Consider the following 144179-nt stretch of genomic DNA (forward strand, 5'->3'; position numbering starts at 1 on the left):
CTTGTCTCACTAGGGGTAAGATAGATACTGCCTACAGGAAAATTAAAGAGACCTTTGGAGAGAAGAGAACCACTTGTATGAATATCAAGAGCTCAGATGGCAACCCAGTTGTAAGCAAAGAAGGGAAGGCAGAAAGGTGGAAGGAGTATATAGAGGGATTATACAAGGGCGATGTACTTGAGGACAATATTATGGAAATGGAAGTGGATGTAGATGAAGACGAAATGGGAGATAAGATACTGCGTGAAGAGTTTGACAGAGCAGTGAAAGACCTGAGTCGAAACAAGGCCCCCGGAGTAGACAACATTCCAGTAGAACTACTGACGGCCTTGGGAGAGCCAGTCCTGACAAAACTCTACCATCTGGTGAGCACGATGTATGAGACAGGCGAAATACCCTCAGACTTCAAGAAGAATATAATAATTCCAATCCCAAAGAAAGCAGGTGTTGACAGATGTGAAAATTACCGAACTATCAGTTTAATAAGTCACAGCTGCAAAATACTAACGCGAATTCTTTACAGACGAATGGAAAAACTGGTAGAAGCCGACCTCGGGGAAGATCAGTTTGGATTCCATAGAAATGTTGGAACACGTGAGGTAATACTGACCTTACGACTTATCTTAGAAGAAAGATTAAGAAAAGGCAAACCTACGTTTCTAGCATTTGTAGACTTAGAGAAAGCTTTTGACAATGTTAACTGGAATACTCTCTTTCAAATTCTGAAGGTGGCAGGGGTACAATACAGGGAGCGAAAGGCTGTTTACAGTTTGTACAGAAACCAGATGGCAGTTATAAGAGTCGAGGGGTATGAAAGGGAAGCAGTGGTTGGGAAAATAGTAAGACAGGGTTGTAGCCTCTCCCCGATGTTATTCAATCTGTATATTGAGAAAGCAGTAAAGGAAACAAAAGAAAAATTCGGAGTAGGTATTAAAATTCATGGAGAAGATGTAAAAACTTTGAGGTTCGCCGATGACATTGTAATTCTGTCAGAGACAGCAAAGGACTTGGAAGAGCAGTTGAACGGAATGGACAGTGTCTTGAAAGGAGGATATAAGATGAACATCAACAAAAGTAAAACGAGGATAATGGAATGTAGTCAAATTAAGTCGGGTGATGCTGAGGGAATTAGATTAGGAAATGAGACACTTAAAGTAGTAAAGGAGTTTTGCTATTTAGGGAGTAAAATAACCGATGATGGTCGAAGTAGAGAGGATATAAAATGTAGACTGGCAATGGCAAGGAAAGCGTTTCTCAAGAAGAGGAATTTGTTAACATCGAGTATAGATTTAAGTGTCAGGAAGTCGTTTTTGAAAGTATTTGTATGGAGTGTAGCCATGTATGGAAGTGAAACATGGACGATAACTAGTTTGGACAAGAAGAGAATAGAAGCTTTCGAAATGTGGTGCTACAGAAGAATGCTGAAGATAAGGTGGGTAGATCACGTAACTAATGAGGAGGTATTGAATAGGATTGGGGAGAAGAGAAGTTTGTGGCACAACTTGACTAGAAGAAGGGATCGGTTGGTAGGATATGTTTTGAGGCATCAAGGGATCACAAATTTAGCATTGGAGGGCAGTGTGGAGGGTAAAAATCGTAGAGGGAGACCAAGAGATGAATACACTAAGCAGATTCAGAAGGATGTAGGTTGCAGTAGATACTGGGAGATGAAGAAGCTTGCACAGGATAGAGTAGCGTGGAGAGCTGCATCAAACCAGTCTCAGGACTGAAGACCACAACAACAACAACATCTTATATCCTCCTTTCAAGACACTTTCCATTCCATTCAACTGCTCTTCCAAGTCCTTTGCTGTCTCTGACAGAATTACAATGTCATCGGCGAACCTCAAAGTTTTTATTTCTTCTCCATGGATTTTAATACCTACACCAAATTTTTCTTTTGTTTCCTTTACTGCTTGCTCTATATACAGATTGAATAGCATCGGGGAGAGGCTACAACCCTGTCTCACTCCCTTCCCAACCACTGCTTCCCTTTTATGCCCCTCGACTCTTATAACTGCCATCTGGTTTCTGTACAAATTGTAAATAGCCTTTCGCTCCCTGTATTTTACCCCAGCCACCTTTAGAATCGGAAAGAGAGTATTCCACTCAACATTGTCAAAAGCTTTCTCTAAGTCTACAAATGCTAGAAACGTAAGTTTGCCATTTCTTAATCTTTCTTCTAAGATAAGTCGTAAGGTCAGTATTACCTCACGTGTTCCAACATTCCTACGGAATCCAAACTGATCTTCCCCGAGGATGGCTTCTACCAGTTTTTCCATTCGTCTGTAAAGAATTCGCGTTAGTATTTTGCAGCTGTGACTTATTAAACTGATAGTTCGGTAATTTTCACATCTGTCAACACCTGCTTTCTTTGGGATTGGAATTATTATATTCTTCTTGAAGTCTGAGGGTATTTCGCCTGTCACGTACATCTTGCTCACCAGATGGTAGAGTTTTGTCAGGACTGGCTCTCCCAAGGCCGTCAGTAGTTCTAATGGAATGTTGTCTACTCCCGGGGCCTTATTTCGACTCAGGTCTTTCAGTGCTCTGTCAAACTCTTCACGTAATATCCTATCTCCCATTTCATCTTCATCTAAATCCTCTTCCATTTCCATAATATTGTCCTCAAGTACATCGCCCTTGTATATACCCTCTATATACTCCTTCCACCTTTCTGCTTTCCCCTCTTTGCTTAGAACTGGGTTTCCATCTGAGCTCTTGATATTCATACAGGTGGCTCTCTTTTCTCCAACGGTCTCTTTAATTTTCCTGTAGGCTGTATCTATCTTACCCCTAGTGAGATAAGCTTCCACATCCTTACATTTGTCCTCTAGCCATCCCTGCTTAGCCATTTTGCACTTTCTGTCGATCTCATTTTTGAGTCGTTTGTATTCCTTTTTGCCTGCTTTATTTACTGCATTTTTATATTTTCTCCTTTCATCAATTAAATTTAATATTTTTTCTGTTACCCAAGGATTTCTATTAGCCCTCGTCTTTTTACCTACTTGATCCTCTGCTGCCTTCACTACTTCATCCCTCAGAGCTACCCATTCGTCTTCTACTGTATTTCTTTCCCCCATTCCTGTCAATTGTTCCCTTATGCTCTCCCTGAAACTCTGCACAACCTCTGGTTTAGCCAGTTTATCCAGGTCCCATCTCCTTAAATTCCCACCTTTTTGCAATTTCTTCAGTTTTAATCTACAGTTCATACCCAATGATCACTATGTGATTGAAAATCGATTTTGCTGTCAATAAACCATAAATGTTACGGCCAACGCTGACCTCTCTAATTTCACTTATATGGTCGTTGTGCCCACAGCATTCTATGGAGTCGCCAATCAATTATTTTTTTGTGTTATGTGAGTCATCCGCACTATTTTGTCTGCGTAACCCACTGCATTCCCGTATCAGTTCACCTACATTCCCGCATCAGAAATTTCGTCAGAAATATTAAAAATGCACAGTGTGAACTTCGGTATCATCATGCCAATGGCTACTTTTCCGTTCCATACGTGCTAAATGGCCATCAGGTTTCTTTTCATCAGATTTGTTGTGTTAGTTAATGGTTATTCGTCCCTGTTTAAAACGTTGAGGAGAAACATATTCTTCCGAATCGGCAAAGGGAACAGGCTGTGTAATATCTGAAATTTTATCTTCATTGTTAGCCAGTTGGGTCACGTTTACAGAAAGGTCGTCTGTCTGTTTAGTAACAGTGATTAACTGTCTTTGGGTAGCAAATTCCGTCTCTTTAGCGTTCATCGATGCACGCTACTCTTCAAGATTTTGTATCTAGATTTCAAACTGACTATCCTGCTGTTTTAACTGTGAAATTTCGGTCGTTTCAATGTGTATGACTCTTGACTTCAGATTATTTCATACAGGGCTGAACTTGTCACTTATATATTGATTAACCTGTCTAGTTTTCGCATTTAAATCAGCCAAAAGTTCATCTCTAATTTTTTTTATTATTCTGTTCTAGATTGCTGGCCAGTGTTTGACATGTGCTGTTAATTTTCCTTCCTGTTCTCTACCACATTACTGAAAGTTTTTGTCCAGTCTCCTGTCACGTTCTTCAAATTTTCTACACTGTTCTTTATTGTGCTCTGATAATACCTTCAGAACACTTAGCAAAAAATCATTGTTCCTATCTTTGGCACTATTACAGGCAGGGGTAGACACTTGCTCAGTTTGCTCAACTGCTGTGGACGCAAAACCTGAATCTTGATTGTTGCACTTTCTTGTTCCATGTTTGGTATAGAAATATTACCCTGCTCAATCCTTTCAGGCATCGTCCTATCTGTCTTAGTTAAATCAGTATTGTCAGAGGATCCCTGTTCAATTGCCCCTTCTCTGTCTGCAGAAACTCTAGTAACATTAATTGTTATGAGTAATTATTTAATCAATTTTTGAACCTATTTCCTTTTCTTTAAATCACTGAATAAATTTTCAAGTTAAACGAATGAAAGAATGATTATAAATGGGGAATGTACATGGAAACATCTCTTTTCGTATTACTACCGCATTTACTAAGAAAACGGTTCTTTACTCAATGTACTGTATTTTTACGCGATCTAAGAAATTTCATTGTAGAAAAAGTACAACCCATTTTCGGATATGGAAATTTTCGTACAGTGTGAAAACTGATTCATTGTCACATGTTCTTACAACAAAAGCTTTACTGGATGTTTTACCATGAGTGATAAATTGATTTAAATAATGCGTAACAAAATAAAAGAAATTTATCTATATTGTAAAATTAAAACATGATAAAATCTTGCACAGAGCTAGAATTTTGCACAGAGCATAATGTAACCATTGATGCCATACTGTAAGTGTTTCATGAAAGAAGATGGTATACATGGATGAGACCTGGAGTCACCAGGGTGTTTCAGATAACTCTGATAAAGGTAAGATACGGATGTGGAAATCAGATTATAAACTGCTTTATATTAGCATGAGCAGATGACAACATTGTTGTTCATGAGTTTCAGATTTTAAGAGAAGAAATGCCAGAGAGGTAGGTAATGAAAGAAATGGGATCTGGATAAGGTGAAACAACTGGAAGTTGTTGAGAGTTTCAAAGCACGCCTTAGGCAACGATTGACTGAAATTGGGGAGAGCAATACAATAGCAGCCGAATGGATAGTGAAGGTGGCAAAGGATCAAATACACAAAAATAACACATAATATACTGACTTTCACTGACGAAAGGAAAAAACTATAAAGCTTCCGAATTGATGCTGGCAAGAGGGATTACAGGCGTCTAAGACATACGACTGATAGAAAGTGGGAAGGTCCAGAGGAATTGGATGCAGAACAAGTGCCAGGCCTTAGATCCATGCATGACAGGTGGAAAGTACTTGTCTCCTGTAGGAAAATGAGACCTTTGGATAAAAATGGAGCAGCTTTGTGAATATAAAAAGCTCAGACTGGCAGCCATTACTAAGCCTAGAAGGGAAAGTTGAAAGATGGAAAGATACTGTAGAAGGACCATGTAAGGAAAATAAACTTCCTGACATATTACAGAAACGGATGAGAAAATAAATGAAGATAACGTGACACTATAGTACAAATGTGCCACCTAAAATTTTTATCAAATTTATATATTGTAAGTACTATTTAATTATCTATTAAAATCTTAAAATATCGTTTGTAATGTGAAAATGGAATACGTAAATTATGTTATTTCATGGGGTTAACGGTGTCAGGGAATTTTAGGGAAGTACAGTATTGCTCATCAAAGAGTGGTTTTAGAAAGCTAGCGCCATTTGTGGACGCGAGTCGAAGCCAGTGAGATATATGGAACATGTGGCATGCATCATAGCACGTGGCATTACAAGTCTTACGAGTTGCAGCGACCGCCTCCCGTTGGGAGCGAATTATTATTTCAGATGCGTTTCATAATGCTCAACTACGCGGTCAAACAAGTGCAAATTCTCAGTAACGCATGACAATGGCAAGACCTTTTTCATTGACACATTGATTTTCCGTAGGCCCCGGACGGAACCGAGCCTTCTCGACTTACGTTGGGCAAGCAGCTAATGTGAAGTCGCAAGTTCGTTGCGGGATCCTCATTTCTGGTGGGTATGACGTCAGAGCGAGAAAGGCATAAGGATTGCGGTGTGAGACACAAAAGTGAGTGGACGCACGAGTGGCGTGTATGGTGGAAAATCAGGCCTATGTAAGGCGACGTTGTTAATTGAGAGACAGAAGGGCAAGGCAAGTGTAGGTAGATGCACGAGGCTCCAGGAATATCTAGATCCTGTTCCGTAATTCCCAACTCGTAATCAAAGTGTGCCCACTATCTACAGTGGAGGAACGGGAGCACTGGCTGCAACAGCGGGGACAGCATCTTGATATCTACAATGAACTATAAAATCATTTATTTCAATTCGCATGTCGAAAAATTGTGAAGCATTACTCAGCGTAAAGCTCAAGTGTTATACACGAGGACAAGCGCCATCCCCTTCCCCCTATCTCTTAGGAAAATCAAAAGATTTAGTTTGTTCAGGTGGTTTTCTTTCGAGAAAACGGTTTAAGAGTCGATATTATGCAGGTTTTTAACATGGGCAGAACTGGAACATATTATGGTTAGTGAAAAGTCGCCATTCGTATTACAAAATATTAAAAACACTAGATACCTCCATGTCTAGGCCCCCTCCTATCAAATATCGCATGGGCGCCCTTGTATATGTTAAAACTATAGATTTCCGATATATTTAATATCCTATGTCATTGTCATCTGCATGTGTCCATATCCTTTCATGTTATTAAATATCAGAATATCGTTGCTTAAAGCTAAAAGAACATTCCTGAAAAACAGTGATGTCGGTTTGTCGGTTTATTTTCTTACTCATTTGAAAGTATAACTGAAAGTAATTACTAAAGGTGCCTAAGTAAGTCTTCTGTCCTATAATAATAATCAGAGGCGAAGTTTATCCTTTAAATTTAAACTGAAGAGAATGCTAATTCAATTTAAACAATATATCACCGCGAAATTGACATTCTAACTGAAGCTATAATTTTTTGCAAATTTTCCCTTCATGTTAATTGTCAAAGTGCTTTTGGTGTTCACTTGGTTCGTGTTCCAGTATTGCAAATGTGTTGCAGTAGATAGTTTTCCAGTTAGTTACAATATTTAGACATATTCTGCTCACAAATTTCAGAAACTCTGTGCATGTAATTAAATGGTAGTATAGCTTATGTAATTGTTGCTACAATAAAAGTTCCCTCCAGTTAGCCAGTTTCAGTAGAGAGTGTCCATTAATACTAAAATTATTATATTTTGATTATATTAATAACTCAGATCAACTGCTAATATTTCCCCATTATTACTTGATACCATGTTGTGATGCAGAATACGTGACTGCGAGCCTTTCTCTTTCCGTCAACTACATAATGATTACTCTTTTCATTATCTTTCAGGTAGTGATCAGATATCGTCCAGTTGGACTGGCGACCGTGTTAATTACTTCTGAATTTCTTCATCTGAGTTTGTTCTGACATATTCACATTACGTGTTGCTCCTTTCTTATTTCATTTTTTACCGTGTGTGACTGCACTGTTTTAAGTGCATTCATAAAAATTCAAACAAACAGAAATTAGAAGATTTGGACTAAGCTGCTCATTAGGATAACTTGTTATACACTTCTGCCCAGTAAATGGCACTGTTTTTCTTTGGAAATGACTGCCTTATCAAAAATTACCATTCCTAGTAGGCATACGCTGTTATGGTCAAAATTTCGCATGAGCCGATTAGTAAGACGGGGGACAGGAGAGATATGACACTCCAACAGGAATTTGACAGAACGCCAAAACACCGAAGTCGAAACAAGGCACCTTAAGAAGATGACGTTCCCTCTGAATTAATGTATTCCATGGGAAGGCCAACCCTAACAAAACTACTCCACTTTGTGCACAAAGTATATAAGACTAGAAAAACAATCTCACAATCAGACTTAAAGAAGAACGTAATGATTTCAAAGAAGACGGTGCAGAAAAGTGTGAAAATTACCGAACTGTCAGTTTAATGAGACCATTTTCAAAGTACTGAGACTAATTATTTATAGAACAATGAAAAAAATGGTAGAAGTTTGGATTTCACAGAAACATAGGAAAACGCGAGGCAGTACCGACTGTACGTCTTATCCTGCAGTAGAGGTTGAAGACAGGCAAACTTAGGTCTGTAGCATCTGCATATCGTAGATAGGTTTCGACAATGTTGATTGGAAAGCACGTTTTGAGGTTCTGAAGACATAAGGAATGAAATACAGAGGGAAAATGTTAGTTACAACTTGTACGTAAACCACACTGCTGTTACAAGTGTCGAAAGATATGAAAGAGAGGCAAGCTAAACAGTAGTTAAGTTGACGATTGAGACAGGGTTGTAGAATATCTCTCGTGTTTTAAATATGTATTTTGAGCTATCAGTGAAAAAAACTAATGTTGAGTTCAGTGGTGCCCGCCGGGCGGCAACGCATTGTACAGCGTGGTGTCACCGGTTGCATAATTAGCAGGCACGACCTTTCGACATGGGTGACAGAGACCGCCATACTAAGAGGGCGTCGCAGCCGACAGCGCCACTTTGCCACGCGTTCTGCTGATGCAAATTACCCACTAGATGACATCGCATTACATGGAGAGCAGCTCGTCTTACCGACCAGCGGCAGGCAATCATGGAGAACGACAGTAATCACCGGCGTGATAATACACTGCCGGAAAAAAGTGGTGCATCCGGAAAGACGAGGTCGATTTTGATACGATGATGACATATACCACCTGCGCTGGTAATGGTTTCAAGATCGCCCGCCAACAGACAGCGTAGTGGCATAAGTACCAGAGCGCCGTCGGTGTCTATCCTTCAATAGGGAATGCTCGGGACAGAAGTCTCAGTGTGGGGCTAACGTGTGAACTAAGAAGCAAGCACACCATGGAGACACACTCATACTTCCTACAGCCAACTGAGCGAGTTTAAAAGGGGTCAAATTGGGGGCTTACGAGTGACTTGATAGTCCTTTCGGAGAACTGTCACACAAGTTAGACGTGCTGTGTCAACTGTGCAACGATACTGATATCAGTGGTCACGAGAACATTCTACGCCATTAGACAAGAATCTGGAGGACGCCCACCTGGATCGTCATACTGTAAATGCAACAGTGGCAGAGGGGACAGGTACAAAGCACGATAAGAGGGCTTGTTAGCCCAGAGGTGTCAACACGAACAGCTGCGAACCGGTTATTAGCAGTCCGACCACGGACACACACACCAATAATACCTCGTCTTCCGTTCATACCACGGAATCGACGTGCACGGTGCGCCTGGTGCCGACAGAGGATCACTTGGAAGATGGAAAGGTGTTCAGTGATGAGAACAGATTCTGTCTGCAAGCAAGTGACGGTCGTTTGTGCGTACGGCGTAGACCTGGTGAGGGCTGTCTCGTAGAATGAATACGTCCAAGACACACTGGCCCCATCACACGTATTGTGGTCTCTGATGCGATAAGCTACAACTCTCGTCGACCGCCGGCCGCGGTGGTCTCGCGGTTCTAGGCGCGCAGTCCGGAACCGCGCGACTGCTACGGTCGCAGGTTCGAATCCTGCCTCGGGCATGGATGTGTGCGATGTCCTTATGTTAGTTAGGTTTAAGTAGTTCTAAGTTCTAGGGGACTGATGACCACAGCTGTTACGTCCCATAGTGCTTAGAGCCGTTTGATTTTTTTTTTTTTTTCTCGTCGACCTTTGGTGTTTCTGGAGGGGGCAATAACCAGCGCTTGGTACGTGCAGAATGTTGTTAGACCAGACTTTTTGCCGTTCTTGTGACAGGAAGTTAATGTGTCATTCCAACAGGTAAATGCTCGCCCACACAGCCCTTGAAACTCTACCTGCTAACACAAACCCCGGACATGTCTCCAATGGAGCAGAAGTGAGATATGATGCGACGAGAAATAATTTGTACGACTCGTTCTATATCTACTTCTACATGGATACTGTGCAAATCACATTTAAGTGCCTGGCAGAGGGTTCATCGAACCACCTTCACAATTTTCCATTATTCCAATCTCTTATGACGCGTGGAAAGAACGAACACATATATCTTTCCGAGCCCAGGAGGGCGATGCCGTGCTGTTACCAAAGACACTCGCGTCGCTCGTCTGCAGCCTTGGCCCATTAACGCCTAAATTCGCGGCACTGTCCTAAAGGATACCATCGTAAGTGCCACACTGACTTCTGAGGTAACTGAAGACCGTCGGCCACTGCGTTGTCCGTGGTGAAGGTTAATGCCCGAAATTCGGCATTCTCGGCACGCTCTTGACGCTGTGGATCTCGGCATATTCAATTCCAAAACGATTCCCGGAACGGAATGTCCCCATGCACTTAGCTCCATTTATCATTCCGCGTTCATTCTGTCAGGTCCCGTCCTGGGGGCCACAATCACGTCGGAAGCCTTTTCACATATGCCTTCTTGTATTACAGGTGATTCAAAAATATTTCTGTTTGCTGATGACACCAGCTTGGTAGTGAAGGATCTTGTGTGTAATACTGAAACATAATCAATAATGTAGTTCATGAAATAAGTTCGTGGTTTGTGGAAAATAATTTGATGCTAAATCACAGTGAGACTCAGTTTTTACAGTTTCTAACTCACAATTCAAGAAGAACTGATATTTTGATCAGACAGAATGGGCATATTATAAGTGAGACGGAACAGTTCAAGTTCCTAGGCGTTCACATAGATAGTAAGCTGTTGTGGAAAGGCCATGTTCAGGATCTTGTTCAGAAACTAAATGCTGCTTTATTTGCCATTAGAACAGTATCTGAAATAAGTGACATTTCAACACGAAAAGGGGTCTACTTCGCATATTTTCATACGCTTATGTCATATGGTATTATTTTATGGTGTAATTCTTATGATTCAAAAAGGGTATTTTTGGCTCAGAAACGGGCTGTTCGAGCTATGTGTGGTGTAAGTTCGAGAGCCTCTTGTCAACCCCTAATCAATAGTCTGGGAATTTTGACATTGCCCTCACAGTATATATTTTCTTTAATGTCGTTTGTTGTTAGCAGTAATAGCTTATTCCCAAGAGTTAGCAGCTTTCACTCAGTTAATACTAGGCAGAAATCAAATCTGCATGTGGAATGCACTTCCTTGACTCTTGTGCAGAAAGGAGTGCAGTATTCTGCTGCATCCATTTTCAATACGCTACCGCAAGAACTCAAAAATCTTAGCAGTAGCCCAAACACTTTTAAGTCTAAACTGAAGAGTTTCGTCATGGCTCACTCCTTCTATTCTGTCGAGGAGCTCCTGGAAGCGCTAAAAAGTTAAGCAAATACCAGTGTTACATTGTTCATTTTCTTTATTTACACTTACGACTTGTCGCCTGATTATGTTTCTTATATTTCATTTTATCTGTTTCTACAATCGTATTATAATTTCATGTATTGACTCGTTCCATGACCATGGAGACTTCTCCTTAATGTGGTCCCACGGAACAATAAATAAACATGAACCATCTGACTACGAACGACGGCTCCACCAGTGCCCTGTCCTTTTATACCTTGTATACGCGGTACTACGAGCATCTGTATGTAAGCATATCGCTACACTAAGAATTTGGTCAACTCAGTGTATGTGGCAAACAAAATTCCAATACTTTTTTGCATAACAGACGGATTTCTGCAGACATTTTAGACTAGAATATTGCGGTACTTGACAAGCATCACCGATGTGGAAAATAATTAATTGAAGGTCCATCGGTGTCAAACTAAGTGTGGCACTGTCATCGAACTTCGGGCATTTACAAACGCAGTGATTGTTTGGTGACAAGTAACAGCAGCACAGACCAGAAGGTGATTTTATTGCTTGTTTTTGAAGTTTTGGGGAATAGTATCTAAAATAAATCTACAGTTTGAGAACTGAGTATTAGGGGGTGCACTCTCGACAGACAGATCCGTCGCATACGATGTGGCACGCAGTCAGTCGCACGCGCGACTTCGCCACACAGAGTGATTTGCCGAGCAGTCTCAGCCAGTGATACAGGTGCCGTGGTTTGGTGACGTGCCGCACTGCTGCTGGGATTGAAGTTGAACTGCTGCGTTCAGCGGCGGCTGCAGTTGTGCTGCATGAACAATAAATGGTTTTTAAAGAGAGACAAGTTATCTCAAATTATTTACTGTACGGATTACGATTTCATGCGAAAGGCTGGCATAATTACATACGTATGACTGAACCTACTTATCTGCAGTTTTTCGTAAATACAAAAGGCAATATGAGACACTCAGTATCAGCTCATGAGCGTATCACGGCAGCTATAACGTGCTTAACAAATAACGGATTTTATGAAGACCTTAAATTGTCGCCAATGATTTCGCCACAGTTCCTGGGCAACTTTATTCCAGAAACATGCGCAGCCACTCACGTAGCTCCAAAGGACAACAACAAGATGGACAGAATGGAAATCTCCGTTAACTAAGTTTTTATTGTTGGAACGAACAATTTAAAAGCCAAACACCATTTATGTGTAAAAAAAGATGTAATCTAAGTTCTGAGTGTAATTTTTGTGTTTCCTAGTACATCACTGTTAATAATTTGAGAACCATTTGTTTTATGTTTGGAATTCATGACCTCTTCCTGAAAAAGGACTTCATTTATGAGTCTTTCAGCGTGTAACCATTGCATATCGGCGTATCCCTTTGCTTGTGGACTTTTTTTTTCTTTTTTAAATACATCTGCAGAATCATTTTCGTGCACTTTGCTCAAAGTTTCTGCGATGTACTCAAGGCCTTTCTCTGTTGCTGCCACCATCTTCCTCTTAAATGATCTGGTACACTCATGCCTTGTACATGCCTCACAAACTTCTTCTGGTTCTTCATCCTGTTCCTCCTCAAACTGTGTGCACTGCTGCTCTGTGTTATCTGGTGTTTCTTGAAACACGTAATAAACGTACTCTATCGTATTTGTTACCGAGCAAGAACGGAAATAAACCGCTAAGGAGTCTGAAAATACACTACTGGCCATTAAAATTGCTATACCAAGAAAAAATGCAGATGATAAACGGGTTTTCTTTGGACAAGTATATTATACTAGAACTGACATGTGATTACATTTTCACGCAATTTCGGTGCATAGATCCTGAGAAATTAGTACCAAGAACAATCACCTCTTGCCGTAATAACGGCCTTGAGAAGCCTGGGCATTGAGTCAAACAGAGCTTAGATGGCATGTACAGGTGCAGATGCCCATGCAGCTTCAACACGATACAACAGTTCGTCAAGAGTAGTGACTGGCGTATTGTGACGAGCTAGTTGCTCGGCCACCATTGACCAGACGTTTCAATTGGTGAGAGATCTGGAGAATGTGCTGGCCAGGGCAGCAGTCGAACATTTTCTGTATGCAGAAAGGCCCGTACAGGACCTGCAACATGCGGTCGTGCATTATCCTTCTGAAATGTAGGGTTTTGCAGGGATCGAATGAAGGGTAGAGCCACGGATCGTAACACAACTGAAATGCATCGTCCACTGTTCAAAGTGCCGTCAGTGCTAACAAGAGCTGACCGAGAGGTGTAACCAATGGCACCCCTTACCATCACGCCGGGTGATACGCCAGTATGGCGATGGCGAATACACGCTTCCAATGTGCGTTCACCGTGGTGTCGCCAAACACGGATGCGACCATCATGATGCTGTAAACAGAACCTAGATTCATCCGAAAAAATGTTTTGCCATTCGTGCACCCAGGTTCGTCGTTGAATACACCATCGCAGGCGCTCCTGTCTGTGATGCGGCGTCAAGGGTAACCGCAGCCATGGTCTCCGAGCTCATAGTCCATGCTGCTGAAAACGTCGTCGAACTGTTCGTGCAGATTGTTGTCTTGCAAACGTTCTCATCTGTTGACTCAGAGATCAAGACGTGGCTGCACGATCCGTTACAGCCATGCGGATAAGATGCCTGTCATCTCGACGGCTAGTGGTACGAGGCCGTTGGGATCCAGCACGGCGTTCCGCATTACCCTCCTGAACCCATAATTCCATATTCTGCTAACAGTCATTGGATCTCGACCAACGCGAGCAACAATGTCGCGATACGATAAACCGCAATCGCGATAGGTTACAATTCGACCTTTATCAAAGTAGGAAACGTGATGGTACGCATTTCTCCTCCACACACGAGGCATCACAACAACGTTTCACTAGGCAATGCCGGTCAACTGCTGTTTGTGTATGAGAAATCGGTTGGAAACTTTCCTCATGTCAGCACGTTGTAGGTGTCGCCACCGGCGCCAACCTTGTGTGAATGCTCTGAAAAGCTAATCATTTGCATATCACAGCATATTTTACCTGTCGGTTAAATTTCTCGTCCTTAGCTCGTCATCTTCGTGTTGTAGCAATTTTAATGGCCAGTAATGTAGATGGAATTTCCCTAAGTGTTTGGCAGCAGCCAAACTATGCTCCATCTGATGTGGAATCTTATTTTTTCAACTACAAGCATTGCTGATGCAAATTATGAAGTCACTTACCTTCATTATGGTAGAAACAGACGTGTTTCTGACGGCAGTCTAATTCAAAATACGAATTTCCGTTGGAAACTTGCTGGTGATACTTTACAACCCTTGCACCTAACAGTGAAGTGAATGGATATATACTACCAGAAAGTATTCGTCGAAAGTGAGCCATTCTCAGTACATTTAATGAAACCGTTCAAGAAGAATCAGTTGAACGGAGAACGGAGAATTTATATTACCGAGTTTCACTAGCCAGACGGATCGTGGATAACGTTTCTGGGATAACAGTTGCGACATTTTGAGTTCTGAAGACTCAGATCAGTGTAAATCTTCAACAGCAATGGTTTGCTGCACACATGGCACTTTGTTATGCTGAAACAGATTGCTCCGAAAGAGAAAATTATGACTGAGGAGGGTCGGAAATCGGATGAGAGTGTGCCTGCAAAGCAGCAGAAATGTGTAGTTTTATTTCCAGCTAGTCTATCGTTCTTCTTTTCTGTTTTATTTTATTGTACCGAAATGATTCTTATTGATGATATTAAAAGTAAGAATTCTTACTGTTGACCTTACAGGAACATATTTTGATTCCTACACTTGAAATAATTTGATTTGAAAAATACAGTAATCACATCAAATATGAAGAAATTCGAAATTTACTCACCTTATTCATAGAGCTGGCTTTGAAATGAGTCTGTGTCATCCTTCAGGAATATTAAATTGTTATAAAAACAAAGCTGTGCTGTATAAATTTCTTCCGTGCCCCTTCGTGACATATAACAATTAATCACCTTTCTGTGCCCTTTTTTTTTCAAGACAGTACGCATATTAAGAATTATTTTTCTAACAACATCTTTTGTGAGTGCTGCATCTCTAACTATACTTTATTCAACAGCAGCTCCAGCCACTTTTCTTTCTTTATTTTGTCATAATATGCTTTTGAAATTGTCTAGATAACAAACTACAAAGAAAATAGCAAACAAATAAGTAAATTAAATATCTTCCACAATGCTTCTTGCTCTCTGAACAAGTCAATAAATTTGCTGATAAAATCATTCTCCCACGTAACCATCCTGTACGATTCACACAACTGTGTTATTCACACAAGAACACAACCACATACCAATTGTTTTTATTAGTAACTCGATGAGGAAGCATTATCAATTTCCAGTAACAGAACGTAATTTCATTTTCGTTAACAAATTTGTAGTGTTCTTTACACCTTTGAATCGTTAACAAGTTATTTCAATTAGCCACGTAATGGTTAAGTATCAGGGAACGTAATTTTTATTTATTATAAAGCTCTTTCAGACTCTATCTCCGTTTGCCACGGGACAGGTGACAAAACTGTTTACAAACAAACGAGTCATAAGCAAGTAGCTATACATCACACACAGATCGCATGTACAATCCGGCAGATTGTCTGGGATTTCCATGCGATCAACCATCAGTGACGGATCGCAGTGATTTGCCCCCACATGTGCGACCTATGAAGTGATAGATCACATGTGCGATGGATCGCTGCTATCTGTCACTTGTGTGTGGGACCGCTTACTAATTCATTAATTACATTGCATAAGTAAACGTTGGTTTTTAATTATTTAGGGAGAGTACGTTTTATTCTCACTCTTGTGTTCCATAGTCTATGATACATAGTTTACAATGAAACATACAGGTGGGACAAGCAAGACAGCCTCTAAGCATTTTTTTTTTTTTTAAATCGAGCATGAAAATATAGCTGACAATATTTTTTTTAACCCAGAGTCATTCTTTGCAGTTTATGTGGAGGCTACAAAGTTGTTTAAGTGTGTGTGTGTGTATATCTGTGTGTGTGTGTGTGTGTGTGTGTATGCTCTGATCTCGTATTTTAGATGTGGAAACACTGGAAACGTAATGGTTGGTAATTAAAGAAAATCTTTCACTTATATTTGAGGACAGCTAAGATGGATGTTCTGGGGCTTTCTTGTAATCGGCTCACTAGTTTTAATGACAGGTAGAATGCTACGCTCTGATTGGACAGGATAAAAACCACAAGTTGACTAGTTTCACCATCTTGGAATCTTACTTCAAAATTTCCCAGTAACATAACTGAGCTAGTTCAGTCATTTTGTATTTCGTTGGTCATTTCACTTTCATGGCCACTAAAGTACTAGGCTGTCACAGAGAGAGAGAGGGTATTAATTTTTCCACTAGCACAACTGGGTTGGTGATTGGTGGTTTCATTTTAATAAAAGTGTGATTGTCTAGAGTGGGGAGCAGGAGGGGACGTGGTCATTGATAAAAATGATGACATCACTGACAAGAGTAATTACGTAACTGATAAATATCGCAGACCTTGAGACGTAATAGGCTTTCAGGTTATGTGTACGTGATCACCTTCAGCAGGCAACTAAGGATCAATGCGCACTGTAGGATCAATAAGTACTCGTCAATGTACCGTATAGTGCGTGGCGGAGGGCACATTGCACCAGTATTATCAATTTTATTCTCTATTTGTTTCGAATATTTTCTAAATAGCTATGTATGCACACTAAACTCTGTCTCTTTTTCTTATGATCCCTATGTCATGCGTATGCTCGTTGCAGCATGAAGATAGCCTTGTATCAGATACACCACCACTTTTATATTGGTCATACCGATTTGTTTCAGTCATAGCAGAGAAGTCTGTTCTCGTGGATGCTTGATAAATACTCGGAACACTGGAACACCATCGTAAAATCAGTCGCACTAGCATATTGAATGCGATTTCCTTTACAGATCTACCGAACTATCCCAAAACCGTTACCATCTCAGCCTACTATACACTTCTCCTGCCTCGTGATGACTGGGTGTTGTGTGATGTCCTTAGGTTAGTTAGGTTTAAATAGTTATAAGTTCTAGGGGACTGATGACCATAGATGGTAAGTCCCATAGTGCTCAGAGCCATTTGAACCATTTTTTTACACTTCTCCTAACGCTGATTTTAGGTGGTCGTCCCATTTCATATCATGTCTTACACGATGTGACGTGATCAAGATGTTCACTGCTTATCTTGTTGCCAGATACTGGATGATTCTTTCTCTTTGTTATAGGCATTATCTTGCACGTGCCCACATTGACACTAAGTGGAAATTTTGTCCAACTGTTTCTGCAGTTCCTAACGATTGTACAACGACGATACAGTTCTGTACGTATTGCATTGTCACCGAACTGTCCCATACTGTTGCTACATTCGTTGCCTGGTGTAACGCACTGGGCCCTATTAGACAAATATTTCTCGAGAGAATCGTGTTTTTGCGAAGATATTTCGTATGATTGTTTCTTCATTAGTTGTCGGCTTTCTCACATTGTGTCGAACGCCTTGGGGAGAACTAGGGAGACGCGGTCTGTCTATCCACCTGCATCTATTGTTTGCACGGATTTTTTTCCTTTGTTTCTGAAACGTTGCCGGTTTAATATTCCAGCGAGTATCAAATATCATTACAAATGTTTATAGATATATATTTCAAATAATTTTTGAATCTGTACATTTTGTTTAAAGGGATATTATTAACTCGTATGGCTGGCAAACCTCAGATGCATACGCATACGCATCATGAATTCTGTTAAACCCAAAGTCGAGTCAGAAATCGAAAACATCTTCCGCACTAATCTTCAGCGTTACATATCTGACCATCATGTAGTCAACGCATGCACTCCTGCAGGTCATCGTTGCTTAACATACATGATCGGCGACAGCAACACGGAATGACACACACAGCCCATATGGTGGTTCGTAACTTCAGCGCCAAACTATGGGGAAAGCTGAGTCGCACGCTGAAGATCATTGCTTGTTATCGAGGACTGTATTATTTTAACCCATCATTTAACAGTTCTGAGCGTGAGGTCCCTGTAAGGTTTTGAGAACCAATAGCGACGACCCAAAACACAGTTCACTGAACACAGTTTCAAACGAAATTACAACAGGTGTTCTACCAGTTTCCCCTGACTCTCAACGCCAGTCTAGCTGGAAACTGGTCCTACTCCACATATTCTTTGTCAGTCAAAGCCGACAGCTAGTGATGCATGCGCGTCCATTGTTTGTCTCTTATTCGGAGGAGAGTTCTCAATACTGATTTTTCATTGCTGATCAAAATGCATTATCCAGTTTCTATCACAGCACGAACCCCGCACTTAGTGAGACATGATACTGAAACGACCATCATGAACTTACTTTTTGAACTGAGCACTGCCCAAACGTTCTGCTGAACTGTGTCATTCATGACCCTAATCAATGGTGAAAGTACTATTATTCCCATTTTTACAGTTTTTTCTCTTTATTTTTTGAATAATCCTTTTCTATCTACATAAATGATCTTTTGGATATGGTGGATTGCAATGTGCGGCTGTTTGCTGATGATGCTGTGGTGTACGGGAAGGTGTTGTCGTTGAGTGACTGTAGGAGGATACAAGATGACTTGGACAGAATTTGTGATTGGTGTAAAGAATGGCAACTAACTCTAAATATAGATAAATGTAAATTAATGCAGATGAATAGGACAAAAGAATCCCGTAATATTTGAATACTCCATTAGTAGTATAGCGCTTGACACAGTCACGTCGATTAAATATTTGTGCGTAACATTGCAGAGCGATATGTAGTGGGACAAGCATGTAATGGCAGTTGTGGGGGAGGCGGATAGTCGTTTTCGGTTCATTGGTAGAATTTTGGAAAGATGTGGTTCATCTGTAAAGGGAGACCGCTTATAAAACACTAATACGACCTATTCTTGAGTACTGCTCGAGCGTTTGGGATCCCTATCAGGTCGGATTGAGGGAGGACGTAGAAGCAATTCAGAGGCGGGCTGCTAGATTTGTTACTGGTAGGTTTGATCATCATGCGAGTGTTACGGAAATGCTTCAGGAACTCGGGTGGGAATCTTTAGAGGAAAGGAGGCGTTCTTTTCGTGAATCGCTACTGAGGATATTTAGAGAACCTGCATTTGAGGCTGACTGCAGTACAATTTTACTGCCGCCAACTTATATTTCGCGGAAAGACCACGAAGATAAGATAAGAGAGTTTAGGGCTCGTACAGAGGCATATAGACAGTCATTTTTCCCTCGTTCTGTTTGGGAGTGGAACAGGGTGAGCAGATGCTAGTTGTGGCACGAGGTACCCTCCGCCACGCACCGTATGGTGGATTGCGGAGTATGAATGTAGATGTAGCAGTAGATATATCAGTGAAGCATGACAAAGTTGAGTGTCTGTGGTGTGATTCAGACTGGAATATAATGGTCTTGACCATTTCATATTGATTAATGCCTTTAGAAATTAACAAGAATTTTCTGGTGCCATTGAAATTGACGTAGGTTTCTAAACAGTTGTCCACTGAACGTAACAGATGCTTCTCTGTGGAGTTCAAGCGACTTGTTGACTTCCCTGCCCACCTGTTGACAGCGTTTACTTTCATATGACTTGAAGAGCAAACTATTCTGAATGTCACTACAGTTACTTAACAAAGCATAAAGTTTCCGAGCTTCACAAAAGCGAACAAATAAAAGACCACTTCATCTTCTCAGAAATACGCGAAACATGCCCTCAAAAATCTGTGCAGTCAACTCAAAGGTCACTGATATTTAGTATGTGTCAATGGTCCAACTATGAAGATGACCAGATAGTTCAAGAGGCGTCTGCATACAGACTACGAAGTGTTTTCACATTTTCGTCTTTTATATTTAACGTGTTCATTACCAACGAACCTGCCATGTTGCTCTAAACTTCATATTATGCTTGTCATTTGTCTACAGGAAATTACTTTTTTTGGGCTTCCCATTTTGGAAAACTTTTGTAAAACGTGAAATTAGACTAGTTATCGGTCATGTGTAAAAGAGTATAAGATCATAACAATAAATAAATTTATTTCACCTGCTGTCTTAAAAGACAAAATCATACAGCTTTCAGTTTCGAATGAAATGACTTGTTACAAGAGATGATGTACAATTTTATGTTGAGCCTCCTTCTCCACATCATTTTACATAACTTTTCTGGAATCTGGCCATATACGACTAACACCATACTCAAAGACAAGACTTGCGTTTACAATTAACCACATATCGTTTTTAATGTAGGCAATAAACGACAGTTCTTGCCAACGCTCACAGTAAAGTCTTAAGTCCTTCAAAACTAATGAAAAACCGTTCTTCATTGAGTCTTCTGTTTTTTGGTCTTAAATATGACGGAAAACAGATATCTCGCCAGCGAATATATCGCAAATGTAGCGACTGCAGCTACAGCCAGAATGAAGGCGATGACATCTAGCAGCAGCAGCTGGTACCAACTGAGATCCATGGCAGCACTTCGCAGATGTGGAGCTCCCTGGTGCCGTAGTACGTACTCTATCCACCAGACGGCCTGCGGAAGCGACTGCGCCTGGTGCTCGCGATATACTGCCGACAGCTTCTTCATGTTTTCCCGATACCTGTTGACATCACATCATATCACCAGCAAATCTTGAGAGTAAATGAACATAATGCAGTGCTAAGTTTGAAACAGCTTCTCATAAGAAGCGACTTTAAATTTGTTAATTTCGTGCACGTTTGTTTATTTATCAGGTACAGTGCAGCGATTTATTTGCTATGTATTACATAGTCAACTGTCTTCATCACACCAGGCATTTTTTTGTGCTTGAACAACCACTGCAGGTTTTACAGAACCCAGTCTAGTGTTAGCTTTCGCTATTGCATCAGCTCATGTACATACACCGTTTTCTTCTGTGAGTTTGACTCAACTTCTCATAGGAAAGGACTTATTTTAAATTTCCTCTGTGCTCACTGGTTTAATTCGTTGATTTTGTGCCAGTTTGTTTATTTGTCAGGCATATTTACACGACTTATTATCTGTCTAGAGAAGTTCAAAGCACCTATAGGTTATAAACAGTTCTGGTGGTTGGTTTTTGCTATGATGAAGTAATATTTTAAATTCTATTTATAGATTGCGTGAACGTTTTTTTTACATACAGGGCTATTACAAATGATTGAAGCGATTTCATAAATTCACTGTAACTCCATTCATTGACATATGGTCACGAGACACAACAGATACGTAGAAAAACTCATAAAGTTTTGTTCGGCTGAAGCCGCACTTCAGGTTTCTGCCGTCAGAGCGCTCGAGAGCGCAGTGAGACAAAATGGCGACAGGAGCCGAGAAAGCGTATGTCGTGCTTGAAATGCACTCACATCAGTCAGTCATAACAGTGCAACGACACTTCAGGACGAAGTTCAACAAAGATCCACCAACTGCTAACTCCATTCGGCGATGGTATGCGCAGTTTAAAGCTTCTGGATGCCTCTGTAAGGGGAAATCAACGGGTCGGCCTGCAGTGAGCGAAGAAACGGTTGAACGCGTACGGGCAAGTTTCACGCGTAGCCCGCGGAAGTCGACGAATAAAGCAAGCAGGGAGCTAAACGTACCACAGCCGACGGTTTGGAAAATCTTAAGGAAAAGGCTAAAGCAGAAGCCTTACCGTTTACAATTGCTACAAGCCCTGACACCCGATGACAAAGTCAAACGCTTTGAATTTTCGGCACGGTTGCAACAGCTCATGGAAGAGGATGCGTTCAATGCGAAACTTGTTTTTAGTGATGAAGCAACATTTTTTTCTTAATGGTGAAGTGAACAGACACAATGTGCGAATCTGGGCGGTAGAGAATCCTCACGCATTCGTACAGCAAATTAGCAATTCACCAAAAGTTAACGTGTTTTGTGCAATCTCACGGTTTAAAGTTTACGGCCCCTTTTTCTTCTGCGAAAAAAACGTTACAGGACACGTGTATCTGGACATGCTGGAAAATTGGCTCATGCCACAACTGGAAACCGACAGCGCCGACTTCATTTTTCAACAGGATGGTGCTCCACCACACTTCCATCATGATGTTTGGCATTTCTTAAACTGGAGATTGGAAAACCGATGGATCGGTCGTGGTGGAGATCATGATCAGCAATTCATGTCATTGCCTCCACGCTCTCCCGACTTAACCCCATGCGATTTCTTTCTGTGGGGTTATGCAAAAGATTCAGTGTTTAAACCTCCTCTACCAAGAAACGTGCCAGAACTGCGAGCTCGCATCAACGATGCTTTCGAACTCATTGATGGGGACATGCTGCGCCGAGTGTGGGAGGAACTTGATTATCGGCTTGATGTCTGCCGATTCACTAAAGGGGCACATATCGAACATTTGTGAATGCCTAAAAAAAACTTTTTGAGTTTTTGTATGTGTGTGAAAAGCATTGTGAAAATATCTCAAATAATAAAGTTATTGTAGAGCTCTGAAATCACTTCAATCATTTGTAATAACCCTGTATTACGTTTCTGTTTCATGTTTGGTGTCCTCCCTCGTGGCAATTATAAGAAGAGGAACCAACCACAAGAACTGTTTATAGCCTATAGGTCCATTACTCCAAAATCTAAACTAAACAGTAAAAATATGTACATATTCCAAGCCACTGAAGATGCCTCGCAGACAATAAAGACGAAACGCGTATGGTACAAAAATTGTGTTTCATTCAGTTGGCTATGTGGGTTAGCCGCGCGGTCTCGGGCGTCTTGCACGGTTCGCGCAGCTCCCCCTGTTTGAGGTTCCAGTCCTCCCTCGGGCACGGGTGTGTGTGTGTGTGTGTGTGTGTGTGTCATTAGTGTAAGTAAGGTTAAGTTAGATTAATTAGTGTGTAAGCCAAGGGACCGATGACCTCAGCAGTTTGGTCCCATAGTCCTTACCACAAATTTATAAATTTCCATTCAGGAGTAGTCAGACGGTCCAAAAAGTGAAAATTGTCAATATACCGTAATATTACACGCAACTGAGGAAGACAGGAGCACAAAAGTTAAAGATGCGACTGCTGTGTTCAGGTGTGAGCTGATTTGGCGACCCTTCGCTCACAGATTCAGGCAGTGTTGTCTTCGGTCACACTCCTTTAAGGGGCTCCGGAAGGCCCTATACTTGCAATGTTAAAATAACGCTTATAAATTACATCTTTCCTCACAAAGTATTTGAGGTAGGAAGTTGAACTTTTTACAGATTATTTATTGGAATATGGGCTACAACTTAACACAGGGATTTTACAAAATTTTAGTTCAGTTATTAAAGATGATTTTTTTTCAATTGTAATGAAAATTCACAACATTTTTTTGCAATTTTTTATTTATATATTCAAAAATATACAGTTTTTTAGAAAAAGGCTGTGTTAAATTATGCAGAAGGTACTGTGTAACATTTACTGAAAGTTTGAAACAAATATGTTTGGAAGATCCTTAGAAAACATGTAATTAGTATGAGAAAATAAAAGTTTTGGGAATCGAGCGACAAAGATTGGATTAACTTTTTAGTGCATTCCAGGTCCATAGGATGGATTATCTTCATCCTCTGCAAACTCCTCCTCCAGCTTCCTCTTGTTCCTCCTTCTGTTTACTCTTGCTTGTATTTCTAGACTCTTTACAGCCCTGTCTGCAGCCCGAAGGCGTTCCTTGTCTAAAGCAAGCATCGCTCGTACCATGTTAGAACCTATCTTCATTCCCATATTTCTAAATACCTTGCACCTTACAATGTTGCCATCATTGAAAGTCGCAACAGCATCATACACACCAAAGTGAAGTGTTTCTATTCCAACAAATACAGTCTTGGGGATTCTCGACCATATAACACTATTTACACTTTCATTGGCGTTTTGAGTTCTTTCGTGAATACACTTTTTCAACAGTTTAGGTGCTGCTAAGTCTCTGAAAATAGGTTAGCCACAACACATACTTTATCTCACATCACTAAAATGTACCTGATGAACACGGACGTTAATAATAACACCATTTGACAGCAGTTTAACAGCGCCACAGTGGTTCACGCCCATGTAGAACACATTTCAAAAAAAAATTAAAAATAGTTGTAGTCTTCCGAATTGAATAAATTATATATCTATTAAAAGGTGATAGTCTGCAGATTCAGAAAACGCAAAAAAGTAAAAATTGAACTTTTCATGATTTTGAGCCTTTCCGGAGCCCGTTAAGCTACTGCCGATGGGCATCATTATGGGGGGCCAGACGTGAGGATCTGAGGGACGGCCAGCACGTCCCATGAGTCCCTCGATTGGTCCACTACGGTGGCCACACCAGGTACTGCATGCACTGATGTAGACCCATCGCCAGTGGTCGAGTGGAAAGTCGCTCCAAGTTGTGGAAGGCGGCAAAAGACTTTCCGAGTGGCCGATCTGATGCCCCCCTCTTCCCCCCCCCCCACCCAGTCCGTCTGAAGAACATGTTTCGGGTGCTATCTGTGGCCAACGAAGTCCCTGAGCCACATGCAGTCGCTCGTCCTGTTCTAGAGAAAGCCTCTCGGCCTGCAAGATCTGGACATTCACAGAGGCTGGGCTTATTGGTAGTAGGTTGTAATGCATACGTGCCTTCCCTTCACGTGTTTATGCTAATTATTACGCACGTATGAGATCGGGAATGCTCAGATGCAGCCAGGCTATATGTACATCTGACAATTATACGTCAGCACGGAGCATTAACGATAACATCATAGGGAGCAATGTTGTGCAACCTTAGCAGGGACAAAATCCGAGTATTCGGGAGTAGGGTCTTACAGTCGGAGACAGTGTTCTGAGACAAACTTCCGTCACAATGTCCGCAAACGTGACGTCAGATCCGCCTGACAACAACGATCTAAACGCCCATTGGCTGAGAGTTTTTATATATACACTCCTGGAAATTGAAATAAGAACACCGTGAATTCATTGTCCCAGGAAGGGGAAACTTTATTGACACATTCCTGGGGTCAGATACATCACATGATCACACTGACAGAACCACAGGCACATAGATACAGGCAACAGAGCATGCACAATGTCGGCACTAGTACAGTGTATATCCACCTTTCGCAGCAATGCAGGCTGCTATTCTCCATGGAGACGATCGTAGAGATGCTGGATGTAGTCCTGTGGAACGGCTTGCCACGCCATTTCCACCTGGCGCCTCAGTTGGACCAGCGTTCGTGCTGGACGTGCAGACCGCGTGAGACGACGCTTCATCCAGTCCCAAACATGCTCAATGGGGGACAGATCCGGAGATCTTGCTGGCCAGGGTAGTTGACTTACACCTTCTAGAGCACGTTGGGTGGCACGGGATACATGCGGACGTGCATTGTCCTGTTGGAACAGCAAGTTCCCTTGCCGGTCTAGGAATGGTAGAACGATGGGTTCGATGACGGTTTGGATGTACCGTGCACTATTCAGTGTCCCCTCGACGATCACCAGTGGTGTACGGCCAGTGTAGGAGATCGCTCCCCACACCATGATGCCGGGTGTTGGCCCTGTGTGCCTCGGTCGTATGCAGTCCTCATTGTGGCGCTCACCTGCACGGCGCCAAACACGCATACGACCATCATTGGCACCAAGGCAGAAGCGACTCTCATCGCTGAAGACGACACGTCTCCATTCGTCCCTCCATTCACGCCTGTCGCGACACCACTGGAGGCGGGCTGCACGATGTTGGGGCCTGAGCGGAAGACGGCCTAACGGTGTGCGGGACCGTAGCCCAGCTTCATGGAGACGGTTGCGAATGGTCCTCGCCGATACCCCAGGAGCAACAGTGTCCCTAATTTGCTGGGAAGTGGCGGTGCGGTCCCCTACGGCACTGCGTAGGATCCTACGGTCTTGGCGTGCATCCGTGCGTCACTGCGGTCCGGTCCCAGGTCGACGGGCACGTGCACCTTCCGCCGACCACTGGCGACAACATCGATGTACTGTGGAGACCTCACGCCCCACGTGTTGAGCAATTCGGCGGTACGTCCACCCGGCCTCCCGCATGCCCACTATACGCCCTCGCTCAAAGTCCGTCAACTGCACATACGGTTCACATTCACGCTGTCGCGGCATGCTACCAGTGTTAAAGACTGCGATGGAGCTCCATATGCCACGGCAAACTGGCTGACACTGACGGCGGCGGTGCACAAATGCTGCGCAGCTAGCGCCATTCGACGGCCAACACCGCGGTTCCTGGTGTGTCCGCTGTGCCGTGCGTGTGATCATTGCTTGTACAGCCCTCTCGCAGTGTCCGGAGCAAGTATGGTGGGTCTGACACATCGGTGTCAATGTGTTCTTTTTTCCATTTCCAGGAGTGTATGTAAGAGATTGTACTAATGCTTCATGGTACACAAACTGTGTCAGAACACAGTTACACACGCAACGAAGAAGCATGAAAAATTTAAAATAACGGAAAATCCCTTCATTAGCGAAGTTTTATAGAAGCTAGAAATTTAGCGCGAAATTCAATGCGAAATGCTTTTAACAGTTTCCACAGCGAAACTCTGTCTCGAAATATGACAGGAAACCAGGAAACCCCAACAGATTCTGGTCATGTGTAAACTACACCAGCGCCAAGCCGCAATCAACATCTTCACTGGGTGATAGCAATGGCGTGTCACTGATGACAGTGCCACTAAAGCAGAGGTACTGGACACGGTTTTCCGAAAACCCGTCCCAAAAGGACACGAAGTAAACATTCCACAGTTCGAATCGAGAACAACTGCGAGCTTGAATAACTTAAAAGGAAATATTCTCGGTGCAGCGAAGCACCTTAAATCACTTCATAAAGGCAAGGACTCTGGTCCAGATTGTATACCACTCAGGTTCTTTACAGAGTTTCTGATACAATAACTCCATACTTAGCAATGGTATACAAAGGCTCGCTCTTCGAAATATCGTTACCTAAGGACTGGAAAGTTGCGCAAGTGACACCAATATCCAAGAAAGGGAATAGGAGTAATCCACTGAATTACAGACCAATATCGCTAACATCAATTAGCAGTAGGATTTTGGAACATAAACCGTGTTCGAACATTATGACAACCAGCCAACACCGATTCAGAAAATATCGGTCTTGTGCAACACTACCAGCTCTTCATTCTCGCCAAGTAATGAGTGCTATTGACAGGAGATGTGAAACTGATTCCAAATTTTTAGATTTCCAGAAGCTTTTGACGCACTACCACACAAGCGATTTCTAAGAAAACTGCGTGCGTATCAACTATCGTCTGAGCTTGCGACTGGACTGGTGATTTCCTGTCAGAAAGGTCACAGTTCGTACTAACTGATGGAAAGTCATCGAGTGAAAATGGAATTAATATTTGGCGTTCCCCAGAGTGAAGTGTTATAAGTCCCCTACTGTTCCTAATCTACATAAACGACTTAGGCGACAGTCCCATTAGCACTCCTAGATTGTTTGCAGATGATTCTGTCATTTACCGTCTCATAAAGTCATCATACGATGAAACCAAACTGCAAAACGATTTAGACGGGGTATCTGTATGGTGCGAAAAGTGGCAATTGACTCTAAATAGCCGGCCGGAGTGGCCGAGCGGTTAAAGGCGCTACAGTCTGGAACTGCGCGACCGCTACGGTCACAGGTTCGAATCCTGCCTCGGGCATGGATGTGTGTGATGTCCTTAGGTTAGTTAGGTTTAAGTAGTTCTAAGTTCTAGGGGACTGATGACCACAGCAGTTAAGTCCCATAGTGCTCAGAGCCTTTTGAACCATTGACTCTAAATAATGAAAAGCGTGAAGTCATCCACATGAGTGCCAAAAAGAATTTGCTAAATTTCGGTTACGCGACAAATCACGCAAACCTAAAGGCTGTAAATTGAATTACATACTTAGGAATTATAGTTACTTATAACTAAGTTAATAATTTAGCTGGAACGATCACATAGACAATGTCGCGTTTAAAGCAAACAAAAGGTGATGTGTGTGTGAAATCTTATGGGACTTAACTGCTAAGGTCATCAGTCCCTGAGCTTACATACTACATAACGTAAATTATCCTAAGGACAAACACACACACCCATGCCCGAGGGAGGAACCTCCGCCGGGACCAGCCGCACAGTCCATGACTGCAGCGCCTCAAACCGCTCGGCTAATCCCGCGCGGTCCAAAGGTGATGATTTACTGGCAGAACATTGAGAAAATGCAACAGATCTAATAATGAGACTGCCTACATTACGCTTGTACTTCCTCTTCTGAAGGATCTCTGCGCGATGTGAGGTTCGGACTACATAGGAACGACGGCGGACATCGAAAAAGTTCAAGGAAAGGCAGATCGTTTTGTATTATCGCGAAATATGGAAGAGAACTGTACGGATTGGGATGGATATCATTAAAACAAAGGGGTTTTTCGTTGCAGTAGGATCTTCTCACGAAATTTCAGTCAACAGTTTTCTCGTCAGAATGTGAAAAGATTCTGATGGCGCGCACCTACATAGCCAGAAATAATCATCATAAAAAATAAGAGAAATTAGAACTCGCACAGAAAGATTTAAATGCTCGCTCTCTTCGGGCGCCTTCGAGAATGGAACGGTATAGAAACAGCTTGAAGGTGGTTCGGTGAACCGTCTGTCAGGCATGCAATTGTGATTTTCAGTGTAATTGTGTAGATGTCGATGCAGGTGAAGAAAATAATTAACGGAGTAGTGTACCCAGATATGCTGGGAAACCTTTTAATCTTGCTGACTGACGAGGGTGAACAAGAAAGCAGTATAAACTTCGGGAAGGCGACGCACCGCCGGACTATCTCACTACTGCCCGGGATTCCTTCAGCAATCGCCTCCCACGTAAAAGGATTGATTGAGGTGCGACGGTTGCACAGGATATCACATGTATTGACTTTTGCTTGGGTGTAGGGAGGCGGGGGGGGGGGAGGGGGTGGAGTTCGTCAAGGATGCTGTGTTTGCCCACACTTACTGGCTCCTCCACTAGATTTGAAAGCAGTAGCCTATGCCGCAATTAAACAAGGTGTGGTGTCACCGCCAGACACCACACTTGCTAGGTGGTGGCTTTAAATCGGCCGCGGTCCATTAGTACATGTCGGACCCGCGTGTCGCCACTGTTAGTAAATGCAGACCGAGCGCCACCACACGGCAGGTCTAGAGAGACGTACTAGCACTCGGCCCAGTTGTACGGACGACTTTGCTAGCGACTACACTGACGAAGCCTTTCTCTCATTTGCCGAGAGACAGTTAGAATAGCCTTCTGCTAAGTCCATGGCTACGACCTAGCAAGGCGCCATTAACCATTTCTAGAGAGAGTCTCACTTGTATCATCAAGAATGCTGTATACAAATGATGGATTAAAGTTAAGTATTCCAGCAGCTACGTACTTTTCTTTATAGCTTTCATTACGTATCCTGTTTCAGACTTAACGCAAGCCGGCGTGAGTTGACGCGTCCCCTTTCGGCTTCCTCGCCTCGTGTCTAGACTGTCTTGTCTAGACACAACACAAGGTACGCCTGACATTCTGAAGCTAGTTTGGTGAGATGGGATCTATGCCACATAAGCAATGGAAGTCTCATTCAACCTGTTTAACTCTGAGGTAATAGCGTAATGTACTTTTCTAAAAACGGCACCAAAAAAGCGTCTCGAAGTCAAATGAATAAATCAACGTGAATTTTCAGTGTTGTTATTTCCTTTTCAAAACACTGTATTATTTGCAGCAATATTATCCGCTACGTAGCACTACTTGGAAGTCTGAAAATGTGTAAAAGAAAAAATGCTTACCTGGGATCCTCAAGAACCGTTCGTATAGCCTCTAAAACTGTGTCCTTCGTGACGTGCCGGAACTGCAATCTGTAGCCAATCTCAGCAGCTACGAATTTTTCGACATTGTAGTGCTGGTCTCCCATGAACGGAATTCCAATTAGAGGAACACCATAGTAAGTGGCTTCATTGAAACTCTGCAATCCACCTTGCGTGATGAAGACTTTTACTTTCGGATGTGCTGTGGACATAATACAAGCATGTTACTAATAGGTTATAAAAGTAATAACATTTCTTTCATTTGTGAAAATGTTCCAAGACGTAACATATTTAAAGAAGGTATTCTAGTAATTAGATTCTAACATTAAACATTTTCAGTTTTGCAAAGTTAAAATATCTGTCAAGACCTCCTAGTCACTTATCAAGTAAGGCATAGATGATGCCCAATTAAGTATCTGATCCCTTCTGGAATAAAGCTCCACATAAGCACATGTGAACGGATCGGATAGCACATGGGACATGTAAACTAGAGTACTGCAAGACGTAGAAGACTAGGTAGGATGTTTCCACGACAACGAACCAAACTTTCAAGGATAATGCAGAAACGAATAAACTAAAAACTAAAATAAGGATTCTGAGCCTTATTGTCGTTTAGTGAACTAAGCATCGATTTTATTAATGCCCATAAAAATTGTTTTATGGATGAGGGAGTTTTAAGGCTAATAAAGCCTGAATTTATTAAAACACATTTACTATTGTATTGTAATATAATACAAATTATCATAGAAAAACCTAACAGTGAGTTAAAAGGAATTAAATTTTTAGCTGGGTGATCACTGACTAAAGAGTAGAAGAGCCAATGACTCTTGCACTAGTTATAATCTATGCCCAACTGAAAGTGCTGGAACAGAACATAGTTTTGAAATCTTCGCTGGTCTTGTCCAGTAGGCACATAAAATACAGGGCCATGTCCAGAGATAACTAATGGACTGCTGTCCTGTGACCAGCAGAAGTTGTGACACTACTGTCACATTTCGCTATGTGGTAATGTTCATTTTCGGCCACTGTTTCGTGAATGTTATACTGTGTGTGCTGGATATGTGAGTCAAGAAAGAAAATGTTGCATTTTTCCTGTTAGGAAGGTTGACTACAGGTGTGGGCTCTGGGTCCTACTGTAGGCAAACGGCGGTCAGTGAATCTCATGAAGAGGTGAGACTCCACAATGGAATTAGACCACTGGCTTGTTCGTGCTATTGTGGTCAGCGCCGGTGCTGTGTCTATATGTGGGCAGGAGTCGCCACGCTACTGTTGCCATCCCGAGAGAATAACTGAGTCTAACTATGTTGACTAACCTGCGTGTACTACAAAGACTGAGACAACGCGATGTCCCCCGACCAGCAAGGGGATGATGGTTGGCTTTCGCTACAAATATTTTGTTGACCCTATCCTATTGTGTCACTCGACCTCCTCATCTGATTCGATGTGGCCGGCCAAACTAAGGAAACTGTTAAGTCTCCAGGCTGTAGTAGAGGGTTCATCTGTAACTGCCGTCTGCATGCTGGCTGATTTGGGAAAATGTAAGTGTCGGCAGGGTAATCCATACTGTGAGCCGTTATTGCTTCATTAGGTTGCCATGCATTTGAATTACTTAACTGGTTCCGATTTTCTGGTTCTTCTGATTCGTTTATTTTTACGCTATTTTGTCGAAAGTCGACATGTTGAGAAACGTGGCTGTTGTACTTAAGGTTTATAATTTATATAAAAAACAGCTACCAGCCACATTATTTTTGAATTTACACTACTGGCCATTAAAATTACTACACCACGAAGATTACGAGCTACAGACGCGAAATTTAACCGACAGGAAGAAGATGCTGTGATATGCAAATGATTAGCTTTTCAGAGCATTCACACAAGGTTGGCGCCGTTGGCGACACCTACAATGTGCTAGACATGAGGAAAGTTTCCAACCGATTTCTCATACACGAACAGCAGTTGACCGCCGTTGCCTGGAGAAACGTTGTTGTGATGCCTCTTGTAAGGAGAAGAAATGCGTACCATCACGTTTCCGACTTTGATAAAGGTCGACTTGTAGCCTATCGCGATTGCGGTTTATCGTTTCGCGACACTGCTGCTCGCGTTGGTCGAGATCCAATGACTGTTAGCAGAATATGGAATGATGGGTTCAGGAGGGTAATACGGAACACCGTGCTGGATCCCAACGGCCTCGTACCACTAGCCGTCGAGACGACAGGTATCTTATCCGCGTGGCTGTAACGGATCGTGAAGCCACGTCTCGATCCCTGAGTCAGCAGATGGGGAAGTTTGCAAGACAACAACCATCTGCACGAACAGTTCGACGACGTTTGCAGCAGCATGGACTATCAGCTCGGAGACCATGGCTGCGGTTACCCTTGACGCTGCATCACAGACACGAGCGCCTGCGATGGTGTATTCAACGGCGAACCTGGATGCACGAATGGCAAAACGTCATTTTTTCGGATGAATCCAGGTTCTGTTTAGAGAATCATGATGGTCGCATCCGTGTTTGGCGACATCGCGGTGAACGCACATTTGAAGCGTGTATTCGTCATCGCCATATTGGCGTATCACCCGGTGTGATGGTATAGGGAGCCATTGGTTACACGTTCGGTCACCTCTTGCTCGCATTGAGGGCGCTTTGAACAGTGGACGTTACATTTCAGATGTGTTACGACCCGTGGTTCTAGCCTTCATTCGATCCCTGCGAAACCCTTCATTTCAGCAGGATAATGCACGGCCGCATGTTGTAGGTCCTGTACGGGCTTTTCTGGATACAGAAAGAGTTCGACTGCTTCCCTGGCCAGCACATTCTCCAGATCTCTCAGCAATTGACAACGTCTGGTCAATGGTGGCCGAGCAACCGGCTCTTCACAATACGCGAGTCACTACTCTTGATGAACTGTGGTATTGTGTTGAAGCTGCATGGGCAGCTGTACCTGTACACGCCATCCAAGCTCTATTTGACTGAATGCCCAGGCGTATCAAGGCCGTTATTACGGCCAGAGGTGGTTGTTCTGCTTACTGATTTCTCAGGATCTATGCACCCAAATTGTGCGAAAATGTAATCACACGTCAGTTCTAGTATAATATACACTCCTGGAAATTGAAATAAGAACACAGTGAATTCATTGTCCCAGGAAGGGGAAACTTTATTGACACATTCCTGGGGTCTGATAGATCACATGATCACACTGACAGAACCACAGGCACATAGACACAGGCAACAGAGCATGCACAATGTCGGCACTAGTACAGTGTATATCCACCTTTCGCAGCAATGCAGGCTGCTATTCTCCCATGGAGACGATCATAGAGATGCTGGATGTAGTCCTGTGGAACGGCTTGCCATGCCATTTCCACCTGGCGCCTCAGTTGGACCAGCGTTCGTGCTGGACGTGCAGACCGCGTGAGACGACGCTTCATCCAGTCCCAAACATGCTCAATGGAGGACAGATCCGGAGATCTTGCTGGCCAGGGTAGTTGACTTACACCTTCTAGAGCACGTTGGGTGGCACGGGATACATGCGGACGTGCATTGTCCTGTTGGAACAGCAAGTTCCCTTGCCGGTCTAGGAATGGTAGAACGATGGGTTCGATGACGGTTTGGATGTACCGTGCACTATTCAGTGTCCCTTCGACGATCACCAGTGGTGTACGGCCAGCGTAGGAGATCCCTTCCCTACACCATGATGCCGGTTGTTGGCCCTGTGTGCCTCGGTCGTATGCAGTCCTGATTGTGGCGCTCACCTGCACGGCGCCAAACACGCATACGACCATCATTGGCACCAAAGCAGAAGCGACTCTCATCGCTGAAGACGACACGTCTCCATTCGTCCCTCCATCCACGCCTGTCGCGACACCACTGGAGGCGGGCTGCACGATGTTGGGGCGTGAGCGGAAGACGGCCTAACGGTGTGCGGGACCGTAGCCCAGCTTCATGGAGACGATTGCGAATGGTCCTCGCCGATACCCCAGGAGCAACAGTGTCCCTAATTTGCTGGGAAGTGGCGGTGCGGTCCCCTACGGCACTGCGTAGGATCCTACGGTCTTGGCGTGCATCCGTGCGTCGCTGCGGTCCTGTCCCAGGTCGACGGGCACGTGCACCTTCCGCCGACCACTTGCGACAACATCGATGTACTGTGGAGACCTCACGCCCCACGTGTTGAGCAATTCGGCGGTACGTCCACCCGGCCTCCCGCATGCCCACTATACGCCCTCGCTCAAAGTCCGTCAACTGCACATACGGTTCACGTCCACGCTGTCGTGGCATGCTAGCAGTGTTAAAGACTGCGATGGAGCTCCGTATGCCACGGCAAACTGGCTGACACTGACGGCGGCGGTGCACAAATGCTGCGCAGCTAGCGCCATTCGACGGCCAACACCGCGGTTCCTGATGTGTCCGCTGTGCCGTGCGTGTGATCATTGCTTGTACAGCCCTCTCGCAGTGTCCGGAGCAAGTATGGTGGGTCTGACACACCGGTGTCAATGTGTTCTTTTTTCCGTTTCCAGGAGTGTATTTGTCCAATGAATACCCGTTTATCATCTGCATTTCTTCTTGGTGTAGCAATTATAATGGCCAATAGTTTATGAACCGCCAGCCGAGCAGATCTTGTTGCGCTTTCTCCATATAGTCTTCCACATATTTTGGTACACCCCCAGTGTTACCACAATTTATAACTGGTTGGGATTTGGAGAAATTTGCTGTCTGCAAAAGTTATTGTGCTTTATAGCACTCATTAGAGGAAATAAATATCTGTTACCTTAGCCTTTATTTAAATTACAAGGTGCTTTAAACTATCCTGTAACTTTTCTGTGGCAGGGCGAACCTATAATAAACATAACGAGTTATGCATCAAAGTTGTGCTGTGACCACGCTTTCGTTGTGGCCGGTGACCAACGATCAGTCATACAACCAATTCAGAGAACAGAACAAGCATTTCACTCACCCTTGATTTGTGTGATCCGAAATTTGTTTTATAACAAGCGATGCACTGACGCTTGTCTCGTAATCAATGATTTATTTGGTGATAGGCATTGCACGCGCTTGTCTTGTACGGTTACTGCCTTGTAACGGAAATTGGGCTTTACTGTCTTGTGTTATCACAGGTTTGTTTTTTAATGATCATTGCACGCAAGTTTCTTCGCGCGTCACCCACCCACCAACCGAACCATTGAACTTTCGAGGCATAAACAAATAATATCTGGCGAAGTGTCAGTGGTACATCGCTAATACCGCACTCTGGCGGGTGGTCTCGCTGTAGGCGGAACCCATACGTCAGAGTAGGTTTGTTAATAGCCTTCTATTTAGCGTCAGTAAACGGGAAAATCAGCGCCAAGTTTGCGAGGCTGACTTACCATCTGCAACTTTTTTTACGTTGCTTTCGGCCACTGCACTCTTCAGCTGTGAATGGTCGTGTGTCTCAAAAGCGAGGTCACCATATGTTGGTATACTTAACACTGCGTCACACTAGATACTGTGGGCGTCTCGTTGATTGCTACAGCCACCAATTCAATATATTGTATTCGCTAAACATGGGAAAAAATGTTAACAAATAGGGTGAAATTGACCGTCATCCTTAGCGTGGACGTCATGCTGTTAACAGAGCCGGAAAACAGGGCGACAGATCGCTTCCACGTGGAACTCCATTCTCTTGTCAGAGTGATCTTACAGGATATCCTCAATCAACAGGCCGGCCGCTGTGGTCGAGCGGTTCTAGCTGCTTCAGTCTGGAACCACGCTGCTGCTACGGTCGCAGGTTCAAATCCTGCCTCGGGCATGGATGTGTGTGATGTCCTTAGGTTAGTTAGGTTTAAGTAGCTCTAAGTCTAGGGGACTGATGACCTCAGATGTTAAGTCCCATTGTGCTTAGAGCCATTTGAACCATCAATCAACATGGCAGTGTGAAGTCGTCTTCCGAAGGCTTACTACAGGAGATTTCAGACGATATAATAGCTTCTGGAGGTATCGTAAACCTCCTCAAGAACTAAAAAGCATAGTATGAGATAGTGACTGCATAGGAATGCAAGATTTATTGCTGTCTATAGTAAACTCAGTAGTGGTGGTATTACACTTCCGTACACACAATGGAAGCAGCTGAGATCCCTGCCTGGATTCAAGAATCCTGGCTGTGCGTTAGAGAAGCTAGTAGCCCGCAAGTTGTTATACAGGGTGATTCAGAAAGAATACCACAACTTTAGGAATTTAAAACTCTGCAACGACAAAAGGCAGAGCTAAGCACTATCTGTCGGCAAATTAAGGGAGCTATAAGGTTTCATTTAGTTGTACATTTGTTCGCTTGAGGCGCTGTTGACTATGCGTCAGCGTCAGTTGATGCTAAGATGGCGACCGCTCAACAGAAAGCTTTTTGTGTTATTGAGTACGGCAGAAGTGAATCGACGACAGTTGTTCAGCGTGCATTTCGAACGAAGTATGGTGTTAAACCTCCTGATAGGTGGTGTATTAAACGTTGGTATAAACAGTTTACAGAGAATGGGTGTTTGTGCAAAGGGAAAAGTTCTGGACGGCCGAGAACGAGTGATGAAAATGTATCACGCATCCAGCAAGCATTTGTTCGCAGCCCAGGAAAATCGACTCGCAGAGCTAGTAGAGAGCTGCAAATTCCACAATCAACTGTATGGAGAGTCCTACAAAAAAGGTTAGTTATGAAACCTGAACGTCAACTACCCGAGGCGATGGATCGGCCGCCAGGCAGCCCGTGACAGAGCACTTCATCACTGGCCTCCAAGGAGCCCTGATCTTACCCCCTGCGATTTTTTCTTATGGGGGTATGTTAAGGATATGGTGTTTCGGCCACCTCTCCCAGCCACCATTCATGACTTGAAACGAGAAATAACAGCAGCTATCCAAACTGTTACGCCTGATATGCTACAGAGAGTGTGGAACGAGTTGGAGTATCGGGTTAATATTGCTCGAGTGTCTGGAGGGGGCCATATTGAACATCTCTGAACTTGTTTTTGAGTGAAAAAAAACCTTTTTAAATACTCTTTGTAATGATGTATAACAGAAGGTTATATTATGTTTCTTTCATTAAATACACATTTTTAAAGTTGTGGTATTCTTTTTGAATCACCCTGTATAACGAGGGCAGGCCTCTTAAGGGCCGGGATTTGAGAATCTCGGTACTGCGTTGGGGAAGCTTGTTGTAACATAGCCAGATTTATGAGTGATTGTCGATATTAATGAGAGGGGTCTTTGACCAAGGACAACTTTTGAAGCAAAAGCCTCAGAGTAAATTTACCATAATTTGGCGGTTCTCAGGTCCAACAGAAGAGCTTTTTCTTGGCTGACTTGTCCCTTCTAATATTCCAGCCCAGTCTGCACTATTCAGTCACTGATCGACCTCTGGTTATTCCATGTGTTTACCGTCTCCGTTAACAAATAAAGTTAAACAAAATATCACACCAGACTAATCTGTAAGTGACAAGTATCGAATGGACACATACAGTTCAGGTTCAAAAAAGATTTCGTTTGTAATCAACCTATTTGTTTCGTTGACATTTGGCGTTGCGTAAAACACGAGGTGCCAAGACGCATTAGAAACACTAATGCACAGCATTCCTCCACAAAATACTACTACTACTAATAATAATAACAATGATAATGATAATGATAATGATAATGATGATGATGATAGTGTCACTAGGGCACTTATACGTTATACCTAGCACGGATTGTTGTGGGAACCACTTGGACATTTTTACGTTCGGCGGCAGGTCTGACGCATCGTCCGTCTCCCACTTCCAGAGCACCCTCTGCGGCAGCTGGGAGAAGGCGTCGAGGAAGGCCCGTCGCTTTTCTGGTGGCATTTTACTGCTCAGTACGTTGGTGCCCAGGCTGAAGTAGATGACGCCTTCAGTCGCTCCGTCCAACCACTCCTGTATGTCCTGTTGGCGAAACAGAACAAATGTAGGTGCATAATTGCCGTTGCATCTTTTGAGATCAGACGAAATGTATTCATTAATAAAGTAGATAAATTACTCGTATAGGCTTCTTTCATAAATGTGCATCCAAAAGAGAACATAGCGTTGCGCTGATCAGCAAAGGAATCAGAGATACACTATGTTATCAAAAGTATCTGAACACCCCCAAAAACGTACGTTTTCCATCTTAGGTACATTGTGCTGCCACCTGCTGCCAGGTACTCGATATCAGCGACCTCAGTAGTACTTAGACATCGTGAGAGAGCAGAATGTGGCACTCCGCGGAAGTCACACACTTCGAACGTGGTCAGGTGATAGGGTGTCCCTTGTGTCATACGTCTGTACGTGAGATTTCCACACTCCTAAACATCTCTAGATCCACTGCTTCCGATGTCATAGTGAAGTGGAAACGTGAAGGGACACGACAGCACAAAAGCGTACAGGTTGACCTCGTCTTTTGACTGACAGAGACCGCCGACAGTTGAAGAGGGTCGTAACGTGTAATAGGTAGAGCCATCCATCCAGACCATCACAAACGACTTCCAAACTGCGTCAGGATCCACTGCATGTACTATGACAATTAGGAGGGAAGTGAGAAAATTGGAATTTCATGGTCGAGCGGCTACTCATAAGCCACACATCACGCCGGTAAATGCCAAATGACGCCTCAGTTGGTCTAAGGAGCGTAAACATTGGTCGATTTAACAGTGGAAAAACGTTGTGTGGAGTAACGAAACACGATACACAATGTGACGATCCGATGGCTGGGTGTGGGTATGGCGAATGCCCGGTGAACATTATCTACCAGCGTGTGTAGTGCCAACAGTAAAATTCGGAGGCGGTGGTGTTATGGTACGGTCGTGCTTTTCATGGAGGGAGCTTACACCTTTGCTGTTTTGCGTGGCACTATCACATCACAGGCCAACATTGGTGTTTTAAGCATCTCCTTGCTTCCACTGTTGATGAGCAATTCGGATATCGCGATTGCATTTTTCAACACGATCGAATACCTGTTCATAATGCACGGCCTGTGGCGGATTGGTTACAAGACAATGTAATGGACTGGCCTGCACAGGGTCCTGACCTGAATCCTATAAAACACCTTTGGGATGATTTGGAACGCTGACTTCGTGGCAGGCCTCAGCGGCCGACATCGATACCTCTTCTCAGTGCAGCACTGCGTGAAGAATTCCCCAAGTAATCTTCCAGTACCTGATTGATCGTATGCCTGCGAGAATGGAAGCTGTCATCAAGGCATATTGAATTCCAGCATTACCAATCGAGAGCGCCACGAACTATTAAGTCATTTTCAGCCAGGTGTTCAAAATGGCTCTGAGCGCTATGGGACTCAACATCTTAGGTCAGCAGTCGCCTAGAAGTTAGAACTACTTAAACCTAACTAACCTAAGGACGTCACATTCGAACCTGCCACCGTAGCAGTCGCGCGGTTCCGTACTGAAGCGCCTAGAATCGCTCGGTCACCACTGCCGGCCAGCCAGGTGTCTGGATACTTTTGATCACATAGTGTAGCTCTCATGGCAGATGAAGCTGATCTACTGCTTCGCACAATTCAATACCAGAATATGCATGGGATCATCCTATGTTCAGATACTGTGCAGGCCACCTGAAGGTTAGGCGTACACCATTTCGTCGATATACCGAGCCTAAAAGAAATCAAGCCTTCCTAGGGTTCTAATCCTCTCAAGTTCTGGTGACTACGCTTTTACCGTCCCCTGGGCAATCTCGACAGTGCGTCGACAGTTTATTTGCTTTACATTGGACACCTCCTTTGCCAGACTGACTCTCTGAGCTCTGACTGATGACATTCAGACTGTCAGATGTAACTGTGGGTCTCGAAGATCAGAAACAGAAGCTGTCCAGCGTCCGCCTCTCGGTATTTCTTCGGACAGACTCCCGTGTCGACGAACATAGTAGTAAGTATACCTGGCGTAGAGAAACAACTGAAATATTGGAAAGCAAATAAAACACCAGGTCCGAATGGAATACCAGTTCGATTTTACAAGGAGTACTCTACGGCACTGGCCCTTTAGCTTTAATTTATCGTGACTCTCTCGCCCAGCACAAAGGCCCAAGTGACAGGAAAAAAGCGCAGGTGACTCCAGTATATAAGAAGTGCAGAATAACGCGTCCGCAAAATTGCAGACCAATATCCTTAACCTCTGTTTGCTGCAGAATCCTTGAACATAAGAAAATTTGTTATTGTATAACAAATTTTCTTGAGACTAAGAAGCTTATTTCCACGAATCAGCATGGTTTTAGAAAGCATATTCTGGTTTTAGAAACTCAGCTTGCCATATTCTTGCATGATGTGTGCGAACCATGGATGAAGGGTAACCGGACGTTTCCATATTTCTAGATTTCCCGAAAGCATTTGATACCGTGCCCCATTGCAGGCTATTAACGAAGGTACAATCATCTCAGGTTAACATCTCACTCATAATCCAGGGATACTGATTCAGTTTTTTTCAGGTAAGGAAATTAGTAGTTCCGATATCAAACGCGAAATAAAACATTTTCGTCATGTTGCTGATATCAGCTGATAGTTTGTGTGTTTTCTGTGTGAAGGGTGTGCAGTGATTCTTGTCGAGCAGAGAATGAGGAGTTTGAGAGTAGCTTCTTACATTTTGAAATGGTTGTTCAGTATGTGTATTGTGTGCAATAACTGGTGTTGATGAATGAAACATCTTCAAATTTTTGACAGCCTCATGCCCTCAGGTACATGTAATGTTACCTTCATAATGATCAGTTTGTGTCTATCTAATTACAACAGAATAGCCGGCCGGGATGGCCGAGCGGTTCTAGGCGCTACAGTCTGGAACCGCGCGACCGCTACGGTCGCAGGTTCGAATCCAGCATCGTGCTTGGATGTGTGTGATGTCCTTAGGTTAGTTAGGTTTAAGTAGTTCTAAGTTCTAGGGGACTGATGACCTTAGAAGTTAAGTCCCATAGTGCTCAGAGCCATTTTTTTTTACAAAAGAATAAAACAAACTTTCTGTGCCACACACGTCTCGTCTTAATTATTTAAAAGACATCATCGGTGGCCTGAAATATTTACATGTTTTTGTTTAAATTATTTTGTCTTACAAATTGGAAGTTGAACATTGAGGTCGTAAACTGTTCTGGTATATTTACTTCGTGCTATGTTTTGGATACTGTGACCAACTGTTGAACATTATTGCTAACTATGTATTTGTGATGTCTGTGAACTCTCTCCCTCCCTCTCTCTCTCTCTCTCTGTCTGTCTGTGTGTGTGTGTGTGTGTGTGTGTGTGTGTGTGTGTGTGTGTGTGTGTGAATATGATACTTTTCCTGTACTGAAATAAGGCATTTATTGTGGTTATTTATCTCGATGATTGTCATGTCTTGCAGCAAGATGGTAGGATTATGGTTATGGTGATGCAAGTGCTCTGTGATTGTGCAATGTTTGGTTTTACTCTTCCAAACGCTGATGTGTCTTTGTAAAGTGATTAAACTTCCAGCTTGTCATGCCCATGTATACTGCATCACAACTTTGACATTCAACTTTGTGTATTGCTGTGCCCTGAAAGTAATCATTTTTTATTGTTAGTGGTTAAAGTTTCTTTGGAATTTTTACGCAGTTTTATATGCTATATGAAGGTCCACTTTGGGTGTTACTTTATGTGTGTAAGTCATAGAATACCATGTACTTTATTTCCTTGTGGTGTTGTCATTCCGCACGCATCTCGTGGTCGTGCGGTAGCGTTCTCGCTTCCCACGCCCGGGTTCCCAGGTTCGATTCCCGGCGGGGTCAGGGATTTTCTCCGCCTCGTGATGGCTGGGTGTTGTGTGCTGTCCTTAGGTTAGTTAGGTTTAAGTAGTTCTAAGTTCTAGGGGACTTATGACCACAGCAGTTGAGTCCCATAGTGCTCAGAGCCATTTGAACCATTTGTTGTCATTCCTTATATGTGTTCTCTGTATTTGAGGGTTTGGGACTTATGAGGTTTCATGTATTCTGGATATGTTGTGTTTATATTGTACTTCTGTTTCAAGTTTTTGATTGAGACAGTGTACTAGGTGTCTATCGTATGAATTGTTCTTGGCTGTTTGTGTGATTGTATGCATTTCTTTTTAATAATTTCTTTTGTGAAGTGGAATACTGCTTATTCTATACAATATGTGCTTCAGTAAAGATAGTTTCTGGTTTTGGCGATGATTGGATGTGCAATGAATTATTGTGTCTGTAGCTCTTCGTTTTCTCTAAAAACTGAAAGAATATTTGTCAAATTCCATTATTATTATTATATCAAGACAGTTTATTTGGTCTCCTTTTTCTTCTTCAAGTGTGAACTTATCTTCTGGTGTGCCCTGTTGATTTCTCACTGTAGTTGCTCTATTTTCTTTTTATTTGCTCATCTAACACATATATAATGTCATCCACACATCTATGCTAATATGTGGTTCAAATCTTTCATTAGTGGCTGTCCTTTCTAATATCTGTTTTCTCAACGACTAACAAAATGTTGGTTAAGGTTCCTGATTTAGGGGTCCTATCGGTAGTCCATTGCTTTTGCAGACAGTATTCATCCTCAAACTGGAAGCAGTTTTGTTGAGTGATCAGCTCTTGCATACTTGATATGCTTCTGCAGTAATGCGCAGTGAGATGTGACATTTTGTTTTATATCCTATACTGTTTCTGTGAGAGGTATGAATGTATAAACATTTTCATGCTGAATGAAATCAGTAACACTCTCTGTGGTACCTCTATGTTCCCTATGTGTTCAGTTAAGTCTCCTGCATAATCGACAGTTTCTCCTTTATAGTTTTTGGTGATTATTTTTTCGAGATGCTTGGTCCTGTGATGTATTGTAGGTTTCCTGAAATTTATAATTGGTCTCATGGATATGTTACGTTAATGTATTTTTGCTTGGCTGCAGGGTCTCATGCTTAGGGGTTCACAGCTGCTATGTAGTATTTATGTACATCAGTAAGTGCATGTTGAAAGTTTTTAGTGTATTTTTCATATTTGCTGGAAATTGTGCAGTTGTGCCTGCTTTTGTAGTGTTGGCACTTACGCATTCCTTTTGATGTACTGTTTTTTTCCATAACTACTGTTATGTGTTCCTTGCTTGCTCTAGTTATTACAGCGTTACTCATTATTAACATCTGTTTCATTGTTTTCATAGTGCTTGCTTCCATGTGGTTGTCCTTGTCATGTTGGTGCTGCATTTGTTTTATTATCTTATTTATTCCGTTTTTTACTAATTCTCTTGTCCGTCCCATGTTTATTTTCACTATCGTTTTGTCGATTTTCATATGTGAGAATGTATTCACTTTCTGCTGTGAGATTTGCTGTACATCGTCTATTCTAAAATCAAAGAGACAGAAAGTATGAAAATGAAAAACTGGTATTGAGAAAATGGTTGACACATTGGATCAACAGTAGGTTAAATAATCAATCAATAGTAAAAACTGACCACAGCCTTACAAGTGAAGAACAGCAAAATAATTATGAAATAAATTTAAGATTAGTAAAAAGAAAAATAACGAGCAAAACAGAACAAATAAAACTGGTTTTGCATTGAGAACGGGGGAGGGTCTCAAATCCCCATCTAGTCATCCTGATTTAGGTTTTCCATGGTTTCCTTTAATTACTTCAGAAAATGTCATGATGCTTTCTACTACAAGATGACAGCCAAAGAACCGTGCTATTCTTGTCAAACTAAACCTGTAAGGATACAAACATATGAATATGTATTTACGTTTTCCATTTTTAAACTGTAGAACTACAATACATCCGTGATCCTTGTTAAAGGGATCGAGAGAGAAATGAAACTAGTGTTACTGTTATTGTTACAAATGGTACTACTACTATTACTGAGATATTCGAATTTTTAAAAAAATATACGCGATAGTCAATGAAAAGTACACTGCCACGAAAAATCAGAAGAACTGAATGAAATGTAGTCCCATATGAGCAACGGTTTCCACGAGTTTATGAGGAAACTTAATTGTGTAAACTGTATTTTAATTGTGCCGTTGTTTAACCTTAACTCACAATTCATGTGAAGGTAGAAATAACGAAACCCGTCATTCAAACAGGCACCGCTGATTCCTCTCATTCAGCAAGAATGTGTGGAGAGTCACCTAGCTATGTTTCAATGTAATCATAAGCAATATTGCGCGTTATACCAATTTTGGGAAGGTTCGGTCAGAACTTAGAATATAAGGACAAACAGGAGCGAAAAGTTAACCAGATAAAATATTAGTCACCTCCTTGAAAGGGTATGTTAATCGCTTTAGGATACTGTAAAGTGTGTATAAGTGGCATCAGGCCATTATGTGATCCTCTACTGCTAACGTAGATTACGACAGTGAGATGGTGTGTACGCTGAGGTGACAGACGCCATGCGATACCCCGTCTGCCCACTGCAGTGCAACACCTTGACGTGGCATGGAGTCAATAGCTAGTCGGCCGTCCGCTGCACAAATATTGATCCATGCTGCCTCTGTAGCCGACCATAACTACGAAAAATGTGGCCGGTGCCGGATTTTGTGCACGAACTGACCTCTTGATTATGTCCCAAAAATGTTCGATGGGATTCATGTCAGGCAATGGGCGCGACCTGATCATTCGCTTGAGCTGGCCAGAATTTTCTTAAAACTAATCACGAACAACTGCAGCCTAGTGGCATATTTGGGAATTAGAAGTCCATGAATGACTGCAAATGGTCTCCAAGTAGTCGAAGATAACCACTTCCAGTGATTGGTTCACTTGGGCTAGAGGACCCAGTACCTACAACGTAAACACAGCCCACACCATTATGAAACCACTAGCAGCTTGCACAGTGCCTTGTTGACAACTTGGTCCATGGCTTTGTGGGGCATGCGCCACACTCGAACCCTAGAATCAGTTCTTACCAACTGAAATCGGCACTCATCCAACGAGAGGACCGTTTTCAAGCAGTCTGCGGGCCAACGAATTTGGCCACGAGCCCACGAGAGGCGCTGCGGGCGATGTCGTGCTGTTACCAAAGGATCCCGCGTCGGTCGTCTGCTGCCGTAGCCTATTAACGCCTTATTTCGCCACACTGTCCTAATTCACCAACCGATACGTTTTTTGTGCGTCCCACATTGATTTCTGCGGTTATTTCAAGCGGAGTTGTTTGTCTGTTAGCACTGACAACGCTACGCAAACGGTGCTGTTTTCGGTCGTTAAATGCATCGAAGCTGCTTACAAGAATAATATACAGAAGAATGGAAAAGAAAATTGAGAATGCGCTGGGTGACGATCATTTTGGCTTTAGGAAAAGTAAAGGGACGAGAGAGGCAATTCTGACGTTACGGCTAATAATGGAAGCAAGGCTAAAGAAAAATCAAGACACTTTCATAGGATTTGTCGACCTGGAAAAAGCGTTCGACAATATAAAATGGTGCAAGCTGTTCGAGATTCTGAAAAAAGTAGGGGTAAGCTATAGGGAGAGACGGGTCATGTACAATATGTACAACAACGAAGAGGGAATAATAAGAGTGGACGATCAAGAACGAAGTGCTCGTATTAAGAAGGGTGTAAGACAATGCTGTAGCCTTTCGCCCCTACTCTTCAATCTGTACATCGAGGAAGCAATGATGGAAATAAAAGAAAGGTTCAGGAGTGGAATTAAAATACAAGGTGAAAGGATATCAATGATACGATTCGCTGATGACATTGCGATCCTGAGTGAAAGTGAAGAAGAATTAAATGATCTGAACGGAATGAACAGTCTAATGAGTACACAGTATGGTTTGAGAGTAAATCGGAGAAAGACGAAGGTAATGAGAAGTTGTAGAAATGAGAACAGCGAGAAATTTAACATCACGATTGATGGTCACGAAGTCAATGAAGTTAAGGAATTCTGCTACCTAGGCAGTAAAATAACCAATGACGGACGGAGCAAGGAGGACATCAAAAGCAGACTCGCTATGGCAAAAAAGGCATTTCTGGTCAAGAGAAGTCTACTAATATCAAATACCGGCCTTAATTTGAGGAAAAAATTTCTGAGGATGTACGTCTGGAGTACAGCATTGTATGGTAGTGAAACATGGACTGTGGGAAAACCGGAACAGAAGAGAATCGAAGCATTTGAGATGTGGTGCTATAGACGAATGTTGAAAATTAGGTGGACTGATAAGGTAAGGAATGAGGAGGTTCTACGCAGAATCGGAGAGGAAAGGAATATGTGGAAAACACTGATAAGGAGAAGGGACAGGATGATAGGACATCTCCTAAGACATGAGGGAATGACTTCCATGTTACTAGAGGGAGCTGTAGAGGGCGAAAACTATAGAGGAAGACAGACATTGGAATACGTCAAGCAAATAATTGAGGACGTAGGTTGCAAGTGAAATGTCCCCTTAGAATAATTTCAGAATTACTGTGCTGATCAACCTCTTACATTATTTGCTTTTCAAACAGCTGAGCAAAACTGAACGTACTCAAACATTCACTAAAGTGACACACAATATTTTTTAGCGCAACGCAATCTGACTTTCAAAAATCCCTACAAAAGAATGGCCCTGACTAACATGAACGTATACCTTTCACAAATCACTTACCTCACAAAAATCTTCGTTACTCAAGCTACAGCAATACAACGAGCGCCACTATTGCCAGCTAAATAACAGATTCAAACTACGGTAGGCACTAACTACTAGTAGGCATAGTTAGCAAATGAAAGATTTTAATAGAGAACAAACAATGTATTTACCTTAATAGTGTTGAAAAATCATAATATACATAGCAGTTCATGACATCCAGTCTTACAAATTTCAAAACTCCACCATTTCTCTCCCCACATCCACCACTGCTGGCGGCTCACCTCCAACTGCGCAACGCTACGCGCTGTTCACATCCAGCTGCCCAACACTACAATGGCAGACAACAATGCAAACCAGCCACAGACCGCACACAGCACAGCCAGTGATTTTCATACAGCGCGCTACGTAACGTTGCCAATAAGAAAACATAAACAGCCTACCCACACAAGTGCTACTCTGAGATGAAGAGGTTAGCACAGGAAAGGAATTCGTGGCGGGCCGCATCAAACCAGTCAGTAGACTGACGACCAAAAAAAAAAAAAAAAATGAAGGCCGTCAGCCACTGCGTTGTCCGCGATGAGAGATAACTCTTGAAATTTGGTGAAAATGAAATGAGTGTATGGCACTTTCGGCCGGGAGGCCCCATTCGGGGAAGTTGGGCCGCCAAGTGCAAGTTTTATTCCATTCGACGCCACACTGGGCGACTTGCGTGCCGCTGATGAGGATGAAATGACGAGGAGGACAACACAGCACCCAGTCCATGACTGGAGAAAAACTCCAACCTAACCGGGAATCGTACCCAGGCCCGCTTGCATGGGAGGCAAGCACGTTACCACCCAGCTAAGCAGGCGGACTTGAAAATTGGTATTCTTGGCACACTTTTGACACTGTCGATCCCGGAATATTGAATTACCTAACGATTTCCATAATAGAATGTCCCATGCATCTAGCTACAACTACCATTCCGCGTTCAAAGTCTGCTAATTCCCGTCGCGCGTTATAACCACGTGGAAGCCAGTTCATACGAACACCTGACTGCAAATAACAGCTCTGCCAACGCACTGCCCCTTTATACATTGTGTACGCGATGTTAGCGCCATCTCAATATGTGTGTATCGGCGTCCCATGTCTTTTGTCACCTCACTGTATGTGAAAGTCGGGTGTATGAAACTAGCGCGCTAAGATAGGTCGACTTGAAAGAACGGCATAAAGAAGCCATCATGTCTGGACATGCCCACGGTTATACTGTGAATGAATGTCCCAGACTTGTTGACGCATCATTGCGGATTATGCAACATGCCTAGAAAAAAAAACGTGGAACACTCGAACCCCTGTAACTCGGCAAATAAATAGAGGTATTAAAACGATCCCACCTAGGGGCGCCAGAAACGAGTGTCATGCCAATCATATTACAGTATGTTAGAGGCTCGTGGTCCTGTTATTAGCATTCTTAACTTTCGGTCATAGCTCCCTGGGTTCAATTCCCAGCTGGGTTAGAGATTTTCTCACTCAGGACTAAGTGTGTGGGTGTGTGTGTCTGTGTAATTTTCCTCATAATTTCATACTCATCGACATGCAAGTAATCAAAGTGGGTTCAGACTTGCAGCAGGTTTCATTTCAGTCACAATCTGTTTGAACCCGATAGGAATTGCGGCTGTGAATCAATGCAGGTCCGTCACGAACGGTTTCCGTGGGAACATTACGTAGGGAACTGGATGCTATGGCCCGCATCTCGTGGTCGTGCGGTAGCGTTCTCGCTTCCCACGCCCGGGTTCCCGGGTTCGATTCCCGGCGGGGTCAGGGATTTTCTCTGCCTCTTGATGGCTGGGTGTTGTGTGCTGTCCTTAGGTTAGTTAGGTTTAAGTAGTTCTAAGTTCTAGGGGACTGATGACCATAGATGTTAAGTCCCATAGTGCTCAGAGGCATTTGAACCATTTGGATGCTATGAACATCTAGAGTCGGATACCTCGTAAAAGGCTATTGACCACAGTGGTAGACGGAGACGCACATTGCCAGTGGGCCAAACACCACGGAATCTGGACAGAAGCTAGCTAGAGGGATGTTGTGTGGTCACACTACCCACATTTGTGCCTCATTTGAAACGATATAAGGCGTGCAGTGCACCGACGGCCCATTGAGGCGTTCAACACGCATGGTTAAGGCCGGAGGTGATGTTTTGGGGGTGTTTTTCCAACCACGAGTTGGGCTCATTCATTCAGGTTATGTAAATATTCTAAGTGACCAAGTTCCTCACCTTTTTTTTTTCATCAACACTATGCTGTTGTCACTCCTGTCCTGCCTCACAAGATGACCATAGCCACGTTCACAATAACTGCTAGCTAACGTTCTCTTTTGACGAACACTCAGGGACTTTACCGAACCTCTACAGGCCAGTCGTATCGCCCCATCATTATTTAACAGAAAATGCGATCACGCTGTAGGACAAAGAAAAACACACGCACCACGAAGGAATTATCCAAATCGGACGGGAGTCGGTAAACGTGACTTACATGTATCGAAAAACAAATGATTACAATTTCAGAAAAATTTGGTGATTTATTCAAGAGAAAGAGCTTCACAAATGGAGCAAGTCAATATCGCAATGGCCCACTTCTGCAAGCGATTATTCAGCTTGGCAGTGTTTGATAGAGTTGTTGGTAGGCCTTCTGAGCAAAGAGTGTCCAATTGGCGCGTTAGATTCTTAAAACAAAACTCTGAGCTGGTTGGAGGGCGCTGCCCATAATGTTCCAAACGTCCTCAATTGGGGAGACATACGCTGACCTTGCTGGCCAGCAGTGGAAACTCTCGCCCTGTGTGGGAGGGCATCGTCTTGCTGAAATGTACGCCCAAGATCGTTTTCCATGAAGGCAACAAAATTGGGTGTAGAATATCGGCGAAGTACGGCTGTGCAGTAAGTATGCTGCAGATGACAACCAAAGGGTGCTGCTGTGAAAATAACTCGTACCCCGGATCATCACTCCTGGTTGTTGGGCGGTATGACAAGCGATACTCAGACTGGTACCCCACAACTGTCCAGGATGTCTCCAGACACGTCTCAGCTGGTCGCTGGGGCTTAGTTCGAAGCGTGACTCATCACTTCATCTACATCTATATGGATACTCTGCAAATAACAATCAAGTGCCTGGCAGACGGTTCATCGAACCACCTTCACAATTCTCTATTATTCCAATCTCCTATAGCGCCAGGATAGAATGAACACCTATATCTTTCCGTACGAGTTCTGATTTCCCTTCATTTATCGTGGTGATCGTTCCTCCCTATGTAGGTCAGTGTCAACAAAATATTTTCGAATTCAGAGGAGAAAGCTGGTGATTGCAATTTCGTGAGAAGATTCCGTCGTAACGAAAAACGCCTTTCTTTTAATGATTTCCATCCCAAATCCTGTATCATTTCTGTGACACTCTCTCCCATATTTCGCGATAATACAAAACGTGCTGCCTTTCTTTGAACTTTTTCGATGTACTCCGTCAGTTACATTTGGTTAGGATCCCACACCGCGCAGCAGTATTCTAAAAGAGGACGGACAAGCGTAGTGTAGGCAGTCTCCTTAGTAGGTCTGTTACATTTTCGAAGTGTCCTGCCAATAAAACGCAGTCTTTGGTTAGCCTTCCCCACAACATTTTATAAGTGTTCCTTCCAATTTAAGTTGTTTGTAACTGTAATACCTAGGTATTTAGTTGAATTTACGGCTTTTAGATTAGACTGATTTATAGTGTAAACAAAGTTTAACGCGTTCCTTTTAGCACTCATGTGGATGACCTCACACTTTTCGTTATTTAAGGTCAACTGCCACTTTTCGCACCATTTCGATATTTCTTATAAATCGTTTTGCAGTTTGTTTTGATCTTCTGATGACTTTATTAGTCGATAAACGACAACGTCATCTGCAAACAAACGAAGACGGCTGTTCAGATTGCCTCCAAAATCGTTTATATAGATACGGAACAGCAAAGGTCCTATAGCACTACCTTGGGGAACGCCAGAAATCACTTCTGTTTTACTCGATGACTTCCCGTCAATTACCACGAACTGTGACCTCTCTGAGAGGAAATCACAAATCCAGTCACATAGCTGAGACGATATTCCATAAGCACGCGATTTCATTACGAGCTGTTTGCGTGGTACCGTGTCAAAAGCCTCCGGAAATCCAGAAATAGCACTCAGCACCTCATGTGAATAAAGAGCTAGTTGTGTTTACAGGAACGATGTTATCTAAACCCATATTGACTGAGTGTCAATAGACTGTTTTCTTCGAGATAATTCATAATGTTCGAACACTATATATGTTCCAAAATCCTGCTACATATCGACGTTAACGATATGCGCCTGTAATTTAGTGGATTACTCCTACTATCTTTCTTCAATATTGGTCTGACCTGTGCAACTTTCAGGTCTTTGGGTACGGATCTTTCGTTGAGCCAACGGTTGTATATGATTGTGAAGTATGGAGCTAGTGTATACTCCGAAAGGAAATACACTAGAAGACTTGCTTTCATTAAGTGATTCAAGTTGCTTCACTACTCTGAAGATATTTAGTTCTACGTTATTCATGTTGGCAGCTGTTCTCGATTCGAATTTTTGAATATTTACTTCGTCTTCTATTGTGAAGGCATTTCGGAAGGCTGTGTTTAGTAACTCTGCTTTGGCAGCACTGTCTTCGGTAGTGTCTCCACTGCTATCGCGCAGAGAAGGCATTGATTGTTTCTTGCCGCTAACATACTTCACATACGACCAGAATCTCTTTGGATTTTCTGCCAGGTTTCGATACAAAGTTTCGTTGTGGAAACTGTTATAGGCATCTCCCGTTGAAGTCCGAGCTAAATCTCGAGCTTCTCTAAAAGATTGCCAATCTTGGGGATTTTGCATCTGTTTAAATTTCGCATGTTTGTTTCGTTGTTTCTGCAGCAGTCTTCTAACCCTTTTTGTGTACCAAGGAGGATCAGCTCCGTCGTTTGTTAATTTATTTGGTATAAATCTCTCAATTGCTGCCGATACTATTTCTTTGAAATCAAGCCACACCTGGTCTACACTTATATTATTAATTTCGAATGAGTGGAGATTTTCTCTTAGGAAGGAGTCAAGTGAAGTTTGATGTGCTTTTTTGAACAGATATATTTTTCGTTTATTTTTCGAGGATTTGGGGATTACAATATTCAATCTAGCTACGACTACTCGGTGTTCACTAATTCCTGAATCGGTTTTGATGCTCGTTATTTAGTCACGCTTATTTGTTGCTAAGAGGTCAAGTGTGTTTTCACAACTGTTTACTATTCGCGTGGCCTCATGAACTAACTGCTAGAAATAATTTTCAGAGAATGCGTTTACCACAATAACTGTGTTTATGGAGTTAAAAACAATGGGATAGGATGGCCGAGCAGCTCCTCACATATGTCACATATGTCTGTGGTCAGTGCTAGGAGACGCACGAGGTGGTCACCGGACACTGGATGACTTGGAACCAATGATTTGGAGGGATGTTTCACGCTACACCCACTGGAAGGGTATGAGTTTGGTGAATGCAGGGAACACTTTACCTGTCATGTGTGGTGGCTACAGAGAAGTACAGGTGAGGTGGTGTTACGGTGCTTTTTACGCGATTAGTGTGTTGTCCACTCATTGCACATAAGAAAACTCTTAATACGGAACTATATGAACACATTTTAGGGCATCGTGGAGTGCATAGAGTAAAGGAAAAGTTCATGTAAGATGGCTCTATGAGAAAAACAACGCATTCTGTGTGTGCAATGGTTTGTGGCTAATAACGTTCCTGAAATGGTGTGACATGAACATAGTCCAGATCCGAACCCAGTGGAATCCCTCTGGAGTGAGTCAGAAGACCTACTTCTTTCCAGACCCAAGTGTCCAATACCACTGTCTTCTCTGGTTTCGGCTCTAGAAGAAGAATTTTCAGAGAATGCGTTTACCACAATTTCGGATGATATTTTATGCGTACCTCCGGAATTAAACATGTATTTTTGCCAACATATCGAGGGTAAATTAAAGTCACCACCAACTATTATCGTTTGAGTCGGGTATGTGTTTGAAATCAAACTCAAATTTTGTCTGAACTTTTCAGCAACTGTATCATCTGAATTGGGAGGTCGGTAAAAGGATCCAATTATTATTTTACTCCGGTTGCCAACAATGACCTCTGCCCATACTAACTCACAGGAACTATCTACTTAAATTTCGCGACAAGAGAAACTAGTTCTGACAGCAACAAACACGCCACCGCCAATCGTGTTTAGCCTACACTTTCGGAACACCGTTAGGTTCTTCGCAAAAATTTCGGCTGAGCTTATATCCGGCTTTAGCCAGCTTTCAGTGCCTATAACGATTTGAGCATCAGTGCTTTCTATTGGCGCTTGGAGCTGTGGTATTTTCCCAACACAGCTACGACAATTAACAACTGTTACACCGATGGTTCCTGTATCTACGTTCGACTGTGTTCTTCCTGCACCCTTTGTGACTGAAGCCCTTCTTGTGTTTTCCCGAGACTCTCTAACCTAAAAAGCCGTCCAATCCACGCCACACAGCTCCTGCTTCCCGTAAGCCACCTCCTGCGTATAGTGGACACCTGACCTATTCAACGGGACATGAAACCCAACCACCCTTTGGCGCAAGTCGAGGAATCTGCAGCCTAGACGGTCACAGAACCGTCTGAGCCTCTGATTCAGACCCTCCACTCGGCTCTGTACCAGAGGTCTGCAATCGGTCATGTCGACTATGCTGCAAATGGTTAGCTCTGTTTTCATCTTGCAAGCAAGACTGGCAGCCTTTACCACTTCTGTTAGCGGCTCGAAACCAGAGAGAATCTCTTCTGATCCCAAGTGACAAACATCATTGGTACCAACATGAGCAACCACCTGCAGTTGGCTGCACCCTGTGCTCTTCATGGCATCCGGGAGAGCCCTTTCCACATCTGGAATGATTCCACCCGGTATGCACACGGGCTGCACGTTGGTTTTCTTACCCTTCTTGTCAGCCAAGTCGCTAAGGGGGCCCATAACGCGCCTAACGTTGGAGCTCCCAACTACCAACAATCCCACCCTCTGCAATTGCCGGATCTTCCAGGCTGAGAGTTTTCCTCTGAAACAGGACTGGCGACAGAACTCGGCTCAGCGACAGCCACAGACAGCACCTGGAACCTGTTTTTCAGACAAACCGGGGAGGCCTTACGTGCGGCCTCCTAGGAAGTCTCTCGCCGCCTGCTTCGCCCCGAGGCGACCTCCCACTCGACCACAGGTGAGGGGTCAGCCTCAGTGCGAGCAGTAACTGGGTTGGCCGCCGGTGAGGACCGATAGGAGGACTCGGACGTGCTGGACGTCCGTTGGATCCCCACGGCCGGCCCACAACAGTGGTGCCCATCCACTGCAGCCTCAAGCTGTGTAACCGAAGCCATCACAGCCTGAAGCTGAGAGCGAAGTGTCACCAACTCGGCTCGCATCCGCACACAACAATCGCAGTCCATGTCCATAGTAAAGACCGTGGAAAACTAAACTAGGCAGGTAAACGGACTATCGGCACGTGCTGCGCAACTCTAATGTAGACCCTGACGGAAACGCACGAACTGTGTCTAGTAATACGCAGATATTCGAAAACCTAATTACCGAAGCACTCGTGAAACTAAATAATTCGCCCCTGATAAGGAACTTGTAGTATGTCACAAAATCGGTTTACTTTCTGACGCAAACGGAAACGCGAGAACTGTGGCTATTAGATTTTAAATTTACACGCAGAAACTCAAGAAACTAAACTATTAAAGCACACAGATGATACAATAAAATTCGCTCCTGGTTAGGAACTCGTAAATGACACAATAGCTTTTACTCCCCTGTTGCTGCGTCTGTCTCGGTCGGCTACTGTTGCCTGACACCACTAAAGACAATTCTACTCCATTTAATGGGATTCCAAAAACGCCCTGGACTATGGTGGGATATCAACTTGACTGGAGCCCTCCTTGCGGCCCGAAAATCAGGAGTGACGGTCTGTGGTGTCATTTCTTTTCACATCACACCCCTTTGGTTGTTATCTGCGGCATACTTAAAGCACAGCAATTCGTCAACGGTTTGCTACACCCCATTTTGTTGCACTTCGTGGCAAGCCATACTGGGGTTACATTTCAGCAAGACAATGCCCGCCCGCACGCGACAGTTGAACGGAATTTGGCACGATCTCCCTCAGCAAGACATAGAACCATTGTGTCAATCAAGCCCGCGGCTCGTGGTGTAGTGGTTAGCGTTGCTGCTTCTGGATCACGGGGTCCCGGGTTCGATTCCCGGCCGGGTTGGGGATTTTCTCTGCCTGGGGACTGGGTGTTTGTGTTGTCCTCGCCATCCTCATCATTCGTGACAGTGGCTAGATTGGACTGTGTAAAAGCTGGATTGCGAAAAATTTGGGACTTTGTACGGGCGCTGATGACTGCGCAGTTGAGCGCCCCACAAACCAATCATCATCATCACCTGTCAATCAATACCTGACTCAATAACTGCTCCCACAAGGGACGCAGATGGACCAACATGTTATTAACTTCCTCAATTTATGAAGCTATTTCTCCTGAATAAATCATCCAGTTCATCTGAAGCTGTAATCATTTGACAGCAAGTAGCAACATATACTGTATATTCCCGGAATTTTCTACAGCATCGAATCATCAATGAGCGGCTACAGGTGTAATTGGCATACCAGAAGAAACTTGCGGACTATCTCGAAGAACTGAAGCTTTTATCAAAGCTAAAGGAGTGATGTCTCTTGGAGGTGATGAATATTTTGTCCACCGTGCTTGGAAAATGGTATAAAGCACAGAAGTTGTTACATTACTCTCTCTACAAATGCATCCCTCAACTCGTTCAGAACACTTCATGGTTCTCAAGCTGGACTACCTAGACAACACTGTTCATAACAAAATAAGACATGGTCAGATTACTTTCAACTATAGATTAAAAATTATAGGTACTAATACATAAGCTGTACCTTGGGAAGAGGATTAGTATCCGGCTGGATGTGTAGGCCAGTGAGTTCCACGAAATTGGGAAGGTTCGGTCGGGGGTAGCTTTCGGTGAAATGGTTGGTGCTGAACATGAGACTGAAATTTCTCTCGAGTTCGTAGATTGATGGCACCCCAGCACCAAAGTAATTCTTCAGTATCGCGTCGTGTTTCGGTAACGCCACATTGAACCACACCAGAATAAAGTAGAGCCACACATAAGAGCTGTAGAGTCTCTGCCAAAACGACAGGTGGTCCGAGTAAGCGTGGACCCACCACGGAGAGTAGGCTGGGTTGTCCGGGTTTCCGTGCGTCCAGTGGGTGTAAGGGTAGGCTCCGACTGTCACGATGCCCACCATAGGTGGAGAGCCCACAGCCTGAGCCACGCCGTAGAAGCACGGCACCAGTGACCTCTCCATGATGTACAGGTCGAACTTGGGCGGCGACCTGGAACAGCATGCACGTGAGTAAATATTTACGTGTTTTCAGTACTGAAGATCAGGAATGTATGTCGAGTGAGCATTCAGAGGCGCAGAGCAGGAATTTTATCGCCAACATTCGAGGGCGTGCTGAAGAGTAATATTCCGAATTTTTATTCTATTCCCAATAGTGGTTGGATATTACATGCCATACATTTTGCTCAGTTCAATTTCCCGCTTTACTGACGCAAGTTGCAACCCTCTGACGCTAGAGGGCTCCGAATTGTAGCGTGTAACATGGCAGCATGTACCGTACCTACAGTGAAAAGCCAAAGAAACTACACTATAGGCCATTAAAATTGCTACACCAAGAAGAAATGCAGATGATAAACGGGTATTCATTGGACAGATGTATTATACTGGAAATGACATGTGATTACATTTTCACGCAATTTGGGTGCATAGATCCTGAGAAATCAGTACAAAGAAAAACCACCTCTGGCAGTAATAACGGCCTTGATACGCCTGGGCATCGAGTCAAACAGAGCTTGGATGGCGTGTACAGGTACAGCTGCCCATGCAGCTTCAACACGATACCACAGCTCATCAAGAGTAGTGACTGGCGTATTGTGACGAGCCAGTTGCCGCTTCCACCATTGACCAGACGCTTTCAATTGGTGAGAGATCTGGAAAATCTGCTGGCCAGGGCAGCAGTCGAACATTTTCTGTATCCAGAAAGGCCCGTACAGGACCGGCAACATGCGGTCGTGCGTTATCCTGCTTAAATGTAGGGTTTCACAGGGATCGAATGAAGGGTAGAGCCACGGGTCGTAACACATCTAAAAAGTAACGTCCACTGTTCAAAGTGCCGTCAATGCGAACAAGAGGTGACCGAGACGTGTAACCAATGGCACCCCATACCATCACGCCGGGTGATACGCCAGTATGGCGATGACCAACACATGCTTCCAATGTGCATTCACCGTGATGTCGCCAAACACGGATGCGACCATCATGATGCTGTAAACAGAACATGGTTTCATCCGAAAAAATGACGTTTTGCCATTCGTGCACCCAGGTTCGTCGTTGAGTACACCATCGCAGGCGCTCCTGTCTGTGATGCACCGTCAAGGTTAACTTCAGCCATGGTCTCCGAGCTGATAGTCCCTGCTCCTGCAAACGTCGTCGAACTGTTCGTGCAGATGGTTCTTATTTAGCAAAAGTCTCCATCTGTTGATTAAGGTGATCGAGACGTGGCTGCACGATCTGTTACAGCCATGTCGATAAGATGCCTGTCATCTCGACTGCTATTGATACGTGGCTGTTGGGATCCACCACGGCGTATTATCCTCCTGAACCCACCGATTCCATATTCTGCTACCAGTCCTTGGATCTGGAGCAACGGGAGCAGCAATGTCGCGATACGATAAACCGTAATCGCGATAGGCTACAATCCGACCTTTATCAAAGTCGGTAACGCGATGGTACGCTTTTCTCCTCCTTACACGAGGCATCACAACAACGTTTCACCAGGCAACGCCGGTCAACTACTGTTTGTGTATGAGAAATCGGCTGGAAACTTTCCTCATGTCAGCACTTTGTAGGTGTCGCCTCCGGCGCCAACCTTATGTGAATACTCTGAAATCTAATAATTTGCGTATCACAGCATCTTCTTCCTATCGGTTAAATTTCGCGTGTGTAGCACGTCATCTTCGTGGTGTAGCAATTTTAATGGCCAGTAGTGTAGTACATCCGCCTAATGTGGTGTAGAGGCCCCGCGAGCATTTGGAAGTGCCGCAGCACGACATGGCATGAACTCAGTTAATGTCTGAAGTAGTGCTGGAGGGAACTGACACCATGAATCCTGTAGGGCTGTCCATAAATCCGTAAGAGTACGAGGGGGTGAAGATCTCTTCTACACAGCACGTTCCAAGGCATCCCAGTCAGAGAGGGACAGGGAGATGGTCACCACCAATGGGATCGAGGACGTCAACGGCGATGAGACCAAGGAGGTTGGGGGAAGCGAGGGTATCATAGGGGGTGGAGTTACTTTCAGGACGGGTGTGCTCTAGGAGAGGAACAAGGTCACCATGGAGGGTGGTAAGGAACTGATGCCACTGCCGAATGGTGGCCGGGTCACTGCTGTGGATGTTGAGGTCAGCAGCGATCACATAGGCGGAGAAGGGATGGTCCACATGGGAAATGAAGCCGAATGGGAGAGGAGCTGCAGGGCAGATATAGATAGTGGCACAGGTGATGGTGAGGGAGGAAAAAAATATCCTGAGGAGAAGGTGTTCAGTCGGGTCATTCAGTGGTGACGGGCCCAGGGGAAGCGTAAACCTTTATGTTTTGCAATCATCAAGGCTACACGAGGGGGATGACGGCTCTGAAAGCCCATATCGATGATGTTTCGTTGAAGGGTTCGCACGCTGACACTTGCTGATGGCCCCGCATTAAAATCTGCAGCAGTTTGCGGAAGGGCTGCACTTCTGTCACGTTAAACGATTCTCTTCAGTCGTCGTTGGTCCCGTTCTTGCAGGATATTTCTCCGGCCGCAGCGATGTCGGAGATTTGATGTTTTACCCGATTCCTGATATTCACGGTACACTCCTGAAATTATAGTACTGGAAAATCTCCACTTCATCGCTACCTCGGAGATGGTGTGTCCCATCGCTCGTGAGCCGACTATAACATCACGTGCAAACTCACTTAAATCTTGATAACCTGCCATTGTAGCAGCAGTAACCCATTTAATAATGCGCCAGACACTTGTCTTATATAGGCGTTGCCGACCGCAGCGCCATATTCCGCCTGTTTACGTATCTCTGTATTTTAATACGCATGCTTATACCACTTTCTTTGAGCTTCAGTGTATGTTTGTGCGTAGTAAACAGCTTGCTATAATCAAGTTTCTCATCATCGACACATGGAGTACTCTCTGCTTCAGCAAGATAATACGACGCCTCACACGACCTCTGCGACTTCTGCAACAATACGATGCCTTCGAGGTCACTGTCATCGATCATCGTCGGACTTGGCCCCATCCGACTTCCATCTGTTTCCATAAATGAAAGGACACCTTCGGTGACTTTGCTCTGATAGTAACGAGGCAATGCAGCAGGCGTGAAGTTGTGGCTCCGTGAATAAAGTCAAACATTCTACAACGAAGAATCAAAAATCAGTCTACATCTACAGTCACATCTGTATAGACACTCCGCGAGCCACGGTACGGTGCGTGGCCGAGGGTTCCCTGTACCACTAGGAGTCACTTCCTTTCCTGTTCCACTCGCAAACAGAGCAAGGCAAAACGACTCTCTATACGCCTTCGTAAATCTCTAATATTATTTTCGTGGTACTTACTGGAATTGAATGTTGGCTGTAATAGAATCGTTTCACAGTCAGCTCCAAATGCCGGTACTCTATATTTTCCCAGTAGTGTTTCTCGAAAAGAACGTCGCCTTCCCTTTAGGGATTCCGATTTGAGTTCCTGAGGCATCTCCGTAATAGTTACGTGTTGTTCGAACCTACCGGTAACAAATCTAGCAGCCTGCCTCTGAACTGCTACGATGTCTTCTTTCTATCCTGCTACGGATCCCAAACACTCGAGCAGTACTAAAGAATAGGTCGCACCAGCGTCCTATATGCGATCTCCTTTATCTTCGAACCACTTTTGGCTAAAATTCTCCCTATAAACCGAAGTCGATCGTTCGCCTCCTCTACCACAGTTCACACACGTTCGATCCATTCCAGATCGCTTTGCAGCGTTACGCCCACATACTTGAACGACTTGACTGTGTGAAACAGGACACTAGTAATACTATAACCTAACGTAACTGTTTTTTTTTTCTTCCTCCTCATCCTCATTAACTTACCCTTTTCCACATTTAGAGGCAGCTGCCATTCATCACACCAATTACAAATTATGTATCTCGTTGGGAGAAATGTGTTCGTTGACAGGGTAGATATCAACAATAAAGATGTAGAATGTTAATAAAGCATCTTCTTCTGTAGTGGTCATTCCAAGGATTGGTTTGCAACAGCTACAATGGCAGCTTGTCTCCATTCTGTGCGTCTTTCAGCTTTTCTCTTCATTTCTTTATAGGTGTCACATCCCACATCTTTCACGATTTGATCCATGTACCTCAGTCGTGGTCTTCCTCTTAGTCTTTTTCCCTCGACATATCCCTCTATGATTGTGTTCAGGAGTCCTTTATGTCTTAATAGATGGCCTGTAAATTGCACTCTTCTTTTAACAATGAAACTCCAGAAGCTTCTCTTCTCATCTGCTCTTTCCAGAACCACTTCGTTTGTGACCTTGTCGATCCATTTTATTTTGAGCATGCGTCTATAGCACCACATTTCAAAAGAATTTAGCTTCTGCTGTTCCTCTTTCCCGAGAGTCCATGTTTCACACCCATAGCATGCCACACTCCACACATATAATTTCAAAAATCTTTTCCTGGTTTCAAGGCTGATGCTCTTAGATGTTAATATGTTTTTCTTCTTGTTACAAGCAGCCATGCTTGAGCTATTCTACTTCTCACTTCTGCCTTGCTCCTTCCATCCCTGGTAATATTACTGCCCAGATAAGTAAATTTATCAACTTGTTCAAGCAGTTCATTGCCTACATGAACTTGGACTTTCACTTGATCTTCTTTGTCGCATGCCATTACTTTTGTTTTATTAATTCTCATATTATATTCTTCACCCATAACTTTATCCATTCTATTCAGTAGGACTACAAGATCTTCTTCACTTTCAGCTAGGACAGCTATATCATCGGCATATCTTATCATATCTATTCGTTGGCCATGAATTACTACACCTGTCTGTGAATTTTCCCTTACTTTTTTCAGCGCCTCTTCAATGTATACGTTAAAGATAACAGGGGATAGTGCGCAACCTTGTCGGAGACCTTTCCGTATCTGCACCTCTTCTTGTTTTGTCCGTCTACGGATAACTGCTGTCTCGTTTTTGTACAGGTTCCATATCATTTTTCTATCTTTATGGTCTATTCCTACTTTTTTGAGTACCTCAAACATCTTATCCCATTTAACATTATCAAAGGCTTTCTCTACATCTACAAAAGCTATGTATAAAGCATATTTCATTTAAAAATCTTAAAGAGATTTCACATAGAAAATTCGGATGGATTTATTTTCAGCGCGCTCCCAAAAGGAACCTCACAACTTCTGTCCACAAACGTGCAGCAGGTTTTGGACGTCATCAGATCACTAGTACCGACTGATCCCACTCAAAAGAAATATGGATTTTGACTTGCGTTTCGCAGACAACTTAATAGTTTACTTACGTTACAGCTTTAAATACGAGGATTGGAACTTATTTATTTACAATCGATACAAAAGAGTCACATGTTTAGGCCTGTTACTGTCCTTCGAAGTAGTCACCAGTGTTGTGCATAACCCGTTGGAGCTGTCTACTGGCTGTCGAATCTCTGGAACAGTTCTGAAGCGATTGCCACGAATGGTTCCTTCGGAATCAAATCAAAGTCACGAGGACTTAAGTCCGGGGAGTATGCTGGATGGTACAGTACTTCCCAGTCCCAGCGACAGAACTGAGCAGCCACGGTTTGCACTGTATGCGCCCGCGCATTGTAGTGCAAAATGATGGATGGGTTGCGCAGAAAGTGTCGCCGCTTCTTTCGCAAATATGGTCGCAGGTGATGACCCAAATACGAACAGTAATACTGTGCATTGACGGTCTGCCGTGTAGGAACGTAATGCGTTAGGATAACACCATCACAGTCGTACACGAGAATCACCATAACTTTTTAGACCGCTCCATTCGCACCATCAACAGAACAGGCTCTGCTAACGGTATAGTACGCCCTCCAAATCGTTGGCAACGGGATCTACACGACGCTGGTGACTACTTTGAAGGACAGTAAGAGAGGCAAACATGTAACTCTTTTGTATCGGTTGTGAATAAATAGTTGCCCCTATTTAAGTTCCAACCCTCGTAGATAATTGCAAAGACATTTCGCTTATTTGCAGCAAGTGTCATAGTTCAGATGTACCTGTCCGTTTTTTGCTATAAGAAAAACAGGTACAGACACCACGCTCTCTTAATGAATATGCTATTGCGGAATTGTGTAATGGCATCCCGTCTCATTAAAATGAACGTGTCCCGAGAAACATCGCATTTGGAGGTACTATACTGATAGCAAATCGTTTGAAATACCTCTAACGACGTAATTCTTCTGTCCCCATACTCTGGTATCATATATTTAATCTTCGTTTATTCTAATGGAAACTAAAGTATTAACTGCACATATTCATTCTAAATGACACAATGGTTTGGAGACCTGCATTATACGGAGTACCGACAATGTAACGCACAGATCTTTCACGTAGGTGAAAATTGCTCAAAATGTTGATATTCAACGGACTGACCGATAGTTCACTCTCGTTCTACACTATTTATCCAGTACTTTTTGGGTTGGCCAGCCAGAGTGGCCGAGCGATTCTAGGCGCTACAGTCTGGAACCGCGAGAACGCTACGGTCGCAGGTTAGAATCCTGCCTCGGACATGGACGAATGTGATGTCCTTAGGTGAGTTAAGTTTAAGTAGTTCTAAGTTCTAGGGGACTGATGGCCTGAGAAGTTAAGTCCCATAGTGCTCAGAGCCATTTTGAACTTGTTGGGTTGGGTTGTTTGGGGGAAGAGACAAAACAGCGAGGTCATCGGTCTCATCGGATTAGGGAAGGACGGGGAAGGAATTCGGCCGTGCCCTTTCAAAGGAACCATCCCGGTATTTGCCTGGAGCGATTTAGGGAAATCACGGAAAACCTAAATTACGATGGCCGGACGCGGGATTGAACCGTCGTCCTCCCGAATGCGAGTCCAGTGTGCTAACCACTGCGCCACCTCGCTCGGTAACCAGCACTTGTCTCCTAAATACATGGCAACACACTCACATAAATTATCCCAACAATTTTATGCCATCCTTAAATGCCTCTCAACTTCAGTCGATACTTGAAATGCTTCTTACTAATGTCATAACGACAATTAGACGTGTGTGGTACCTGGAAACTGGTACCATCGAAAGTTAGTTTCCCTGCTTTGAGGACCATCTGCATTCGTAGAACCAAAAATTCAACACCATTGCTGTTAATAACAAACGGGGCAAATCCGTATAATATGAAAAATTTTGCCTTTTCAAGTAATGTTAACAAAGGTCGTTATACTGAAGTAAGGTGAGATTTCCTGTTTGACGCAGGCACGTCCGCAGTACGCTATGCTCACTCCACAGAAATTCCCACTCTGTGGTGCTGAAGCAACAGATTGCTGGGAGAAAGTGATTCGCAGTGGTGCACGTACTTCATGAAGTCGACCATCTCTGGACTGTTGAGGCCGTCTTCGCAGATGGGGGCCGACATGTCCTCCATGCTCCACACCATCTCCACGGGGTCCCACTCGTGCGATGCCATCTCCATCCAGTCGAAGGACTTCCGGAGGTACCTGTACGCTGGCGATATGTCCACCTCGGTCAAGTTCTTCACAGGCTTCTGTGAACCAGAAAGTTGGACAAAATAAAAATTGACGTTCACTGAGTGCTTCAAAAAAGAAATTATTCGAAGGCAGGTTATCCATGTGACACATGTAGTACACGAAACGGGCCCTGTGCTGTCTGAGGTTCGCAGCCGAACGGTCCAGTTTCCCGGAGAAATTTGACTGTCAGCAGTATCCCACTGAAAATAATAAAACTGGTTAAGATGACTGATTTGTTCAGTCTTATAACCCAAGAACCTTTTCGATACATTACTCATTGGTAATATGTATTCAACAAGATGATGACTAACAGTCCGACACTATGGGCTGACACCATCTGTCACTATCCGCAATCTGATAAAAATCCTCCAGAAGTCACTGTGTAATACGGAGTTAACTATTAGACGTCATCAGAGGCAAAATAGTCGATGCAAAAGAACGTGGCGAGTGTTGTGTTATGAGTTGAGAAGTACACTCCTGGAAATGGAAAAAAGAACACATCGACACCGGTGTGTCAGACCCACCATACTTGCTCCGGACACTGCGAGAGGGCTGTACAAGCAATGATCACACGCACGGCACAGTGGACACACCAGGAACCGCGGTGTTGGCCGTCGAATGGCGCTAGCTGCGCAGCATTTGTGCACCGCCGCCGTCAGTGTCAGCCAGTTTGCCGTGGCATACGGAGCTCCATCGCAGTCTTTAACACTGGTAGCATGCCGCGACAGCGTGGACGTGAACCGTATGTGCAGTTGACGGACTTTGAGCGAGGGCGTATAGTGGGCATGCGGGAGGCCGGGTGGACGTACCGCCGAATTGCTCAACACGTGGGGCGTGAGGTCTCCACAGTACATCGATGTTGTCGCCAGTGGTCGGCGGAAGGTGCACGTGCCCGTCGACCTGGGACCGGACCGCAGCGACGCACGGATGCACGCCAAGACCGTAGGATCCTACGCAGTGCCGTAGGGGACCGCACCGCCACTTCCCAGCAAATTAGGGACACTGTTGCTCCTGGGGTATCGGCGAGGACCATTCGCAACCGTCTCCATGAAGCTGGGCTACGGTCCCGCACACCGTTAGGCCGTCTTCCGCTCACGCCCCAACATCGTGCAGCCCGCCTCCAGTGGTGTCGCGACAGGCGTGAATGGAGGGACGAATGGAGACGTGTCGTCTTCAGCGATGAGAGTCGCTTCTGCCTTGGTGCCAATGATGGTCGTATGCGTGTTTGGCGCCGTGCAGGTGAGCGCCACAATCAGGACTGCATACGACCGAGGCACACAGGGCCAACACCCGGCATCATGGTGTGGGGAGCGATCTCCTACACTGGCCGTACACCACTGGTGATCGTCGAGGGGACACTGAATAGTGCACGGTACATCCAAACCGTCATCGAACCCATCGTTCTACCATTCCTAGACCGGCAAGGGAACTTGCTGTTCCAAAAGGACAATGTACGTCCGCATGTATCCCGTGCCACCCAACGTGCTCTAGAAGGTGTAAGTCAACTACCCTGGCCAGCAAGATCTCCGGATCTGTCCCCCATTGAGCATGTTTGGGACTGGATGAAGCGTCGTCTCACGCGGTCTGCACGTCCAGCACGAACGCTGGTCCAACTGAGGCGCCAGGTGGAAATGGCATGGCAAGCCGTTCCACAGGACTACATCCAGCATCTCTACGATCGTCTCCATGGGAGAATAGCAGCCTGCATTGCTACGAAAGGTGGATATACACTGTACTAGTGCCGACATTGTGCATTCTCTGTTGCCTGTGTCTATGTGCCTGTGGTTCTGTCAGTGTGATCATGTGATGTATCTGACCCCAGGAATGTGTCAATAAAGTTTCCCCTTCCTGGGACAATGAATTCACGGTGTTCTTATTTCAATTTCCAGGAGTGTAGTAACAACATTTTTGGTCAGTCTGGATAGATGACTGACTTCCTACGGGGACTAGTCGTTGGATGTCAACCGAGCGCCAAATACATCACGGACATTTCAGCCTTTCAAAAGCTATCCACGGCGACTTGGTGATGTGCCTGTAAAGTGGAAATATGAAGGAAGAACCACAGCTAAAAGAAAACAAATGTGATCTCATGTCCTGAGGGACATGGACCGTCAAGCATTGAGGAGCGTGACTGTGAAAAATAGCATAAAGTCAGCGGAAGGAATCAATTGTGAGTTACAAAGCGTTACCAGCGTTCCAGGCAACACAATAACTGTATTTATGGAGTTAAAAACAATGGACTAGAATGGTCGAGAAACTCCTCATATGTCACACATGTCTGTGGTCAGTGCTAGGAGACGCACGAGGTGGTCACCGGACACTGGATGACTTGGAATCAATGGTTTGGAGGGATGTTTCACGCTACACCCGCTGGATGGGTCTGAGTTTGGTGAATGCAGGGAACGCTTTACCTGTCATGTGTGGTGGCTACAGGGAAGTACAGGTGAGGCGGTGTTACGGTGCTATTTTCGCGGTTAGGGTGTTGTCCACTCATTGCACATAAGAAAAGTCTTCATGCGGAACGATATGAACACATTTTATGGCATCGTGGAGTGCATAGAGTAAAGGAACAGTTCAGAGAAGATGGCTCTATCAGAAAAACAACGCATTCTCTGTGGCAGTGGTTTGTGGCCAATATCGTTCCTGAAATGGTGTGACATGGACATAGTCCAGATCCGAACCCAATGGAATCCCTCTGGAGTGAGTCAGAAGGCCTACTTCTTTCCAGACCCAAGTGTCCAATACCACTGTCTTCTCTGGTTTCGGCTCTAGAAGAAGAATGGGTTGCAATTCCTCAACAGAGATTCATTGACAATGTTCCGAGGAGAATGCATGGTGTCATACATCTCATATTAACGCTTACTATTAGGTGTCTGGATACTTTCATCCTATAGTGTATATACAGGGTGTACGTAAAGTACGGGAACACTTTCAATTATTGATTGCAGAAGAACCAAACATTGTACAGATATCATACATATGTCATTTTGAAGAGAAACCGTGAAAGTTTTTTATTTTTTCATGTATACCGCCACAGCGTAGTTTGGTAACTTGCCGATAGTCAGCGCTAGTCGCAAACATGGCGAATTCTGGTGCGGAACGAGCGTTCTGTGTGTTGGAGTTCGACAGAAACAGATGTGCTACAGAGCTGTTCAGTGGTCGTTTAGGACCAAGTACGGTAAGAAGCAACCAACAAAGAAGACCATTTACCACTGGCACAACAAATTCGTTACCACGGGTTGCTTGTGCCCGGCAAAGAGAAGTGGACGTCCCAGTATGAGGTGAAGTGAATGTGGAGCACGTACGAGAGACATTCATAAGGAGTCCAAAGAAATTGGTGTGTGGCATCACGTGAACTCGAAATGGCTCCAGCGACAGTGTGGAAAGTCCTGTGACAGAAGCTGTCTATGAAACCATTCAAATTGGAGGTAGTCCAGAAGCTCAATGACGACGACAACGACAAGCGTTTTGAGTTTTGTTCACATTTGCAACAACTGAATGAGGATGGGGATGGTACTGTTAACGGCTTAATTTTTAGCGACGAAGCCACTTCTCACACTAATGGGAAAGTGAACAGGCACAATTGTCGAATCTGGCGTACAAAGCATCTACACGAATGCACTGAATTTGCGCGTGATTCCCTTAAGGTAAATTTTTCTTGTGCCTTGTCACGATGAAAACTGTACGGGCCATTCTTCTTCGCCAAGAGCACTGTCACTGGATATTCCTACTTGGACATGTTGCAGCAACGGCTGATGTCTCAAATGCAATCGGACTCTCTATTCATCTTTCAGCAGGATGGGGCTCCACCCCATTTTCATCGTGAAGTTCGTGGGTACCTGAACACGGAGCTGCAGCATCGATGGATCGGCTGTGTTACAGAAGGCGACAGTCGTTTCATGAAATGGACTCCCCGTCACTAGATCTCACTCCGTGTGACTTTTTTCTGCGGGGACACATTAAAGATCTGTTGTACGTACCGCCTCTACCACGTGATGTAGCAGAGCTCCGGCAGAGAATAAGTGATGCGACTGCCACAGCCGACGATGCCATGCTGGGAGGGGTATGGCAAGAATTCCATTACCGTACTGACGTCTGCCGGGTCACTCATGGTTCGCATATCGAATGTTCAAAATACAATATGTATAACATCAGTACTACGTGTAGTTCTTGTGCAATAAATAATTGAAAGTGTTCCCGGACTTTATGTACACACTGTATTTTCGGTTACGAAACGTGCTTAAGATATTTAGACCTGCTTCGCTATCTGGGGAACTCATTCTGAGCGATAATGAGGTAACAAATGGTTCAAATGGCTCTGAGCACTATGGGACTTAACATCTATGGTCAACAGTCCCCTAGAACTTAGAACTACTTAAACCTAACTAACGTAAGGACATCACACAACACCCAGTCATCACGAGGCAGAGAAAATGAGGTAACATTTGTTTGCATTACTTGCATAAGATTATGGAAATTCAAGAGCCAAAATAATTTTCCATTTAATGTTACATGTCTAAGAATGACGTAGAGGCTCAGTCAATCTGTATATTTACGCAATTATTTCGCCTATGATCAGGAAATTTGGGTGTTACTTACATCTAACCGGACATCATTAGTGAATCAATGTAAAATATGAGGAGAAATTTGAGAAAGAAATCAAAGTTTATGGAGAAGAAATTAAAACTTTGATGTTTATCGAGGAGTGTGTAATTCAGTCAGAGACGGCAAACAACCTCGAAGAGCAGTTGAACTCCACGAATATACGAGGTGTTATCCAAAATTTTTCGGACTGGTGCTGCCATCTGTTGAAAACCTTACTTTTGGAGCAATGGTCACCATCACCCTCGACGTAGTACAGATATGCACGTACACACCGGTCCCAGGGGTTCTGCCACTGGTCAAACGTTTTCTGGAAGTCCTGTTCTTTGAGGCTGTTTATAACCGCCAGCAATGCTTCTTGAATCCTCTCTAGAGTGTCGAACCGGTGGCCTTTCAACTTCAGTTTCAGTTTTGGGAATAGCGCGAAGTCGCATACTGCCAAATCCGGCGAATACCGTAGGTGGCTGGTCCCGGCGGAGGTACCAGTCCTCCCTCGGTCATGGGTATGTGTGTTTGTCCTTAGGATAATTTAGGTTAAGTAGTGTGTAAACTTAGGGATTGATGACCTTAGCAATTAAGTCCCATAAGATTTCACACTCTTTTTTTAACGGTAGGTGGGGTACAACCGACATGTTGTTTTTTGTCAAGCATGGTGAGCATGGACGTGTGTCAGGTCTCGTTGTCGCGATGCACCAGCCACTTCCCTTGACGCTAAAGTTCGGGCCACCGTCGCCGCACGTTCTCACAGAGCAATCGCAAAACGTCACAGTAGTATGCGAAATTCTCTGTTTGGTTGGGTAGGACGAATTCTTTGTGTACAATTCCCTTGGTATCAAAGAAAACGATGATCATGCTTTTCACTTTGCTCTTCACCTGTCTCCCTTTTTTGGGTCTTGGAGAGCCCGGGCTCTTCCACTGGAACGATTGTTGCTTCGTCGTACGCGCATGCTCTTTCCCCCAAACATTTGTTGAATCATTGCAAGGGTCTCCGTAACACTTTCCCCTAGATTCGCACAGAATTTGATACAACCGTGTTGTTCTGTTCGCAGATCCATCGTAAAATCGCCACACACCAAACACAGAGTATCATGGAAATCACGGTGGACACACAACACGTCCTCTCAGCTGAATGCCACTCCGCACACTGACTCATCAGATATGCAGCTCTCGCACCCTAGCGGTGCAAAGATCTAGTACTCCTAATTTCCTGATGGCAGCACCAGTCCCGAAAATTTTGGGTTCCACCTCGTAGTCGTGTCGTGAATACGGGTTATGAGACGAACATCAACAAAAGTAAAACAATGGTAATGGAATGCAGCCGAATTAAATGAGACGAAGCTGAGTATATCAGACTTGGAGATGAGACACTATAAGCGATAGGTGAGTTCTGCTACTTCAGCTTCAAAATAACTGATGATGGGCGAAGTAGAGAGGATATAAATGCAGACTGGCAACAGCAAGAAAATCAGTCCTGAAAAAGAGCGGATTATTCACATGAAATATAAATTTAATTCTCGGAAAGTCTTTTCTATAGGCACTTGCCAGGCGAGTGGCCTTGTGCGGAAGTGAAATCTAGAGCATAAACTATTCAGACAAGAAGAGAACAGAGGCTTATGAAATTTTGGACTACAGAAGAGTTTTGAACGTGAGATAGGAAGATCGACTAACTAATGAGGAGTATTGAATCTAATTGTGGAAGTAATAAATTTATGGCAGACCTTGCGTATAACAAGGGGTTGGTTGACAATACACATTTTCAGTTTGGCAACACAGGGCAAGTTAAAATGAACATCGATTGGAGAATTTATGCAGAGATGAAGAGATGTTGATAGGATAGATGGCGTGGAGACTGAAGACCAGAAAAACAGTAGTAAATCAGCAATACCTAATAATAATAATAATAATAACAGTAATAATAATAAACACCTAGTGTGTGTTTCGTAAATGGAAACGGAAAACTCAGCTTAAGCAACACTGAAAATTGTGAATATTTAAAAAATATTTTGACCATGTTCTTAATGTCCAGAAGCTCATGATAATTTAGTAGAAGATTTATCTGTATCAAAGAAACTGAAGAATCAATTAAGACCTCAAAGAACAGTAAAGCTAGCAAAGACGAGTCTACTACAGCGGAACTTTTGAAACGGTCTCTTTCAAAATAAGAAATGAGCTAAACGTAATCTCTGGCGAAATCTGGGAAACGGAAAAAGTCCCAACAGAGTGAAAAGTACCCTTGATACACCCGCCACAGAAGAAGGGCAAAGCACAAGACTTGACAACTACAGAGGAATTTCTTTTCTACCAGTTGCATACAAAATATTTACCACGGTCTTACTAAACAGAACAGAAGCAACACTGGATAGCTGTTTAAGTGACTATCACCTTGGTCTGGGGAAGGGCAGATCATTTTCTATAAACATATTTAATCTGAAGTGAATCTTTCGCCACAGATTACTGAACTCAAAAGATGTATGTTTGTAGGTTTCATAAAGACCTTTGATTCTCTTGAAAGACAAACTATGGACAAAAAATTCGAGATTTTGGCGTAAAGTATGAATTATCAATTTTAATTCGTGAAAGGCTTATAAACACATTAGATAATGTGAAATTTCTGGGAAAAATTTCTCAGCCCGTCGGAATACACACAGGTGCATGGCAATATGAGGACTTATCGCCATTTTTAACTATGTTAAAAAACAATGAGGGTTTTAAATGAAAAACTGAATAAACATAAGTATCTACCAGTAAGGTTGCAAAGAAGAAACGGAATAAATTGTCTCGCATTTACTGATGGCTCTGCTATACTTTCTGAAAATGCGACATTTGCTGTAAAACAGTAAGTAGGACCGACTCAAGAAATTCTGCAGAGACAGATAAATTTTTGCAAACATTAAGAACGCACCGATATTTCTAAAAACAGATATTGGCCAAACTGAAAAGGTTAAGCAATGTAAACGCATTTAGGAGATAGCCCAAGAAAATGGTTTGTAATAAGCTGCAGTAAAGGAAAGGATACATGAAACGGGAAGGGAATATAATATAACTAAAGGCTTTTACAACAGAAGATACCTGCCAAAAATTAAAAAAATAAGGCGTTACAGTACAGTAACGAAGCCAGAATGTCTATATGCAAGTGAATGCCTAGCATTGAACTGTAATTTAGATAAACCAGAAATACCATAAATGCGAATCATTAGGAAATTATTAGGCCGACGAAAAACTATGGAAGGTTGTCAATTATGTAGTAATAACGAAATTTATCTAACTATTGAAAACATATCAGAAGCAGTGAGTAAAAGGATGCAGGTATTTTTGAACATTTACAGCGAATGCAAAACGGTAGAGTGACCAAAAAGGTTTTCAAATGAAATTTGCTGCCAGATTAAAACTGTGTGCCAAAGCGAGACTCGAAATCTGGACCTTTGTATTTAGTGGGCAATTGCATTACCGACTGAACTATCCAAGCACGACTGAGTTCCCGTCCTCACAGCATTCCTTCCGCCAGTACCTCGCCGCCTAACTTCCAAACTTTAACCTTTCTTTCAGGAGAGTTAGTCATGCAATTTTCACAGGAGAGCTATTGCGAAATTTAAAACATAGGAGACAGGGTACTGGTGGAAAAACAGCTGCGAGGACGCCTGGGTAGCTCAGTCGGTAGAGCACTTGTTCACGAAGAGAGAACTTGCCTGCGAAGGGGAAAGGTCCCGAATTCGATTCTCGGTCTGGCAAATAGTTTTCATCTGCCAGAAACAGTTGTATCATTGCAGACTACGTTGCAGAGTGAATGTCACGTTTGAGATATTCAAATTTTGGGATAAGAAGTTAACAAGTGGAATCTATTATATAAAAAAGAATTTAGAAAATAAAATATAAATGAAAATATAATATAAAAGTTGAAGATACAACTGACAAAGAAGTTTTTAGGGAAAAGTGTTGACAAGGAAAAAGAGTGAAAACAACTGATGTGAAGTGGTCATAAGACAGAAAAGACATGGTGGACGGCCGAAACAGTACTGCAATAAAAGAAAACTACAGCGAATAAGGTACTGAAATCGACACGTTATACTTAGTTCGCTGAATCGAGAATAATAGCAGTAATAATAATAATAATGAATGGAATTTTCGAAACGTCAGTCTTATTAACATTGTTTTAGGATTATTCCTCATTGCATTTTTGAAAAATGTGAATACTGACACGAATGTGTAGCAGCAGTACAGAAGGAATGAGTATAGAGAATTGACAGAGGGACTGGTTTCCTGTTGGACAGAAACAAAACAGCTTAGAGACGGAAGCTACGCAGCTGATGAAACAGAAAGCTCTAAATCTTAGGCTTATGTTATACGCTACTGGCCATTAAAACTGCTACACCAAGAAGAAATGCAGATGATAAACGGGTATACACTGGACAAATATTATACTAGAACTGACATATGATTACATTTTCACGAAATTTGGGTGCGTAGATCCTGAGAAATCAGTACCCAGAACAACCACCTCTGGTCGTAATAACGGCCTTGATACGTCTGGGTATTGAGTCAAACGGAGCTTGGATGCTTGGATGGAGCTTCAACACGATACCACAGTTCATCAAGAGTAGTGGCTGGCGTATTGTGACGACCCAGATGCTCGGCCACCATTGACCAGACGTTTGCAATTGGTGAGAGATCTGGAGAATGTGCTGGCCAGGGCAACAGTCGAACATTTTCTCTATCCAGAAAGGCCTGTACAGGACCTGCAACATGCGGTCGTGCATTGTCCTGCTGAAATGTAGGGTTTCGCAGGGATCGAAAGAACGATAGAGTCACGGGTCGTAACACGTCTGAAATGTAATGTCCACTGTTCAAAGTACCGTCAATGCGAACAAGAGGTGACCGAGACGTGTAACCAATGGCACCCCATACCATCACGCCGGGTGATACGTCAGTATGGCGATGACGAATACACGCTTCTAATGTGCGTTCACCGCGATGTCGCCAAACACGAATGCGACCATCATGATTCTGTAAACAAAACCTGGATTCATCCGAAAAAATGACGTTTTGCCATTCGTGATCCCAGGTTCGTCGTTAAGTACACCATCGCAGGCGCTCATGTCTGTGATGCAGCTTCAAGGTTAACCGCAGCCATGGTCTCCGAGCTGATAGTCCATGCTGCTGCAAACGTCGTCGAACTTTTCATTCAGATGGTTGTTGTCTTGCAAACGTACCCATCTGTTGACTCAGGGATCGAGACGTGGCTGCACGATCCGTTACAGGTTACAGCCATGCGGATAAGATGCCTGTCATCTCGACTGCTAGTGATGCGAGGCCGTCGGGATCCAGCACGGCGTTCCGTATTACCCTCCTGAACCCACCGATTCCATATTCTGCTAACAGTCATTGGATCTCGACCAATGCGAGCAGCAATTTTGCGATACGATAAACCGCAATCGCGATAGGTTACAAACCGCCCTTTATCAAAGTCGGAAACGTGATGGTACGTATTTCTCCCCCTTACACGAGGCATCACAACAACATTTCACCAGTCGGTTAAATTTCGTGTGTGTAGCACGTCATCTTCGTGGTGTAGCAATTTTAATGGTCAGTAGTGTAGCAAGGATTTTAAAGGAACGCTGACAAAACGGGTAATATAGCCTTTAAAACCCTTGCTATAACTTAAGTTTTAGAGCTTTATCTTTTATCATCAGCGTAGCTTCCATCTCTAAGCTGTTTTACATCTGACCAACAGAGAATCAGAACCTGTGTCACATTGCAAACTGCCTGTGTGTTGTGTACATAGTTCCGCGTAGTCAGCGCGTACACCACTTTCCCACTAGAGCGCGCCCCGCTAAGCACAACAGTGCAGGCACAGCGCTCGTCCATCTCCGCTCTACGAGAAGGCGCTGCCTTAGAGACGGACCAAATTATGCTTCCGCCGATCTGCGTATTAATATGTAACGCAGCCAATGAGATTGCTGCTAATGTAGAACCTTTTCTCCTCGCGGATCACACTCCCGCAGTGATACATGAACGCGCGAGGTATTATAACGAGTGTACAGACCTCCGATTAGTCAGTCTGCATTTCTCTGCACCAGTCTGCATTAGTTTGTACCAGTCTGTATGAGTTCTACATTTGTCTGTACCACTCAATAGTCAAGTTTCAGTTTGCGCTTACCATATTCCTGTACATAGTTATGAAGATAAATGTATAGACACTTTTGTCAAGTATCAGAGATACACTCCTGGAAATTGAAATAAGAACACCGTGAATTCATTGTCCCAGGAAGGGGAAACTTTATTGACACATTCCTGGGGTCAGATACATCACATGATCACACTGACAGAACCACAGGCACATAGACACAGGCAACAGAGCATGCACAATGTCGGCACTAGTACAGTGTATATCCACCTTTCACAGCAATGCAGGCTGCTATTCTCCCATGGAGACGATCGTAGAGATGCTGGATGTAGTCCTGTGGAACGGCTTGCCATGCCATTTCCACCTGGCGCCTCAGTTGGACCAGCGTTCGTGCTTGACGTGCAGACCGCGTGAGACGACGCTTCATCCAGTCCCAAACATGCTCAATGGGGGACAGATCCGGAGATCTTGCTGGCCAGGGTAGTTGACTTACACCTTCTAGAGCACGTTGGGTGGCACGGGATACATGCGGACGTGTATTGTCCTGTTGGAACAGCAAGTTCCCTTGCCGGTCTAGGAATGGTAGAACGATGGGTTCGATGACGGTTTGGATGTACCGTGCACTATTCAGTGTCCCCTCGACGATCACCAGTGGTGTACGGCCAGTGTAGGAGATCGCTCCCCACACCATGATGCCGGGTGTTGGCCCTGTGTGCCTCGGTCGTATGCAGTCCTGATTGTGGCGCTCACCTGCACGGCGCCAAACACGCATACGACCATCATTGGCACCAAGGCAGAAGCGACTCTCATCGCTGAAGACGACACGTCTCCATTCGTCCCTCCATTCACGCCTGTCGCGACACCACTGGAGGCGGGCTGCACGATGTTGGGGCGTGAGCGGAAGACGGCCTAACGGTGTGCGGGACCGTAGCCCAGCTTCATGGAGACGGTTGCGAATGGTCCTCGCCGATACCCCAGGAGCAACAGTGTCCCTAATTTGCTGGGAAGTGGCGGTGCGGTCCCCTACGGCACTGCGTAGGATCCTACGGTCTTGGCGTGCATCCGTGCGTCGCTGCGGTCCGGTCCCAGGTCGACGGGCACGTGCACCTTCCGCCGACCACTGGCGACAACATCGATGTACTGTGGAGACCTCACGCCCCACGTGTTGAGCAATTCGGCGGTACGTCCACCCGGCGTCCCGCATGCCCACTATACGCCCTCTCTCAAAGTCCGTCAACTGCACATACGGTTCACGTCCACGCTGTCGCGGCATGCTACCAGTGTTAAAGACTGCGATGGAGCTCCGTATGCCACGGCAAACTGGCTGACACTGACGGCGGCGGTGCACAAATGCTGCGCAGCTAGCGCCATTCGACGGCCAACACCGCGGTTCCTGGTGTGTCCGCTGTGCCGTGCGTGTGATCATTGCTTGTACAGCCCTCTCGCAGTGTCCGGAGCAAGTATGGTGGGTCTGACACACCAGTGTCAATGTGTTCTTTTTTCCATTTCCAGGAGTGTATATGTGAGAATACGATTAACGTACCAGTACCAAAGGAACTTCAGATTGTCAATTGTAAATAGCATCCAGAACCAAGTTAAGTAATTTTTATGCTTGTTATTATTTTAATAAATGTGTGTGAAAATTTATCAAGTTCTGTTTAAAGTTGGTCACCGTCTATCTGCTACTCTAAGCGTGCAAGTGGCATTTCTATCGTCTGACCTAACGGCAGAAGATAAACACGCCACGATAAGACCTAGAGACATATTGCTGACACTCGCCTACTTTGTTAGTGCTTTTCTCGTCCCTCTCTATTTCTGTTTTTTTTTTTCCTTTCGTCTCATGTACTCAACTTACTCCACTATTTCTGGCTGTCTGAAGCGTTTTGTCACGGTCTGTGCGACTCCCCACGTCGGAGGTGTGTGTGTGTGTGTGTGTGTGTGTGTGTGTGTGTGTGTGTGTGTTGTCCTTAATGAGTAAGCTTAGGGACCGATGACCTCAGCTGTTTGGTCCCATAAGACCTTCCCACAAATTTCCACTATTTCTCGCTCTTCTGACCTGTCGAGACAGCCATTGATCTCTTCAGTGCAGTTGCACGCCCGGGGTCGAACTCTTACGTGAATCGGCGAAATGCCACGAGTAACGAGGATAATGGGCAAGGGACACTACAACAGTAGTGTGTGGGCAAATTGAGAATTTGGATCTGGTTGGAGGCGTGCTAGGGTAGTCCGAGCCGTTGCAATGATCGCTGTGTCCAGATGGCTTAGTGGCCAGAGCATCTGTCTAGTAAGCAGAAGACACGTATTCGAATCCCGGTCTAGCGCAAATTTCCAACTTTCCTCATTGATTTCAATCACTGCCCACTCACAGCCAATGTTTGTAATTTCTTTGTATCTTAAAATATATTAGAGCAAGAAGGCAGGAAGTAGTTCCCGGCGACAGCGGTGAGCGGAACCGACTGCGAACGGCCTGGCGTCGAATCGAGACAGGAGAGCTTTCTCGGTTTGACAGTCTTGACACGATCTGTATACTCCGTTCAGCTGGTTAACAATTGTCTTACGGGGAAAGGAGACAAAACACAAGATGACAGCTTATTTACTTGTATACGGGGAAGGTTTTCTAGTTCGCGAATAAGGCTGTAAAAGTGGTGTCACGTAGTTTACTGATGTCCTAACTAATGTTTATTATGTTCGTTAGATAATGTTTCACAAATAAGCTGTGTAGCATTTATTAGATTTTAAGTTACCTTACCAGGCATTGGATACATACAGAGGGGTCCAAAAAATGTATCCACCGTTTAAAAGTCCATAACTGGCGATCAGTCGCCATATAGTCAGTGTTTTGTTCTTAGTTGCACCTAGTTTCTCGAGTAAACATGGCTGTCACAAGGCTTACATTCGATGAAAGGAAGTCAGTTTTGAAGTGGTATTTTAAGTACGAAAACATTAATGAGGTCCAACGGCAATGGGGAAATGAGTATCAGACAGAGCCACCGACACGTTTAACGATTCGTCGCATTCGAGACAAATTAGAAGCCGAAGGCTGTGTTAAAGATGTACACAAACAACAGTCTGGCCGACCTGTAACAGTAACAAGTCCAGCTAACTCCCGTCGTGTGTTACAACAATTCACCACAGAAGTCTGTGAGACAGTGCGCCCGTGGAACTGGAGTGAGTCGCTCAAGTGCTCGGCGAATTTTGAAGACGGCAAAGTGGAAGTGCTACATCCCACGATTGCTACATGCAATGAACGAGGACGACCCGGATCGCAGAATGGAGTACTGCGAGTGGTTTACTAACATGGTGCGCAACGATGAAGAATTTGCAGAGATGATTGTGTGGTCTGATGAGGCACAGTTCAAACTCAATGGGTTGTCTTACCGGGGCTTGATTGGGCCATTCTTTTTTGACGACACAGTTACCCGTGAGGTGTACCTTCAGAAGCTTCAGACATCCATTTTACCTGCCATCCGAGACTTGTATTGAGACGGAAGAGTTTACTTTCAACAAGATGGTGCCCCAGCCCACTACCAAAACCGTGTTAGGGCGTATCTCGACGAAAATTCTACCAGGAAGATGTATAGGCTGTAGAGGTGCTGTGGAGCATCCACACATTCCCCAGACCTAACTCCTCTGGACGTTTACCTGTGGGGAACACTAAAGGACGTCGTTTATCCACAAAAGCCACGCACATTGGATGACCTTCGAGAATCCATCGTCATTCATTTGCAAATATCCAACTGAACACGTTGCAGTCAGTAGTTCGTGCTGCAGTTCGACGGCATTGTCTGTGCGTGGATGTTAATGGTGGTCATTTCGAACACCTACAGTGATATCTTTAAGTTGGACTTTAAGCTACACTTTCACCAAAAATGAGACATTTCCGTCAATTAGTTTGCAAGTTATGGACCTTTAAACAGTGGATACATTTTTTTGGATCACTCTGTATTTTATTTAGAATGAAAATATACCATGGATATATGGTATATGTGAAATTACTATGGATACAAGGACTTAACAGGTCAAAATTGAAAGTAGGGCTTAAAATCTACCGCAATACGATTAAAACAATACTTAATCAACACTTAAAAATAGTACGGTGAACAATGAAGTCACAGAACCACTCGATGGATTGTATTTAAGTCATCTGAACACAATGACTGGACGGACAGTAAAAGAAATGAACAGAACAAGAAAAATAGGCTATAAAGTTTTTGATAAGCTATAAAGAACTTTCAAAAGCCGACTCCCAGTGGGGTGAAAAGGAATGTTTAGAATCATCGCGTACTGTCAGTTTTGACTGAAGGAAGTGAGGCTATGTTTTAAGGGAAAATTTTCAGTAACTGTTGATTGTTCGACAGTCAATGGAGACGCATATTGTTTAGTACTGGGAGAAAAATCGTTGTGAGAGATGAAGATTAGAACTGTTAGATGCAACTGTTTTGCTGTTCAAATAACTAATTGCATCTCACGTTTGACCATTTTCGACCCCTTGGCGTATACGAATGTTCAAACTTGCTTAATGCCTTAAGAAGTCGTATGCAAATTCAGTCCGGAGGTCAAACAATGTAACAATATCCACATACACCCGGATATCAAGAGGTCACCATGTCTTTTTCTCAGCATAATAGCTTACAACCTTTAGTAGTTACAGCTACGCAAGGAAGTCCCTTCATTTAACGAATTCGCGATGGCTGTCTGTCGTAGTACAAAGAGAACTAACAAAATGTATAATTTATGACGGATGATAGGATCACCACAAGATAAGAAAAAAATGTTCAGATGAGTGTGAAATCTTATGGGACTTAACTGCTAAGGTCATCAGTCCCTAAGGTTACACAGTACTTAAGCTAAAAAAGGGCGAACACACACACACACACATGCCCAGGGGAGGATTCGAACCTCCGCCGGGACGAGCCGCACAGGCCATGACTGCAGCGCCCCAGACCGCACGGCTAATCCCGGGTGGCAAGATGAGATGTAAATCGGTACTAATTATGTAAAACGTCCCCTTAGAAAAATTTGTGAATTACTGTGCTGGTAAACCCCTTACGTTATTTGATTTTCAAACAGCTGAACAAAATTGAACGTACTCAGACATTTCTCTCTTTACTTATTCTGATCATCACTAAACTGACACACAATATTTTTAGCGCAACGCAATCTGACTTTTAATAATCCCTACAAAAAATGGCCCTGACTAATAATAACCTAAACCTTTCATGAATCACTTACCTCACAAAAATCATCATTACTCGAATTACTGCAATACAGCGAGCGCCAATATTGCCAGCTAAATAAAAGATTCTAACTACTGAAGGCACTAACTACTGATAGGCATAGTTAGCAAATGAAAGATTTTGATAAAGAACAAACAAAGTATGCAAATTCAGTCCGGAGGTCAAACAATGTAACAATATCCGTATACACCCGGTGTATAGTGTTCAAAAGTCATTATATATATATATATATATATATATATATATATATATATATCAGTTCATGATGTCCAGTGTTAGAAATTTACTGTCTCTGAAGGACACACGTCCAGATCATCCGCTCTCAAAACTCCGCCATCACTCTCCCCACATCCACCACTGCCGGCGGCTCACCCCCAACTGCGCAACACTACGTGCTGTTAACAGCCAACTGCCCAACACTACAATAGCAAATTCCAACAATGCAAACCAGCCACAGACTGCACACAGCACAGTCAGCGATTTTCATATAGAGCGCTACATGGCGTTATCAACATAAAAACCTAAACAGCCTACTTACAATTCATTCGGAAGTATGATAAGTGCATCCTGTATAATTATCGCGAAGGAAATCGCCTCTTCTCACTTCCAACGTCCTTTTCAATAAAACTTGCTTTGGAGGTTGAAAGCGAGCACAATCGAAATTTATACTAAATATTACTTCGAAAAAAGATATTTTTATATCTCTAATTAAAAAGAGTAAAAATTTTGCTGGAAATTTTAACATAGGTAGTAAGAGATGTTAAAAAATTTTTCCTTCCTTTTCATTCGAAGAACATAAAGTTAAGGTGAGGAAAATTCAGTGAAACTCATCATTACACAGAGGTTGTGCATTACAGTGTGTCTCACTCTATAATTACATTTCTGTCACCTACAATAATCTCATAGGGGGAAGGATGCGTGATTCATATTTTGGAAATCAATTAAGAAGAAAGGCAGTCGTTTTTGTTTTATATTGATCAGTTCTGGAAGTAGCTTACAGGTGCTCAACGCCCAAAACTATCAGCGGATGAGATTCTAGGCAGACAGGGCGTACATACTTTGATTGGGTCTGTTGTGATGTACGTCACTTCGTGGCCCCTCTTAGCAAGTTCCAGGACGATAACTCTCAGAGGCAGCACGTGACTGATGGCGGGGAACGGCGAAGCGGCCAAGATCTTAGCACACTCCGAACCTTCCAACGCCAGCAACACGACCAACAAGACGGCACCGTTCATACTGCACTGCCTGCGAACAGGAAACAAGTCAAAGGTTACACATTCTGACTCCAGGAGCTCTCACAAAAAGTACCTGCAGAAACACTCTTTTAGTTTGTACATGTAGTTGTATGATATGTAACATAAAGTCATTTCACATTATTGTATGTCGCAGAAGGGAATGAAAATACGTCGCCCAAAGTGCTGTAGACCGAAGCGTTCTCAAGGTTTCGTAGTATATGCGCTCTCTATTCGTTTTCAAATACACTAATGCCTTGTGGTTGAATTTAGAAGCAGGTTTCAAATTGGGGTACTGTGACGGGTTAAGATCAGGCGCCGAATAATGAATCAAATAACGTTCTGAAGTGTATCCGGCCTTATTTGACAACGTGATTTCTCAGTTACAATAATATTCGGTACGTACTGTTTCGCATATACCGGTTGCTCCTGTAAAAGCGTGCAAAAATGTAACACTGAACAATTTGAGGTTGGGAACCTGGGGTCTGAGAAGCCAGCATGTCTACTCCTCTATCTAGCATTACTGTTTGAAAGGAATCTACTGGGACACCCTTACATGTGGTGCCCAAATATTGTAATGATGCTAATGTAAACTAAAATGAAACTATTATGTTATAGACGATGTATGTCTCTGATGGGCTCTATAAAGTGGATTGCTGACAGTGCACGACTGCAGAGCCAAAGATACTCCTTTGCTATGAGATCGTAGTGTTGGAGTAAGAGGGCGCTTGGCGCACAGTAGGGGGTAGATGTGTGTGAGCGAAAGAGGATGGAGTAGGCAGTTCTTCCGGTGTTTTCTGCGATGCCACCAAGTGTTAAATTATAATGTAGGAATTACGAGTACATATATTATTGGGAATACAAATGTGGAAGCAAAAGTCTTCTCGATAGCAAGGTAAAGATGTTAGATATTTACGACTCTCATTTTGCCAGCGCGTTAGTGTAGAAGAGTTGGTTGATAATGGGCAATTATTGAGCAGCCTCAGAATGTACGTAAACAGACTTGATGTAAAGGCTAATTGGATATTTCCCTTTTGTAATGTTCCTAAGATTTGTTAAGATAGGTATATGTAATTTCATGATTGTATTTCTGTTTTATTAGTGAGCTTATATGATACTTTCTTTATAAATCTCATTGTTTGTGACTCAATTAGCAAATATGATGTAATTTGTCTCAGTAATGTAATTTCAATTGTCAGATGCTTTGGAAAACCAAACTTAACTTCCAATTCAATTCCACTATTGAAAAGGTCACTGTTAGTAATTCACCCAATTCAGTATCTCCTCCCTGTGCAGGTCATATGTTTTTCTAAGATATTGAGTTTTTATTATATGTTTTCATTTATCAGCGAAAAGAATTTTTTTGTACATTTCAAAGCAACACAGCCAGCATTGCACAGCGCTGAGCCTGTAGCTAGTATACTTTATTCTTCTTCATGAGAGACCAGAATATATTGCGATCCACCGTTGGTACTTTAGAGGTAAGGCCGGTATTACACTATCAAATTTCTTTGTCCAGTATCTTAGTCAAATATCTTTGTCAAAGAAATTTGATGGTGTAATAGGGAACTTTGTCAAATTTCGTCAAATATTTGATCAAATCTAGGGCATCGCTGTAGATTTGATCAAAGAAGTCGCTTGTCTTCTGTTCACTGCAGTGTGACATGTTACCAGGTGGAGCGCTAGCATCGCTGCAGCGTTCTGTTATCTGTAGTGTTTTTATAAACATTGCTGGTAAATACAATTGGTATGTACTGACAACAACAAAATTAATAGAGATGTATGAAGCTGATGAGGTGCTTTACCAAGTGAGGCACCCTGAATACAAAAATAGATTAAGAAGATTGGAGACCTAACCTAACCTAATCTAACCTGACTAACTCTCTCCTGTAGCAAGGAATCGGAGTGTTACAGTGAGCCTGTCTTCTGCAGATGTAGCAGTTCTTAAGAATATTGTGCTTTGTGATATGAGGATACACTTCACTGAGCAAATACTGAAATGTATGCTCATCCATTCTTAAGTAATTGATGTACGACTATAAGCTCACATAACAAGTTTTGTTGAATGCTTTTATCGTGTCGTCGTAAAACCCACCGCTCCACACAGGTACGTTTTCTTTGTGTCCCCCGCTTCTCTTCGGCATGTGCACACAGTGCAGTTGTGGTACATGCAACTGCTGCGGTTAATAACAAGTTGTTGTTGTCAGCCATCTTGAACTTTGACGAAAAATATGATGACAGTGTAATACCCTTTTTTAGCGCCACGTCAAATATATTTGACGAATATTTGATCAGATCTTTGATCTAATCTTTGACAAAGAAATTTGATAGTGTAATACCGACCTAAGACATTTTTATTTATTTTTTGTGTGCATAGGGACCAAAGTTACCAGTTTTGAACAGCGCCAGAGGATTCAATGTCTAAGGGGCTCAATGTATTTTGCAGTGACTGTATTTCCTTATTTTTGTTGGGAGTTGCATTGCCGAATCAGTTCGTATAAAGTTTTTGCTAACACTAACACAGAGTAAGTACATCACATGCAGTTACAACAACATGCTACACGATAACTCCAGTTTAGTATGCATTCCCTTTTCAGGCATTCATACAATGTAATCCAAAAACAAATCGATAAAGAACATTAGACATGCATTCAAAGTAATACAAAGAAGAGTTTTTAAAGAAAGTTGCAAGTTTTCCATCGTATTTACAACTAACATGCGTACATGTTTACACGTACTGTGCTGTTTATTTACATGCGCATTCTTTATTTCCTGCAAGGAAACAAGGAGGACGAGCCTAATTACTAGGAAGTCATGATGTAGGTTTCGTTTACTTTATTGGTCCATAAGGTGGGTCTATTGTATCGTATTTACATTGTCCCATGACAGAACGTGCTATGAATGAACAAAAGACTCATTCATTACTTAGTGCTGTTCAGAGACGTACAGTACAATACGATGGAGCAGTACGGGCATAGTTTCGCAGAACTCACTGACATGCACCTTGTGTATGGGGAAGTACGTTGCAATGCTCTCGCTGCTGAAAGGCAGTACAGGGAACGATTCCCTAACAGGCATCATCCGCCACGACGAGTGTTTATCTCTCTATCGACGAATGCGGGAGACTGGTTCATTGGAAAAAAGACACGAGGCCCTGGCAACGTGAGGACCGCACAGCCGATTTTGAACAGCGGACCTACGGAGTCACCTGACCTGAATCCCCTTGATTATTTCTTAGAGGGATATCTAAAGTCACTTGTGTATGAGACCCCAGTGGATGCGGAGATGGAATTAGTTGCCAGAATTCTGGCTGCCTGTGATGTGGTTCGAAATGCGCCAGGGATATTTGTCAGGGTGGGTTAGAATCTTGTTCGCCGATGTCATGCTTGCATTGAGGTTGATGGCCTTCAATTTCATATTTTGTAAGATACAGTAAAAATGCTACGTTCATTGTGCCAATGATGGTATTGTAACACCGAAAATGCAGGATGCATGGCACCTGCTACCGATATATAACTTTTTTTTAATTGAATGTAAATATTTGTAATTAAAATGCTTTCTTTACATAAGTAAGAACATTGCTTCACTGTATGTGTACATTTAGGTAGATGTCTATTGACGTTTCATTGTATTTATCTGAGTTTTACTGTGAAACTTATAAGCTCTGGTAAAAAGCCAAAGGAATTGTTATTTCCATCGACTAGCAACGATAATAGCAGTGCTTGTGCGTTGTAAAATCTTTGGGTAGGGGGTTGTCGCGCAGAGCGTGCGGAGAGTGGGAGACGGGTTCCAGCGCTTGTAGTGTGCGGAAGTGTGGTGTTAACGCTCTCGCAGTAGAGAGCACCATTTTCGGCGGCATCATGTACGCACGCCGCCCAGATGTCTAGAGCAGGAGTACGGACAGTGGACGGGCGGAAGAGGCTGTATTAATTACGATTGCCCGTTCCTGTAATTAGCTCTGGCTCAACAATATATTACCGCCTTCAGCAACAGCAGCAGTTCCAGCAACGCAGTTTCGTCGTCGGCTCCGAGTTTCGTCGTATTCACAGCACTCAAGTAAGACTGTTCATTGGTAGAAAGTATTAAGGCTAACCCAGGAGCACAAATGAATGTGATTTGCCTGATAAGATTTATTCAAATAATGATCAGTTGAACCCAGGGGGATTGTGTCCTCATTCCCCAGACATTGTTACCAAGCAGGATCCTTGTTCCCTTTTTTTTCCCTAATATGCTAACAGAGTTTCATAAGAAACAAACTGAATAGTTACAGCCAGTTTATTAATGAATAATTTCTCTTTTAAGAATTTTAGCCTCAATCTACTCTCAATTAACTGTTGTACAACAGAGGTTTCAGTATATGACTGAAGTAAAGCAATTTCATTTTTCAAGTTTGAGAATCAATCACTGGAAAAAATCCAAATCTAAAGAAATTAAGAGTGCGGAAGTTTTATTTATTTTACATATAGCTTGGAGCACATGGCTGTTTGGTTTGGTACGTATTGTAGTATTTAATTCAGTTCAAGTCACTAAAAAAGGATCAGTTGTTCAGACAATAATATGAAAGCCAATTTACGAAATAAGTAATGGCAAAGTAAAAAGTGCTTGTTTTTTTTCTAAATTTCTTTGATGAGGTTATGCCGATGTCACTGAAAGTCATTATTCACGTAACGAAGTTCAGTACTAACATACAGTTTAATTGCATATTTTCAAATCATTACTCGATTGCCTTTTTCAAAATTTAATGCCAAACATAACGCAAGAGTGACTTCTCAGTTTTCTTTATCATTACATACTCACTTAAAATTAGTATAAAAAAACGTAGCAACCTTTAGATGGCACGTCAGTGTTTAATAATACATGTTTCTCTTTCCCATCATCTTGTGCAGGATTTTGGATGTAAATTGCCATAGTGGGCTGCCGGCCGTTAATTACTTCCTTTTCGTTCCTTAGTGTAACTTTGGATTCGTGATCAGTGGTACCCCTTTCTGGCCAGTGTTGTTCGTGAGTGAATGCACAAAATAACTTTCATTTTCCAAATTATAGCCCTTTTTGGTTTAATTACTTTTATTTTTAGTAGCCTCTCCATCAGAAGGGTCGGATGTACACTTTCCTCCTACTTATCGGTATCACTTCTTCGGGAAAGATAACGTAATACAATTAGAAAAAATCCATTAGGCATACACGCGATCCATGGTCATATTTTATATCGCAAGCAGGATAAGCCGATTAGTAACAGGGAGGTTCCAATATTAGCAGTTAACTGTAACTAATGCAAATAAAAAAGTACACAGTAATGTCATTTTATTGTTTTTATCTCCTTAAGCTGGCTTCTCCGACCGCAGGTTCCCCACCTCAAAATGTTCAGTGCGACATTCTTTGTGTCCCGTCAAACTTTTACGTGCTCTTACAGAAACAATCCGCTTAATTTAGTCAGGAAAACATTCTATTCGTGTAAAATGATTTAATGGTTAGTGGAGGAAACTGGACTTCTGCGATTTGAGACAAACTTAAAGGTTTGACGACGGTATATATTCATAATTTTCAAACATTTATTATATACAGGATGGTGCATTGATAGTGACCGGGCCAAATATCTCACGAAATATGCGTCAAAACAAAAAAATTCAAATAACGAAACTCGTCTCGCTTGAAGGGGGAAACCAGATGGCGCTATGGTTGGCCCGCTAGACGGCGCTGCCATAGGTCAAACGGATATCAATTGCGTTTTTTAAATAGGAACCCTCATTTTTATTAAATATTTGGAAATACGGAAGCGTCCGATCCAACCCGTCGGCTTTGACCCATGACGTCACAAATATGGCGGAAACGACCATAAACGACAATTCCAATATGGCGGATATAAAAACGTTGCATACGTATCACAAAGACGAAAACACAATGAAAAACAACACACACAAAGGTTTCACAAGAACAATCTGCTAACATCGATAGCAAACAAAGATAATAATAAACAAGTGGTACTCAAGGCCAGGCAGGGGGGCTGCGCCCCCCCTGAACCCCCCCCCCCCCCCCCCGCCAAAAAAAAACTCCCAACCTAACCTCGTATTCAGGGCTACGCTACAGATCAATGTGTAGGTCAATCAAAAGATAAAAAAAAGAAACAAATAAAAAAAAAGAAAAAACAATATTGATTCATTAGACATAACGAGAAGCGACAAAACATATAGATCATAAAGATTGAACAATCTAATGGCAAACTGATAAAAGCCTCATAGACGACGTTAAAACAAAAAGTACAGTAAAAAGGTAAACTATATATTACAGGCCCTAAAACTCCTACTAAGGTAACGTCAACAAGGCAACATCTACAAACACGCCACACTCACAAACCAAACTCCGCGCCGTAATGACGTCACACACCACAACACCCTTACGTCACGGGTCAAAGCCGACGCGTGAGATCGGATGTTTCTGTTGACCCAAATATTTGTGTAGTACGTAAAGAAATATGAATGTTTTGGTTGGAACACTTTTTTCGCTGTGTGATAGATGGCGCTGTAATAGTCATAAACGTAAAAGCTCGTGGTATCACGTAACATTCCGCCAGTGCGGACGGTATTCGCTTCGTGATACATTACCCGTGTTAAAGTGGACCGTTTACCAATTGCGGAAAAGGTCGATATCGTGTTGATGTATGGCTATTGTGATTAAAATGCCAAACGGGCATGTGCTATGTATGCTGCTCGGTATCCTGGACGACATCATCCAAGTGTACTGTCCGTTCGCCGGATAGTTACGTTATTTAAGGAAACAGGAGGTGTTCAACCACATGTGAAACGTCAGCCACGACCTGCAACAAGTGATGATGCCCAAGTAGCTGTTTTAGCTACTGTCGCGGCTAATCCGCACGTCAGTAGTAGACAAACTGCGCGATAATCGGGAATAACAAAAACGTCGGTGTTGAGAATGCTACATTAACATCGACAGCACCCATACCAAATTTCTATGTACCAGGAGTTGCATGGCGACGACTCTGAACATCATGTAAAGTTCTGACACTGGGCACAAGAGAAATTACGGGACGATGACAGATTTTTTGCACGCCTTCTATTTAGCGACGAAGGGTCATTCAACAACAGCGGTAACGTAAACCGGCATAATATGCACTATTGGGCAACGGAAAATTCACGATGGCTGCGACAACTGGAACATCAGCTACCTTGGCGAGTTAATGTATGGTGCGGCATTATGGGAGGAAGGATAATTGGCCCCCATTTTATCGAGACCACTCTAAATGGTGCTGACTTCCTACGTAATTTTCTACCGATGTTACTACAAGATGTTTCACTTTATGACAGAATGGCGATGTACTTCCAACATCATGGATGTCCGGCACATAGCTCGCGTGCGGTTGAAGCGATATTGAATAGCATATTTCATGAAAGGTGGATTAGTAGTCGAAGCACCATACCATGGCGTGCACGTTCACCGGATGTGACGTCCCCGGATTTCTTTCTGTGGAGAAAGTTGAAGGATATTTGCTATAGTGATCCACCGACAACGCCTGACAGCATGTGTCAGCGCATTGTCAATGCATGTGCGAACATTACGGAATGCGAACTACTCGCTGTTGAGAGGAATGTCGTTACACGTATTTGCCAAATGGATTGAGGTTGACCGACATCATTTTGAGCATTTATTGCTTTAATGTGGTATTTACAGGTAATCACGCTGTAACAGGATGCGTTGTCAGAAATGATAAGTTGACAAAGATACATGTATCACATTGAAACAACCGAAATAAAATGTTCAAACGTAGCTACTTTCTGTATTTTAATTTAAAAAACCTACCTGTTACCAACTGTTCGTCTAAAATTGTGAGCCATATGTTTGCGACTATTGCAGCGCCATCTATCACAAAGCGAAGAAAATAGTCCAACTAAAACATTCATATTTCTTTACGTCAGGGGCGGGCAGGAATCCTGCACATGTGCGGTGCACTTGCACGCGTGCAGTTAACAGGTGTTCCGCGTGCACACAGGGGCAAGCTGGCCACCCGCTTATCTCCCATCCCCACCATACCTTCTGTCCGCTCCTTCCCCTGTAATGCGTTTTGTTTCCTAGCTTGCTTTATTGAGTGAATGAATAAGGTTAGTAGGAGTGCTTGAAAGAAATCGTGGTCTGAAAGAGTACCTATTACCTACGATACGTTTTATTTAATTATCACAGGTGGAGTTTACAATACGTTTGATATCCTGAACAAAATTTCTACATACAGACAAATACAAACAGTTACGTAAATTTTCATCACTGATGTTTGCTCTTAACCAAGACTTATTAATTCAGCAAATGGTTTTCCAGCTCTCGCTATATTAAGCGCAGTCTTATAACTTGCACATACCGCTGGGCTATTATTGTTGTCGTCCTGAAAACTTGAAAACAGTGCTCCATAAAATGTTAAATCAGTTAGATGAGATACATGACGAGAGAAAGTCGCAGATCTCTCGTGACAACAGCAACTACGACAAATTCAAATGGCTCTGAGCACTATGGGACTTAACTGCTGTGGTCATCAGTCCCCTAGAACTTAGAACTACTTAAACCTAACTAACCTAAGGACATCACACACATCCATGCCCGAGGCAGGATTCGAACCTGCGACCATAGCGGTCGCGCGGTTCCAGACTGTAGTGCCTAGAACCGCTCGGCCACTCTGGCCGGCCAACTACGACAGATTCATCTGGTATCGTCAGATCGCTCTTCTTAAGCTCAGTCAATTCCCCATCCGCTCAGAATCCGATAATAAATTGTACTCGTCCTTGTGAAATTTATTATAATGGCCTTCAATACTAAACTTCCGTTGACCAGCGAGAATACTGCCACATCTTAAACATTTCGAATTTTCAGGTTTTTGCACAAAGAAAAAATGATTCTCCCATTACTTTTTAAGAGATAGCAAATCTCCACTTCTCCGTTTCTTGAAATACAACGTTCACTACATAGTGCTCGCTTCGCATCAACGTCCGCAGCTTAGCCTGGCACTACACTGCCGCAACCTGTCGGCTGTCGCCACAGCCCCGGTCGACGCCTGCACGCGAGCAGCACACGTGCAGCGCTGTGCGCTCGTGAGCCGCGTGCAACGTTTGCCCGCCCCTGCTTTACGTACTACACGAATATGTAATAAAAAATAGGGTTCCCGTTTTTAAAAAACGCAGTTGATATCCGTTTGACCTATGGAGTGCCATGTAGGGGGCCAACCATAGCGCCATCTTGTTTCCCCCTTCAAGATACACAAGTTTCGTTCTTTGTAGTTTTTTCGTTTGACGCTTATTTCGTGAGATATTTGGCCCGGTCACGATCAATGGACCACCCTGTATATATGGTAGATAAAATCTGCTTTCTCCTGTTCCCCGATACCATATGGTTAATGAGCGGTGTCTCGAATTGTCCGGTCACGCCAAGTTCTCGTGCGCGCGTATCTTCGGCTAGAGGGCGCCCACGAGCGGCTTCTGAGAGGTCTTTGGCGAACTCGTTCTCTCGCACACAATCCGCCGAGGAGGGAAGCCGTGCCTAGCAGGAAAGCCCGTGAGGGGTGCGACGCGCCTGGGAGTCCGTGGTTGGCTGCTGTGCTTCCGAAGACGGACGTGTGGGATGCGGTCCGCTGTAGTTAGCGGTATCGCGGGATTAGGGGCATTTCCCAGGGCGGCCCAAGGACCGGTGTTGCAAACCGCCGCCTGTGTCAGAGTTCTACTCTACGTCTGCCACGGGACCGCAAGGTGCATGTCTACGTCTCTCCTTTACTATCCGGTGGGAAGCTTTTGAAGTGGTTGCTTACATAAAGCAGTGCGGCCGCGCCGTTGTAACTGCAATTACCACACGTTATGCCAGCCGAAAGTCTTGCAAGGTGCGCTAATTTCGCTAATGCTCGTTAACTGGACACGCCTCTGTGAGAATCCGATACCTGCTAATTATCATCTTCTTTTTAAATCACTAGATTTCTTTGACAAGGCTCAGCGTCCCGTGGTAAAGCTTCCTTGTAATTACAAGCTTGCTGTTTATAACGTTGGTCTTCGTCGAGAGAAGTGAATGTGGACATACGATCTTAAATTCAGTAAATTTTGCCGTTGTGGACAGAGTAACGTTTTGGTGTGACTTTAAACGCTCCACCTGTGTTCTTTGCGCGTGCTTCTTACGGAGTTCACCCAGCCTTGGCTCCCTAAGCTATTGATTAGATTGTTTTATTTAGCGCGGTACTGGCGGTTGTGCAACCAAAAAGTTTCTGCTTCTTCAAAATGCAGCAAAACTGTGCTGACTTATTGTATTTCTGCGCTTTATCACCTGGTACTAGAAATTTTTTACTTGTCAAATGGCTTGGTTCAAATGGCTCTGAGCACTATGGGACTTATCATCTATGGTCATGAGTCCCCTAGAACTTAGAACTACTTAAACCTAACTAACCTAAGGACAGCACACAACACCCAGCCATCACGAGGCAGAGAAAATCCCTGACCCCGCCGGGAATCGAACCCGGGAACTCGGGCGTGGGAAGCGAGAACGCTACCGCAAGACCACGAGATGCGGGCTTTTTACTTGTCCTTTCTTAAACTGTAAAATAGAATGGTACTGAAGAAGGGATGCAGCTAATTCCTAAATCTAATCCCCAGAGCTTGGCTGTTTGCTGTTCAGCTATCTGTTGCCACACTATCTTGCGTATGTTAACTTATTGTGTTTGTAATAATAGCTTTGTGTATGTTTGAGTACCAGTTAATTTGGGCTACCTGGTCGTGTTCTTGTGGAGTGTAATGGGTTCAGCTAACTGCCCGGTGCGAACCGCATGCAAACCAGGAGACTGCTCAGAGCATTTTGTAAAAGCTTCACCTTCAAATTTCTTATTACAGTTTTGTATATACCTTTGTTTGAAACACTCTCTAAACTGATCAAAAGCTGGCCGCTGTGGCCGAGCGGTTCTAGGCGCTTCAGTCTGGAGCCAACCGCGCTACCGCTATGGTCGCAGGTTCGAATCCTGCCTCGGGCATGGATGTGTGTGATGTTCTTAGGTTAGATAGGCTTAAGTAGTTCTACGTTCTACGGGACTAATGACCTCAGATTTTAAGTCCCACAGTGCTCAGAGCCATTTGAACCAATTGATTAAATGTCACTGGAAGTATATAGTTAAAGTTCAATTGAGGGTTACTCTGAGTTTGTGTAAATTATTTCACGCATTGCTTAAAGGTTTCCAGTGTTGCTTGCTTGTATTTAAAGGCCTACAACGTCAAGACTATGTGATTTTACTCTAAAATGCGCAATGTTGTAAAGTATATTTGGTAAATTTCATCACATCTAAGTCTTTCAGTGCTTTCAGTGCTTTCAGTTTGCAAATTGGTAACTACACCCTTTGGTTTTGTGGGTCATTGTTTTTAAGTTTGTTGCTTCGGTGAGTTATGTAAGATTTTATAATTTTAATAATTGTAGCTCAAATGTGCATTAACGAACGACAAATCCAGATTTCTCCAGGCCTTCCTTGTCCTTCCTATCAGAGGCGTACGAGCCTTCTCAGATAATTTTTTAGGATAGGTCAATTACGGCACAAAATATAGGTTCGGTCATCTATCTTTTTTCTTTTAGGTCAGCAATAGTTCAACTGTAATTATACCATTCCATATTGTTATAAGAATTTCCATCTCTTCACAGACCTAATAATCTGTTCGGCATATTCCAGTATTTCTCTTCCACTACAATTTTTCCCTCATACTGCTCCTTGTATAACCTGCTCGTGCATTCCATACCACTTGTCACAACAATCCGTCTCAATTCCTGGCAGTACATTTTCGTCGACTTCTTCCATTTTCTTACTTGTATGTCTACTTAACTCTTGTCGTCCTATTGCCCGAAATTTAAGATGTTTCAAATCACACACTATCTGGTCAAAAGTATCCACACACCTATTGTTGTTGTTGTTGTGGTCTTCAGTCCTGAGACTGGTTTGAGGCAGCTCTCCATGATACTCCATCCTGTGCAAGCTCCTTCATCTCCCTAAACTATTTATTATCCATGTTTCACTTCCATACATGGCTACACTCCATACAAATACCTTCAGAAACGACTTCCTGACACTTAAATCTATACTCGATGTTAACAAATTTCTCTTCTTCAGAAACGTTTTCCTTTCCATTGCCCGTCTACATTTTATATCCTCTCTACTTCTTCCATCATCAGTTATTTTGCTCCCCAAATAGCAAAACTCCTTTACTACTTTAAGTGTCTCATTTCCTAATCTAATTCCCTCATCATCACCCAACTTAATTCGACTACATTCCATTATCCTCGTTTTGCTTTTGTTGATGTTCATCTTATATCCTCCTTTCAAGATACTGTCCATTCCGTTCAACTGCTCTTCCAAGTCCTTTGCTGACAGAATTACAATGTCATCGGCGAACCTCAAAGTTTTTATTTCTTCTCCCTGGATTTTAATACCTACTCCAAATTTTTCTTTCGTTTCCTTTACTGCTTGCTCAATATACAGATTGAATAACATCGGGGAGAGGCTACAACCTTGTCTCACTCCCTTCTCAACCACTGCTTCCCTTTCGTGCCCCTCGACTCTTGTAACTGCCATCTGGTTTCTGTACAAATTGCAAATAGCCTTTCGCTCCCTGTATTTTACCCCTGCCACACACCTATTAGTGGACATTAATACGGTGCATGTCCACTCTTCGCCTTTATGATGGCTTCAACTGTGCCCGGGACACTTACAACGATGTGTCCGAACCTCTGTGGAAGAATACATCTACATCTACGTGATTACTCTGCTATTCACAACAAAGTGCTCGGCAGAGGGTTCAATGAATCACCTTCAAGCTATCTATCCACCGCTTCACTCTTGAACGGCACGCGGGAAAAACTAGCGCTTATATTTTTCTGTGCGAACACTGATTTCTCTCATTTTACCGTGATGGTCATTTCTCTTTATGTAGGTGGGGGCCAACAGAATGTTTTCGCAATCGGAGGAGAAAACTGGTGATTTAAATTTCATGAGAAGATAGGGTCGCAACGAAAAACGCCTTTATTATAATGATTGCCAGTCCAATTCACGTATCATGTCTGTGACATTATCTCCCCTATTTCGCGATAATACAAAACTAACTGCCCTTGTTTGTACTTTTTCGATGTCATCCGTCAGTCCCACCTGATGCGGATCCCACACCGCACAGCAATACTTTAAAATAGGGCGGACAAGCGTGGTGTAAGCAGTCTCTTTAGTAGAACTGTTGCACCTTCTAAGTGTTCTGCCAATGAATCACAGTCTTTGGTTTGCTCTACCCACAATATTATCTATGTGATCGTTGCAGTTTAGGTTATTTGTAATTGTAATCCCTAAGTATTTAGCTGAATTTACAGCCTTCAGATTTGTATGAATTACACGTAATCGAAATTTAGCTAATTTCTTTTATTACTCATCTGAATAAGTTCACACTTTCCTTTATTCAGGGTCAATTGGCACTTTTCGCACCATACTGATATGTTACTAAATAATTTTGCAAGTCGTTTTGATCATCTGATGACTTTACAAGACGGTAAATGACAGCATCATCTGCAAACAATCTAAGACGGCTACTCATATTGTCTCCTATGTCGTTAATATAGATCAGGAACAATAGAGGGCCTATAACACTTCCTTGGGGAACGCCGGATATTACTTCTGTTTTACTCGATGACTTTCCGTCTCTTACTACGAACTGTGAACTTTCTGACCGGAAATCACGAATGAAGTCGCACAACTGAGGCGATAGTTGATACGCACGCAGTTTGATTAGAAATCGCTTGTGTGGTAGTGCGCCAAAAGTCTTCTGGTACTCTAAAAATTTGGAATCAGTTTGACATCTCCTGTCAATAGCACTCATTACTTCGCGAGAATGAAGTGTTTCACAAGAACGATATTTTCTGAATCGGTGCTGCCTATGCAACAATAAATTGTTTTCTTCGAGGTACTTCATAATGTTCGAATACAGTATATGTATACCAACAGTATACCAACCATTTCTCTTCAAAAGCCAAAACCAGCGAATACAGTAATAGTGGACGCTAGGGCGTGGAGAGAACTTGACTCATCCCAAAGGCGTTCCCCTGGGTTCACGTCGGGCCTCCGGGCAGTCCACTCCATTTCAGGGATGTTACTGTCTACAGTAATTTCCTCGCAGATGCTGCTTTATGAGAGGGTGCATCGGCGTGCTGATACAAGCAACCATTGTCTATATCTATATCATGGATACTCTGCACGTCACATTTAAGTGCCTGGCAGAGGCTTCACCGAACCACCTTCACATTTCTCTATTATTCCAACCTCGTATAGCGCGCGGAAAGAACGAACGCCTATATCTTTGCGTTCGAGCTCTGATTTCCCTTATTTTATCGTGGTGATCGTTACTCCCTATGTAAGTCGGAGTCAACAAAATATTTTCGCATTCGGAGGAAAAAGTTCGTGATTGTAATTTCGTGAGAAGATTTCGTCGCAGCAAAAAACGCCTTTCTTTTAACGATTTCCAGCCCAAATCCTGTATCTTTTCTGTGACACTCTCTCCCATGTTTCGCGATAATACAAAACGTGCTGCCTTTCTTTGAACATTTTCGATGTACTCCGTCAGTCCTATCTGGTTAGGATCCCACATCGCGCAGCAGTATTCTAAAAGAGGACGGACAAGCGTAGTGTAGGCTGTCTCCTTAGTAGGTCTGTTACATTTTCTAAGTGTCCCGGCAATAAAATGCAGTCTTTGGTTAGCCTTCCCCACAACATTTTCTGTGTGTTCCTTCCAATGTAAGTTGTTCGTAATTGTAATACCTAGATATTTATTTGAATTTTCGGCTTTTAGATTAGACTGATTTTTCGTGTAACCGAAGTTTAATGAGTTCCTTTTAGCACTCATGTGGATGACCTCACACTTTTCGTTATTTAAGGTCAACTGCCACTTTTCATACCATTTAGATATTTTTTTCTAAATCGTTTTGCAGTTTGTTTTGATCTTCTGATGACTTTATTAGTCGATAAACGGCAGTGTCATCTGCAAACAACAGAAGACGGCTGCTCAGATTGTCTCCCAAATCGTTTATATAGATAAGGAACAGCGAAGAGCCTTGGGGAACGCCAGAAATCACTTCTGTTTTACTCGATGACTTTCCGTCAATTACTACGAACTATCACCTCTCTGACAGGAAGTCACAGATCTGGTCACAGAACTGAGACGATATTCCAGAAGCACGCAATTTGACTAAGAGCCGCTTGTGTGGTTCAGTGTCAAAAACCTTCCGGAAATCCAGAAATACGGAATCGATCTGAAAGTCCTTGTCAATAGCACTCAACACTTCATGTGAATAAAGAGCTAATTGTGTTCCACAAGAACGATGTTTTATAAACCCATGCTGACCGCGTGCCAATAGACCGTTTCCTTCGAGGTAATTCATTATGTTCGAACACAATATATGTTCCAAAATCCTGCTGCATGTCGACGTTAGCGATATGGGCCTATAAAGTAGTGGATTACTCCTACTACCTTTCTTGAATACTGGTGTGACCTGTGCAACTTTGCAGTCTTTGGGTACGGATCTTTCGTCGAGCGAACGGATGTGTATGATTGTTAAGCATGGAGCTAATGCATCAGCATACTCCGAAAGGAACCTAATTGGTGTACAGTCTGGACCAGATGACTTCCTTTTATTAAGTGATTTAAATTGGTTCATTATTTAAATTGGTTCACTACTCCGAGGATATTTACTTCTACGTTACTCGTGTTGGCAGCTGTTCTCTATTCGAATTCCGGAATATTTACTTCGTCTTCTTTGGTGAAGGCATTTCGGAAGGCTGTGCTTTGTCACTCTGTTTTGGCAGCACTGTCTTCGATAGTATCTCCATTGTTACCGCTCAGAGAAGGCGTTGATCGTTTCTTGCCGCTAACATGCTTCACATACGATCAGAATCTCTTTGGATTTTCTTCCAGGTTTCGAGACAAAGTTTCGTTGTGGAAACTGTTATAGGCATCTCGCATTGAAGTCTGCGCTAAATTTCGAGCTTCTGTAAAAGTTTGCCAATCTTGGGGATTTTGCGTTTGTTTAAATTTGGCATGTTTGTTTCGTTGTTTCTGCAACAGTCTTCTAACCCGTTTTGTGCACCGAGGAGGATCAGCTCCGTCGTTTGTTAATTTATTTGGTATAAATCTCTCAATTGCTCCCGATACTACTTCTTTGAATTTAAGCCACATCTGGTCTACACTTGTATTATTAAATTAAAATGAGTGGAGATTGTCTCTCAGGAAGGCGTCAAGTGAATTTTTATCTTCTTTTTTGAATAGGTATATTTTTCGCTTATTTTTCGAGGATTTGGGGATTACAATATTCACTCTCGCCACGACAACCTCGTGTTCACTAATCCCTGAATCGGTTTTGATGCTCGTTATTAACTCAGGATTATTTGTTGCTAAGACGTCAAGTGTGTTTTCACAACCGTTTACTATTCGCGTGGCCTCATGAACTAACTGCTCGAAATAATTTTCAGAAAATGCGTTTAGCACAATTTCGGATGATACTTTACGCGTACCTGCGGACTGTTCATCTACTGATGTAAATCACAATGCTGCAAAAAGTCTTCATATCCGTCCGCATTTAGCGTTTTCTTCAGCGCAGTAAGCGAATCACACCCTAAACACCCCCTTACAGTAACACCACACTCCCTTTGCTTTGCCGCTGGCACTGCACGTCATTGAAGGTAGCTTTCTCCAGGCATTCCCCATATCAATACCCTTCCGTTCGATTGCTGTGGACTGCTACGTGGTTCACCACTCCAAATCACTTGTTTTCTCTCATCCAGTATCCAGTGCCGTCGCTTTCAACATTACCTCAAGTGCTGCTTAACACTGTCTGCAGAAATGGGTGTTTTATCAGGAGCTGCTCGACCATCGTATTCCATTGTTTTAACTCCCTACGCACAGTCACTGCGCTAGTTGGACTGTTGGTAACACGTTGGAGTTATCCTTCCTCTGATTTTATGCCATTCTCTACAAAAATCCCGTTATTGACTGTCAGTACGTGAAATCTGCCTCAGCTTAGCTGTGGTTATTTCTTGGCGTTTCCACGTCACAATAACATCTCCAACAGCCGACTCCGGCAGGCTTAGGAAGGTGGAAATGTTCCAGATGTACGTGCTACTCAGATGACATCCAGTGTCACTAGTGTACATTAGAAGTCACTCAGCAGTCCTGATCGATTTATTCTCGTGTTACCGCTTATCCACTAACAACACAAAACTCTCCGCGTCCTTTGAGACTGATAGTTGCCTCTCTCGTGACATCTAAAGGTCACTTCCGCACTATCTAGCGGTTCAGGATACTTTAGATCACAAGGTATAAGTTGTAGTCATTCAGAAACTTAACCATTTAATAATTTGGAATCCTTACACTTAAACCGAGCCGGCCGCTGTGGTCGAGTGGTTCTAGACGCTTCAGTCCGGAACCACGGTCGCAGGTTCGAATCCTGCCACGAGCATGGATGTGTCTGATGTCCTTAGCTTAGTTAGGTTTACGTAGTTCTAAGTCTAGGGGACTGATGACCTCAGATGTTAAGTCCCATAGTGCTTAGAGCCATTTGAACAATTTCTTTTTCACCACTAACACAGCAGTGCATTAAGTATTGACAGCAAGTGCTTCTTTGAAAGGGAAATGTACATCTTCTCAGTTAACACCGTGCATATAATTTTGTTTGTGGGGTGGAGTGACCATCTCAGTCGGTGTATTTTAATTCGCTTGATCTGCTACTTCTCCGTCATTTGACTGGATCTTGTAAGTGGTGTGTCTGACTACCTGTTGTATGACTGATCAATGTCATTGAATTTTCTCATTGTGACAGTACTGAAGGGAGATCGGTTTTAAGTGATAAAAATCATTCAAAAGCCAAAATCGCACAAAATATTCTTTATTCAAGGCAAGCAGTTTCAACAGTCTTAGCTGTCATCTTCAGGTCTTAAACTTTTTTTTGGTAGTAGAACATGTTCATTTTACGCTACCTCATGCACAAGATATCAAGTGGATGAAACTTTTTTCTTTACGTACTACACGAATATGTAATAAAAAATGGGGGTTCCTATTTTAAAAAACGTAGTTGATATCCGTTTGATCTATGGCAGCGCCATGTAGCGGGCCAACCATAGCGCCATCTGTTTCCCCCCTTCAAGCTAGACAGAAGCCAGAAAGGTTTCGTTCTTCGTAGTTTTTTAGTTTGACGCTTATTTCGTGAGATATTTGACCCGGTCACGATCAGTGGACCACCCTGTATAAGGAGGTAAAGTTTTATAATGTTCCTTGCATCGGTGCTATATTAACAATGTCTTTTTCCCTTTCTGCCTATTTGTAAGAGACATTTTGCACATGGCGGATTCGTTCTGGTAGTCAGTTAGTTGCCGTTATCTCTAGCTTAAGACCAATAGCGATAAGGGCACAAATTTCGTTCATCGATGTAGTTTGCATTCTGATAATCTCTGCAAATAGCTGTTGTTTTTTCTCGATAAGGTTAGTTATAATCGGATATTCTGAGTACGGCACTGCCTTTCGTCGCTGCCAGATACACCACAATATGGTAGGCTATCTTATAAATTGAAGACACGGTATCTGTTCTCCATTTCTGAATATAATATGGCTGAATGGTCATCCCACATGTTACAAGTGCCTCCGCCCCCTCTCGACTTTTAAATAATGAATTTCTGGTGAAATATGAGTAGCGCATTATGTTGCGTTCTTTTTTTATTCTTTAAGTTCGATCTGTTTTAATCAATTGTTGTGTGCAGTACACAGAAAATTGCGTTACTCCAATTTTTTCTTATTAGACAATGGCTCTGAGCACTATGGGACTTAACATCTATGGTCATCAGTCCCCTAGAACTTACAACTACTTAGACCTAACTAACCTAAGGAAATCACACAACACCCAGTCATCACGAGGCAGAGAAAATCCCTGACCCCGCCGGGAATCGAACCCGGGAACCCGGGCGTGGGAAGCGAGAACGCTACCGCACGACCACGAACTGCGGACCTTATTAGACAACGGAGAAAAGAATAGCAGTCGATCGCGAAATCAGTTGCTTTATTATAGCACATCTAGCTTTCAACCACTACATCGTCACCTTCAGTACATATAACAGGTGACGTTAGTCCAAAGAGTCACGTGATGAACAATATTGGTTGATGTTAAACATGCAGGAGTCTAATATGAACATTATCATGACAATGCCAGAATTATTTCTATGTGTTGATGATACACTAGGAAGACACTGAGAATATTAACGTAGAATAATGTAGAAATAATATAAGTAGTTTTGTTGAGAATCACTGACTGAGCTTACATAACAAGAAAAAATTGTCAGTACAAAGACAGTGAAAGGTGAAACACAAATCACAGATGACACAAACTCAATGCAATGTTTATTAACAAATAAATAATTTTAGAACCGTTGGATTTTATTTTGGTGTAGAAAAACCGTACGACAACATTTCACTACAGTGAAAAACGAGACATAAATTTCTTTCTCTCTGCGCCCTACGATATATGTTTAATTGAAAGTCAATGAAACTCACGTATGACCCGGAAGTATACTTTGTTCGTATTTTCATCTTTTGACAGATTGCAACAGGCAGTTTTGGCAGTAAATGGTTCAAATGGCTCTGAGCACTATGGGACTCAACATCTGAGGTCATCAGTCCCATAGAACTAGTTAAACCTAACTAACCTAAGGACATCACACACATCCATGCCCGAGGCAGAATTCGAACCTGCGACCGTAGCTGTCGCGCGGTTCCAGACTGAAGCACCTAGAACCGGTCCGCCTCACCGTCCGGCTTAGGAGTAAAAACTAGGCAACTTGAGACACTGCAGCAGAGGTCGCAGAAGAGTAAATTAAACGTTATCAGTTAGACTACCAAACAAATTAAACATCTGCTCGTTGGTACTAATTTAAGTGGCAGCTTGCATTGAGCGTCAAAAATTGTGAAATTTCCGGAAGTAATCCAAGATTGATTTAATAGTTCACTGTACTCCGTGTGGTTGGAGAAAATCCGTGAAACTGAAAGACCGTTTTACGTGGCTGCTTTGCACGTCTGTTACGATCAATCACATTTCTATTTCCATAGTTCTAGTTGACTATGGCTTTCATTCAGTGCTGACACCAGTCTTCTACACATCAAGCTTGTAGCTGGTAACAACGACGAGGGCTGCCGGTTTCGCCGCATGGAGAACTGATGGATGGGAACCACCCGCTATGGACGTTGTCGAACGGAATCTATACAGCCTGTTACATTAGACAGTAGGCCGTTCGGAGAGAGAAGAGATCATGGGCAGATAGGGGTCTGTCTGTTCACGCACGGTGGAAAAGTAGGAAGGCACCCTACACTTAGAAAGTGTTGCTAGGGACAACTACCATAAGTATGAAATAGCATTGCTATTGAGAAAAACATGGGCAACTATTTCTGCATCTACTGCACAATATATAATGCATGATGGAGGGCACTTGATACCACTACAGCGGTGGAAATCAGTATAAAGATAGGGTTCCTATGAAACTATGAAACTTAACTCTATCGCATGTATTACAGAAGTAGGAGATATGTTTAACAGATAAACAGCGACAACTCAATAACACAGTTTCACTCTTAAGACGAGTAACAAAATATGGCGTTTGCATTTTTTGGATGGAACTGGTATAAGGGCACTCACTGTAGTGTTGTGTTACTGCATTGTTAGTACTTTGTCGAACTCCTGTTCTGCCTAATTACTTGAAAAATTCTCTTTGGCATTGACTTTGTTAGGGTTGTAGTTCTTGCAGTGAAATTGTCGCCCACTCTTCTCTTATAGCTCTTTCAGCCTACATACGACATAAAATTATCTTCCAGTGTGATAAGCACGCCTTGTAAGTATTTCTCAAGAGTTGTCATCGAGATTAATATCCGAGCTACGTACAGGAATGGGTATGACATCAGTATCTTTATCTGCAGAGCACTTTTTGGTTGTAGGAGAAACCTGCACAGATACATTATCATGTTGAAATAATAGACTGTCGTGCCCTGGGTCCTCATACATCCTAATCGGTCTGTCCCTAGCATCTCATTGTACATGTTAGAGTTCATTGTAATTTCAGCCAAGCAAAGCATGATTTATGTTTAGCGTAGAAGGTTACCCAAATCAGAACACGTCCGCCACGAAAATTTCTCCTCGTTCTTACCTGCTGCTCTGTTCTCAGACCATGTCAATAACAATGACATCCGTTCTACCCATCTAAATTAAACCTCTTCTCATCACAGAACATCACTTCATCCCATTCTGAAGTCCATGGCATATGTTTTTAAGCAAGCTTCAATCTAGCCTATTTATGTTCGGGTGTCGCAGCTGTTATCTGCAGTCGTTTCTTGAATGCAAGGTATCTGTCATGTGACAAAATTTATTGTAGACGTCTGGCAGTTGCTGGATGCTGTAAATGAGCAACGAATTGTGAAGAATAACGGTTTGTAGCCATTGCTTGGCGCAAAAGCAACCGTTTCGACGTCTCGGATAATTTTCTACCTTGCCTATATTTTCCGTTCAGTTCGGATAGTGCGCCCAATATAACGAATTATCGATTACTGTACTTAACCTATTCAACTTCTTGGCTATTTGAGGACTAGAGAGTCCCATTTACTTGTCTGCATCGAGTTTCGTTTTTTCGTGACATGATAACTGTTTTCCACGTGGAATTGTCACAGTCGTGGATTCTGTACACAAAACGCACTATCAGTAATGGTGTCTGTTTCCTGCAGAAAATGCACACACACACACACACACACACACACACACACACACATACACACACACACACACACACACACACACACTAACGCTGTGCGCAAAGACTGCCTTTATACCGAGTTCCACCCTCTACCACATGAATCGTTGATGTACTACTGACATCAAATTCGATACCATTTTATTAAATTTTTCAGTACACTGAACCTCATTCTACTGCATATACACCGAGCACAACTGTTCCAACTGACAAGCCCGCATCTCGTGGTCGTGCGGTAACGTTCTCGCTTCCCACGCCCGGGTTCCCGGGTTCGATTCCCGGCGGGGTCAGGGATTTTCTCTGCCTCGTGATGGCTGGGTGTTGTGTGCTGTCCTTAGGTTAGTTAGGTTTAAGTAGTTCTAAGTTCTAGGGGACTTATGACCACAGCAGTTGAGTCCCATAGTGCTCAGAGCCATTTTGAACCAACTGACAATGTTAACTTTCGTAAAAATATCCATGCCTTTATTTTGGCTTCCGTTACTGTATTGTCAAAAATGGTTCAAATGGCCCTGAGCACTATGGGACTCAACTGCTGAGCTCATTAGTCCCCTAGAACTTAGAACTAGTTAAACCTAACTAACCTAATGACATCACAAACATCCATGCCCGAGGCAGGATTCGAACCTGCGACCGTAGCGGTCTCGCGGTTCCAGACTGCAGCGCCTTTAACCGCACGGCCACTTCGGCCGGCTACTGTATTGTCAATGTCATTCCCTATTCCATTAGCGTACTAACTGAGGCGAAGAAAAACCGCGTATGTTCGCCTGTCCATGCTTTTGTACGCGCTCTGATCTCTCTAATGTTATTATAGTGACCACTACGAGATATATAGGTTCGTGGCAGCAGAATTCTCGCATAGTATTCTTCGACTTCATGTTCTCTAAATTCATCTGACAGAATTTCGCGCGAACTGCGTCTTTCAAGGACTCCCATTTAAGTCCCCGAGCATATACAGTGTTATTACAAATTATTGAAGCGATTTCACAGCTCTACAATAACTTTATTATTTGAGATATTTTCACAATGCTTTGCACACACATACAAAATCTCAAAAAGTTTTTTTTAGGCATTCACAAATGTTCGATATGTGCCCCTTTAGTGATTCGGCAGACATCAAGCCGATAATCAAGTTCCTCCCACACTCGGCGCAGCATGTCTCCATCAGTGAGTTCGAAAGCATCGTTGATGCGAGCTCGCAGTTCTGGCACGTTTCTTGGTAGAGGAGGTTTAAACACTGAATCTTTCACATAACCGCACAGAAAGAAATCGCATGGGGTTAAGTCGGGAGAGCGTGGAGGCCATGTCATGAATTGCTGATCATGATCTCCAACACGACCGATCCATCGATTTTCCAATCTCCTGTTTAAGAAATGCAGAACATCATGATGGAAGTGCGGTGGAGCACCATCCTGTTGAAAGATGAAGTCGGCGCTGTCGGTCTCCAGTTGTTACATGTGCCAATTTTCCAGCATGTCCAGATACACGTGTCCTGTAACGTTTTTTTTCGCAGAAGAAAAAGGGGCCGTAAACTTTAAACCGTGAGATTGCACAAAACACGTTAACTTTTGGTGAATTGCGAATTTGCTGCACGAATGCGTGAGGATTCTCTACCGCCCAGATTCGCACATTGTGTCTGTTCACATCACCATTAATAAAAAATGTTGCTTCATCACTGAAAACAAGTTTCGCACTGAACGCATCCTCTTCCATGAGCTGTTGCAACCGCGCCGAAAATTCAAAGCGTTTGACTTTGTCATCGGGTGTCAGGGCTTGTAGCAATTGTAAACGGTAAGGCTTCTGCTTTAGCCTTTTCCGTAAGATTTTCCAAACCGTCGGCTGTGGTACGTTTAGCTCCCTGCTTGCTTTATTCGTCGCCTTCCGCGGGCTACGCGTGAAACTTGCCCGCACGCGTTCAACCGTTTCTTCGCTCACTGCAGGCCGACCCGTTGATTTCCCCTTACAGAGGCATCCAGAAGCTTTAAACTGCGCATACCATCGCCGAATGGAGTTAGCAGTTGGTGGATCTTTGTTGAACTTCGTCCTGAAGTGTCGTTGCACTGTTATGACTGACTGATGTGAGTGCATTTCAAGCACGACATACGCTTTCTCGGCTCCTGTCGCCATTTTGTCTCACTGCGCACTCGAGCGCTCTGGCGGCAGAAACCTGAAGTGCGGCTTAAGCCGAACAAAACTTTATGAGTTTTTCTACGTATCTGTAGTGTGTCGTGACCATATGTCAATGAATGGAGCAACAGTGAATTTATGAAATCGCTTCAATCATTTGTAATAGCCCTGTATGTTACTCTTCTGTGTGGGCTATACCGACCAGTCTCAATGCGCTTGTCGTCCATCATCATGCCTTAATGATAAGCACTCCAAACGTTGGAGCAATGGTCTAGAAAAAGTTATACTACCCTCTTGTATGCGACTTCGTACACAAATGCACTGCACATCACTACATTCATTCCTTCCAATCTAAGTACCCCTTCACAGACCCCAGCAATCATTTTAAACGATCTCCCCACCTGATATACAGACGTTTATCACTAAAATATGTCCACCCCCGGTAGCTGAGTAAAGAAAGGAGCGAAGGAAATTTGTGGACGTACATCTCCGACCAGCATCACAAGCTACTACACATGAATAATTATTATGATACATACGCCAACTTCCTCAGAAGAACAGTCATGTGAACTCCATTTTCGAGGATGCGATTCAGAACATGAAGAAACGAGGATAATTTGATCTTTGAAAAACAAATACGATCAAGTGACGAACATCACTATCTGGTTTGGACTTGGATTTTTTCTAAAATGTCAAGGAACCTGTAATTAATTTTAGTTTGTTTTATTACTTTTAGATGTCAGTTGTAAATTATGTACTACTGTGGAATGTTATGACCAATAAATCGAAAAAAAAGTGGTCAGCGTGACAGAATGTCAATCCTAAGGGCCCGGGTTCGACTCCCGGCTGGGTTGGAGATTTTCTCCGCTCAGGGACTGGTTGTTGTGTTGTCCTAATCATCCCCATCGACGCGCAAGCCGCCGAAGTGGCGTCAAATCGAAAGACTTGCACAAGGCGAACGGTCTACCCGCCGGGAGGCGCTAGTCACACGACATTATTATTATATTATCACTAAAATCTTAAGATGATGTGTTGTGCTCAAGATAGTCACTACGATGTGGTAATTTTTTGTTGTTACATCCTTTGCCTTTGTTATAGGTACTGCCTTGCATTCATCCACAGCGAAAGAGAGATTTCGTTCATTATATCAACAGAAAACTTTTTCCAATTCTGTCTTAATTCCCTTTAGATCACCCAACAAAGAATCTTTCTTCCAGATGACAGCATCATCAGCCAACTATCTTAGTGTTCCTGTTCCTTTCTGATACATCGTTTATGTTGTCAAAAGTAAAAATCACTTAATGTAGTTAAATGATCTTAGTACACTGTCGATATTCACATCTCCTGCTGCTCTGTGAGTGCGGTAAGCATACCGACGAATTGGACAGCTGACCTCTCTTTACGGGTCGATGCACAGTCGACAGTGTAGCATTCAGAGAGGCTCCAGTTATTGATACTTAACGGAAAGACTCCAGTAACAGAAATGGTTACGACTTCACTCACGGTTACCTACTACACAGGGCGCTATGAAAGTAACAAATACAGGAAAAAAAAACTTTCATTGTGAAATGGAAACGAAAGAATAACCAAAGTAATAGCAGATACGATAACGCAGTGCATGTCTTGTTCAGAGGACGATGCACAGCGGCGGCTACAGCCGTTATGAAACACATGAAATGTATTCGCATTTGCGAATATCGATCTCCTTCATCTGTATAATGGAATGACTACAGCGCAAATTTGTGCCACACCGAAACGTGAGTCCAGATTTTCCGATTGTCGCGATCGATGGCATTGCCATTTGGCTATCCGTGCACAACTCACGTCCAGATCCAAACTTCCATATGTCGTAAACAATGTGTGTACAACGAGCACTCGTACATCCATTATGTGTATTTCTGTACAGGGGAGACATTTCAATTGAAAGTCGCGTGCATTGTGTCAGCGGATAAATGCATTACGAGGTGCATTCAAGTTATATGGCCTCCGATTTTTTTTCTAATTAACTACTCACCCGAAATCGATGAAACTGGCGTTACTTCTCGGCGTAATCGCCCTGCAGACGTACACATTTTTCACAACGCGGACGCCATGATTCCATGGCAGCGGCGAAGGCTTCTTTAGGAGTCTGTTTTGACCACTGGAAAATCGCTGAGGCAATAGCAGCACGGCTGGCGAATGTGCGGCCACGGAGAGTGTCTTTCATTGTTGGAAAAAGCCAAAAGTCACTAGGAGCCAGGTCACGTGAGTAGGGAGCATGAGGAATCACTTCAAAGTTGCTATCACGAAGAAACTGTTGCGTAACGTTAGCTCGATGTGCGGGTGCATTGTCTTGGTGAAACAGCACATGCGCAGCCCTTCCCCGACGTTTTTGTTGCAGTGAACGAAGGAATTTGTTCTTCAAAACATTTTCGTAGGATGCACCTGTTACTGTAGTGCCCTTTGGAACGTAATGGGCAAGGATTACGCCCTCGCTGTCCCAGAACATCGACACCATCATTTTTTCAGCTCTGGCGGTGAATCTGTGTGCTTCCATTGAGCTGACTGGCGCTTTGTTTCTGGATTGAAAAATGGCATCCACGTCTCATCCATTGTCACAACCAACGAAAAGAAAGTTCCGTTCATGCTGTCGTTGCGCGTCAACATTCCTTGGCAACATGCCACACGGACAGCCGTGTGGTCGTCCGTCAGCATTCGTGGTACCCACCTGGATGACGCTTTTCGCATTTTCAGGTCGTCATGCAGGATTGTGTGCACAGAACCCACAGAAATGCCAAGTCTGGAGGTGATCTGTTCAACAGTCATTCCGCGATCCCCCAAAACAATTCTCTCCACTTTCTCAATCGTGTCATCAGACCGGCTTGTGCGAGCCTGAGGTTGTTTTGGTTTGTTGTCACACGATGTTCTGCCTTCATTAAACTGTCGCACCCACAAACGCACTTTCGACGCATCCATAACTCCATCACCACATGTCTCCTTCAACTGTCGATGAATTTCAATTGGTTTCACATCACGCAAATTCAGAAAACGAATGATTGCACGCTGTTCAAGTTAGGAAAACGTCGCCATTTTAAGTATTTAAAACAGTTCTCATTCTCGCCGCTGGCGGTAAAATTCCATCTGCCATACGGTGCTGCCATCTCTGGGACGTATTGGCAATGAACACGGCCTCATTATAAAACAATGCGCATGTTTCTATCTCTTTCCAGTCCGGAGAAAAAAAATCGGAGGTCTTAGAACTTGAATGCACCTCGTATTGCAGTGCCACTTTTGTTCATCCGACTTGCAACTGGGTATGCGAATTTCAGTTTAAATGTCTCTCCTACAAGGCAACATACGTAACGAATGTACGAGTGCAGGTTGTAGAAACATGGTTGATGGTGTATGGAAGTTTGCATCAGTCGTGCTCGGAAACCTTAATGGTAAGACGACTGCCCGCGATAGGAGGGCAATCCGGGTTCGAGCGCCGGTCCGGCACACATTTTCATTGTCATCATTCCATTACACAGCTGATGGTTGTCCATTTGCATGTGAATAAATTTCATGTAAGCAAAAAGCAGTCTGTCCGAAGATTCGCATCTCTGCTCATGTGAAAAATCGAAATGCACCATGGATTATATTCAACGTTCTATCGCTTCACCCAGTCCATTGCGACATGCTTGGATCCTCCTTGGAATGCTGTCCACAGTGCTGCTTAAGTCTCACCCAATCTTCTGCAGTGACGCTTCTGGGGTCACGCAATATGTGAGGATTCCTACAAATTTAAACTGGTTCCAGTATGGTTCATGTCAACAGCTGACTTTAAGGCGAGATAGCAGGTTGATGCTTCGTGTCTCGATTACGCACAATCCTAAAACGACCGTCGTTAACAGAGACGGAAATCTGGTGTCCGTACATCATCAACAGGTCGCAGCTCCAGTTTCCCGTGTGTTGGTGATGACCCCATCCCACGTTTTCTACCCCTGTCACATGCTCGTGTATCCTGTTCCAATGAGACAACATTCGCCGACGTCCTTGTTGACTGTGTCGATCCGGCTTCTCTTTGGAGATCCATCACGTTTTTTCCCACTTATAGTCATTTCAAGGAATTTCTTTATCCCGGTTTCTTCCATCAGTTTCGTAATATCCGTACATGATACTGGCCCGAAACGTAAATGACCAATGTAGCAAATCCACACAACCAATACGCAGAAACAATTTCGGAAGCAAACACAATAAGCTAGTAAACAAACGTTGACAGATAATTTACATAGTAGTGTTGCCAACAGAATGTAACATATCAATAGCCCGCATCTCGTGGTCGTGCGGTAGCGTTCTCGCTTCCCACGCCCGGGTTCCCGGGTTCGATTCCCGGCGGGGTCAGGGATTTTCTCTGCCTCGTGATGGCTGGGTGTTGTGTGCTGTCCTTAGGTTAGTTAGGTTTAAGTAGTTCTAAGTTCTAGGGGACTGATGACCATAGATGTTAAGTCCCATAGTGCTCAGAGCCATTTTTGTAACATATCAATATTTGCAGTGACCTATTACAACATTAACAGATACCGATAGATTCATTTTAAGTGCCACATTTCCATTCAGTTTCAGTAATGCACTCTAGAGAGATCCTTATTAGTTGCAGATGATGAAGTCTACCCAAATATCAGCACTGCTGGAAATGACATGCAGCTACGTGGAACATCATTATGTGCTATTGAGGTGTATATTTTATTAAAATATTATCAATATAATGAACATAATCTAAGTTTTTGCATGTTACCACACACTTTTACCTTACATTCGACAGAGAATTAAATGAAACCACTAACGATAGTGAAACTCCACCGAAACATGTATGACTGAAAAAGAGACTTATATTTGCGCAAATCAGTTCAGTTTTCATAATCTTTTTTTATGTGAAAGGAAACACGGACAAAAAAGTTAGCTTCAGTCTCAAGATAAATGTAACAGCGGGCGCACGATCCAAGCTTGAAATTTCTCTTCCAGGCATGATGCCAGACTGAATACTGCCCCGTTCGGTACTGCTGACATAGCGCGTTCTGCTCTACTTGGATGGAGAATATAAATTTACTTTTAGTTCCATCTCACAGATTGCTGTATATAGCGATTCCCTGTGGCCAAAAGGATGTTGAGACAGATGTTTCCAATGAAAGAAACACAGGTTATTCAAGCCATACTGTGATGCAGAAGTCTTTTTCAGCAGTACATTTTCTAATTAATACAGTAAACACAGGTTATTCAAGCCATACTGTGATGCAGAAGTCTTTTTCAGCAGTACATTTTCTAATTAATGCAGTACTAATGGTGTGATTTCATCTGTTCAGCCAAGTTGTTGATTCCATCTTGTGCACAATATTTAGGGGTCCCACCGAGGAACAAAACAAATCGTCTGTCTCCGAGCGCTGCCTCAAATATACTGACGGAAAAAATGCAACACCAAAAGATAATTAACTTGGAGTAACGAAATTTCAGAAATACATTAGTTTAGGTAACATATTTATGTGAGTAACATTGCAAGATCGTAAGTTATTTTAAGAGCGAGATAAGCCGCTGGAAAAGTGAAACGTTGGTGTAATAGCCAGAATGTTGAATGAAAGCATGTAAACGGGCTTGTATTGTGTTGTACAGGTGCTAGATGTCAGTTCGTGGGGTGGAGTTAGATGCCTGCTGCACCTGGTCAACACAGGGACGGTCAGTTCTGCTTGTGGATGACGCCGCTGTTGTCTTCTGATGATGTTCCATATGCGCTCGATTGGGTAAAGATCTGGTGATCGAGCAGGCCAGGACAATACGTCGACACTCTGTAGAGAAAATTGGATTACAAGTGCGCTGTATGGGCCAGCTTTATCCTGTTGGAAAACACCCCTTTGAATTCTGTTCATGAATGGCAGCACACTAGGTCGAATCACGAGACTGACGTACATACCAGTTGTCAGGGTGCGTGGGATAACCAGGAGAGTGCTCCACCTGTCATACGATATGGCACCTGAGATGATAACTCCAGGTGTAGGTCCAATGAGTCTAGCACGCAGACAGCTTGGTTGCAGACCCGCAATTTGACTCCTCCTAACCAACACACGGCCATCGCTGGCACCGAGGCAGAACCTTCTTTTATCAGAAAACACGCAGATTTCCACCCTGTCCTCCAATGAGCTCTAGCTTGAAACCACTGATGTCGCAAATGGCGTAGTTTGGGGTCAGTGGAACGCACGCTACACGGCGTCTGGCTCGGAGTCGTCCTTGAAGTAACCGATTTGTAGCAGTTCGTTGTGTAACTGTGATGTCAACTGCTGCTCAAATCGTTGTTGTCGATGCAGTACAATGTATCAGACCAATACGCCGAATACGATGGTCTCTCATCTCGGCAGTGTCACGTGGCCGTCTGGAGCCTGGTCTTTTTGCGTTCGTACATTTTGATGACCACCGCTGCCAGCAATCATATACAATGGCTACATTCCTGCCAAATCCTTGTTGGTATCGCAGAAGCAACATCAAGCTCCTCGAAGCCGTATTACAAGACATTGTTCAAACTCAATGCGATGTTGATATTGGCGTCTTTCTCGCCTTAATAGCATTCTTGACCAACATCAACTCACCACGCCCAATCTCAAAGGTAACTGACGCTCATGAGCATTACGGCATATACATATGATGATGATGAAGTCCCATACTACTTGATAGAGTGCAGGGGACGATGCGGGAGACTTGCACCACTGTACTAGTGCAAGGTCCTAGCGGAGGTGGTTTGCCGTTACCTTACTCCGACCGTAATGGGGACGAATAATGATGATGAAGACGGCACAACACCCAGTCATCTCGAGGCAGGTGAAAATCCCTGACCCCACCGGGAATCGAACCCGGGACCCCATGCTCGGGAAGCAAGAATGCTACCGCGAGACCACGAGCTGCGGACATATATCTAATCTGATTTGCATCCACATACTGGCGCTACTGGTGCCACTCTTATGTGACTGGCGCGAAGTTTGAATACTCATCATCTTTCAGATGAAAAACACGCCTATCAACTTGCATTTGTCACACACTTTCTCTTTGTTTTGCGATTTTTATTATTGTCTGTGTATAATGATGAAACGCAATACGATAGAACCAGTGTTGCGATACATCCGCTACGTGTCTGGGGCGCCGTAAATAAGGAGCCTATCGGCATAAGGATGTTGGGGAGCCTAATAAACGAGGAAGGAGGTTTCAAGGTAGACAAGATTTGCTGACCGGCACTGGATTTATTAATATCTCGACACTGTCATCTCATCGACCAAAGCTGAGAAACGCTGAGAGAATGTGCGTTTCACGGAGTATCAGAGTGGGATATGGTAACCAAACGAGCATCAATAAATGGCGGTGTGACGCCAAGAACAGTTCAGTCTTGTGGGAAACCAGGCAGCGAGCACACCTAACAACAGAACTCGCAGTACCTGAAGAAGAATAGCTGGTCCCCTCGTCGAAATATTGCGCATAAAATGGAAAGAAGTTGGCTGAATAGCTGAATGCGCACCATTAGTCAGTTAATCATCTTGGCGTTGAAGCTCTTTTCCCTCCCTCTCCCTTTTCACACACACACACACACACACACACACAAAGGAAAAAAGAATCACTAACACCTCTGAAAGATTCAAAACAACTGCCAGGAACACCTTCAACTGTTCCACTGTCAGCCATCTTGTTTTTACACCTTCAATTGTTCCACTGCCCGCCATGTTTGATTTTACAGCTGTTAAAGGAGTGAAACAGTTACAGTGACAGTGACAACTCAATATATAGTGTTCGACAGTGATGGAGATGATTAAAAGGAAAACGTAAGTGAAACATTATGTAAATAGACATACATATAGAATCAAATAATATCAGACATAAAAATAACAAGTTTTCAAATTGTAAAAAATGGTTCAAATGGCTCTGAGCACTATGGGACTTAACTGCTGTGGTCATCAGTCCCCTAGAACTTACAACTACTTAAACCTAACTAACCTAAGGACATCACACACATCCATGCCCGAGGCAGGATTCGAACCTGCAACCGTAGCGGTCACGCGGTTCCAGATTGTAGCGCCTAGAACCGCTCGGCCACTCTGGCCGGATTTCAAATTGTAATTTTGGCTTAAACAATTTGTCTACTTTATGGTATAAGTAGTTGCAGATGACAAACTGTGCAAAAAACGGTCACAGTAGAAACACAACACATCTGAAAAAGCATACCATGTGGTAAAAAGGTATGAATTCGTAATTTATGTGTTTTTTTTTCAAATACCTGTAATTACGATTTAAAAACTAATAGCTACATGTATACAAACAACAAAGAACACTCTTTATCTTTAACAGATGGAAAATAAAAGCTCACTGAAGATGCTGCAACTGCAGTGGAACATGTTTGGGTTAAAAAAGCAAAATGTGTTTTGCTAAAGGCGGACCCTATCCAAAAACATACATATAAGTCAGTTATTCCAATTATTAATTTATGAGGCGAAATTTAAAAGCTTTTTTGCGTCTTTTTATAAATCAGGGAAACTAAGAGAAAACCGAGAGATTACGTAGTAATAAACTTTCGCGACCTGATTAACGCTTGTTTTGTTTTGACGCAGAAACGTCTTCTAGTCCGGGTGCTTCTTACGAGCAAATGGTTCAAATGGCTCTGATCACTATGGGACTTAACATCTGAGGTCATCAGTCCGCTAACTAACCTAAGGACATGACACACATCCATGACCGAGACAGGATTCGAACCTGCGACCGTAGCGGTCGCGCGGTTCCAGACTGAAGCGCCTAGAACCGCTCGGTCACACCGGCCGGCTACGAGCAGGAGTAAGCACATTCCGTAAAGCATACTCTGGGAAAGTTTAGCTACGATCATAAGCTACAAAATGACATAATAATACAGTATGTTTGACTTGTAGTTTGAAATGGTCGAGGACGTAGAAAGTAATTTTGGTAATGTAATCTTACCGACGTCTATTTAGTGGAGAGAGACGTCGCCACGGCGATAATTCACACACTGCACAATTGTAACGTCAGTCCAGAGCAGCGTCTACTGCAGGTGCCCAAGTGTGTGTGGATATGGTGGTGCAGCTATCGTGTCCCTTCCTATGCTCTCCCTCCGGCGAGGCTCGGAGCTGCACTGACCGCCGTTCGTCAGACGCTGTGCGGTAGTCAGCTGTCTCACAGTGACCTTGGCGGGAGTGAGTGACGTCACTGCGCGTGGCCGCTCTACACAGCGATATCTGCCGCTAAGTGGTCGTCGACTTATCTGCTTTATTTGATCCACCTGCCGCGTTGTAACAGTTAGCTACATTGCAACTGACAACCTTGCACACACGGTCAAGATGTGATTCGCAGCAATGGACAAAGTGCGTCGTGCGACTGAACAGAATCAAGAAGGAAAAGAGGAACATCACTACTGTTCGCGCGGTCCGAGCTGACAGGCGTCTCGATGGTTGACGGCAGCGACCTTAGATGGCGGTATCATTTAAAATCGCTCCCATCAGCCACTACGCCTCGTGTCACCTTGTACTGCGTATACATCTAAGTCGGCGACACAGGTAATTGTAGGTTTGCTCACGGTTGCGCAACTGTCAAGAAGCGCTCTGAGGTCGCTCTTTCTGTGGGATCCTGGCCACTAGTATAGAGGAACTACGTAGATGTTTTCTCGGATAGATAGACAACGTATAAGGAAATCTTATTAACGGAGTTTATTACAGTAAATTGAATTGACAATATTTAACTTAGCTGATGATGTGTCGCAAGCAAATTGCGATATGCAAATAGTCAATGTTCTTCAATAGATACAATTTCCATGCAAGCAAAACGTAAGTCACGACTAAAAAGTTAGGGTGACGACTCGCATTCTAGTGCGACTCTTCTAGTGCGCCGAGGCTAGCTGGAACGGAGCTTACATTCTCTCCGTATAGATGCCGCTTCTGTCGTGGTGAAGTCCTAGTCAGCGCTCTATTGGCTGACGTCGCCTCACAGCCTTCTCTGCAGTTACGTTCCGAGCCGAAGTGCCGACGCTTCATGTTACGCCGAAACACCTTCAATTGACGCCTGTTTTCTTTACACATCGAAGCGCCAAAGGAACTGGTATAAGCATGCGTATTGAAATACAGAGATATACAGACAACAAGTGTCTGGCGCAGTGGTTAGATCGGTTACTGCTACTGGAATGGCAGCTTATGAAGATTTAAGTGAGATTGTAAATGGTGTTACAGTCGGCGCACGAGCGATGGCACACGGCATCTCCGAGATAGTGATGAAGTGGGGATTTCCCTGTACGACCATTTCACGAGTGTATCGTGAATATCAGGAATCCGGTAAAACATCAAATCTCCGACATCGCTGCGCCCGAAAAAAGATCCTGCAAGAAAGGGGACGACTGAAAAGAATCGTTCAATGTGACAGAACTGCAAGCCTTCCTCAGATTACTGCAGATTTCAATGCTGGGCAATCAAAAAGTGTCACCACACGAACAGTTCAACGAAACATCATCGATATGGGCTTTCGGAGCCAACGGCCCACTTGTGTACTCTTGATGACTGCACGACACAAAGCTTTACGCTTTGCCTGGGCTCATCAACACCGACATTGGACTTCTGATGACTGGAAACATGTTGACTGGTCGGACGAGTCTCGTTTCAAACTGTATCGAGCGGATGGACGAGTGCAGGTATGGAGAAAACCTCATGAGACCATGGCCCCTGCATGTCAGCAGGGGACTGTTCAAGCTCATGGAGGCTCTGTAATGGTGGGGGCGTGTGTAGTTGGAGTGATGTGGGACCCCTGATTCGTCTAGATACGATTCTGGCAGGTAACACGTACGTAAGCATCCTGTCTGATCACCTGCATCCATTTATGTACATTGTGCATTCCGACGGACTTGGCAATTCCATCAGGACAATGCGACACCCCACACGTCCAGAATTGCTATAGAGTGGCTCCAGGAACACTCTTCTGAGTGGTCACCACACTCCCCAGACATGAACATTATTGAGCATATCTGGGATTCCTTACAACGTGCTGTTCAGAAAGGAGCTACATCCCCACGTACTCTTACGGATTTATTGGCAGCCCTGGAGGATTCATGGTGTGAATGCCTCCAGCACTACTTCAGAGATTAGCCCAGCCCATGCCACGTCTTGTTGCGGCACTTCTGCGTACTCGTGGGGGCCCTACACGATACTAGGCAGGTGTATCAGTTTCTTTGGCTCTTCAGTACAGCAAATGAATACTGGTTTTACGGATCGTGCTGTTATCTGTAACGTACTATAATATTTCTTTCCTCTCGCTGACTACTAGCCCCGCCAAGGTGGGGTATATCGCGAAGGGGTTCGAGATTTCGTTGCCCGTGTGGTCAGTATCTATAACAACTGGCTGCCCAGGATCTTCAACCTGTAGTTTCTTTGAAAGTTCTTCTACAAACTGAGGAGTGTTCAGAATTAAAGATACGAAACAACACTGCGCAATAATTGAAATCTTTATTGAAAAGTAATCACTGTAGGCCGGAGCTTAACTATGCCACTGTTTCACGAGCTGAAGGATTCTCTGTTTCCAAAATTCGTGTGGCTGTGACAGGGGCCAGTCCTCCACTGTGTTCCTTCAGTTCGCCGTCCGACTTGAAGTGTTTAGCTTTAAGTTTTTATTTTTTATGTTTTTATTTATTTATTTATTTTTAGCGCATTAAACACATGAAAGTCAGCGTGGGACATGTCCAAGCTGTAGACCAGATTCTGAAGCTACTTACATTTGTACGTGGCCCTTACAGTCTGTGTGACCTTTGACACGTGTGGACGCGCTTTGTCGTGGAGCAGAAGCACTCCCTCCGTGAGCGGCCCATACTATTTGCTCTTAACTGGACTTTCTTAGGTTACGGAGTGTCTCACAGTACACGTCACAACGGGGTCCCTCAGTCTTCTCCAGCACGAGAAATAAGCGACAAAGTGAAGCTAGTGTGCACTCGAGGAAAACAACTACTACTGTTGCAAATGTAGCTACTCCCCTTGTAACAGAAGCCCCTGGTTCTGCTCCTAACCAACAAAATGTGGTCAAAGCCAACCCTAACTTCTACAGATTCATGGATCGTGGTCCGTTCATAGTTTTATATGCAAAGTTTGGATAAAATTCTATGCCTTCTGCATCCTACGGATCTGGGAAGAATTTTATATCCTTTCCTTGCCATAACTCAAGAATGCATTTTATTTTTACAAATAAAATGTTGCCCGCATGAAGGGTCATGCTGCACGTGGAAAGTATACTTTCCAGATGAAACCTTACGCTTGATTTCTAGGAACGTTACTTTGATGAAATTAGTTTAATCTTGCTTATTAATATTGTAGTTTGCATATACAGGGTGTGACAGAATAACGGGAACGTTCGAAATGAGTAGTGGCAGCCATGGGCAGGTGGCAGCACTGTGGATTAGTGACAGTTAGCGAGTAAACAGACCTCCATTTCAGTAATCATGGCTCATTGGGACGGAGAACAGCGTCCGTTAGCCATAAAAATGTGTTATAAAAACAATGATACTTTGATAGCGGCGCAGAGGGAGTATCAGCGTTTTTGTAATTTAGGACGTCATGATACCGTTCCGTCGAAAGACGCGATAAAATGTTGGATTAATAACTTTGAAGAGACTGGTTCTGCACCCAAGAAGAAACCAACAGGATGACCAAGAAGTGCGCGCTCTCCAGCGAACATTGATGTAGTACGCGAGTCTGTCTTACGGAGCCCATGGCGTTCAATTCGTAAGCAGTCAGTAGTGGTTGGAATGTCCCGGGAGAGTGTTCGCAGAATTCTTCATCTTGATTTAAAATTTCATCCGGACTAACTACACATGGTAGAACATTGAAGGACAACCATTACCGGTTACAATTAGGATTCTGTCAACAAATGATAACAAAAATAAACAATGACGATGAATTTCTAAACAAGTTGTGGATGCCAGATGAGGTACATTTCCATCTCACAGGGGTTGTGAATAAACCGAACTACCGTTATTGGGCAAACACAAATGCTAATGACGTTCATGAGCGCCCTTTACACGCTAGTAAAGTGACAGTACGGTGTGGTGTTTCGTCACATGGGATTATCGGACCGTACTTTTTTCAAGTGAACAGGGAAACATGATAACTGTCAATGCCGATGGTTACGTGGAGTTGTTACCAACTTTCGTTACACCTGCATTGAACAACTTTCCAAAAGTTCAAGAAGCCTGGTTTCAACAGGACGGAGCGACATCACACACTGCAGGGCAATCTATGGCGTATGTGCGAGAATAGTTTGGCAACCGTGTGATGTCACGGTTCGGTAACATTCCCTGGCCCCCTATATCGCCAGATTTATCCGTTTCTGATTTTTCTTGAGCGGCTACCTCTACGCGACTCGACAAAGAACCTTGGATGAGTTAAAACAGAGAATTCGTGATGTAATTCACAGTATCCCAGCTGAGATATTGCAGCGGTTAATGAGGAATATCAACAGCAGATTTCAGGAATGTATTCGTACAGGAGGACTCCATCTAAAGGAAGTAATTTAAAAAAATGATAAATGCTATGATTGTTCCGTAAATGGCAAAGTTGTAAGGTTTCAATCACTATGAATGCAATTTCTTTCCTTCATCAATTCTACTTTTATTGGATTGTGGAAATGTTCCCGTATTTCTGTGTACCCTGAACTTAAGACAGGTTAGAGTGAACGCTTACATGTTGGCTTTGTGATTATAACCTTCAGTTCTTTCTTGCTCCAATTAATTTGAAACAAATTGCCAGTAAACTTTGCATTTCTGCTTTAGAGTGCGCTCTTTCCAAACCAAAACAAACAAAAATAGTAAGGAATCTCTCGAATTATCATTATTATTATTATCTGAAATTGTAAACTGTTAAGATTTCAACTTATATGGAAGTGCTAACTGAAGTTTAAATAAATATTATAGGTTTTTGACAGATGGGTTGACAGGAAAATAAATGTTTGTTGTTATGTTGGTGATTGTTTGATTGTACCAGCACCTTGCTAAGTTGTTGTTAATTGTTTGTTTATAGCAGCACTTTACCACTCACCCCACTCGCTGCCCTACCATTACAGAAACACTAAGACTATTGGTTGTTCATTTCTGCACCGTGCGTGTGCAACACCCTCGGCGCCCAGACTGTCGACTCTATCTACCCCTATTTGTCTCTGGCGCGTTGCTGGAGAACCAGAGGACACCTGACCGCAAGAGGGCTCGTAAACACTGCGGCAAGTGGGGGATATAGACGTGTGAGGGTGCGCTTGGTTAGCTGTTAGGGAATGACTTGCTGGCAGCGATGTGTAGGTGGAGGTCTGGGCTTACCCAGAACGTGTGACTGCTCCGTTCGGCCAAACATGGTTATAAGGCGGCGGCCGGTCCTGTGGAGTGTTAGTGATGCCATCTCACCAGTTTGCGCAAGCCTGCTCAGGGAATCATTGCTTGGCCATATTGTGGACTATATGGTGAGGTATTTTGTAATAGGCAGTAAGTTTGTTCTCAACCTATGTGTGGGCCACTGCATTCAGGTTCCTTTCGCGTCCACCTGCTTGTTGTGCCGTTCCTCAAGCCTACTGTTGTGAGCCAAATGCTCTTGCTTGGCCACGCGGTGTAGCCGCGCGGTTTAGGGCGCCTTGCCACGGCTTCCTCATCGGTGGTTCGAGTCCTCTCTTGGGCATGGGCGTTTGTGAGGTCCTTAGCGTAAGTTAGTTTAAGTTAGATTAAGTAGTGCGTAAGCCTAGGGACCGACGACCTCAGCAATTTGGTCCCACAGTACCTTACCACAAATCTTCAAATTTCTCTTGCTTGTGCTTTGGTACTAAGCCTAGTTTGACCAATTTCCTGGAACATGAACGCAACTTGCTGCGAACGTGTATTAGATTGTTACTGAGCAGCGTTGCTGGCATGTTTGTATGTGCAAGCTGCGTTTTCTGTCAAATCGTTTTAAGATACTTACCTGTCTTACTACTTATACGAAGCTCGCCAGTCTTGTTTAATTCACGAACTATCTTATATTTTATTAAAATAGTGTTTATTGTATTTACTGTTAGCCATTTACTGCTCCCCAGCCGCGTTTCATTCACTGGTGTCTTGTATTTCATGACAATAGTGCTTATCACACTTACCGTTAAAGTTGCCTGTAACCTACCAGCCTGCCATATTACGTATACGATGCTCAGCAGTCTTTGCAATACATTGATGGTTTCGGCACTTTATTGGGAAAGTGTTTGTCGCTTACGAGAACACGGCAAATGCCATAACTGCATTTCCCGGAAACTTCGCTCAGTGGAAGAAGTCTCAAAACAAGCGAACACGGTTCTCAGCTTATCCGTAGATACTCGACCATTTCTGAAAAAAATACGACGGCAAGGGTTTGGAGGTACTTTATGCGCCTTTTAGCCAGCAAACAGTTCAGCTGAAGTGTTGGTACAGCGACTAGCATCGGGGCTGCACACTTCTGTGCCACGTGTTCGAAATCAGATTGGTATTTATATTTTTGTTTTTCATTTATCCTATTCATATCCGTAGAAGATTACTACACGAATGTTTTCCAGTATAACTATATAGTACTAACGTTATCCTTATTCATCTACTAATTCTACACCTAGCGAATGAATTATAAAAAATAAAAACAGTAAATCAACGAGAAAATTGTTGGAAATTGTTTTCGATGTTTTTTGCTGTAGTTTATCTTGATTCACAATCACTGTAAGCGCCAGTTTTCGGAAAAATAGTTCACTATGCAAGGTTTCCCACGAAAATGTTGCCAACGCATGAAATCTTTACCAGTGTTAACGACGTTTCTTTCAAGTTTGAGATTAATAAGTAAAATGGCACTATAGCAAGCGAGCTGTCGCGTGACGGTCGCAGTGTTCGGAATTTCTATGTTTCGAATGTTTCTATGATTGGTATAATCCAAGGGAATGCACCCAGTATTCCAGAAGAATGTCCGCCGCTCGTGGTCTCGCGGTAGCGTTCTCGCTTCCCGAGCACCGGGTCCCGGGTTCGATTCCCGGCGGGGTCAGGGATTTTCACCTGCCTCGAGATGACTGGGTGTTTGTGTTGTCCTCATCATTTCATCATCATCCAGGAAAGTGGCGAAATTGGACTGAGCAAAGATTGGGTAATTGTACGGGCGCTGGTAACCACGCAGTTGAGCGCCCCACAAACCAAACATCATCATCATCATCATCCATTCCAGAAGAATAAAGGTAAGTGTAACGTACAAAAAATTATATGAGAATTAATACGAAGATGAAATACAAGAATGGGAACCCCTTAAAAATACCAAGAAAGCATTTATTATATAATAAATATTTGCCATTTATTGTGAAACTCAGACCGAGGTTTGCAATTAATACAACGTTTTCATCCCCTAAAGTTCGTGTAGTAATTCTCCGGATATGGGTAGGTAAGTGAGAAATGTATAAAATAAATAAAAAGACAATAATCGAGTTTCGAAGTGAGAGGCTGCGATGCTAGCCACTGCGCCGCCATTTCGGCTGCGATTGCGGCGCGCTAAAAGGCATCTACATTACGACGAAAACTTTGACGGTCGTTTTCTCAGAAACGGTCGAATAGCTGCGGATAAACAGACACGTGTTTGATTATTTTGACTCCTCTTCCAATGAACAAAGACTCTGGAAAATCGAATTATGGCACTAGCCGTGTTCTCCTCGTTAGTGCTTGCGCAATTGCCTTAACTCATTGGCGTTCTGTATTTAATCCAAACACTTTTGAATTCTTACAATGCTTGTCGAACATGTTTTACGCTTTGGTCTTTTATGTTTAATTTGAATAGTGTTTAATTCTGCATCCAAGTGTGTGTTACAGGAGACCAGGTGTAGAAGTATGAAACCGGAATTTCGTTGCAATAATTACACGTCTGTTGTTTGAAACTAGTAAACAATATTTTATTCAAAATAATCTCCATTGTTATTTATAGTTTTCTCCCACCTCTCCGGCAAGCTATGAATGTCACGCAAAAAAAAAGAAGCTTTTTTTATTATTTTTTTAAGCGAACCAGTCAGCGAGCTATTTCCGTACATTTTTATACGAACTGAAGCGTTGTTCGGCGAGATCGCGTCCCATTGTTGCAAATAGATGATAACCGGATAGAGCCAAGTCTGGAGAGTAAGCTGCATGCCCTAGTATTTCCCAAATGCACTTCTCGATCGTTTACCTGACCCGTTTTGCTGTGTGTGATGGGGCGTTATCACGGAGTATTCTCATCCATAAAAGTTCCGTCGTTGTTCGGGAACATGAAGACCATGAATGGCTACGAATGGTCTCCATATCGCCGAACATCACAATTTCCGGTCAATGATCGGTTCAGTTGGACCAGAGGACCGTGGCCGAGCGGTTCTAGGCGCTGCAGTCTGGAACCGCTGCTACTGCAAATGGATATGTGTGATGTCCTTACGTTTGTTAGGTTTAAGTAGTTCTAAGTTCTAGGGGACTGATGACCTTCGAAGTTAAGTCCCATAGTGCTCAGAGCCATTTGAACCAGAGGACCCAGTACATTCCATATGTACACAGCTCACAACATGATGGAGCCACCACCAGCTTGCAGAATGCCTTGTTGACGGCTTGGGTCCATGGCTTCGTGGGGTCTGCGCCACACTCGAACCCTACTGTGAGCTTTTACCAACTGAAATCGGGACCCGTCTGTTGAGGCCAAGGTTTCTCCAGTCGTGTAGGGTCCAACCGATATGGTCACTAGCCCAGAAGAGGCGCTGCAGTCAATGTAGCGCTCTTAGAATAGGCAGTTGCGCCGGTCGGCTGCTGCCATAGCCCATTAACGCCGGATTTGGCCACACTGTCCAAACAGATACGTTCGTCCCACATTGATTTCTGCTGTTGTTTCACGCAGTGTTGTCTGTTAGCACTGACAACAAGAAAACGCCGATGCTCTCGGTCGTTAAGTGGAGGCCGTTAACTTGTGCATTGTCCGTCATGAAAGGTAACGTAGTGTTCCCGGCACGCTCTTGACTCTGTGGGTCTCGGAATATTGAATTCCTTAACGATTTCCGAAATATAATGCCCCATGCGTCTAGCGCCAGTTTCCATTCAGTGTTCAAAGTCTGTCAATTCCGTCGTACAGACATAATCACGTCAGCAACATTTTCACGTGAATCACCTGAGTAAAAATGCAGCCCCTTTTATATCTTGTGAACGCAATGCTACCGCCATCTGTATATCTGCATACCGCTATCCCATGACTTTCGTCACCTCATTGCGTACATTTTTGATTTGACTAAGGCATTTGTTTGTGTTGATCACAAAATATTGCTCCAGAAGTTGGACCATTACGGAATACGGGGAGTAGCTCACAATTGGTTCACCTCTTACTTTAGCAACAGGCAGCAAAAGGTCATTATTCACCATGTTGATAACGGCTGTGATGTGGGGTCTGAGTGGGGTACTTTCAAGTGAGGGGTGCCCCAGGGATCAGTGTTGGGGCCACTCCTGTTCCTTATTTATATAAATGATATGCCCTCTAGTATTGCGGGTAACTCTAAAGTATTTCTGTTTGCTGATGACACTAGCTTGGTAGTAAAGAATGTTGCGTGCAACATTGGCTCAGTATTAAATAGTGCAGTACATGACCTCAGTTCATGGCTTGTAGAAAATAAACTAACGCTAAATCAGAGTAAGACTCAGTTTTTACAGTTTCTAACACACAATTCAACAAAACGCGACGTTTTAATTTCCATATGATTCGTGAAACCGAACAGTTCAAATTTCTAGGTGTTCAGATAGGTAGTAAGCTGTCGTGGAAAACCCACGTTCAGGATCTTGTTCAGAGACTTCATACTGCCATTTTTACTATTCGAACGGTATCAGAAGTGAGTGATCGTTCGACTCGAAAATTAGTCTACTTTGCTTATTTTCATTTGCTATTGTCGTATGGCATTATATTTTGGGTTAACTCTTCTCATTCTAAAAGGATATTTTTGACTCAGAAACTGGCGGTTCGGGTAATAAGTGGTGTTAGTTCACGAATCCCTTGTCGAACTGTGTTCACGAGTCTGGGTATTTTGACACTGGCCTCTCAATACGTATATTCCTTATTGTCGTTTCTTGTTACCAATATTAGTTTATTCCCAAGAATAAGTAGCTTTCACTCGGTTAATACTCGGCAGAAATCCAACCTGCATTTGAATCGGACTTCCTTAACTCTTGTGCAAGAAGGTGTGCAGTATACTGCTGCATCCGTTTTCAATAAGCTGCCACTCGAATTCAAAAATCTTAGCACTAATCCACTCGCTTTCAAATCGAAAGTGAAGAGTTTCCTTATGAGTCACTCTTTCTATTCTGTCGAGGAGTTCATTGAAAAATTAAGCTGATTTTTTATTGTATTGCTGATAGCGTTTACTTAAACTTATGGACTACTTTTTTAAGGTTAATGAACATTTATTTTTGTCTGTTATTACGTTTATGTTGTAATTTCATTTACTGACACGTTCCATGACCTTGGAGATTTGCTCCTCAATTTGGTCCTACGGAACTTGACAAGTAAATTAAAATAACCCTAATGAATACAGACAAACCCATAGTTGATTGTTTGCAACAAACGAAGCTTCTCCGTGGTGTGCCTGCCTATTTGCTTGTTCACAGCTAGCGACAGTGGACTATAGTATGCCTGCCCATTTTATACTCACAACATACAACAATGCTCCGTGATATGCATGCCCATTTGATTGTTCACAGATAGCGACGCTGCTCCAGGAGATGGACCTGCCTGTTCTGGAATAATATTACTGTCATACTTGTTAAAGGTTTGGATAGGCACTTAACACATCTTCATTATTTAGTTCATAATATTTCGCGTGTATGACTCTGAAGTAAAATGTCATTGTTGGGAATAGCGAAAACTCTCAAAATATCTTGAGAGACGTTTTTAATACAAAATTTACAAAAAACTCAGGAATAAAAACTCAAGAATAATTCTCAGTACTCGAAGGAAAAGAGCAGAATAAGAGAAGCTGTACAGATACCTGTTTAGCTTAGAAGATTAGTATACAGGAAGACAATATCATCATTCGCCTGTGGCTTCAAAGACTTATGTCACCCTCTCGAATGATGAACTTGATTCTGGAATGCAGTGTATAAAGTAGTGTATCAAGTAGTTTGGAAATAAGTGACTACACACATTCACATCCACGCCACTCGGCTATCAGGCCGCTGCCTTTCGCAAAGTGGAGTTTATAGTTAACATACTTCGAAATTTCAACTACAGCAATACTGTCATCTCTTGCATAGACTGACGAATCTTTAAATTCATTGAAAAATCAACCACGTTCCCGTTTCTTTGCAGGAACTTTACATGTGATCTTCTCACTATTTTTTAACGGTGGACGCTTTCTTGGAACATAATTCCTAGTTTTCTTTGTAACTTTATCTTTACCGCCATGGCAGGTGGATTTTTAGCTTCTGTTTTTACGATTTAAAAATATTTGGGCATTGCTGTTATTTCCCACTTACTGATTAAAAGTGATTTTTCTGTAGTCCTCAGCCGGCCGGAGTGGCCGAGCGGTTCTAGGCGCTTCAGTCTGCAACCGCGCGACCGCTACGGTCGCAGGTTCGAGTCCTGCCTCGGGCATGGATGTGTGTCATGTCCTTAGGGTAGTTAGGTTGAAATAGTCCTAAGTTCTAGGGGACTGATGACCTTCAACTTCCACAAAAAGATACCATATTGGAGTTTCGGAAGCTTCTAGATCACAGGAGGCATTTTGAAATGGTTCCACAAAGTCTTTTTTTTTTTTCAACGGAGTCAGTTGAACTGTCCTGGCTTTTCCCACGCAAAATTGCTAGAACCTCTAACTACTCCGAGTTAACTGTATCAAATACGACTAGTTTGCTGTTCCATCATGTGCCAACGTCTGTCAATGACTTCCGCTTGCGGTTATGAAGAACAGATCTTTCAAAAAAAAAAAAAGTTGTGACTGTTCGACAAGAATTTATTCAAGAACGAAATTTTCACTCTGCTTCGGAGTGTGCGCTGACATGAAGTTCCATTTCAACGCACACACTGCTGCAGAGTGAAAATTTCACTCTGGCGACATCCACCAGGCTGTGGTTACACCGCGTCTCCGCAATTTCCTTTCCTCCAGGAGTGTTGTTAGTCTTGCAACTTTCGTAGGAGAGCTGCTGTCGTGCTTGGTTAGCTCACTCGATGAAGTATTTCCCGTAAAGACAAAGGTCCTGAGTTCAAGTCTCGGTCCGACACACATAATTTATCTTGCAGGAAATTTCAAGAATTTATTAATCGCTGCACAACACTATTCTTATCATTGATATCTCCTCGAGTTTTGTGCCCCAACATAGTATTGAGGATATGCACTGAGCACGATAATCTCTTGTATATACGAAGTACTGCTACAATGCTGCTACAGTGCAATAACGACGTTTTACACAGTGCCGAATAAATCGAACGACTGTAATGTCCTTGTCATTTCATGTTTTAAATCTTCTGCAGTTCTTTTAACGTCACTTATGAAATCTCTGGTGCACAACAAACGATTCCCAAGTTTTCCCTCTTTCCTGTTAAATTAATGGTGTAATCACACCTATATAGTCTACTGAACAAGGTGTATCACTCCAGACAGAGCCACGGCTTTGAACAAAAATCATCAGCAATGACGACTGAAGACTTTCAGCATGAGGAGTCACCCTTGTTCTGCCGATGTCCTTATCAAAGTTGGTGGAAGGGCAGACAGAGGGTCTCGGCACTCTCTTGCCCTTGAGGCAGGGTACTGCCCCTGAACGCGCAAGAATCTACAATTATCAACGCCATGAGGATGCAGAAGGCAATGAAAACCACTGCATTAAAGACCCATGACGAGTATCCATCGGATATGTGGCCTGTAATTGAAAAATTGTTATGGTGATCTCTCCATTGGAAAAAGATTCAGAATTAGCCCCCCCCCCCCCCCTTCAGATCTCCGGGAGGGGACTGGTAAGAGGGACATGATCACGAGAAAAAGATTGAATAACCAATGAAAGAGTAATATTCTATGAGCAGGCGGGTGGAATGTCAGAAGTTTGAACGTGGTAGGGAAGCTAGAAAATCTGAAAACGGAAATGTTAAGGCTCAGTCTAGATACGAGGTGCATGCAAGTTCTAAGGCCTCAGATGTATTTTCTCCGGACTGGAAAGAGATAGAAACATGTGCATTGTTTTAAAATGAGGCCGCGTTCATTGTCAATACGTCCCCAGAGATGGCAGCACCATACGGCAGATGGAATTTTACCGCCATCCGCGATAATGAGAACTGTTTTAAATACTTAAAATGGCGGCGTATTCCTTACTTGAACAACGGGCAATCATTTGTTTTCTGAATTTGCGTGGTGTGAAACCAATTGAAATTTGTCGACAGTTGAAGGAGACATGTGGTGATGGAGTTATGGATGTGTCAAAAGTGAGTTCGTGGGTGCGACAGTTTAATGAAGGCAGAACATCGTGTGACAACAAACTGAAACAACCTCGGGCTCGCACAAGCCGGTCTGACGACATGATCGAGAAAGTTGAGAGAATTGTTTTGGGGGATCGCCGAATGACTGTTGAACAGATCGCCTCCAGAGTTGGCATTTCTGTGGGTTCTGTGCACACAATCCTGCATGACGACCTGAAAATGCGAAAAGTGTCATCCAGGTGGGTGCCACGAATGCTGACGGACGACCACATGGCTGCCCGTGTGACATGTTGCCAAGCAATGTTGACGTGCAACGACAGCATGAATGGGACTTTCTTTTCGTCGGTTGTGACAATGGATGAGACGTGGATGCCATTTTTCAATCCAGAAACAAAGCGCCAGTCAGCTCAATGGAAGCACACAGATTCACTGCCACCAAAAAAATTTCGGGTAACCGCCAGTGCTGAAAAAATGATGGCGTCCATGTTCTGGGACAGCGAGGGCGTAATCCTTACCCATTGCGTTCCAAAGGTCACTACGGTAACAGGTGCGTGCTACGAAAATGTTTTGAAGAACAAATTCCTTCCTGCACTGCAACAAAAACGTCCGGGAAGGGCTGCGCGTGTGCTGTTTCACCAAGACAACGCACCTGCACATCGAGCTAACGTTACGCAACAGTTTCTTCGTGATAACAACTTTGAAGTGATTCCTCATGCTCCCTACTCACCTGACCTGGCTCCTAGTGACTTTTGGCTTTTTCCAACAATGAAAGACACTCTCCGTGGCCGCACATTCACCAGCCGTGCTGCTATTGCCTTAGCGTTTTTCCAGTGGTCAAAACAGACTTCTAAAGAAGCCTTCGCCGCTGCCATGGAATCATGACGTCAGCGTTGTCAAAAATGTGTGCGTCTGCAGGGCGATTACGTGTAGAAGTAACGTCAGTTCCATCGATTTCGGGGGAGTAGTTAACTAGAAAAAAATCGGAGGCCTTAGAACTTGAATGCACCTCGTACAGTGGGGATCAGTTAAAGGAAATTGAAAGAAGAGAAATACTGCTGGTCAGACGAGTATAGGGTAATACCAACAGCAGTAGAAAATGGTATAACGCGAGTAGGATTCATTACAAATAGGAAGATAGGGCAGAGAGTGAATTAGTGTGGAAAGTTCAATGATAGGGGTGTTCTCGTCAGAATCGACAGTAAACCAACAACAGTGGTTCAGATATACAGCTCGACGTCGCAAGCAGAAGATGAATAGGGAGAGAAATACGTGAAGATGATGAACTGGTACTTCAATACATAAACAGAGATGAAAATTAATAGTCATGTGGGACTGGAATACAGTAGTACAGGAAGGAGTAGAAGTAAGAGTGTAAGTAGGCTGTTTAGGTTTTTATATTGGTAACGCCACGTAGCGCTCTGTACCAAAATCACTGGCTGTGCTGTGTGCAGTCTGTGGTTGGTTGGCATTGTTGTAATATTTGCTATTGTAGTGTTGGGCAGTTGGATGTGAACAGCGCATAACGTTGCGCAGTTGGAGGTGAGCCGCCAGCAGTGGTGGATGAGGGGAGTGAGATGGCGGAGTTTTGACAGCGGATGATCTGGACGTGTGTCCATCAGAGAGAGTAAATTTGTAAGACTGGATGTCATGAACTGATAATGTAATAACTTTTGAACACTATTAAGGTAAATACATTGTTTATTCTCTATCAAAATGTTTCATTTGTTAACTATGCCTATGAGTAGTTAGTGCTTCAGTAGTTAGAATCTTTCATTTAGCTGGCAGTATTGGCGCTCGCTGTATTGCAGTAGTTCGAGTAACGAAGGTTTTTGTGAGGTAAGTGATTCATTATAGGTATAGGTTATTGTTATTCGGGGGCATTCTTTTGTAGAGATTGTTGAAAGTCAGACTGAGTTGCGTAAAAAATATTGTGTGTCAGTTTATTGATGATCTGAATAAGTAAAGAGAGAAATGTCTGTGCACGTTCAGTTTTGCGCAGCTGTTTGAAAATCAAATAACGTAAGGAGTTTATCAGCACAATCATTCATAAATTTTTCTAAGGGGAGGTTTCATATGTCGACCCTTAGCCGAGGATTCCTCACTGGAATCTTCTGATTTTTTTCTTGTAGTTTGAGTAATTAGTGTAGTTGTTGTTTATTACTAGCGCGTAATTGTAGGGAGAATTTTCTTTGTAGTTGTAGTTTTTCATTGTTGTAGCGTAAAACAGTTGTGGCATGCATGTAGATTTGCACCAAGTATTTCGCAGCCATGCTTCCAATTAACTGGATATTATTTTCAGTGCTATTTGCTCTTCAAATAGTGGTTTTCTTCTTATCGTGTGAAATACATGATAATTATGGCGTGTGAAAAACGTAACACTAGACTCCTAAGTAAATTGAGAAATGATAGTGACGACGAGCGTAGCTTATCAGCACCACCATGTGATGAATTAACAGACATTCAAAGTAGTAATTTGGTGATTGTGCATAGGGAAATGGACCAGGCGGCAAATAATGGTGTAGACAGTGAAACAATTAGTGAACAGGGAAACATTATCGATCGATCGGTCAGCAACAGCTCGCCTCAGGAATCCGAAATGACACGACACAATCTTGCAAATACTGTATATTCAGGTTTTGGGTCCTCACCGTTTTCTTAAATAAGTCACACACCTTCTGCCTTTCAAAATGCAAATGTTGCCTGTTATGCACAGCCGAAAAGCACAAAGGTACAAGTTCCAGACACTAATATATTGTTATTGCAATTCATGCAACGAATGGAACGAAATCAGGAAGGAACACAGCAACAGCTATACAAGTTAAACACAATGGACTAAAATCTTCAAAAGTTAAACACTATTGAGCAAACGCTTGAACAAACTCGTAAAGATTTAACTGCTGAGTTACTTAAAATCGAATCGAAATTTCAAAAACTCTGTAATGACGTAAAAAAACAAATTTGTGAGCATTTAAAACCTATTTTTTCGCGTCATGAAAATGCATTACAGAATCACGAAGCAGCCATAAAAGAACTGCAAACTGTTGTTCATGAATATCACGACACCTTGCAAGCTAAAACTGACTCAGTTGCATCTACCGATTCGGTTACGCAACTTGCAAAAACTCAGGAAAACTTAAAGGACACAGTAGATACGATTTCAACACAAATGGATACTCTGAAACTTGGTTCAGAAAAACACACTGAGGAAATCAGTTCACTATCGGAGAAAGTAGCCGAACTTTCGGATCAGTTCACTAACTTATCTACAATGGTAGATCATGATCTGAATGACACAAGACCCGTAGCCTTCACTGACACAGAAGAGTATGAACAAATTCAAACAAAATCAAATCAATACACACAGTACAAAAGAGAAATCCGAGAAGTACAAGATCAGTTGACACTGGTAGTACAAGAAGTACATATTTCAGAGGACACTCGCGCTCCACTACGGAAAGAGGGACATAGAAATACGGAACAGCCACAAAATAATAACGCAGGGCACTTCGGAAATTATGGAACAAATTGGCAAGGTACACCGAATTTTGAGATGGAACCGCTGAAACGAAGTAACAATGACCCATATGCGACTCGCCGACGTGATGATTTTGACTATAAGCTGTTCATTCAAAACATTTGAGAATTCTGGCCACGACATTCAACCACAAGCGTGGCTTCATCAATTCTCTCATTGTTTTCCTCCCAACTGGTCATTAGAGCACAGATTAGAATTCATGTGTGGCTACTTCGAGAATGAACCAGCTGTGAGAATGCGATCGGTCATTCACGATTGTCATAGTGAAGGAGAATTTTATCATGCCTTCCTCTCAGCATTTTGGTCTCAAGCTACACAAGACCGAGTAAAACATAGCATCATAATGATGAAACATTTCGAACAATCTGAATTTTCCAGTCTTGTGAAATATTTTGAAGACATGTTGCACAAGAATCAGTACCTGTCAAACCCATACAGCCCCTCAGAACTCATCAGCATTTGCTTAATCAAATTGCCTGAACATTTACGACGTATTATTTTGGCAGGACGTTGCAAAGACTACATTGAAGCTTTCCAGGGACTCTTACAGGAATTGGAAATCGACACTGACAATCGCGGGACGCGAAAACAGGAACACAACACTTACAGTTCACATCCGTCACAATTCCGCGATGACAGAAATAATAACTGGACACGACAAGGCTATTCTTACAACGCAAATTGTGACCAAAACAGACACCACCCGTATGACAACCATTGGCAGAGTAATAATAATTACAGAGAAAGATCGCATTTCCATAGTAATGACTATAACAGAGACAATCAGAGAAACAGACAATATGGGAACCAAAATAATTATTATCAAGGGAGACAGAACAACTTCAGACGCAACAGTTCAGCGCTCAGTTACGATTCAGGGACAAATTCTCCTCCACGTGACCGACAAGAAAGAAACTGTGGAGCACATACTTTGTGCTACTTACTAAAATGCTTACGAATTGATGGGAAATATTCTTACATCTGCACACCTGATTCTGACAAGTGTCTTTCTACGAGAGTTGAGAGAATTTCTACTGACTTATGAAATGCCACATGGCTATTGAATGATGTTTTTATGCTTTGCTTTACATAGTTGCTTATTCCATTTGATATCTGGTTTCCAGCTGTGTTGCAGCATTGGGTTTATAAAATAAAATTAAATGCATTTGCTAATGTGAACACTTTCCGTCAACAGATCTATTAAATAACAATTTTATGATCCAGATTCTTCGAGAAAGGAGCACTTGGAAAGAAAAGAACTATAAAAAGGACTAATAACAGTAACTGAATACACAATTTTCTTTTCAACTACTTGGTAATTTTTTTGATAGAATAAGTTGTTGTGGTGCACCACTTTAATGACATAGACATTAAGATGTGAATAGACATTCCTTTTATCTGCACTGTTGTCTTTAGTGTACTATTTTTGCTGCTTGTGGGTTTGTCATGTTTAGATATAATTTATTGCATTTGCTGCTGCTGTTTGCCAGGCATAGTGCTACTGAATTTCACTTTGTATTACTCAGTTAAGCCCGTTTTACTACTGATTTATCTTTCTGGTTGTTCCACATTGGCTCATATTAATTGTAATGTTGCATTTGCTCTGCTAATTTAGATATACTGCTGCTTGCATTTCTTGTCATTGCTGTTTGTGTTAACTGTTTTGTGCTGCTGCATTATCTTGTCCCTTAGTTTATACATCTGAGCTCAGTAGATTTAAATTAGCTTAGGAGGGGGTAGGCTATATAAGAGAATGAGTTGCGATGAATTGGAAGAAATGCATTGAGAAGTTATATGAAAAAAGTTTTTTTTAGAAAAAAGGGTACTGTACAATGAAGAAGAATTATTTTGGAAGAGGATATGAATAGATTACAGAAAGTGGGTATAGACAGGACTTTTTGTGGATAATGATGAACGAAGGGAGATCTCCAAGAAGTAAAGAAAGTTTTGTTTGCAAAATACTGCAGTAAAACAAACCCAGTCCTTTCCTTTTGTGTTATTCCGCTATGTGTTTGTGTACCCTTGTGTATTTGTGTTCTTCGTGTCTTTATGTGTTTATCTGATAAGAGTTATGTACTTTGTAAAGATGTTTAGACATTATTTATTCTGTCCTCTTTTAATGCTCATCTGTGAAATTAATGTTTCGAAAACTATTCTCATTATTTTATTTATTTATTTAGGTCATAATTCCTGTAACACTGACGTACAAGTTTATTTATATTCTTTTGTAAAGCCCATATTACTACAAATGTTATCTGTACTATTATTTTCTTCAATGATGTATTTTCTACCTTTGTAATTGTATTCTTATGTTGTAAATTTATAATTGTATAGACACCAGTTCTTCAAATTAAATTTCATTTCACTGCACATGTTTCTTTTGGTCATAGTATATGCACAATATGTGAGAAGTTGGTATTGTTAGTGTTTGCACATGTGTTAATAACCCAGCAAGGGACTGGTTAATAGCATTGCTGGTTCTAAGGACAATTCCAAAAACTTTGTGCGTGCACAATTGGTGGTTTATGGACTTGCTATATTGTCTGCAAGACTCTTCGATGGTGATTGTGCACCTGAACAGTCGCAACAGATGGCTGCTGGCCGTCTCTACCAGGACTGCAGTGGGTCTGTTCCTTTGTTGGCCCACTGATACCATTATCTCTACAAGGACTGCAGTGGGTCTGTACCTTTGATGGCCCACCAATACTATACTCTCTACAAGGATTACAGTGGGTCTGCTCTAATATGACCTACCTCCCAATATTCTTTAACTTCGACTGACTCTGCTGTGTGTTTGATCTGTTATGGACCATTACCTGTCTGCATGTCAAGAGTCAGCGTTATCTTTCTGTTGGAAGGACAACACTACTTCTTCAAGACTGCATGGAAATCCACTACTTCCGTGTGCATTTTTTTTTACTGCTCAGACTTTGTGCATAAAATTGTAGTTAATACTGCGATGAATGATCAGGTCTGTCTTTATGGACTGTGAAAAAATTTTAGCTTTTGACCAACATTGTATCGGTAAGTGCGTGCATTTGATATATTTGTTAGCGTTAATATAAATTTTTTTAACAAATATCTATTGGCCAGTGCCCAAAACAATTTGTAAAACTTTTTGTGGGGAGCATGGGGGCTATGTAATTAGGCTGTTTAGGTTTTTATATTGGTAAGGCCACGTAGCGCTCTGTATCAAAATCACTGGCTGTGCTGCGTGCAGTCTGTGGCTGGTTGGCATTGTTTTAATATTCGATATTGTAGTTTTGGGCAGTTGGATGTGAACAGCGCATAACGTTGCGCAGTTGGATGTGAGCCGCCAGCAGTGGTGGATGTGAGGAGTGAGATGGCGGAGTTTCGAGAGCGGATGATCTCGACGTGTGTCCATCAGAGAGAGTAAATTTGTAAAACTGGATGTCATGAAGTGATAATATAATAACTTTTGAACACTGTTAAGGTAAATACATTGTTCTGTATCAAAAACTTTCATTTACTAACTATGCCTATCAGTAGTTAGTGCATTCAGTTGTTAGGGTCTTTCATTTAGCTGACAGTATTGGCGCTCGCTGTATTGCAGTAGGTAAGTGATTCATGAAAGGTATAGGTTATTGTTAGTCAGGGCCATTCTTTTGTAGAGATTATTGAAAGTCAAATTGCATTGCGCTAAAAATATTGTGTGTCAGTTTATTGATGATCTGAATAAATAAAGAGAGAAATGTCTGTGCACGTTCAGTTTTGCTCAGCTGTTTGAAAATCAAATAACGTAAGGGGTTTATCAGCTCAATCATTCATAAATTTTTCTAAGGGGAGGTTTCAAGACTTACAGGAGAGTATGGGCTTGGCAGCAGGAATAAGAGAGAAGAAAGACTAATTGGAATAAATTTTTAGCAGCTAATAGGGAATACCCAGTTCAAGACTCACAAGAGGAGAAAGTATACTAGGAAAATGCCGAGAGGTACGGAAGCATTCCAGTTAAACCACATCATACTCAGGCAGACATTCAGAAATCAGTTATAGACTGCAAGACGTAGCCTGGGACACATATAGACTCAGTTCACAATTTAGTACTGATGAAGAGTGGGCTGAAGTTTGAGGCTAGTCAGGAACAATCAATACGATTTAGTTTCTGCGTTAATGAATAGCTCAACAGGCAGTTCAGTTGAAGAGGAAGGACATCCCTGAAAAGGAAAATCACTGAAGTTGGGAAGGAAAGCAGAGAAACATACGAACGAGGAAGGTAGCTGTGAAGAAACCATGGGTGGAAGAAATACTTCAGCTGATCGACGAAAGGAGGACGTACAAAAATGTTCAGGGAGATTGAGGGATATGGAAACAAAAGTCATTTGATAAATGTGAAGTACTTGAAAAAGAAATGATTATCAGAAGGACTGTCTCATTGTACAGAAAACTCAAAACAACCTCTGGGGAAATTAAATCAAGGGCGGTAACTTTAAGTACACAATGGTAATTCCACTATTAAATGCAGAGGAGAGAGCGGATAGGTGGGGAGAGTACACTGGAGGCCTCTATGAGAGGCAGTACTTGTCTCATGACGTGATGGAAGAAGAAAGGAAAGAGATAGGCGATCCAGTATTAGAATCAGAACTTACAGGAGCTTTCGACGAATTAAGATCAAATAAGGCAGAAAGAATAACATCATTCAGTCATAATTTTTAAAATCACTGTGGCAAATGGCGACAAAACGACCTCGTTGGAGTGTAGAATGTATGAGAGTGGCGATATACCATCAGACTTTCTGAAAAACATCATCCACACAGTTCTGAAGATAGGACAGCCAACAAGTGAGAGAACTATTGCACAATCAGCTTAATAGCTGTTTTATCCAAGTTGTTGATAAGAATCATATACAGAAGAATGGAAAAAAAATTGAGGATATGTTAGAGGCGATCAGTTTGGCTTTGTGAAAGATAAAGACACCAGAGAGGCAGTTCTGACGTTGCGGCTCATAATGGAAGCAAGACTGAAGAAAAGTCAAGACCCGTTCATATGACTTGTCGACATGGAAAAATCCTTCGACGATGTAAAATGGTGCAAGATGTTCGAAATTCAGAGAAAAATAGGGGTAAGCTACCAAGAAAGACGAGTAATACCAAAATGAACCGAAACAAGAGGGAAAAATTAGAGTGGAAGACCAAGAACGTAGTGCGCTGATTAAAAAAGGTGTAAGACATGGATGTAGTTTTTCACCCCTAATGTTCAGTCTGTACACTAACAAAGCAATGGCGGAAATAAAATAAAGTTTCAAGAGAGGCATCAAAAAGTGAACTTACTGTTTTGTCTCTGCCCATGATTTGCGATGATCCTAAATGCAAATGTGGGTGAACTAAGTGTTTCTAGGTGTTCCAAAATGCCCTTTTTCCAGTTTAAATTGTCATCAATATGGACACCCAAGAATTTTGAAGCTTCCACCCCCTGTTTACTATTTCCTTACCATGAGTTACACTTATCATGGGCGTAGTACCCCTAGGCGTGCAGAACTGAATATTTTGTATCTTTTTAAAACTGAGTGTGAGAGCATTTGCAAAAAAAAAAGTCAATGAAACTTTTAAGAATCATATTTATCATTTCTTCAGAATGGCCCTGACTAACATTAACCTATACCTTTCACAAATCACTTACCTCACAAAAATCTTCGTTACTGGAACTACTGCAATACAGCGAGCGCCACTACTGCCAGCTAAATAAAAGATTCAAACTACGGAAGGCACTAACTACTGATAGGCATAGTTAGCAAATGAAAGATTTTAATAGAGAACAAACAATGTATTTACCTTAATAGTCATAACATATACAGCAGTTCATGACAAATTTCAAAACTCCGCCATCTCTCTCCCCACATCCACCACTGCTGGCGGCTCACCTCCAACTGCGCAACGGTACGCACTGTTCACATCCAGCTGCCGCTGCCCAACACTACAATGGCAGACAACAATGCAAACTAGCCACAGGCTGCACACAGCACAGCCAGTGATTTTCATACAGAGCGCTACGTAACGTTGCCAATAAGAAAATATAAACAGCCTACTTACAATTTCAGGCTTATTATTTATATAATTGCCAAATGTGTTCAAAACTCGAGAACGGCTGGACCAATTCGGCAATTTATTTTTTTTTTGCTGTGTTCGTAATTCACAGGACAAGGTATTTATGAAATAAATTTTTTGGAAAATCGACCGAAAAATTGGAAAATTTGAGAAAAACTGAAAGTGCGTTTTCATTGTTTCCGTGTGTTTGTATTGCACACAATCTTGATAAAATTTTGCACACTATACCTTGAAACCAAGAGGAAGGTCACAGTCTACATAAAATTTCGTAGGGTGCGTGGCAGAGGTTACTTTACCTAACGGTATTCGACAAATAGTACGTTTTTATTCCGATCTTGATGAAATTTGGCACACTTGATATTCAAAGCAGGATGAAGGGTGCAGTCTGCTTAAAATTCTGAATGGTGCGTGGCGGAGGGTACTTTACTTACACAGTTCTACACCAACCTACAGTTCTATTCCGACCTTGAAGAAATTTTGCACACTTGACCATCAAAAGGAACATCGCTGTCTACATAATATTTCGGACAGTGCATGGAATAGAGTACCTTACAAAAGATTTTGACATCGCTTGCGGGTTACCATGAAATCCGTCTCCCTCTATACTGCTAAATGGTCTCAGGTCCTTAGCACACATTTCGACGCACTTTTCGGCCACTAAATCTTTGTCCTCTTTCAAGATATTTATTGAGTGAGGGAACTGCTTGTCAAATTTGTACACATGTCGTAACATACTCGAGGTTCCCGAATAAGTACTTAAGAGCTTTTTAAATAGTTTGCATTGAGACACACCTACCGATTTATTTGAAGCGGCCTCATAAACACACGAAAACGTTTCCCATGCGGCACTTGTGCTCTGTTTTATTACTAACATGTATTCGCCAGTTGTCAATATTTTTTCAGTCTCACTAAAGTTCGACCTATTCATTGTGCTGCCCCAACCATTGTGATAAATGAACTGCGGGCTAACTACCTGGCTACTCTAGTCACGGTAGCTTGACAGCGCAACCTGTTGTCAGGCGCAGCAAGCTGAGCGGGTCCCGTGAAGCTTGAGAGGCCTGCAGGAACCCAGGTAGCCCGGGCCTGCGGGAGCCCAAGTCGGCCGCATTACCCACTATGCCTCAGTACATGCGCACTCTTGTGTTTACGTCGCGGCAGGCTGACATGCATGAATGGTTGCAGAGGAGCTAGGAGCAAGCAGGCTGCAAGGGGAATTTGCTCACCTCTAACCACCTCTGGCAGCAACACAGACTTGACAACGACGGGACACGCAGTGAATGATGTCATCAATCTCATGTTGAGGCAATAACGCCATTCTTCCTGCAGAGCTGCTCGCAAGTCTTGAGCAGTGGTTGGTGGATGCTGACGTGATGCAACCCGTCTGCGCAGTGCATCCCAGACATGATCTATGGAATTCAAAACGGAAGAGCGAGCAGGCCACGCCATGCGTGCAATATCTTCCGTTTCCAAGAAAACTTCGACCTCCTGTCCTCTATAATATCGAACATTATTGTCCATCAATATGAAGTCTGGTCCCACAGCACCTCGCAACAACCGCCCTTGAGGTCCCAAGATCTCTTCACGAAACCTGACAGCAGTTAAATCTTATCGATTCACCCATGCAATTGCATGAAGAGCTGTTCGAGTTTTCGACTAAATCCATATCCACACCATTAGGGGTCCTCCTCGATATCGGTCTCTTTGTACAGAGTCCCGAAATCGTATACCACGTTCCCTCCAGAGGCGAATCCGTCGAGAATCACTCTCCAGACCAAATCAAGACTCATCTGCGAGGAGAACATCGGCCCACTGTTCCATTGTCCAGGTGTCATGTTTACCACTCCAGTCTAAACGTTCCCTTTTCTGAAGACACGTCAGACGTACGCATACAGCAAGTCTCCAACAATAAAGGCCACTCTGCAAAGCTTTCTGTGCACCGTTTGCCTAGATACAACACGTGCAGTGGATGCTGCGATGTCAGATGCCAGATGTCATGCAATACTAAGGCAGTACCGCCGTGCCCTTACAGTCAAATAACGGTCTTCTCTTTCTGATGTCACATTTGGATGGCCCTGTCCTTGTCTTTCGCATACAGTTTCGACTTCATCGACGTCTACAGGGATACTTTGCAAATCACATTCAAGCGCCTGGCAGAGGGTTCATGTAACCAACTTCACAATTCTCTATTATTCCAACCTCGTATAGCGCGCGGAAGGAACGAACACCTATATCTTTCCGCACGAGCTCTGATTTCCCTTATTTTATCGTGGTGATCGTTTCTCCCTAAGTAGGTCGGTGTCAACAAAATATTTTCGCATTCGGAGGAGAAAGTTGGTGATTGGAATTTCGTGAGAAGATTCCGTCGCAATGAAAAACGCCTTTCTTTTAATGATGTCCAGCCCAAATCCTGTATCATTTCTGTGACTCTCTCTCCCATATTTCGCGATAATACAAAACGTGCTGCCCTTATTTGAACTTTTTCCATGTACTCCGTCAGTCCTATCTGTAAAGGATCCGACACCGCGCAGCAGTATTCTAAAAGAGGACGGACAAGCGTAGTGTAGGCAGTCTCCTTGTTAGACCTGTTACATTTTCTAAGTGTCTTGCCAATAAAATGCACTCTTTGTTTATCCTTCCCCACAACATGTTCTGTGTGTTCCTTCCAATTTAAGTTTTTCGAAATTGTAATACCTAGGTATTTAATTGACTTTACGGCTTTTACATTAGACCGATTTATCGTATAACCGAAGTTTAACGAATTCCTTTTAACACTCATGTGGATGACCTCACACTTTTCGCGCCATTCAGATATCTTTTCTAAATCGCTTTGCTATTTGTCTTGATCTTCTGATGACTTTATTAGTCAATAAACGACTGCGTCATCTGCAAACAACCTAAGACGACTGCTCAGATTATCGTCCAAATCGTTTATATAGATAAGGAACAGCAAAGAGCATTGAACACTACCTTGGGGAACGCCAGAAATCACTTCTGTTTTACTCGATGACTTTCCTTCAATTACTACGAACTGTGACCTCTCTAACAGGAAATCACAAATCGAGCCACATAACTACATCTACACATACATATATACTCCGCTAGCCACCAAGCACTGCGTGGCGGTGGGCATAATTAGCGCCAAATTCATATTTCCCCCGCACGAGGGAAAAACGACTGTCTGAACGCCTCAGTACGAGCTCATATTTCCCTTATCATTGAATGATGGTCATTACGCGATTTGAAAGTTGGTAGTAATAATGTATGCTCTACAACCTCGGCGAAGATTGGATTTCGGAATTTACGGGGAACCCCTTCTGTTTAGGGCGTCGTCAATGAGTAAGTGTGTCCCACTTCAAACTTTCTATGAGATTTGTAACGCTCTCGCGATGGCTACATGCACCAGTCACGAATCTTGCCGCTCTTCTTTGGACCTTCTCAATCTCTTGAATCAGATCCAACTGGTAAGGGTCCCATACAGATGAACAATACTGGACGAGCTAACGTATTGTAAGCTATTTCCTTTGTTGAAGGACTGCATCGCTCCAGGATTCTACCAATAAACCGCAATCTAGATTTCCCCTTACCCGTTACTTGTGTAATCTGATCATTCCACTTGAGATCATTTCGAACAGTCACACACAGATACTTGACTGATGTTACCGCTTCCAAAGACTGATCATTTATTTTGTACTCATACATTAATGGGGATCTTCGCCTTGTTATACGCAGTAGGTTGCACTTACTAATATTGAGAGATAACTGCCAGTCATTACACCACGCATTTATTTTCTGCAAATCCTCATTGATTTTTTCACAACTTTCGTGTGATACTACTTTCCTGTAGACTACAGCATCATCGGCAAACAGTCTAAGGCCGCTGTCAGTACCATTAACCATATCGCTTATGTAAATCGTAAGAAGCAGAGGACCTATTACGCTGCCCTGGGGCACACCTGAAGTTACTCTTGTTTTTGTTGAAGTTACCCCGTTCAAGACGACATACTGCTCCCTGTCTGTTAGAAAACTTTCTATCCTAACGCATATGTCTTTGGATAGACCGTAAGCGCGCACTTTTTGTAGCAAGCGACAGTGCGGAACTGAGTCGAATGCCTTTCGAAAGTCGAGAAATATAGCATCAACCTGGGAGCCGGTATCTAGAGCCTGTTGTATATCATGCACAAAGAGGGCCAGGTGTGTCACGCATGACCGCTGTTTCCTAAAACCGTGCTGGTTTCTGCAGATGAGCTCCTCAGAGTCTAGAAAGGTCATTATGTCTGAAAACAAAATATGTTCCATGATTCTACAACAAATCGATGTCAGTGAAATTGTCCGGTAATTATGTGCATACGATTTTCTACCCTTTTTATAGATTGCTATAACCTGGGCCTTCTTCCAGTCCCGTGGAACTTTCCGCCGTTCCAATGATCTCTGATAGATGACGGATAAGAATGGTGCTATACTTGTAGCATAGTCAACATAAAATCTTACGAGGATACCGTCTCGGCCAGATGCCTTTCTGGCGTCTAAGGATATTAACTGTTCTACAATCGTGGATACACTAAAGACTATGTCAGCCATCCTTTCGTTTGTTCGATAACTGAAAGGGGGAATGGTGCTGCAGCCCTCTATCGTAAACGAGTTTTTGAACCCTAGGTTTAGAATTTCGGCCTTCTGTTTATCATCATCAGTTACATTACCCGTACTGTCACCAACAGAAGGTATTGAATTATTTGTAGCGTTCATAGATTTTACGTACGACCAAAATTTTTGGGGTTATTTTTAGAATCTGCAGATAAAATATTGCTTTCAAATTCGTTAAAAGAGTCTCTCATTCTCCTTCTGAGCTGCTTTCATTACGCACAATTTCTGTTTGTCACCGGGGCAGTGACTACGTTTAAAACGACTGTGCAAAACTCTCTGCTTTCTCAGCAACTTCCTAATATGTTTGTTGTACCAAGGTGGATCCTTTCCCTCCCCTATATTTTTGCTAGGCATATACTTCTCTAGCATATGGTGGACAATACCTTTAAATTCCGACCAAAGATGCTCAATATCTTTGTGTCCCGCAGTGAATGCTTGGAGCTGACTATGAAGATACTCATTAATGACACTTTTATTAGCTTTCCCAAACAAGAAAACTCTACGCTCTTTTTTTTTTTTTTTTTTTTTTTTTGCAAGGTATCTAATATGTTCCCATCTCGACTTGGTTTTCTAACCAATTGCTCAAGGTTGTATGTTGAGAGCGCTCCTAGAATAACTTCACACGAATCTTTGTTTCTGTCCCCTTGGATATACGTGTAATTTTCCCAGTCAATGGATGCTAGATTAAAGTCTCCACCTACAACTAATGGATAATTTGGATATTTACTTCCTATATACTCAAGACTTTCCCTGAAACTTTCTGCGACGTTTGTTGCGGATGCTGGTGGTCTATAAAAACATCCTAATACAATGGTTGTTTGATTGACAGGTTTATCCAGACTATTTCACAGTCCGACGCAGTATCGATCTCAACTGCGTTTAAACAGCTTTTAACTGAGACGATATTCCATAAGCACGCAATTTCACTACAAGCCGTTTGTGTGGTACCGTGTCAAAAGCCTTCCGAAAATCCAGAAGTACCGAATCGATGTGAAATCCCATGCCAATAGCACTCAACACTTCATGTGAACAAAGAGCTAGTTGTGTTACACAGGAACGATGTTTTCTAAACCCATATTGACTGTGTGTCAATAGACCGTTTCTACAAACGGTCACCACATCCGAGAAAGAAGAGAACGATTTACATTAAGCGATCGGGCGACATCAGTTTGCTACTGTTCTACTCCCTTTATTCGTTCGGCGCTCCACTGCAGAGAGTGTGGCAGGCGTCTTCTCTGGGCCATACTGCACCGTTTGCGACTGTGTACAGAGCGTTTGTGGATGTGGGACTACTCGGCAAACACTACCCCGTTTGATGAGTGCCCTGACGTCATCGCTGGCGTGGTGGTCCGTTGACCGGAACGCCGTCTTCCGTGCAGATCACGATCGTACGAACATCTGTTGACGGTTGGTATGATTATATTGTGACTTAGACACAGGACGGAGGAACAGCGACTTGTTGCTTTAATTTTGGACACCAGTGTACTTCAGATAATATGGGGCTTATTACATGGAAACAAGTCTGTAGTATTAATTCTATTGGAAACACCATCAAACACAGATGACCTTTTATTTTTAACAGAATACATAGTTTTCTTAGTTCCAGAAACAGAAGTGGGAGATGCATTCGTATGACAGAATTTTATGACAGTTGCATTTTCAACATAATACTGTGATTTTTCTCGTGAACTCTTTGTCCCTATACGCCCTACTATATTTATGTAGTAATAATAAAATATATTTGGTACCTGTGATTCATTGTGATGTTATCCTGTTCTGTGGCTGGTTGTCCTGGCTCTTGTTTCTTTATTCCACATAACTTTAAGCTTCTTGTCGGAATAATTGATTTCTGACATTATGTGGATATATCTTGATTCTTAAATCATTCTGAGCAGTTTTTGTTGTCTGCAACTATTTCAGGACCTCTACTCGTTCTCTCCACCACACATCTCCATTTTCCTTTCACAGAGTTCTTTAATGTCTCTAATGATTTACGGGTTTTTCGTGCTGTTTAATGTCGTTTCTGGTTAGTTTATGTGGAAAGCTGTTTTCAAGGACCGATATGAATTTATCATGGAATTCATTACATTATGTATTAGCATTTGGTTGATTATAAATTTCATACCAGATCATCTACTACAGACTACTTTTAAAAACATTTGTCCTGCAGTCATAAATTATTCTAACTAATTTCTACTGAGTAGTATCAATACTGTGAGACAATATCTTATTTATCCCATTTAACCGTGTGTCATTATGAGAGAGTGTATTTGTTTCTAGGTAAACAGTTATTTTCTTCCTTTGAGCATCACCAAAGGAAACATCATCATTAAGGTCTCTATCCGCCGATGTTGGAAAGTCAGTTACTGAGATAGAATTGAAGGGCCCAAATAAGGTTTCCAGAGCATTTTTTTCTATCAGAATGCTTCGGAAATCTACAATAAAGTCACCACAGACTATTAATTGCCTGCTGCTGTTTGACAGATAGCCTAGTAAACTATCCAAATTCCTGGTAAACAATTCAATATTCTATACACACTTACGATTAAAGATTAATTTTTTCAGCATTAATTAGCAATCACACACTTCTATGTGGTGATCACTACAAAATCTACTTGTCTCAATGTTTTTCAACTTGCATTCGTCTAAACGTATGCAATGAGTCCCCCTCTTGTCTTATTAATTCTGCATGAGTAAGATACTAGAGTGCAATCTTTTATATGTAACCTATATAACAATGTGTTTATGTGGTGTTCAGGTAGATACAGAATGTCTGTCTTTTCAGAATTCTTTGATTTTTCCAGACAAACAAGAAGCTTTTCTATCATTTTATTCAGTCACATAATATTTTGATGAAATCAGCTAAATAAGCTGTGTAATCTTAAGCATTTTTTGGGGCT

At 43.0% G+C, this 144179-nt stretch overlaps 1 protein-coding gene across 1 annotated transcript; it reads right to left on the reverse strand.

The window, feature by feature from the left end:
* Positions 1-20473: 20473 nt before the first annotated feature.
* On the reverse strand, positions 20474-113737 carry LOC126177150 (UDP-glucosyltransferase 2-like). Its single transcript, XM_049924427.1, has 7 exons — positions 113579-113737; positions 80521-80707; positions 63332-63519; positions 55560-56019; positions 37752-37974; positions 30049-30268; positions 20474-20933 (listed from the first exon to the last, which is right to left on the reverse strand). Exons 2-7 carry the CDS (start codon positions 80695-80697, stop codon positions 20657-20659), a joined length of 1545 nt encoding a protein of 514 aa, XP_049780384.1. The 5' UTR covers positions 80698-80707; positions 113579-113737; the 3' UTR covers positions 20474-20656.
* Positions 113738-144179: the final 30442 nt, after the last annotated feature.

Source organism: Schistocerca cancellata, chromosome 3 (genome assembly GCF_023864275.1).
Source record: "Schistocerca cancellata isolate TAMUIC-IGC-003103 chromosome 3, iqSchCanc2.1, whole genome shotgun sequence".
Lineage (NCBI taxonomy): Eukaryota > Metazoa > Arthropoda > Insecta > Orthoptera > Acrididae > Schistocerca > Schistocerca cancellata.

What these genes read in the sequence shown, in the direction of transcription:
- LOC126177150 (XM_049924427.1), bottom strand. Translation starts at nt 80,697, where the DNA reads ATGAACGGTGCCGTCTTGTTGGTCGTGTTGCTGGCGTTGGAAGGTTCG. An exon ending in ATACTAATCCTCTTCCCAAG is followed by an intron (nt 37,975 to 55,559) that starts GTACAGCTTATG and finishes TTTCGCCAACAG; the next exon opens with GACATACAGGAGTGGTTGGA. An exon ending in ACGGTTCTTGAGGATCCCAG is followed by an intron (nt 20,934 to 30,048) that starts GTAAGCATTTTT and finishes TGATGTCAACAG; the next exon opens with GTATCGGGAAAACATGAAGA.